The 144,179-nt window shown below is 38.0% G+C and overlaps 1 protein-coding gene across 3 annotated transcripts; it reads right to left on the bottom strand.

The window, feature by feature from the left end:
- Positions 1–44,963: 44,963 nt before the first annotated feature.
- On the bottom strand, positions 44,964–139,356 carry brinp1 (bone morphogenetic protein/retinoic acid inducible neural-specific 1). Of its 3 annotated transcripts, XM_026354023.1 has the most exons (8): positions 139,010–139,356; positions 117,608–117,875; positions 94,780–94,970; positions 87,834–88,003; positions 72,403–72,508; positions 56,987–57,223; positions 53,096–53,318; positions 44,964–47,381 (listed from the first exon to the last, which is right to left on the bottom strand). In XM_026354023.1, exons 2-8 carry the CDS (start codon positions 117,823–117,825, stop codon positions 46,241–46,243), a joined length of 2,286 nt encoding a protein of 761 aa, XP_026209808.1. In that variant the 5' UTR covers positions 117,826–117,875; positions 139,010–139,356; the 3' UTR covers positions 44,964–46,240. The 3 variants fall into 3 exon arrangements, with proteins under 3 accessions (XP_026209808.1, XP_026209809.1, XP_026209810.1); XM_026354024.1 differs by lacking the exons at positions 117,608–117,875; positions 139,010–139,356 and adding an exon at positions 101,440–101,454; XM_026354025.1 differs by lacking the exons at positions 117,608–117,875; positions 139,010–139,356 and adding an exon at positions 101,320–101,328.
- Between the last annotated feature and the right edge of the window lie 4,823 nt (positions 139,357–144,179).

Raw genomic sequence — 144,179 nt, 5'->3', positions numbered from 1 at the left:
ACTCCACTAGGAAAGCAATGCATTTTAAACAATGGAAAAGTAGAAGTGGACTTGAAGAAGTTCAGTCAAAGGTGGAAATTATGGTAAATGTGTTGTTACCTACAGGCCGTGGAACAAAAACAGCAGTGTGTAAAAGTGGGGAGGATTTTAACCAAATGACACATCTGCATTTTATTAATATAAATAATGAAAATTATACTTATAATAAAATCATGCAAAAGGTAACTAGCAACTAATTATGTTAAAATTAAATTTAGTGGAGTAAAAAAAAATGAAAAGTTCTTCTATAAAGTTGTACTTGGGTACATTACTTGAGTAAATGTACTTAGTTACCACCTCTTGGTAATACATACTTCCACACTATACTAGATATACTGTAGTGTATACTATGCAGATATTGTTGCCAGTAGAAGAGGGATATCATACTACAGTGAATTACACGCGACTGTGGCAGAATTCTTGTGTATGGCAAACAACAGACAAGAAACTCAGCAAGAGGGTAGATGAGTGCTGATTCAAACCACGTAGATGGTCTTTCAACTTGTTGTCAGGCACCTAGTTTGTTTGTTTTGTTGTAAGTTAGGAAGATTTAAAGCTGCCCTACCATAATTATTTTTTGTCTTATGTATTTTTAATGTGTAACAGTGAAGCACTTGTCAACATGATTTTTAGAGCGCTGCTACTACTGCTAAAATTACTAACATCAACATTTTTTATATGCATTGCAGAAATCTAGGTAACTCATATAAACATAGTACTGTGTGTTATTGTGCTTAAACCAAACGGAATATGAACAGTTCCTGTCTTTTCCCCCCATTTTCACTGTATACTTTTTTTTCTGCCATAAGTGCAACATGGATTTTTCTTGCAACGAGAATTTGATTTCTCAGGCTGTCAGCGCATTTCATCTGGAAGCAGAGTTCAAAAATGACAAATCTAGAAAAAGAATCAGACTGAGGGCAAAGGCAATTTATTGCCTTCATCATGTCCAGAATTTGCCTTGAAAACCTATTTTCAGTTATAGCAAAAAGCTGCCTGCACAGATGATCTACTGTATAGGGTCAATTTCTTAGAAGGGGGCTTCATTTAAATGTCTGTATCCCGCTGTAGTGTTTTATCTGACACCTTCTATCAAATAATCTCGACAGATGAACCAAGTTTTACTGGGAGTGATATATTTATTATTATTTTAATGCTTAACTCTACCCTAACTTTTACCCTATGGCTGTCTGTTTACACTTTAGCTACTGTACAGTTCTATCTTTACTCTCATATACAATATTAATTGCGTGCTTTGTAAATTATGTTAAAAATGCACTTTTGCAGCATTTAATCTGAGAGGTTGTTCTACGGCTCTTAATTATTGCCTACTAAAGCTATTAAATGAGATAAAACAAAACAAATGACCTCTATAGTCATTCCCTTCAGATAAGATGTAACCTCACCACCACCAGCAATGCGATTAGGGTTGTGAGCGTACAAATCTCTGACAGCAGGGAGGTGTGAGGCCCCCTGGCCCCAGTAGCAGCAAGCTGTTCAAGTGCTTAGTGTGATGTTTTAAAAGGGCTGACAATGCATGCAAATCATCTTGAGTGTCCGGGATGTTAATGCACCTGAATCACAAGAGAGCAGTATCCTGCCAAGCTGAACTTTAACCAGTGCCATACCTGTAATCACAGGGTTTACCCCTTAGCTGTCTCATTGGAGGGAAATTAAATGCCTTGTGGGACCTCAACAGTCAGATTGAATGTTTGTGTTGTTACCACTGAACACACGCCGTCAATCATGACAGATTGCCCAAGGTGGAAGGGCAGATTAGGAGACACTTTACGGGTTTAAATCAGTTTCTTGTCAGAAACCAGGCATCTGTGAATTAGTCTGGGGCTTTTTAATGTGTTTCTTAAGCCCTTTATTTAAAAGTGTCTTATGTCTTGATTAGCAAACTTTCCAGAGGGAGGATTTTTGTAATTATAAGCAGTATCAGATTGTTACTAAAAATACCAAAAGAATTTCCCCCTGCATGTAATGAGCACTGTGACTTAAACATATTGAAGCAATGAAAATGTCACAGTTTAAGTAACTTATAGCAACTGCTAGTGCTGCACGATCAATATAATCACAATTGCAATGTCAGTCTGTGCAATCATATAAACGCAAAAGGCTGCAATTGTACTTGTGTAACCATGACAACCTACTATCAATGTCCCTAATAAAGAGATGATCAGTCAGCATCTGTTTAAGCACCAGAATGTGCGATTGTGTGTAAGGTCACATGACTTTCCAATGTGCGGTGTTGCCAATTTAGCGTGTGTTGACAGTGTAATTTCTTCGATCACTAAGCAAGCAAACTCATATGATGTTTGTTTATTGCAACACAAACTCTGGTAGACTTTTTTTTACCGTATCGTGCAGCCATAGCAACCGCTAACACGATAATCTTCCTCTTCCGTAACAACAGGACAAACGACTACAGGTATAGCTTGTGACATGTATTAGATTGATTGAAAGTATGATGTTAGCATGCTGAGTGTAGACATTTTGCCCTGCCCTTCTCTATCAAGCTCCAGTCAATATCACCTTGGGGATGCAGGGTTGTGGAGGTGGGTTATTTGAAGTATTTGGTTGATATATGACCAGCCTGCATCATTTGTGACTGCCTTATCACTCAATCACTCAGCAAGATGGAGATGCACAGGCTGACTTTTTTTTTAATGAACCCAACCTCTACCCATGTCAGGAGCCTGACAGGTAATCTCAGCCATTTTCTATTTGTGCTCTACTATAGTTCACATATCAGCCATGCTATGTAAGCCTGTGTGTTTTCAATGCACATTATTGGCAGCATGATTTAAAAAAAACATGATCAAATGCAAAGTCTACTGTATCTAAAGATGATGTTCAAATTTTGATAGCTCCATTTATTCAGCTTGTACTTGAATTGCCAGTCAGTTCATGACCTCAAATCATCTGAAAGCTATAGTAGCTATTCTGTGTGTAAAAGTGATTGAGGTTGAGGTTTAAATGGTCCAGAGCCTTCACATGTCAACTTTAATTCCAAAGTGTATGCCAATCAGGTGCACCGCGCCTTATCCCTAATGCAGATTTGACCCTCCGAATAGATATATCTGTGTGTGTGTGTCTAAGCAATTTTGCAGCCTCCTCAGTATTTTTCGTTCATAATTGCCTCCTGTCAAAATGTCTGAGTGAGCTGATTGCAGGAAATAGGACAGGACATGTGCGCCCCTCATTAACCCATCAGTGGGTGCAGCAGATGTGGCAGATTGAAAGATGGGGTAACACAGGCAGATATCACCTCTGCAGCTCATGTTTTTTTTTTTCCTCACAATCTGTCATTTATTTTAAAGTTGTTAAACTATGAGTTAAACCATGCACTGGAAGACCTTTTGCTTAATTACTGTTCTATAGTAGTTATAGCAAGTCTTCCTAAACCTACAGTGAACAGAACCACATACAAGGATGACATGATTACACACCTTATGTATGCTAAGTAAAGTACTTGAATGCTTGCAGAAAATTCCTATTGAATTAAAAAAAAAAAAAAAACATAAAAACACACTTATATACGGATTTAGGACTTGTTATTTAGGGAGCAACAAACGGATAGAGCTAAATAAATGAGAAATATCAGAAATGGCTTGGATAGAAAAGTAAAAGTACAGTAATATAAAGATTTCACATTAAATTTTGTTGAACTTTGCTTGAAACATTACTTGCATTAACAGGCGCAGCAGTAGCATATCAACTAAATGGCAGCATATCACCAAACTCCACCAGTTGTCAGCAATAGGTATTCACTGACAGGTTCTAAGTCCGCTATCTCTGGTAGATGAATCTGCAGTATCAGCAAGTTTGAGAGCTCGTATCAGCAGCTGAGTTGAGTTAAATTTGTACAGGTTTGTCTTATTCAATGGTGTCAGTAAGCAGTGATTGTAAAACATGTCAATCATAGATCACCTGCACTGCTTTAAGCTAAGCTTTGTCACACAGTACTCACGATGGTTTTTAACACTCTTGTACTGTATATGTTTCAATAAGGCTGGCAGTGAACTTGGTGACATAAAAGTCAAGGAGGAAAGAGCTTTTGTCAGTGCCTGACAAAGTGAGAGTTAGTGTCTATTTCCTGCAGTTAGAACATCCCATTGTAAACTTGAGTTATCTCGAAAAAATAATGCAAGTGTAGAAAATACAGGCTTGTTCATTTCTGGGCCATGCACCTGCACCACGTCTCAGCACCACGTCCTGCGATCTATATGATTATATAGGCAGTTTGTCTGATATGATAAGGTCTGATAGGAGGGTTTCCTGAATTTGCAGCTCTGCAGGTGGCAGGAGTTATGCCACAGATAAACTATTACAAATGAAGAAAAACTGGGATTGGTGTGGTTTTGTAAAATAGGGGAGAGTTCATCATTTGATATGTTAAGGGCAATATACTGTATGTTGTCATGGATACAATAATAAATACTGTACATGGTTATGGCTATAATTATATTAGTGATGACTGGTTGAACTAAACAATATTGATTATCATTGAATTTCTAAGTTTTGTTTGACTCTGACCTCCTTCAGACTCACTTCCCTTTTTGCTTCTCTCATAATTATGGACATTAAAATCCTTTGTTACTTGAACATAAACGTCACTTTGAGACATGCGATGCAAAGACTGATGTTGTTGATGCAGGTAATTTAAGAATAAAACATAATCATGGGTTGTATCGAGCAGCTTGCACACATGGTCAATAGAGTTTTAGAGTCTCCCCAGTGAGACACACACAGGGTGCACCCAAGGCTGTACATCTACTGTACAGGGTAGCTGAAGTTAACAATTCTCCTGATTTAATTTGTGTGATGGAAAAAAAACCTGAGCATCTGGAAACCTACAGTACAAATAAGAGGACAATGCATCAACTAAGGGCCTAATTTACTAAGAGCCCAACAGGGTGCAAACATGAGAAAGTGAAGGTGGCTGTATTTGAATAGGGATTTTGTGTGTTTCACTGGTGTCTGTCATTGAGAGTTTGGAGAATGGCCAACATAAACCTAAAAGGAAACCTGATCCAGAGGATTGAGCTCTTATAACTCTGAAAACTGCATAAAATCCGTGTTTGGTCTTATACAATGTGTCCTGAACTGCAACTGCACAGAAACCTTCAGTAATAGCCCATTTTCCATTGCAAGGATTTTAGGACAACACGCACGAAAATGTACTTCGGCAAAGCCCAGTCGCAACAGAACAAGACCTGCAACTGGCTCTAAATCAGCCCGTAAGTTATCCAACAGCTCCAAAACTGCATTACTTGACAGACTATACGTTCATACTATTTTTTTCATTGTAATTCCAAATATATTAACATGAATGATAAGCACGTTCCCCTCACATTATGTTTCCCCATTTCTTCTATGCCTACTCCTCACCTGAATAACAACATCCATGTGTGCACAAGCAGATTGCACCTACCTTTGAAATGTATTAAATACAGATGCAATCACAGCCACCTGATGGAATATGTTAAAAGTACCACAAATATATAGAAGAGAACCTAGAGGGGACATATTACTGAAGCTGTGGGATATACATAATGTACAAGCAGGCTATGCCATGTCTAGTATGGTAATAAGACAGCAGAACAGGAGGTGGAGGAGGGAGAAATCAGCACATACACTACAGCAGGAGTAAGCAGCAAAACCAGTAGGCGTAGACGCAGCATAAACGATCAGAGGAGTGTAAGCTTGTTAGATTATTAGGGCTGTCTCACTGACACTGACACTGAATGTGACTGCTGATTGTTGAAGTCAGCTAGCATTTATCAGCTAATGTTTGCATGACTTCAGCAGACCGCCCGAACTCACACAATTTCAGTCAGACGCGTCAACAGATTTAGAGCCATTTATTACACCAAATGGCATCCAGTTACACTTGACATTGGAGGCTTTCTAGTTGTCTGTACTCCCCAAATGAAACCAAGGACAATGTGACCTCATGAGAGAAGCAAATGAACCCTCTTTTTTTCTTAGAGACAACTAAACACCAATTAGGCCAAATATAATAGTAATATAATACAATAATACATATATAATAGGTGCATGTTGTATTTCTATGGCATAGTGTACTTTTATGTAAATATGTACCATAAACTACTAAATGTTTCAAACCTAAAACAAACTGTATATTTAAAAAGAAAAAAACAACTGAATATCTTGTAAAACAACAACATTAAATCCAATACCACTAGAAACACAATGCTGCACTTTTCTAATGTTAATTACAATTAACATTAATTTTAAATGTAATAGTCACTTAAAAGTTAATTTGTTGAATATGCACTATTCTTTATCTCTGCTGTATTGGTGCATTTTCCCCATTGAGTTGCTTATTACTATCCAGTTTGGGACCATTTAAAAGTCATCCTCTGTGGCCTCTCCAAACACAGCCTTCGGCTTCTGCAACCACAATATCCTTTTCGGCTTTCACAGTCTTTTTGGCCTGTGGAAACCTTTCCTCCGAGTCTGGAGTTGGCTGTGCCAACCAGCCTTGGATGGCCTCCTTCATCGGTTTGACAGCCTCCCTCACTGCTGCCATCTATGCTGTAGGGTTTGAACAATGCTCAAATGTCCCCAGCCTTGGCCTACAAAGTTTGCTCAAAGGTGATGGCTGAAACAAATTTGCACAGACATGTTCTAAGGAGATACACACTGTGTATAACCCACACTGCAGCACGTTACAACCTCCTTTCTTGACCATCTGATCCAAATCACTACCAGGTGGTGATCAGTTGACAGCTCAGCCCCTCTCCTCACCCAGGACATAACACCTCAAGTCTAATGAGACAGCTACAAAGTCAGTCATTGATCTTTGGCCCAAAGTGCTGTGTTACTGCCAATGGACCCGTTTGAGATTTGGGCTGAGTGGCGCAGCTGATTTTGTGTTCATGTGGATCATTGGGGTGGGATTCTTTTTCGTGCATATTTTGGCATAGAATTTGTCTGCATTTGTGCTTCCTCACACCCCTTTAAATCACAAGCACTAGAACAGTTTTTGTGACAGCAGTCTGAGCGAGAACAAACAGTTCTGCCAAACTCACATTGCAACCACAACTTAATCCGTCTTTTTGTACTCTAAATTCAAGTCATCTTGTGTTTGGATTAGTGTAACTGAAATGCTTGAGTCCTTGAGTTCCTATGGCCCTATAGTTTACCCAGAACAGTACAACTTGATTGGAATAAGACAATTTTGCAAACTCATTTAAAGCTTACCAAGGGAATTCTGTGTGATACCAATGACCAACTGGGCTTGGCCCTTATAAATGTATATAATTAACTGTTATATAACAGAAGTATATACATATAAATGAAACTGGCAAATGAATCAATGAATGTCGAAGAGTAATCTGTTGAGAATAGGACATACATGAGGTATGTGACTTAGACACTGGACCCACAAAATTTAACCATTTCATGAAAGCATATAGGCTTCACCTCTAAAGCTACATAGAAAGACCCTCACTCTCAGCTTCATGTAATAGAAACCAACAGACACTCCCCCAGTCTTGTTAGAAATGACTCCAAAGCTTTGTTACTAAATGAGTCAGAACTAATAAAAAAAAAAGACACAAACAAAAACAAGGTCCCTCAGATACATGTCCCAGTTCCCAATATTCACCTAACACGGCCAGCTTGTTTGTGAACAAACAGGATGTCACAGGTTGTCACAAAGGATTCCTGTTTGATTCTGCCAAAGATAAAAAAAGACACACATACACAAAAAAAAAAAAAAAAAAAAAAACAATTAATCACAAGTAATATTAATATACATTGCTAAACCATTCACACCAAATACATTTATAGAGTTCATTTTTTTATTTAATTTCACACAGATTGCCTCATGGCTACGTCAGCATTTTGTAAACATGCAGGAGAGGAGACTGTAAATAAAAAGTGTAAATGTTTCCCTGCATGCATAAAGGTTTTATCACTATTCATTGTATTACTGAAGATCAGACTAATAGCAGCCCTAGAATTAACAGATTTACCTTGCACAATTAAAATGCTGCCAAGTGCTAAGAATGGATATTTATGTGCTAAAGCAGAGAATAAATATGCTACAGTATCCCATTTCACAATTCCCTTCTCACCTCTCCTGAGCAGATGGCTTGTAAAAGAAAAAAAAAAAAAAGTATGCCAACCAGTAATCATATGTGCAATAAATGGTGCTGGTTATGTTCCTGTGGAGTGACTACAGATGGCGTGGTGATAGTCTTCCCTCAGAGTGCATGTGCACATTTTAGACACACCCTTCATACTGCCCCAATGGGCACTTTTAGCACAAACCATGTCACTGCCTATTGCCAAGGCAACTTTCCAAAATACCAGTAAATCAGAGTCAAAGTGACGTTTATAGACATCTCATTTTATAGGTCTCTACCAGACCAGATGCTAACCAGTGAGTAGAGGCAATTATTTTTGGTTTCTATAACAAATTATACCAAAAGTAAATAATGATAACCTAACAAGAGAAAATATAGAAAACATGGTAAGAAGTGCAGGTGGAAATCTGATTTTTAAATTATATATGCATTTATAATGCAGTATACTGAATGTGAAATACTGAGGCATATCAGCAGATTGTTTGTTTTGCCTAATTGTTCTGTTTACTTCAGTAATAAAAGTATTCTGAGGCATTATCACTGCAAAGAGGGCGACATTTTCTGAGAGCAGTGGTATGGTGGTAACTGTGATACCCACCTAGCATTGTGTGATATACTGTATAGTTTGCGGTCTATAATCAAGCTGACATTAAACTCACTTAGCAAAAAGCAATAAAAATCATGCATTACTGTGCCGTGTCACTTAGTAGGACACACTACAGCATAAGTGAACTGAGAGGGCATGCAGTGTAAAGTATAGGCAAACATATTGCACAGCACTGCAGGTTAAGTTAGCAGAGCTGCGTAAAGTGCATGCCTGAGGTTAAAAATGAAATAACAAATGACACCAGGAGACAAAATATAGACATGACCGAGCCTCAGAGTCCACTTAATTGTTGCATTTCATTAGCTGCGGATCACCTTCGCTCACACAGAGCTGGTTTCACCAAATGTGCAGCTAAACGCTGCATGAAATACGAAAAGGTTGATCAGGAGACACATTACTGAAAACAGTTTCAGAAAAAATTTCTTGACATGAACACCAGCTTTTGTGGACAGCTGTTTCTTATATTTTTAACTACCGTGCAATACCATAATATCATCATACTATCAGCCAACCCTAATTCACACAGATAATAAAGCATAGGTCCAGTCAGAGCACTAAAGACACCCTTGCACTGCTTGACTTAACAGTTAACATCTGCTCATGTAGTCTTAGTCCAGCCTCACACAGGCTTGAGGGGCCACGTGGTGGATCCTCCCAGCTGAACTCTCACTGCTGATCGGAATATTTGAGAACCCCCTCAAATAGCAAAGCTTTTCCATTAAATCTGTATAAATATTTTCTATAAGTGATTAATCCCTTGACATAAATATACTTTAACTATGTAACCATAAAGTTGCCTTCTCTTTCTAAAACAGGCAGCTGTTGCAATCATTACACATTACATCACAGTCTGATTTTCCTTGAACCAACATTGTTCTGCATTGCTGAGTGGGTGAATACTTGTACTTGACAGCTGCCTTCTATGGAAAACCTGCATGATAGCAAGGTGACCAAGAGGGCATAAAAAATTGCTGCCTGTGACTCAATAGTCCATCACATCATCACCATCTGGTGCTGTTTGTTATGCTATGGAAATCTGTGAACTGTTCTGACACAGCTGCTGCTGCCTGCTACGTCCTATTTGCTATTAATGCTGCCTGCACAATAGCTTCTGCGGATCTGTGCATAAGTCTTTCATTCAATAAGCTGCAGCAGTCACGACTACAGTTACTTATAGGTAAGATCTTGATCTATGCGTTTTTATCCCACCCGATTCTGCTGCTCTGCTTCAATGCCAAAGATGAAAAGATTGCACGTTCAAATTTATTTGCAACTTATTTCTTAGATGTGACTCAGACACAGTATTAATGAACTTACGAACAAAAAGATTTTCACAGTACCAAAGATTTATTTATTTTATTTTTTTCTAAACCCCTTCTCTTTATCCTTTGACACATCATATGTCGTGCCTGCAAGCCACAAGAGCGTGACATAAAAGAATCAACAGACGTGGCAAGCTGTGATGGTCACATGCTCCTAACCCTTTTACATTCGGATTAAAGAATATGAAAGCTCTTAAACTAAAGAGAAAAGGCATTTCTTCTAACAACTGCATCTGTAGCATCTGAGACACAATTATCCATGCAACATTTGTTGTTTAAATCCATCCAAGGACCTATTCTCTCCCCATATTTCCTGTTAATCTTTATAGTCAAGAGGAAAAATGAAAAATAAATAAAGACAACATCTTAAGGCTTAAGCAATACTTCCAGACAGGATCTTCAGCTCATGGTGATTTAAATCATACTTGTAGGCTTCCCAGTCAATACAAAATGAATAAATATGTGATATATTTACAATAAAAATATATATAAGAAATCTGATTGCTTGTATATGCAGACTTTTCTGTTAACCTGGTTACTTAAATGCATGTAAACACAGTCAATGACAGTGACTCGATGGTAAAGAGGACGGATAATCACCAGCATACAGAAAACCAAAAAACTAAACTGTGAACAGATTAATAAATTGTGAACACGGATCACCAAATAGGCAGCCCAGTCTGACATTTGTCTTCCTATTCATGTCTGCTTTGTTGCGGTCTATGATCAATGAATCAATAATAATAATAATCAATAAATATCAGGTCCTGAACAACATTAGATTTCTGTCAGTGTGGAGTCTGTTAACTGTTGTTTATTTTAGTATAAATTAAACATAATTATTACAACTACTACACATAATAACTTTGGCAATCAGCAAACAATAAACTAATTATTGTGGCACCCTAAAGTCGATACTGGACTACAGGGCAGGTCATAATATCGCATTTAATATGAGTGTAAATGTAATCAGGAAAAAATAAAATAAAAGTGTCTGAGCACACTATTCTATAGAGCTGATTTTGAATCTACTTGAACTTGTGTTCACACTTGTTTAGATTTCAGATCTTGCTGTTTCTCCCCTTCAGTCCATCCTGAGGCCCTGTTCTCTGCAGCTGACTGCTATTCAAAATCCACAGACACTGATAAGTCTACTCTGTGTGTCAATACATTTCCAGCTTCATTCATGTTGTGTTCATACTCACATTAAAACTTTGCCCACCACCTCTTCTCACGCTGCTAACATCCAGCTTCAAACCAGCTTTCTCTCTTCCGCTCCGCGTTTTCAAATGTCCTCCTTTTCCGCTTGGTCCCACCCACAAAGACACGTGTAGGTAAAATGAAACATCACTAATTGGCCACTACAACAGACTGACACCTGCCTAACCCACTCACAACAAAGACAATTACCTGTGTTGGATTCAGGGACCGCTTTTATCGTAGGAGGTTTCATGTTTCATGCATCATGCCACCATGATGATCCTTATATTATATATTATAATATATAATATTAAATTATATATTTGTACATATGAATGTAGTCCATAAACACTTTAAACAGTGTACTGCATACTTTTACTAGACCTTTATTCACTTCATGCTTCTGTGCATCACTGACTTATCAATGCACTTACTCATATGAATTAAAAGTAGTCAGAGGGTTAAAGTAAGAGTCATAATTTTCAACTCTCTGCTTTTTTGATCATGGAGCTCAGAGTACTTCATTTAGCGATCTAAGTTCTTAGGCTAGGGTAGCTGGATATGTTGGCTCATTAGTTCTAGTTAACTGTTGGCAAGTTCCCTCGCATTTAGACCCATCGGGCAGCATCAACATGAGGGCTGCTGTGATCACATGTGACTCATTGAGGTCGCATGGTAGTCGTGAGAGTTACAGTCACGTGAACTTCAGTGTGAACTGGTGGGAAATATCCTAGAAAGGGACGCGCGGATGGCATTGTAAGTAGCTAATAAGTGTTACTGCATGTTCTTTCCCGAAGTTCAGAAAGTCTGTTGGTGTTTGACAGAGATTCTCCCCTTCACTCCTCTTTCAAACTATCTCATCATCACCTGTCATGTGTCTTTTCCCTTTTCTGGCATTTTCACACCACCTGATAAACGACGAGACAGTACGCTGTGAGCTCCAGCCTGGACGAGTCTCTCTAATGGTATTCAGCACCAGGGACAGTGTCCATTCCCAGACTCCCATCTTAGGTGAGTGCGGGAAGATCAATACTAGATCTGTAGTCTCTGAAAAATCTGACAAGTGCCTTCAACTCTATGTGGCACAACTTGTGCTGTGTATCTTGATTACTGATAAAGGCGATGCCCCCGTGACTGACCTGCCGTGGAGGGATTCGGTATCTCCCAACAGCCTCCCTATTATCACCTCATCTTTGACTTCCTGGTCAAACCTTCCCTGAATATCACAGGGAGAGAAGTTATATTTCAAATTAGGACCTTCCTGTTTCTTTGCCTGTACTTTTTGTAAAATGTGTTCAGTGTGGACGCAGACAAATGTAGCCCAACGCAAGACTATATATAAATTCTGAGATAATTATGAAGTGACCACGATGTGACCAAAATAAAATTGTCTCAGGCACTTTCTAATAAATGATAGGGTTACAGTTTGACCCATCTGGATATTACAGTGCAGCATAGTTTATGGGTTTAATATTTCTGCGTAGGATCTCTTGTCTTATTGAGCTGTTTCAGGAAGTTTAGGTTAAACTCTTAGGCTGAAGTTTAAATTTCCATTTCACAGACACAAAGGGACTAACAAATGAGGCATTACATCTACAGTAAGTCAAGGAGAAGATAAATAGTGCGTTTTTTTTTTATTTTTTTTATCCTTACTCAGACAATAATCACCTCATCATAACACTGTGACCTTTGCCTATTCCTGTAACAGGGAAAGTGGTGCCTCTTGTCGTAATGTGTCATATAGCCTAATGTTGCAGTTTATCAGCAAAAAACTGCAGTAGTCCTGTTTCAGTGAGACATCTACATCTACAGTCCAGCCATCACCTGCCAGAAATATCACCCTGCCTCTGGCAAAACGACCTGCTTGCTTGCCTTCATTCCCAGTATCTATATTATTATTCTTTGTATGTCTTTACAACAGGGACGTCTGGCTGTTCCAAGGTCAAAGCTGAAAACTTAAGGTGACTGAGCTTTTCACTTGAGCAGCTTCCTGCGTGTCTGAGACTGACTCTCAGAGAAAACAAATCATTTGACATTTTCTAAAAGGCATCTACATCTTCCCTTTTTCGTCTTGTACTTTTTTGTCATGACTGTAGTTGGTGCACCTTGTGGTGGTCTTGTTTGTCGCTGGAGATCCTCAGTCATCCGTGTGAGTTTCTTCAGAAATGGAGTCACCTGGATTTCTTTCTTGTTAGGTTGAAATGTTTCACTGCTCATCCAAGAAGCTTCATCAGTCACTTCTTTGGTGAAATGTTTTAACTTAACAAGAAGGAAAGTCCAGTTGCCACGGTCTTATCTGTGTCTTCTTTTTTCTTTGTTATTATTTTCGTCTTCCTACAAATCCCCAATGTTTTGAACAGAGCTGCTTTTCCTGTGTGTGTCTTTTCTTGTGTGTTTTTGATAATATTCATGCAAAAAAATTATTAATAAATTGATATTCTGTATTGTTGAGGTTTCTCCAGCTTTAAATAGCTTTGCAGAAGCAAAGGTTATGTACATATATATATCATTTTCTCATCAGATATCAGTCCTCTCAAACTTTGATTTACGTATTCAACATACTCATACTCATTTTCAGCCATTGGTCCATAGGGCAGTTTTGTGATTTTTCTAGCAGGTTACATTTTTTTTTTTAATGCTAATCATCTGAGAGTTACCAAATATTAGACGGCACAAGTTGACACAAAAGCTGCTGAAGCAAGTTACCTGCGCCGCCACACACTGTTCTGTACTGTGATTTTTTTTCCTCTTGCTATTATTAACTCGCAATATATCCTGCGTTCACATTATATTCTATCATGTTTTGAAATCCTCCTGTATCGCGTTAAAATAAAGTTTAATCTGGATTCTCATCCATCTGATTTAACTAAATTAAACAAACGTCTTGAATTTCACGCTCGTTCACCTCTTCCTCTCCCCCTGTCTTCTCATTTATATTGTTATATTGCCTGTTTTTTTTTCTTTCTACTTGCTGCCCATTTGTTCTCTCCTTAATTTAATCTAATTTCAGGTTTTCTTTGTAATTCTGTGTCTCTGATGCACTTACTCCTTTAGTTCAATTTCTCTATTTAAACCTATTTCTTCTTCTGTTCGTAATTCTCTGCCTGTTTCTTCTGCACCACCTGCCCCTTACCTTCTCTGTAATTTGCTGTCAGGGGATGTACCGTAGAAAACGAACCGAACTCATTTCTACAACATAGTGTAGAATTGTACTGTGTGGATTGTATTTGAATCTGAATGGATTTAATGTTAGTCCTCATTGGTTTTGTGAAGACTAAGAGCCATTCTCAGGCTGTGCTTTGAGGCGTGTGTTAATATCAGCATGCTAATACGTTCACAGTGATAATAGCAATAGGCGAATGTTAAGCAGAAATCATCTTTAGTGCATAAGCATGCTAAGATTTTCTAATTAGCCATAACCACAAAGCTGCAGCTGAAGGGAAAAAGACTGTGATTAGTTTTGCTGGCATTTGGCTGTAAACCAAAAATATAAGATCAATTAAAAGTTTGACCTGGTGGTGGTGCTACATGAAAGGTCGGGGGCTCACCAAAGTTATTACCGTCCATTCTAATGGCTGAAAGGGTGTTTGGGAAACCGGTGATAATCCATCCAACTGCTGTCAAGATATTTCATTAAGAACCAAAAATGTCAACTTGCTGTGCCATCCCCAGGGATGAGATGACCCTTACGTGATGGTGACACTGGCAAACATTAACCAGTCCCCAGCGTGTAATGTGTTGCCTTAAATAAAGATCATTTAATTATGATGACCATGGACGTGCACAGTTATCTCCTGAAGTGAAGAAAATGGGAAAGTGCCACACACCGTGATTAAGGTGTTAGACCCAAAGTACTTTGTGTGATGAATAATTTATTTAAATTTTCATAGTGCAGTGGATCCAAAATTAAGTCTTTTTTGATTATTCAGGGTTAGTTTGGAAAAAAAAAAGAAGAAACATTTCCACATATTCAGAGGAGGCTATTGTAGCTGCATATATATAACTGTCATGTTTCTACATGCCCAGCTCAAAGCTAGTTTCTTTTTAACACATATGTACCGCTCAACACATACATGCATACTATGTAGACTGCACTGCAGAATGCAACAAGTCAAGTTATTTATTATGTATATATAGACTCTGCATAGACAGGGAAAATTGAATGCCTGTAGACATGATAATGGTAGCAATAGCGAGGTGATTTCTTTCTCATTTTCATCTGGTCTCTCAATATGGTCCTTTTATATTTGGAGGTACTTTTAACCACAGGAGATTACTACTTCTAAGAGTAATGCCTGTGGCTGTACCACTTTTTCATCTCCAGATGTGGAGCTTGAAGTTTCTTTGATGTGCTTTACCCAGGTTGCTGAAAGGTGCAACTTAAGGTCACATAAAGGAATTGGGGGATTATAACTCTAGCAGGTTAAAACCAAGCTTTTCAAAGCTGAGGTTTGTGCTATGACACCATGCCTGGGTTTATTGTGCTGGTCTGGAGTTCCTCAGGCTAACTGAAGAAGAAGTCCAGAAGTAAAGTCTGTTTCTGAGACTGGTCAACTCATCAGTTACGTAGGATTTGCTTTTTATTTTATTGCAGTGTTCACTGATGGCAAGACGCTTTATAGACCAGAGACATCAGAACAGCACGGCAAGCACATGTTCAATTCACAGCTGTCAGTTTTCTTTGTTATTTCACATTCTTTTTATCTTGACAAACCCAAACAACACAAGATGGAAATCTATAAATAATGTGGAAAAATACATTTTAGTGGAGGGCTGTTTACTCGATTTTTGTTAAATTGATTTGATTAAGCTTTCAGTCTGTGCCAACACTGTTTGTTTGCCTCTCACAGCTGGCATCAAAGCAACAACCGTTATCATCATGTCATATACTCAGTGTCATTATTCATTCACATAACTGACAGCTTGCCATTTTGTTTCCATAACAGTGGCAAGGGCATCAACTGACTGTCATACTGCCACAACTTTTGCCCAAGACACCGTGTTTTACCATTTGTAGCTGGAAAACCTGCAGCTCCAGAAGAAGTGTATTAAGCATAAGAAGTCAAACAACTTTGATCAACTCATCAACTTTCATTCAGTTTTATCCCTTGTGATACAGTCAGCATGGTCCTAATTTAAACAGGTGATGGAGTAGGAAGGTTGTATTGTAAATAGAATAGAACTTATGTTGAGGAGGTGACCTATTTTACAGAGGTGTACACTTCAATACTTGACTTCAGGGCTCAAAGTGTGTGTATATATATATATATATATATATATATATATATATATATGGATCTGATGGATCACTTTGTCACACTGCACAACATGTTAAATCAAAGCTGCAAATATAAATTGCCAGTATCTGCTGTGTTTGTCTGTCATCCTCCTCATCTAACTGTCAGCCCGTGCGTGTCTGTCAGTCAGACCCTTTGTCTTTCTGTCTGCTGCTCCTTTGTATGTCTGCCCCTCTCGTCTGTCTGCCCGTGTCCGTCTGTCTCGGTGACACAGCCTGTCAGCTGGTCAGTGCCTTAATGGCGTTCCTGTCACATCATTCCTGGTTTAAGTTATTGGGTCCCTCTCCATCTGTCAAATGGTTGTTGTCATCAGCAACTACCTTCTGGGAATCTTGACCATTTTCATGACCTGTCTTTGAATAACTCACACTATAGCATTTTCTCTTGAGGACAGCCGTGACATGTGATGGTGATGTTTTTGAGAATTGTGTTATTGCAGTCAGTAAAAAAAAAAAAAATAGAAGACAAAATTATAGCACCAATGTACAGGAAATAGGCTCCTGTTTCAGTTGTAGTAAACAAATTAAGTGAACATAATGTCTGACGAAGTCCCTACATAGTTTTTCTGATTTCACAATTTGCATGTTTTTTTATGTGTTCACCTTATTTGGTGAATGTGCAGCAACATGGAGCTCTTTAAAATAGCAGAGACTAGATTATAGGATTCTCACAGCATATGTCATCCACAACTGCTTGCATGTGTAAAGCCCATCATTTTCTGTTGATTAACTCTGTTCACAGCTATCTAAAAGTCAGCAGGCATGGTCCATCTGCAGCCTCTAATTTCAGTGGTTTCACTGTGCTCACCTTAATTAAATTTTGCACAGCTACCACCAGTTCGTTGCAAAATAATCACTCAAATGTTGGAACTTATAGAAATTGCACTGATGGGCCTCAGTGAAACCAACAGAAGCTCTAAAGATCATCAAGATGCACTGGAAACATAACAATGCAGGTATTCCTGTGATGTTGCAACGATGGGATTAGGACAGGTACAAGGTCACCAAAGGTCACAGAAAAACCTTTGTGCACTTAAGGCATCAGTGCAACATAACTGAACTCTCTCCAGATACCTATTTCCAACATAACCCATGGATGGCCACAGGGGCAGTTATACAGTATTTAGGTATTTCCAAATTTAATTGAACCATTTTACTGTGATATAATTCATAGATTTCTCAACTCACTGTTTGTGTTGAAATAAATAATTCCCAAATGTGAATAGATAATACTGGGCCTGTTGCCAGATTTTCACTGAACATGAACATACTAAATTCAAAGTCTTCTCGCTTCCTTGCTTACGCATTTCTAATAGGGCTATTTAAACACAATAATGTCTTGATGCATCAGTTCACTTTACTGCCAAGTTACCATGGGTAGAACGAACAGTTTGTGTCCAAACACCTCTGGTTAAGTTTGCCTTTATTAAATAAAGTTAACTTTTTACAGTTTTTTTTTTTTATTTCTTGAGGAAACATAGAAAATAAGAGGCTTCTCCACTGTCGTATTGTCTTGAGCACTTCTACTCTCCTTTCTCACCTTGGGTATGGAGTGTGTTTCAAAGTACCTAATGATGTTGCAGCTGAATTATGAGTATAAATTAAGCTATAAACCATGCAGTTGCCAGTAAATAGACCCTCTAAATCATCAGATGAAATGCTAACTACTGTGCATTCTGTTGCGGTGACTTTAAGACCTTAATTTCATGAATGGAGTTGCTCGCCTCTCATCAATATCACATAGGCCAAGATGCAATAAGCTATGTGGAACCATCATTTGAAAGGCTCTGCAATCCTCATTAGGACCTGAGAGGGAAATTGTTTTTGTCAGCATGAGGGGAAATAAGTTAAGCCCTGCACCGAATGCGCTGCAATATTGTAATGGCCTGTATGAGTGCATTCCTTATATGCAACGGAGGAGATGGATGTTGAAAGAAACACTGTACTGATTGACCTTGATCATAACAGTGCAGTGCCTGTTGTTGTCGCCCACATAAATTGCACTTGATGCCAGAACCATGGATACCCTTCAAAGCCCTGTTGAGCTAATTTCTAGTTTTGGACAAACAGGTTTGTTATTATGTAACCGTGTTGCATGCTATTGCAACACGAATGCGTCCACTTGAATTAGCTCCTACTGTATCTATTTATCTTATGTAAGAAACTGTAACCTGCTGTCTACACATCAGGCTGTAATTAAAGCAGCAAGCAGTTTAGTTTTTGTGGATCTTTTAATGATGTTTTATGTTTTTGTTTTGTTTTATACTTGTCTTTAGTCTTATTTTACTTTTATTTTTTCTATTTTTATTTTAGGAATGTATTTTGTCTGTGCAGTACTTAGGTCAACACAAATATATTTGACTGATCTAGTGACTTTTTTTTAAATGATGGAAGATGAGTAGATGACATTGCATATTGACAAACCGAAAACAGCCGTGACTATAAGAAGGCATGTTCTACGTACCTATTGTCTCCTGACACATTTGAATGATTATTTATTGAATCAATTTGTAGGGAACATGCTATTGGGAACAGGGCACAGCAGACTGAGGCAACAAATCTATGGGGGAGAAGAATTTATCCAGTCACTCAGATATCCATTTATCAAGCTGTCTCTGAAAAAGTAAACAACAAAGCTGCACACCACCAGAGCGGTCCTGAGAGGTCTGCTCGGTAGCCGCAGCTGACAGTGGGGGCAAAATAGTCGTTCCCTGCATGCTCCCTGTCACGGGGGAAGTGACAGCACCCCATGGTTTCCTTGTCATTGGTTCTGGGAAGGCAGCTGGTTTAAGCTGGAGCACCTTCAGCCTGGTTATGTATTCAGCTTGTTCAAGTCTGTGAGAGAGTGTTGTGTCTGTACTTTATTGTTGTTGTTACACTAAAAGTTACTAAAGTCCCCTTTGAAAAATCTTTATATATATTTATTTAATAGAAACATTTCCATTTGTAGAGCGGCGACACCAGATATGGCAGCTTGCTAAAACATATATAAGATGTTGTGGACTGGACTTGTTGGTCAGTTTTCCCTCATAATCACTGTCCACACTGCAGTTTGTATTGCAAAGTGTCATCTGCAGTTCAATGCTGACGCTACGTACTTACATCTATAAAGCTTAATATTGCTAATTATATTGATCCACTCAGTATTAATATACTACTACGTGAAACCATAGTATAGTATGGTATACCATAGTAAAGTATAGTATAAAGTATACACAGAACCATACATTACTCACTATTTCTTTTAGTATGTCAAAAAAGGAGACTGTCCTTCAGACCTCAATCTTATCACTAAAGAAATGCTCCTATGGTTCATATCAGAGTGTAGGAACAAACAATCTAGAGTAGGCAGCTGTTTAGGTAGGAGGCTAGTTGCAAAACTAATATATGTTTTTCTATCTTTATTTTCAAACTCTCCAAAGAGCTTTAGATGACAAAAGTAGTTCACAAATAAACCAGTACATCATTGTGAAAGCACAGATGTTCTATCTTTCAGTGCTTAAACTCTAATTGATATTTGTGGCAGGAGTTTATGTGCGTGGACTAGATATTTAAATACATGTTACACGAATGAAATAAATAAAAACATCAAGTTTGATACATCTAAATGCATTATTTCCAATATGATTCATCATCACATTATGCTTTAGTTGCTGTGGAAACTTAAACCTGAAGTCTTATTTAAGTTTGAAAGAGAAAAAGGATTAAGTAAAGGGTTTTCATAGCAACCCATCGGTAGCCTTGGTCTCCCTGAAAAGCCTTTATCTTGCCTGGCATTTGAATGTGCTTATTTTTCTGTGTGCAGGGAGAAATGCGCTTCAAGGAAACAAATTCCAATTCATGAAGAACCCAAGGACAGGAGCAAATATAAAAGCAATAAAAGATATCCAGGAGATAGGTCCTATCTGCAGTCATCACACTGCAAAGCATGCATCATGCTTTTGTCCTTGAGACATTTTCTTCTCCTCACCCTGCTTCTAATACTTACCCTATCATATAAAAAATATGATTAAACTGTTCCACAACTGAAAAAATACTGTGATTTTCCAAGAGCCATTATAGTCGAAGCTGCAGATGTACCTGCCTTACTTATCTGCACATGGTTTACACCTCGTCTTCCCACTGTTATATTTTACTCCTTGTTTTGGCCACATGTCAATGTGGGAAAATGCCTTAATCATTTATTGAACGGCTCAACATTCAAATACAAATGTGGCAGAACTGATAATATAAGCAAACGAAACACTGAAACCATGGCGTGCAGTGTTTAGAGCATGTAATGCAGAAAGAAATACAAAGTCCTCAAATAATAGCATATATCTGTGCACCAATAAAAGTAAAAACTATTTCACTGACAGGAAATTACTGTAGATTACCAGGAGAGATGTGGTAGGGGTATTGTTTTGTGCAGCCACAGAGTTCAGGGGGTTCATAAACTATTCATATTGAATGTAATCTTTTCTAAGCATTTAAAGAATTATTATGATGACGTACATGGTGATGAGGTAGTTAGCATTGAATCCTAACAGGTGGAGGCATCTGGGTTCAAATCCAGGTCGGGTGCCTTTCTGTGTGCACGCTCTCCCTGTGCCTTCACGGGTTTCCTTCAGGTACTCCGGCTTTCTCCTACAGTCCAAAGACATGCAGTTAAGTTAATTGGTGACTGTAGATTGCCGATAGGTGTGAATGTGAATGGTCGTTTGTCTCTAAATGTCAGCCCTGTGATAAACTGGTGACCTGTCCGGGATGTACTCCAGTGACAGCTGGGATTGGCTCCATCACCTCTGTAACCCTTAACAGGACAAGTGATCAGAATAATGGATGGATGGACAAAAGAATGATTACTTTCATCTGATCAACTCAAATAACTGTGGATGAGGTGTGTGTGTATTACTTAGCCTTAACAAGCGATTATCAGATAAATAATGTTAATGTATAAATGTAAATGTGACAACACACGCTACAGACCAGACCAGTGTTTCTGCTTTTTGCTGGACAAATAAAAGAAAATTCCTTTTAAAATCAAAATCATTTCTTATTCTTGTGAAAGGCCAACAAGCTATTTGTGAGGATTTTTATTTATTTTAGCAACAGTAAAACATTCGGTCGTACATCCAGAGCACCAGTGAAAAGAGTAAAAAGCAGGGAGGTAATGGGAAGGTGTAAAAGGGAAAAATGGAATTAACGCCAGAGTAGAGGGATGTAGCTGGAGAAAGATGGATGGAGGGAGGAACGCTAAAATGAGGGAAACTGTGAGGAAGGAATGTATAGTACGAGACAGAACTGTGTGGGAAGAGGAATAGAATCAGGGACAGAAAGAGGGAGGGGCGACAGAAGGAATGAAAAAGAAAGAGATGAATGGTGTTGCCTTTCTGGCCTTAAGCTGTTATGATTGATGACATGTTTTTCTCTTCCTTTCTTGTGTTCCATGTCTGACTATCCACTGTAGGGTTGTGTTTAGGGACCACTCCAAGACACTACAGATGGCTGGGCAGGGGCTCAGAGAAGGAAAAAAAAACAAAACGTTTTTTTGGACAAATGTGAAAATTTGGGATATTGCTGCTGTCACTGAGCTACACCCACCGTTGTTCCGCACTTCGGCAGTCTAATGTACAACTGTGTGTCCTCAGATTTGAAACCTAAGCAGAGTGCTCACTTCCCACCACTTAGCGGAAATTGAGAAATTTGTCTGCCATGTTAGGTAACATTACAAAGTGGATTATTGCTCCTGCCCCCGAGGAGAAAATCCTATTTAAGCCACTATCTGTTTATAGAATGCAGCAGCTGAGACAATGGTGAGAGTGAAAGTGTCATCAAAGTCAACTCTAGTAAGGTCGGTTTTCAAAAGCGAGTTCTTTAACAGCAAATAGCAACAGCAGAAGGATAAGAAACGAATACCAATGTACTGAAATCCAGGCTAAAAGGCCATTTAGAGATTAAGTAAGCACATACTTACTAAGTGTATCTGCTATGTTCCTCAGTAATTATTACAAAATACAAGCTAGTATTAAGGCAAACCATCTGTTTGTGATTCTGTTTTCTTATGTCAGCACCTCTCAAACATGATCTTGATAAACACGTTTAAATATTTACAACACCACGTCCTCTACACCAAGTTAATAAAAATGTGTGGCAGCCACATTGCTCCCTGGGGTAACACCCGGCGCAGGCTCAGACCACAGAAAGTTCTGAATGAAAATGCGCTTTTCGTCAGCCTCACAACGTGGTCCAGGTTCTTCGGGGCACAGGTATTGTATTTACCAATAGGGTGGTTGATTTAGGACGTCAAACTCACTGCTCTTTTCCTGCTGCTGTTGCTTATGCATGTCATGACCCCACATTACTCTGGTTCTATTTCTTCATGTTTCTCCTTAGGAAGCAGTTTTCTCTTTTCTTTTCTCTTTTCATAAAATTCATGTGCAAATTCATATTTTAAGTCACATTTGTCCTGGAAATTGAGGCTCTGTAAAAGAAGGATATCAACCACATTTGTACCATTACAAATTTTCAAGTGAATATTTTTTCTGTTCCAATTCAATTTTAGTTTATGGTACGTTTATTTCAGTTTAGCATTAAAAACAGACTGAGTTGCAACCGCATTTTCAGTCACAACCCTCTGCTCGCACCAAATACTGAATGGTGGAAATTCTGCAGATTGGATTGTGCAGAAATGCAAATGCATTTGAATTATTCTCTCAGTGAAGCGAAGATATTTTAACAATTAAATGTAGCTGTTCCCGCACTGTAATTGATTTTATTTTCACCAGACCTACACAGCTCACTAGCTAACGACAGCTTTTAATGGATGGAGCTGATTTTTCCTGTATTGTTAGTATCACTGATGGGACACATATCTGTTTCATCACACCTGCCGACATATGGTAAGTGACAATCTGCAAATATTAGACCATTCCCTGAACCATTTTAACCTGGTTTTAATGTCAGATCAATCCAAATGATATAACTATTACTACTATTTTAACTGCACAAATACAAAGTATGTGGTTGTTGTTCAATAAATAAACACAGATATTTTTACAGTACATCTCTTATTTTCTTACTGTTCTTACTTCTTGTTACTACAGGTTTTTTTTTTGTTTGTTTGTTTTTTCTCATTGTCATTTAAAAGTTTGTAAAACAAATCTGGACAAAACTTTCACAGTTTTCTTGATCTGAATCAAAACCAATACAGCACTTGCTGCACTTTTGTACTTTAAATATATTTTAAAGCGTGTACTTAGTACTTCAACTCAACTGTAGAATTTGACCCCTTACAATTGTAGTGGAGTAGAAGAAAGAAAGTGGAGTATTTCTTTAGGCATGTGCTTGAGTTTACTTTTATTTGATTTTGTGCACTTTTGCCTCCTCTGCAGAATGGTTCCTTGAACCCCATGATTTAAAAAATAAATACTGCGATCTTCTTTATAGCAAACAGCTTCCTTTTCCATCCTCTAAACTGGAACTGCTTGCTATTAATTGTGCATTTTCTTTTGCCACAGTTGAGCATATTTCATATGCAAGACTGCACTTGCAATATCATACTGTACATATCACTGAGCAAATAATTATATATGACTTATGCTAACTGTATGTTTTAAACAGGCTTGTCATATTTTTAGAAATCTTGTTTTTACTGCATTTATCAAAGGAAATTTGCTGAGAGCAATGTTGACGTTTTCAGGAGCATCTTGTTCCCTCTCATACAGTTACTCAAAATCACACCTGGAAGCTGCCCAGCAAAACCTCAGCATTTGTTGTGGCCACAGAGCAGCTGCACTAGAGCAAGAGGAGTTAAGAGTTTTCCTCAAAGGTTGGTCAATGGTGAAAAGGAGGGAGTTTCTCCTTAATAGATAAATATAGACATAGATACTGATATATATAAATAGAGCAAAGAAGTAAATTGAATAAATCGACCTCTGTACTACACAGTACTATATACAGATACGGGTCTTTATATACTCTGCACTCCATTGTCAAATGTTTTACTTTGAATAAATAGACAAATGTGTAAACATGCATGCAGGATGGATTAAAGTAGAAATGATGCACAAGGAAAACAGCGTTCAGAGCCAGGAATCTGCAGGCATTTGTGAGATTACTTTAGACTTTCTAAAATCAGAGCGAAATGAGACAAATTGTGTTCCAGCGAAGGTTAAGGCCACAGGCTTCTGAATCAATCTAATTGAGCGAAAGGGTCTTTGCTTTAGAGCCCCGGGGCACTTTGAAACATCACTCTAGTGCCAGCATTAAAAAGAGTGCTTCCTATAGTCTTCTCTTAAAGCAATCCACTCCTCTACGCCCCCTTTCCAAATCCCAAAGCTATGGTGATGAACTGGATTCATGGGGGCTTTATAATGAAAGGTCACAATATTCTCAGACCGGGGGAGAGGTAAGGCTCAGTTATGTCAAATTATATTGTTGCCTGTGGTGGACCAAAACAAAATTACATAGAGGATGGGAGTCAGTTGAACATTCAGCTGCTGGTGAGCCCAGGCGTTAAATCTAGATAAATGTTGAGCAATAGGTTCAGAGTATGTTCAGGAAAATAAAGACAACAGAACTTTTCCAAAAAAACAAACACTTCTAATTGTAAAATAATATTCGTTACCATTATTTCTTAAAAATAGATCAGTGACTGCAATTTATTCAGGCGAATCCAAAGAGTTAAACCACTGTACGTTACTCCAGTTATCGCTTTTTGTCAACACACTATCTCTGTGGAAAATACACTACCTGAGCAGTGCGGTTATCAGGAGAAGATAACAAATGATCAAGAAATCTTAAGTTTCTTTGAAGCTGTGTGGGTGATATCTACGGTCTATTGCATTAACATCCTGTGCAAGGTCTGTACTGATTCTCAAGATTAATGCCAAAGTAAAAGATACCATCCTCAAAAGGGCAACCTTCAAAGAGTGATCCTTATGCATAATTGCCCATCCTCCCTAGGATGGGACAGAGAAAGCAGGATTGCTTTATCTGGTTTTGTATTAGTCAGAAATTGTAGTCGAACTGTACTCTGGCTTTTAGCATTTTTAATAATTTGAGGATAAATTATACATTACTTATAGAACAGAGTCCTCTACGTTGGATTGTGTTTCTTTTAAAGGCTCAGCAAATGTTCTTGGAAGTTGGCTTCCCTGCACAGTCTGTATTATAAGCACATTTTAAATCAATTCCAATATGTTTTCTTGTCTCCAGCTCCGTGTACCAGCGCAATACTGGCTCTGTCCTGAATGCTTCTGTAACTCATAATCATAAAGCTGCACACACAAGTGACTTGTATATTTCACCTTTGCTTTCCCCCACCAACTTCTACCAAGTTCTGCAAAGCAAGTGCCAAAACCCTGTTGGATTTCTGTGTTAGTGCATGTGGACTGCCCTATTTCAGTGCTGACGCCCCAGAAATCTCAATATGTTTTCCTGCAACTCACTGCCTAGTTTGGCATATTCTGCCGCACCTCTGCTTCTTTTTGTGTCAGGTGACATTTGTTTGTGTCTTCCAGTTGTCACTGTGTGCAAGGAAAATTTTAAGAAAGAATAATACCCAGACCTCTATGACCTGTAGTTTCAGCATTACAAAGATAATAGAGACATAGCTGAGAGATTGGTTCTGCAGGTGAATAACACACAATAGGTTTTCAGAATAGGCTGGGTATGGCCCTGTTTGTACTACAGGCGTCAAATGACAGGCAACATCTCTGGCACAGCTAGCTTTCCCTCATTCGTTCTCATTTCTTTCTTCTGCCCTGACATCTCCCAGGGGAAAACACTATATACTGTGCTCACATTTCTGTGGAACAGCTTCTACCTCCAAGATGAGTTGTGTGATTAGCTGTCTTTCTATTCACTAAATTTTATATTTCCTGTTGTGAAGCTAACTGAACAGGAATCTAGAAACTGTATAATGGCTTGATTAGTGTAACTTTGAATCTCACATTTGATTTACTGAGATTTTGGCAGCATAATAACCCGTAATAGTCCTCTTCAGCTTTTGGACAGAATCTTAAATTGTGTAGAAATTGAAAGAGATGTTTTATTATGTTGTTAGACTAATGAGATCTGAACAGAATATATGTTGTCATAACCCAAATTATATTAGTTCAGTATTTGAACAAACAAAAGTTAAAAAGTGACCTTATTTTTAAATATTTTTATTTTAGCAATCTTTTTTTTTGTCGTTTGCTATGATTTGAATTGCACAAATGAACAAACTATGGTGGAGTATTGGGTTAAGAAGAAGGAAAATGTTTAGACAGAGGTTTATCAAGCCATGTGTGTAAAAATATACACAACATGAAATATTTAACTTGCACTTGGAAGTTCCCTTCACCCTGAAAATGCTCATTGACTGTCACAAGGGAGGATGTTAGAACCACTATGGAAAATAGGACTATTTTAGTTGGTGTCCAACAATATTGCTCATAGGGTCACTATCTGCCTAAGGAAGGCGAACCCTGTCTTGTATAAGGTTTAAAATACTGAATATCTTTCTGCTCAGCCTCTAACACACAACAAAACGTGAATCATCGCTTTGCTTTTATTATGTTTTGTGCACAAACTTAAGAGGTGTTTGACTTTTCCTCATATTCCCCCTGATAGCTAAGCAAGATGCATATTGCTTTTGATGTGATATGCACTGCATTATTCTTTTTAATTAGGGGGCTGATGTTTATAAGCCCCAAACAGTAACTCTAGATAATAGTGGATTCATGTCCAGTTAATCAAAATCCTGTTGTCAGATAATGGGTGCCAAGGGCTCCACCAGGTTTGCAAAAATTTAATTAGCAAAGGCATGAATCTCTACTCATCAATGCGTGCTCAAGGGTGAAAAAGAACTCCATCCAACACTGACTTTGTGGTTAAGTGTTTAGAAAAGGTAAAAAAAAAAAGAAAGAAACATCTTGTTTAGAGGGACAGGAAGGTGTTATGTCATTATTTTTAAGTTCCATACCAGACACAGACATGTATCTACTACTGTATTATGTAACTGCCATGTATGCATCAGAGATGGATTCAGTATTCCTGTCATCATTGGATAATTATTAGCTGTAACAGCTCTGCTAGTGGCTGTTTGTCTCAGAAGCAGGACTCTAACTCACAGCAGGTAAGGTTGAATCTCCTCGAATGCATGCAGTCAGTTGGGGAAGGAAAACAAATCCAAAACAGCAGCAACCGTTCAAGTAAAACCCAGAGAGAAACCACATGAGAAACATAATCGGGAAGGCGTGTGGACAGGAACAGAGGCTAGAAAGCTACAAACATGTTGTACAGCATGAGGTACAATAAATAATCTGCCAGTGACTATATGTGTGCTGGGTATAGTAAGGGTCTAATGAGGGAATAAAATCCCTAACCCTAACCCTTCGCCCCCCCTTGTGTCTTCTCCTTGCCTCTAAATCCTTCCCATTCAAGAGGAGAGGTGAAAAAACCTGCAAGGAGATGTACTGTACAGTTAAATGAGACGTTCTTTCCTCTGATCCAGCAACTTATTATTGTGTTTGTGGCCCCTGTAAAACTATTTGAGCATCTGCGTCTGTAGAAAGAGCGAGGGTGCAAACTCTTCTTTTTAAGGACAGAGAACTCAATATATCAAAAACACTGAAGGGCTCACATAAATAACAATAATTTGATAAGAAAAATCTAATTTCCTTCTAATATTGTTGTCGCATAGATGTTGTCCTCTTGAAACCTTTATTAAACTTGCAATAATTCACTGCACAGACTGGAGGACAGATTTGAAGATTTTCTGACCACACTCTGCTACAGATCAAATGAGTTTTGGATTCAGAGCTTTGCTTGCACCCAGCTGCCGTGCACACAAACAAATGGAACCATAGTCCAAGCGAAGCCTAATGCACCACAGAGAAGACATTAGAAACACATATCCTGTTTTATTAATGTGGTCAATACAGTCCATTAGGCCAGGGATTTAAAAGCCACAGAGCTCTCCTACTTCCATTAATATTGTCGTTTGACCCATGGTAATCTTTATTTATTTATTTTTGTCAAAGAAGGCCAAGTTGCTTTCCATATTTCCCAAACAGGAGCAACATAAAATTGTGATGTTGACTGCTTTTGAACTTTTTTTCTAACGTTTTTAATTTTTGATATATTGGTCATAAAAATGTGAATAATTTGTGACTGTTGTTGTTGTTGGCCACCTATTTGTGATCTGCCTTTGGAAAGATTATCCCCAATAAACAAAATTAATGTGTTAGCAAGGAGATAAATAGGCTGAAAAGAATAATTTAACAGTAGAACATGTGAAGGTTAAACCATTGACCATCATTTACAAAAACAAAACAGGATATCTGGAAGGGGTAGTAAATTGCATTATTTAACATCTAAATTAGAATAATTATAGTGGCTAATGTTGTAAAACACATCAATAATCAGTGACACCGATGTCTTTCAAGAAGTCATTACTCAGAGTGAAAACATATGAAGTTCAATGATGTGACCCTAATGTGGTTAGGCTCAGTAAGAGATGGGAAAAGTTAGGAATCCACCACAGGGAAATAATTAGAGAAAAAGTTGAATCCTGAGAACATATAGACACCCATAACTGATAATATACTGTAACAATGGGATGTTATGAAAGGTCATTCAATTTCTCTTTTTAACGGATATATATTAAGATACACTGTAAACTCAGGGAAAGTTAAGAGCACTCATGTCAATGTGCTAAAGCTATGAATTCCTCAAAAAGAATGATTATATATTATTATGAGACCCTATTCTTTTTATAGTTTAGCCACCATATTGTGTGATTTCATGTTCATTACAAGTGTTGCTATAGGAACTATTCATTGTAGGACTATACTAAGGACAACATGAGAAATGTCACAAGGGGTTGACTGGAAAATGTTGGTTACAGTTATGAAATCCACTAACTATAGCATAACATTAATTAGGTGGAACCCTGTATTTATGGCACCACTATATCATATCTGTGTGAGTCAAAGTTGCTAAGTTATTTCCATCTGTAGCTTTTTTTGTAGCGTTCATATCTCTAGTGTCACACCACTCCCTATGACACTAATGGTTCCTTAAGAGCTTGGCAGAGGTGCATACCCTTCGCTGTCTGACAAGTGTGAGCAGAAATGGTCAGAACCCACCTTGTTTCATACCTGCCCTCCACACACTCTCACAAGAGCACTATTTCAGGTGTGTCAATGTGGAGTCTATCGTGATTCACAGAGGCATTATTCTGCACAAAGAGATTCATGGGTGTAGTGTCGTGCCCTCATTGCAAGGACCACTGTGAGCAGTAAAATGTTCTTTTTTCTTTTCTTCTGTGTTGTATCCTGATTCGTAGGGATGAGAGGGACAAGTTAGATATCAAAACGAGATATGACATTAAATCCTTTTATTCACCAACAGGTTTGAAAGAGGAACATTAATTCATTCTTAATATCTTATGCCTTCTGGACCTGGAGGGCTGAAATTCAGAGATGAAATTTGAATGTTGTCTGCAGAGATTTTCGAATGTTTTCTTGCATATAATTTAATTTCCATATAAGCATAAAAATGACAACTTCATTGAAATGTAACAAATTTGAATATGTCGAAGATGCATAAATTCATTATTCTTGTTTGGAATCACTTATTTGTTGGGTCACAAAATGAAAGTGGCAAATGAAATATAATTTTAGGTTTTAGAAAGTATCAGTGTGAAGTAACAATGCACCCTTTATGAAAAAAAATCCACTGTGTTATTGCAAAACTGTACATTTTCCATGCCTTCTTCGGCACAGATTGTAAGATGGGTAAGATTTGACCCCTAACAGTTTCCCACAAGGTTAGCATGCCCTCCCTACCATGCTCATCTAGTAGCCCCATACATCAGCAGTGACACTGGGAAAATTAATGTCACTGAGATCCACAGCTCAGCGGCACCACTGATGGCATCTTGTTCAGTAGCCTGACACATTAGGGATCAGCTAAGTTCATCCTCAACAAAACATCACATGTTCAAGTTAATATTAAAGGAAAGTAAATATCAGATATTCTTTCTCTGCATCTGTCTGACTAGGATTTATCTTAAATGCCATAGGCTGACAATAACTGTACTGCTAAAGAGCTAAAGATTTCTGCAGCATAACGATTACATTGTAAAGCACTAATGAATAGTAATGGCATAAAAATGTTTTTTGCATAGGAAGAACATTTTGTACAGTTTGAGATTAGAACTACTGGAGTAATAACATGAATAGTTCTCACTGAGTGCCGCCCTACTTTAATTATGCTATCATTAATAACACATTATAGATCAATCTTAGGGAAAACAATTTATCATGTTATTTGAAGGACCACAAACATGAAGAAGTGATTAAATGCTAATGTGTAGTTAATGATGGTAGCAATACTTTGAGTTCAATGGCGTCCAAGTACTTCTTGCTGAGCCAGTTTTAGTCTGCCTGTGTTGGCAGACTACTACAGTACTGTATGAAGAAGACTCTTCAAAGTCCTAGTGCCTTGTATTAAATTATATTTCTGCACTATAGCATAAAACAGAAATACCACACATGCTATATAATGAGTCTGCTACCATTAATTATTTGTAAAATGGAGCCTGTCACCTATTTGAGGCTGCCAGTAGGTTGAGTAGGTACCAACTGACCCACACATATGGGCTGATAACTATTGAGAATGGCCATAAAATGGCGTGCTAACATTCGAAGCGGGTGGCCAGTCCTTATGTTTTAGCGGTCATTACAGGGGATTATCTTCATCACCTTTTAACTACCTTGTAAACAACCAATTATCTGTGTATCATTACCATAGTGCTGCAACCCAAAATAAAATGCTATGAAATAACATTGCAAAATATTTTTGTTCATTCTGAATCAAAATCATGTTATTATAGCCTGTTTAAAGGATGTCAGTTGCCACCAGGTGGACATATAAGATGCTGAACCACTCCACCTCAGCCCTTGGAAGAACATTAACTAAATACTTATTACAAATGACTGGCTTAAAGACAAAACGAGCAACAAGAGACAAGGATGAGGGATACTGGGGTGGAGAGAGAGAGAGAGGAGGAGCAGGCAACACTCCAGCCTGCAGTAACCTTGATGACACCCTTCATTACTATGTGCCGGCTGACATCCTGACAAAGGCATGCAGCACCAGATGGAGGGGAGGGACACATCACCATTCCCACCCTCCGCTCGTCCTTTGTAGATGGGCAGTGAGAAGGAGCTTGTGGTGGGGAAGAAAAGGAAGAGATAGTGCATCGTGTTGGTGCACAGCTTGATTGACACTGCACTGGCTTAACTCTGCTGGCTGCCCTTGTCCTTGTGCTTGACAGCAGGTGGCCTAAACTCTGGCCCGACCTTGCCATGTCAAAAACCTTAGCCTACCACGCTACACGAAGCAGGAAGACCCTCACCTCAACCCCTGTACAGCTTCCACGCAACCCCATAGAGACGTCAAAGCCAGTATGCTTAATCACAAATTTATAATATCACAGCAGGGTAGTAAAGTTCCCAGACTTAAAGATATGCAGCAGATTGTAAGAGTATTAAAACTTCTTAAAGAAAACACTCATTTTATATTGATGATGATCATCGTTCAGCTTGAAAATCCTGTTTAAAGTGGTTAACTCTTGCTCAGCTCTTTTAAACCCGAAACTATTATGCGTTAGTTCTGGTGAACAATACCATAATTAAAGCTTCTTCAACAAAGTATGCTTTGAAATACAAAGTAAATGTGACTAGAAAAGGGAGTAGACAGAAGGTGTTTTGAAAACACGTTACTTAAAATGTACAGTGTGCTACAGTATAAGAAAGAAAGCTATCTAATAGTTCCAGTGCTGTGGAAAATACAGTCATAGCGGACTGATCAAAGGTGGCATTGCCTTAAAGTCCCCTTTAAGGACACTGGCAGTTAGCACAGGGCTGCCCAGCCTCTTTGTCTTCCTGGCAGCCCTTTGATGAGAGCCCCCTGGGTGATTCACTCTTACTTACAGAAGTGCACACGGCCGTTAAGAATTGGATCAAAACAGATTGAGAGGGGGTTGAATGCACACAGAAGAAGAGTAGAGCAAAGGATTAAAAATGGGAGATAGATTGGGAGGATATAGGAACAGTGTGTAAAAAGCAAGCGTTTGAGCACAGGGCAGACAGAGGGTGCCTTAAAGATGGAGGATTAAAATGTTGAAATATTCAGTGCTATTTATCAGTTCATTGTTGTCACATTGAAAGACAAAAGGTCACTGTATTTAATGGCCTTCCTGCCCTGTGGTGGCCAACATGGGTTGTGCAATCAACTCATCAATTTGAAGAGTGAATCAGTCACACTCATCTTTTCATGCTTACAAATCTGATGTAAATGAATCCCTGCCCTACTTAACTCATCAGCCTTGACAGCTTTGCATGGACTTCACCAGTCCCCATTATTGTGTACTGCCTGAGTCGTGGGTTGAATCCAAAAGGTTTTGTGTCTTACATGGGGATCCATGCAATTGATGGTGTATGAACAAAGTATATTTCAGAATAGTGGTTCTGAAGATGTTTCATTGGTAACACTCGGTAATTACAGTGTAAAAGTGGGGTAATATTTCTGTTAGGTACTATGTAATAGGTGGTAGTATCAAGGTAATAAGAAGATAATCAATGAGAAAATATATTTGGCAAAAAACAACGAAACATGGCTGCTTATTGACACCAAACATTTATTAAAGTAATGAGGTAATTACCAAAGTAATAACCAAATAATATGGGCCCATCTCTCTCCGTCGCTCTCTGTAATACAGGATAACAGGCTAATATGAGGCTAAATACAATATATACACACCTCAAAATGTTGGTGTTGGTGGTGAAAGATTGACAGCATGGATAGTGTTTTAGCAATAATTATAACAATACTGTAAAATAATAATAATACCATGCAATTTGAAAACCAAAACTGTGTAGGTCTGAATAATAAGATGTGATATTATATTGTCATTCGTGCATATATAACATGGAATATACCAGCATGTACACATAAACATGCAGCAGAGTCTGTATCTTCTGCTATGTTTGTCCACAGTGTAATTTTTCATCCTATCATTGATTGGCAGCAACACTGGTTCCTGGCTGTTACTGCAGTGGCAAGAGGCACATATTAGACCTGCTAAATTTTGGTGGCAGATGGCAAAACTGTGTGCTCTCCCATGAGGTGGAAGCCAGCTGGCCACTCTTTGCCACTGTGAATAGGGTGAACAATAAAGTTGCCACTTTATGTACATTGAGATGAATAAAAAGTAAGACTTCTGCTGCTTCTTATCATGAAAGTATTCCACATGTAGGCATGTTGTGAATTTACTATTAACTATTGTTGGGAATGTGGTCATTTCAAAATCCACATAATGCAAATGATTCCAAGAAAACCTCATAAATAATGCAAACAACCTAAAGACATAACACCAGAAACAAATGCAAACGACTAAGGTTCGTTAACGATGGAGTACAGCGTGAAGGTACAGTAACAGAGAAAAACCCTATAGCCATTTACTTTATGTTTCAGCCGGAGAGCTTTAATAGCTGCAACAGTCTGGAAGAACTGACGAAAGTATTGCAGAGCAGCTTAAGTTTGTTTACTGAGATGTGAGTGAACTCTGACAGAATACGAATACAAATGAACAATGGGACCATTACATGCACCTTGATTCACCAACACAGCAACACAAATGGCATAACGTGCCCTGTATTTCAGTAGTATGAGACAGAGATGGATAAAATTATTTAAAACAAACTATGCATGAATGCTTCATGTCCAACCAAAGCTACGGTTCTAACAGTAAGGCGTGTGTTGTATGCATTAACTGACGGTAATAATACACTACGACGGCAAATTTACAATTTGCTTGAAAAAAAAAATCCTTTGCCAGACTTGACAGAGTAATTGCTTCAAACAAATGATCTTGCTTACATGCTGGAAGACAAAACAGTCTTTTTTAAAGTCATTTGAAACAATCTTAAGTAACTAATTAGAATGAAGACAATTATGTACACATAAGGTTTAACTCCAATAGCATTAGTTCATCACCCTTCCTGGAAACCTAGGTTAATGATTACCCAATGAATAATGAGTAATATACAGAAAAAAGCTAAATCCTATAGACCCATATTTTCCCTTTTGGCCACTGAATATGTTTTCTCTTAACACCTTTATTCTTGCTATGAAAACATTTTAGCAGTAGCCGTTGCCGTGAGCAGTTAAATTAACATTTACCATTCTGATGACAGAAATAAACTATTCGTATTGAACTATTGTTAAATCTGAAATAATGGTCTGTCTAGCTGTTTCAATCTCATTTATGTTCCTTTGCAAATTAAACAATTTGCAGTTGATCAAAACTTGTACCAGGAAAGTCAGAAAGAAACAGCAGGGGAGTGGTGAAATTTAAGAGTTGATTGCCCAACACACAAAACAAATTACTAATTTTGATTAACACATTCTGATGGTATATGAGGCCTGTTTGAGTAACCTAAGTGATGTTCTCTCTATTTTCTGTAATTAGAAGTGTTCCAAAATATCAACGCACAGTCTTAAATAATCATGCATCAATATTTGTTATTCCTTTAAAATATAAATTATCAGCAAAATTGCTGTCTCCAAATGAGACGTTTTCTCATTGTCCCACAATATCAGACTAGCGCAGTATGAGAGGAGAGTAATTACTTGTCCTACAAATCATAATTTGTTTTGTCTGAGATTCCTCTGAGTGGCATGCAAAATAAGACCAAAGGTAATCCCATTGATTAGTGCCGTGTGAACTCAGCACCTTTCAACAATGAGGTGAGCATGCCATCCCATTAAATTAATTAATTACCTTTTGCCATTGGGGATCCATTTAAATTTGTAAAAATGTGCCTGGGCCAGGCAAGGTTAATTGGGCATTTAGCTCTCAGAGCTCTCATGAACACCCAGGAGGAGCTTGTCCCTAAAACAGAAACAGGTCCTTAATAAAACTAGCACAGTGACCCCTCCAATAGACAATAGCTGCTTTCCTGCCTTTGACCCCACCCATACTGATACTGATAAATTGATGCATATGAATGTGTCTTCACAATATTATTCCATCCGAGTACATTCCCTAGAAAGTAGGAGGAGAGGAAGGCTAGAGAGGTGTTCCTGGCTTGTGTTTTGAAACTGTGATCATGGTGCATGTGTGTGTGTCTCCCCCCTGACAGAGACAGATGGAGTGGGAGCCACCAGATTTAACAGAGGAAGCAGTTTATAGAATATTGTCAGGGGAGAGTAGGCAGTTTCTGAAATACAGCTTTCAAGTCACAGCCATCAATCTCACCAGTGTCTGTCTAGATCAAGCAGGCAGGAAAGCTAGTTTGTTAGTGTTCACAAAGGATGAGTGTGTTAGTCTTTGCTATTCTGAGGCCTCAAAGACAAACCAACTGCCAGCAGCTTCACGCAAAGCACTAAGTGGTAAAGGTGAAGCTGTCGGTCATCAGTATGTAAATAAATTGGCCCATTCTGTCAGTGAATCTAGGGCAGTGGAAGTGGAGGTGTGTTAATGAACAGCCTCTTAGGAATTTTTACAAGCACATATACATTGTAGAGTAGCAACATGTTAAATAAAGTTGACCGCCCCTGTTTTAGCAAAATGTTAATCCAATGACCCGGTAAACTCATTAACTCAAGAAAATCCTAAAAGCCTCTTTGCCAATACTGATCATCCTCTATGAGTTGTGACATATTGCCCTTATTTCACTTGCTTTCACTAGCTTTCTTAAACTTGCATTGAACAAATGAACAGCCATGGCAAATCAAGCCAAAGTTTAACTTATTATTCATTTAAAACAGCGATAGTCAACAAAGCTGCAACGGCAAGCCAACTAGAACAGTCATATGGATGAATGGAAATGATCTAATCCTCCACACATGCTATGACTTGAAATCTGATTCATGAAGCAGCTTAAAAAACATGTTGTGCCATTTATCATTCAGTCAGCAAGACTCAGGCCCGCTTACAAAAAGAAAAAGAGAAAAAAAAAAAAATTAATATGTCCACCGACAATGTCTGAATATTTATTAGAGCCAAGCTGCAAGGCAGTGATACTGGAAATGCCACCCGTGTATCTATTTCTTTACCACCAAAGGGCCAATGAGCTGTTAATAGATTAAACCACTGAGTCCAATTTAAAAATAGGGACAGCGTTCCCTTCTCATAAAATAGAAGGTTTCACATTCCTTTAACTCCATTAGTGTTTATGCTCCTGCTGTGTACTGTCCCGCTTATGTCAGCTCCATTGGATCAACCTCCAAATCTTATTGAACCATATGACTTGCGAGGCTATGGCTACAGAAGTCTTACTGGAAATGAATGTTCTGTGCAATATCTAAAGCAAATGTGCACTGGGATCCAATAACCTTAATAGCCCTAATATAAAAACCATTTGTTCCTAGCACTGTGTACTTACAGTGTCAAACCTACCTAACTGTGTTTTCTCGCAATTCAGGAGCGCAGTAACACTTTGGAAATGAAAGAAACAATACATTTTGACACAAAGATCAGGTGAATCCATCATCTGGATGAAAGAAAAAGTACGTCTGGAATGAACTATAACTCAGCTTGAACTGTTCCTGCAGAAAAAAAAAAACAAAAAACATCTTCAAACATTACATGATATACTTGGTGCACATAAAACTATAATACACACATCCAATTATCACCACCCAATCCAATCATCACTTCAATTAAATAAGCACATCCACAATCAGCATGAGCATCGGTCTTATGATTAGTGCAGAAGCTAAAGCTTTATGTATGGTGTTAATTATTAGCTGGTAGGTGATATTTCCGGTTTATAGCACTGGAATCCGTCATACTTGTGATGGGGAGCAGCAAAAATCTGCCTTAAAAAGCATAGAGAGAGGACTCTGAAACACACTGAGTCAGTCTAATTACTCCTCCGCAGCTCTGGCAGGTTAATATATATGCGTATTGGCTGCTCTCAGTAATTAGTAGATTGATTCTCAGCCCAAAATGTGATACCTGAATTTACCACATGTTGCATCACTTTCAAACATTCACGACACCTTTAGATTCAGCAGAAGGTGCAGAACTAAAGCATTTTGCTCACATGTATGCACTCAAAAAATATATAATAAGACAGTTGCTGAAGATTTAGACACTGTGGCTAGTTGTAGCTCATGAATATGAACTTCTCTAACATGAAAAGTTTAAATATTTTCTATATATGTTCTCTATATATGTTTGTGTGTGTATTAAATACTAAATAATAATATAAGACAGAGTAACGCTGGTGTTGTGGAATATATTTGTGCATCAAAACAGATGAGCTGTTAAGAATAAAGTGATAACAGCAGTAGATCTTTGGAAATTGTTTTTTTTTTATTATTATTATTTTTGTTCTTTTGGATTAATTGTTTTATCTTTGTGTCTTTTTTCTTCCATTGTCATCGTCTCAGATTTATTATGCTGCCCTGCTATTTGTGTTTTGAAAGCCTGCTTTGATTCATTACTTCATCTTCTCTTTTCTTTGCAAATTTGTGATTTTGCTCTGCACCTGAGGGCCGTCATAAATAACACCGCAGCTGAACCCAAAACATCATAATATCAAGACACATCCGCGAACCACGCTGGTTTTCACCGCGCATGAAACTGCATTAAGGTGTTTCAAGTCATTTTCCTCTAGCTGTGAGCCATATGACAACATTTTGCACCTAAAATACTTTATGCTGTTATTTTTGTGTGGCTTGTCATAAAATTCACTCTGTAGAATGCCCTTAACATCAGCGCTCACACATTTCTGTCATCCACAGCTGTTAACAAGATTCTAGAATAACAACAGCCTTGAGGTGTTTACGGTGCAGTGTCTTCAATTATCAGGAGAGCTACCTGCCAGGTTGTGTCTAATTCCTTGCAAGGCGAGAGTGTACACTAACAAGTGTGTTTATTCCTGTCAGCTGTTTTTCTGCCCAGAGGAAAGCACAAACTTAACAGAGAGTTCACCTGTTCCTTGTTAATGGGCTTTATTTATTTGACAAAATTTTTTAAGTCTGGATTGTTTTCCCCACTTCTCCATTATATAAGCATATGTGTATTTCTTGTCCCACTTCTTTTTTTTATCATCCTACAATGGAGGCTCTGGGTTTTGTGAACTTTAAGAAATATTTTTCTTTTTAAATTTTTTTCTTTCTGTGCTTCAAAACTTAATATGTTCCTGTGAACCAGAAGGAGCAAATGAAATGACGGGTGTAGAAAATGGGACAGATTTCTGCAACACCCACGTAGTGTAAAATTCATTGTACCGTATGATAATTCTGAGCTTTTCTAAAGTTTATGACATACATTGTTGTCACCTTGTTCTGATTAAATGAGTCACAGAGCATTGATTCTTTGCCAAACTCTTATTGGATGAAATGTCTTTGATAGAAGGCATCTGTCTGCTGTAGCCTCCTTGTTCCTGTGCTGCACTCTGCCAGGTGTTGGCAATGAAACATCAGACGCCCCATCGCAAAGGCGCACTTTCAAGAGTTTTCAACAACTTAAGTGCAGTGATATTGAAATTAATAAACAATCAAGAAAGGCATGTTTAATTGTGTATCAAAGAGATACTGTATTGTGTACCTCATTAATATTTACAAGGGGCGGTGGCCTCTGTTACAGAATATCAAATACTTTGTATCAAGATAAACTGCAGTCATAGCTACGTCCACAGTGGCTGTAAGGATGTGTAATGACAGGTAGTTGTCATCAGTCAGCAATGTGAACCCGCATTACCCAAACCAAATCGAAGGAAGTCAATAACCTACAATTTTTAGAGTATACCATTTAAAATGTGTAAACACAAATAGCTACATAACCCAAACACTGTTTTTGCAGCCAAAAGCTGTTGCAGTTAACATGACCCACATTCAGTCTCACGTGACATTTACTTGCTGTTATTAAAAGTCTTCAAAGCAGAGCAATATACACTTTGCATACATTTTGGAGGGTGAAAGGTTCTTCCTGTGCATCAGTCAAAGTCAACTAAGAATAGCAACCTGCAAAAGTTGTGAAATCTTACCAGAGAAAGTTTGCTTCTAAAACATTGCTTCCTCTCAATCAATCAGTCTCTCTTTGAATATTAAATCATTATGTAATCATTTCGTGGTGCATTTAAAATAACAGACATATGACTTGAACTGAGGATCCAGAAGTTCTGTGATGTTCCCCTGTAACCCTTTAGCTACCAGTGCACTACGAAACAGATTTTGATGCGGCAGCAGGACAGGTATTTATGACTCTAGCGGAATATTGACGTAGCAACTGTAGGAAGAACCAAATAGCAAAAGTACCAAATCTTGTTTGTTGAGGCTTTACAACACAGTTTTGAAAGAGTGAAGGGGTCTGAATACTTTGGAAATCAGTGGATTACATACCACAATAAAATAATATGTCAAAGTTTGAAAAATATTTAAACAGCTGGAACTAAAAGAAGGACCTCCATACACAAGCCTGGGTTTTCTGCCTTGAAAGCATGGTGGACTGTTTTCCATGTGGCACACTGCTGTCAAAAATAGGTTCAATACCTGGAAACAATTCCTTTGGCTTTATCAGGCATTTCTACCAACACAACTGGCAGCTGTGATTTAAGCGAAGCCAGTGAGGAAGCATGTCCAGGTTTTTGCATTAGAGGCTCTGGGTGAGGTTGAGGCCAAAACACCTTCATATAAAAATGTAGGAATGTAGACAAAATATTAATGCAGAGGTTCACGGGGAGGCTAACGTGCACAACTTCAAATTCTGTTGGCCTGTGTATCTGACAAAACCTTAACCAGGTAAGGGGTATAAAGGGCTTTTCTTGCCTAAACCCAACCTCACGCAAGGTTCTGGTTTGTTAGTCTTTTGCATTAAATGCCCTCTGTCCACCCACTAATACTACTCTGTAGCACTGTAACATTGTTTTGCCAAATGCGCTGCAACAGTATTTGCAATTTAAGGTATTTCAAGAGTAAAACTTCAGAAACAGTTGGAAGAAACGGTCTGGAAACATGGATTAACGAGCCTCGTAATTGTCTCCGGTTTCATGGAGAACACTAATCCTAAAGGATAAATCTGGTGTGTGTAGAGGTGTGGGGTTATTTCCTTTCTTTCTAACAGTTAGGTATATTTGCACATTATTTAATCAAGGTAAACTGGGTGAATAGTTGCGTGTAACAGCACAGCGCTCAGACGAGGCACATCTTCAATCTAAAGCATAGCCTATTCATATATGTCCTCCTTCTGCCCGTCAGATGCTGTAGAGTTTAATAAAGATTTAATAAAATGTTCAGTACAAAACATCTGTGATCAACAGATAGGCTTAATGTTATCTATTTAAATTTTACAAAGCGCTTTGTGCAGTCAGACTTCAACCACTAATTGTTAACTGTTGGTCATTTTCATTTCGTCTGAGAGCTGGTGATAATCGTGTGTGTATTGTTCTCAGAGATTGTCAGTGGCCAGGCTACGATGTGGTGCCAATCAGTGCAGTTATAACTTGAGGAAGCTACTGTCCTTAAACGTGTCCATCTGTTCTTGGCTACATCATCTCATTTTGCGCACATATGCTTATAACAAGGTGATATGCTGTCACCAACAGAACACATTATCTCCTACTCCTGAGAGGTTGCTTTTTGCCCTATCAGCAAAAAACTACTCCATCTTAAAATCAAGAGAATTTGCAGCATTTATTGGACTTTTGATATTGATACCGACAACCTGCTGAAAGTTGTTGCAATGTGAAAAGATCTTGAAGAATAAACATAGAAATATTTTAATTCAAATTTTTTTTCTTTCTTTCTTCTTTCAAAGCATGTGCTGCCGTTTTTGTTCTACTATTTGGTAACACTTTCTTTAATGTTTTTATTGTGAAGACTGAGAGGATTGGTGGCACCCCCCTTCGCTAAACTGCAAGAACTGTTCAAATTTTTACCCACTTTCTTTCTCAATTTTAAATAGCCAATTCCCTACGTAGTAGTTTTTATTATTATTTTTTTTTTTATTGGATAAGGATGAGGAATATTCAAAGAAGACATTCACTAAACACTGTTATCTGTCATGCGGCATATAAATGACAAATTGAAAATATGTTTAAGTCCATAGCATGAGTGGTTCCAGCAGAGATGCAGCCGTAGATTTACTGTCAATCCTCTTGAGTCTCCAGGAAGTCTCTTTTCTCAATGATTCTCTGAGCATCATTAAAATAAGCAGATTTTAATAATCCATGAAAATGTATGCAAGCATTGGCTTACTGTTTCACAATATATGTCAAGTTGATATATATATATCAATATGATCCAATATTGTTCCTTAAGCACCTGATATGTAACTCTTCTACAGTCCGTGCTACACAAGCTGTCAGGTAGTCAACTTACATATTCCTCACATGTGACCATGATACTATATATCAATATTCAAGACTAAAAACATTTCTACGCTAATGCTCTTACAAGGACCGGTATCATATCAGAGTGCTGCAAAGCAAAAAGTGATTGAGAGGTTGAGCAGATGGACAGAAGGCAAATAAATACTCAGTCTGGTGATAAGAAATGCCACTCGTACCGGACGTGAATCCTTGAGCATAAGCGTTATTTCTTCATTGTTTGCACGTAGCAAACAATTAAATGTGAAGCCACAGAAAGAACATGTCGGCAGAGGATTTTTTTTTTTTTTATAGGTGATCAAAGTGATAATCTTCTATAGAAAAAAAAAAATTGGATAAATTATTTTGTGCTTTTTCTACACAGATCATAAACTACTTTGTTGTGTGCCAAACAATTTCTACAAAGGGAAATGGTACAAACAAGCCTTGCTCTTCTTATTAAATATAGCCTTTTAATGAGAAATAGATTATTATATGAAACATTCATCGGAAATAAGCTGATATAATGATCTCAACGGAACAGCAAAAAAGTACATAGGCAAGGTATTAGGTGTAAAAATCTTTAGACATATCCATGGATACATGTAAGCAACACTGTGGTAGCATAATGTCATACGAGTAAATGTGCTTGTTTTATGGACCTTGCAAGTGAGTCAAAACTAAATAATAATTTACAGCATGTTTTGACTATATAAAAACAGTCATAAATTGTCATGAGTCTAATTAGATATATAAGACATGGGTGCCCCATACTTTGTGCTAATGTACTCAAATGGAGGGCTTTTTTTTGAAGTAGTCTTTGTATTCCCTTTCAATACTGTTTTATTTTATAATCTTGTCACTGCAGCAGAGTTACTGTAACAGAGTTAATATTTACACATATACTGTACAACAGGGGACAAAAAAAATATCCACCATTCTCAGGTCATTCTTCCTCTCTGTCTGGTGGTCCACTTCCCCACATGCACGACCCTGCTTGAAGGTGTAGTCCTCAAGAGCAGATGATGTGGATACTTAATACATTTATGGTCTTAAATTCTGAAGATAACTCAGTGTCACTCTTCTTTGAACATTTTCTCCAGCTCTACACATGTTAAAGGGATAGATAACAGGCACTTAATAATAATAATAATAATAATAATAATAATAATAATAATGATAATAATAATGGTGACAATTTACTTGGATACTCCAATGTTGATGCTGAACTTTCAAGTGAATATACCAAGTGTCTATTCCCGTATTCCCACACAACACATCTCAGGCCAACTCAACATTCATACACTGGTACAATACCATGGTGCTTTCCAAGCAGCTACCACTGTGTGTGCCCCCACACTGAGTTGGTGGTGTTTTCCTTTGCAGCCAGAGGATAGCCCAAACAGGCACACTCAAGGAACAGTCAAGACATAGTCCTTTCCTGCTATCCAGCGGCCCAGGTGCCCTCTCCTTCCTTGAATTTGCTGCTTTCCTTTCAGGCAGGGCTGCTGTCAATTAAAACACCAGTACTGACACATACATATCATAACTATCCACTTCCTGAAAGTACCTTTACAGATGTTAACCTGCTACCTTGACAACAATAAAGGCTGATGAAAATATTGCACGGTGAGATTGATTTTACAATACAGAACTGAGCCAGACAACATGATCTTTTGTTGTCCTGAACAAGCTACCATAAATGGGCAGCCCAAACACTGGATAGAACAGTTTTTCAGACTACTGAATCATCTGACATTCATGTGTTTTTTGTCTGAATTAAGTAATATCACATTTACTTGATAAATAAGTGACTAAGTTGTTATTTAAAAAGCACCTATGAAATGTTAACAAAGCACGAACGACAGTAAAAACATAAATTAGCCATAATATTAAGACTAATTTTAAGGAGGAAAGGGGGTCAGCATGGCCACTCTGACCATTCTGCAGCTACGCAAGCTCATATGAATGGCATTCAATTTTTTCCCATCCTGACCCGGTCCACTAGATCATTTAACACTACAAAGTTGCCTTAATGGTATGGCTAATCAATGTAAAACATAAGGACAACCACCATAACACAAAAAAGTCATAAATCTTTTTGCCTATATCATGAAACAAAAATGCACAGAGACAGCTATACTACTAATACTGTGATTGTGGATACAGTGAAATATGCAGCTGACATTCCTGACACCTTAAGGTTTTATTCCAGAGCTGCAGCAATTTCTTGCTTTAATCATTGCTCTGACTTTTACCACTGTGTTCCAGATATGTGGGATTGGTTGAGGAATTCCAAACAGGGTTAACATTTTAATTGTCGTTACCACCTTTGAGGCCCCTAGATATATCACATACAGTACCTCTGCTTACAGCTAACCCCCACAAATAATCAGATCCAATAAAAGAAGAATAATTTAAATGAAAACAAAAGTTAACAAAATAAAAACACAAAGTAAGTCAAGATACTAACAGACATGAAACAATAAAAGTAAAAGAAAACAGGAACATGATGGATCTTGGGGTGTTTATCTAAGAGCTTTGGACTTTTAAGAAGATTTTGCCAGACGTTAAATGGCACAGCAGCAAATATGAATGCACGTCTTTTTTAAAGTTACCCATGCATGGCTAAAGCAGTTAGGTTGTATGACATGAGTGACCTTGCCTTTGCTGTTGTTAAGACATGTGAAAGTAATGGGCTAGAACAAAAACCTATTAGCAATAGTAATGTTTCAACATTGGATTACCCAAATAAACTGTGACCAACAATACATACAGTAGGTAGTGTTTGAGATTTAAGTTTGATGACTGAGAGAGTTGTAAAAGTTGCAGTTCTCTCCGTGTTTCCAGCATCATGCAAAATAAGAGCGGAATTTCACATTTGGAACATAAAACAGACATTTTTACACATGGTTATTAAAAGCTTACAGATTAAACACTGCCAGAAAGGTATTTAAAGTTTTAATATAACCATTCTTCCTCTTTTTTTTTTTTTTTTCCTGTGGCACAACATAGAAATTCAATGGCTTTAAAACACGATTCTTATCCAACATGATATACCTTTTCTTAGCATCTGCCTTTTTGCTGTGCTCTTATCTGAAGTCAACTGAAAGAATAAATCAGAAACATACAAATGGAACATGTTTTTTCTTTCATGTTATGAAGTACTAAGTGAAAGAGGGACAAACTTTATGTTTTATGTCTACCTCAGGGAAGTGTATGGCTTTAAGTTGTCTTGCAAATGTGCCTGAATGATGAATGTTTACATTTTGCTCTTGGTGCTGAAAAGCTCCACAAATCAGCAGTTACAACATGTACATTTTGCAAAGCTGTACAAAATAGCATTGATTGTTAAATCTTCAGACCACAATATTGCACTCACGCACCAGGAGGTACTGCCTTGTAAAAACACAGCTTGAATTTCAAACACGGGAAGAAGCGCTCCAAATGCAAGATTTTGCTTAGACTGGAGTCAGTCTAAAATGAAACATTCAATTGACAAACAGCAATAAGCATCAAGCCAAAAAAAGGTATACGCACATCTGTGCACACACACGTACACACACATTCACCCACATATATATGTATAGATAAACAGCTGGCTTTTGTCATTTGACATGACTATCCATTACTGCCCTGCTGTGTGCCTTATGTGCCAGAACAATGACAGAGTGCCCCATAACTCACAAAGAGCAATGCAGAGTTGTTGTGGGTTTGAAATGTAATAAAGAGTCTATTAGTAATGTGTTGAGTACTTACATACTAGGGCTATTTAATCCTTACAATGTATAAACATCTTTAATATTAAACTGTCCATTTTGTCTGAAATATTTTACACATTAGCTGAAATAAAAGGATATCTGGTCTGCCCTTGTGTTATGTCATTATTAATTTAAAAATGTATTTTTTTTGTTCTCAGTAAAGAATGGCAGTTTCAGATATAACCTTTGATCCCTCCGAGTAAAATCAAGGCCTCTTTTTCACCAGTACGTAGATTTATATTTCTTTTTTTTTTCTCTCTCTCTTTTAAGTTCTTTTAGGGAATGACAGACATGCTGGGACATATATGATACAGTCTTTATAGTGGTTCCATTAATCTTCTTTATCTGCCTGAAATGCTTTTCATCATTGCCTTTTTCCTTTTTCTCCTTAAGAATTATGCTTACAAAGTTAATATTACATCAAAAGGCAGAAAAGGTCCAAAAAATGAAAAAGAGAAAACAAAGATTAATATCATAGTCCATTTGTTGGGTGTTTAATTCACTGTCCAAATGTTAATATCACTGTGTTCAACAGAGTTTAGCAGTCAGGTGATCTGATTGTTTTAGTATCTCTGTGCTGTACATGTCCAAGGCATGGTTTACGCGAATCATCTCACTGTTGTTGAGCTTGAGCCTATGCTTTAGCATACAAGAGAAGAGGTCCAGCTGGGGTTTGCCAGGTGCAGATGGAGGAGCAAGACGATTAATTCGATCCCTAATGTCCAGTAGCAGAAGCATAACAGATGAGGATGAGTAGAACTGAGTTCCTTGTGTGTACGACTGGTTAACCTGCTGCACAGCACTACGGAGCAGGTCGGCATTAAAGCGCAGGCTGTAGCCGAACACTTGGATGTCAGATATTTTTATGTAGATCTGGCGCTTGTTGGGGTCTGCAAGGTCCACTGGACCCTGTCCGGTGTCATTGCGTAAGCCAGTTGGGATCTTGGCACGACTACGTAAGTAGATGTGCACCGTCTCAAAGAAAGTCTTCCACCGGTTGCCCAGTAGTAGTGTCCAGTTGAAGCACTGCGAGTTCTGCAGTCGTACTTTTTCCCACCGTGGATAACCATGTTCACCAAAGGGCATGCTCCAGCCTTCTGAATGGCTACCACTGAATGGGTTGACATAAACAAAGAACATGGGGTCAATACTGCTATTTCGCATCTGGCAGATCTTCATTGAGAGACCAATTATCATGTGGAGGTAGTCCATCCGGTTTTTGTTACTTTTGAGAGTCAGGGACATGCGCTTACGCCATCGAGGGTCAAAGAATGTCTCTAATCGAATCTCATTACTGATGAAAGTAGTGTGAATGTACAGCCGTGAATCCATTTTTTGTAAAAGGTATTTGAGTTCCAGATCCTGAAAGTCCAGATCAGTTTCAAAGCTGATGAACTGCTCACTACGTTCAGAGTCCACATTCTGGGGCTCACAGCGACCACGGTACAACTTGTAGCCCTTGTTACAGGAGCCGCATTGTGAGATGTTGGCCAGGCTGCACATGGCACAGCTGCTATTGCCACCTATGACACAAGGGATGGGTCGCTGACACAGGGTGACACCTGTGTGGCACACGCATGTCCTTTGGCTTTCCAGGAAGGTCCCCCAGAACCCATTCTCATTGCAGTAGAGGAAGGATTGAACCCTGTTTAGCCACTGCATCACTGATCTAGACAGAAGAGAGAAAAATGGGGTAGAAACATTTAAATTTGAATCTGGAAAGTTCAAAACCAAATTTTACAATACATTCCTAAAGTAAATGATTCAGTGCATTGGTGTTTACATTCTTTAGCACTAATCTGTTTCATTTTTTATATATATATATATTTTTTTTTTCATCTCTGGGACAATGTGGTAATTAACTTGCTGTGACACATTTCCATCACTGTAAACACTGTGTTTCATTTTAATTATCTTACACTTTCATTTGTAAGAATGCAGTTAGACGTTTTGAACCATTTCCATTGCTGTAACACGCAAACTGAAACAGAAAACAAAAACTCATAGTAATTTTTTGGGGTTGAATATTGTAATATAACTATCTCAAGTAAGCTTTAAGCTATTTAAAATACTTCTGTCAGAAGTATTTTAAAAAGTATTGGAATGATAGCTAATTAATTTATTTTTTGCATAACTCACTTGGGTTGGGAATTTGGGTTTTATATCAAAAGATATGGATTAGAAATTCAGAATTTTATTAAGAAACGTTATTAGAGGTTTGTCCTTTTTTTTTTTTACTACATGACTTTTCAGTTTATACTACTGATGAGGGATTTGCGTGGTTGTGGTATGGCCTCTGTATTTCTGCTCCCAAAGTCAAAGTGCTACTGTATCCTAAACCCTACTCTGTGGAAGTAGTTGGTCTCACAATGCTTTTGTCACAAGCTGTTGACTTTTTCCTTAGCTGACCTATTTCTTCATATGTTGCTACACAGCAGTACAATGATCTCAGTCATTTTCAAGAGATACCAAATTGTTGTATTAGCTATTCCCAATGTTTGTCCAGTGCCTATGATTGTTTGTCCCCTCTTTTTTCAGATTACTTTTCGCCTATAGGCAGCACTCGAGTTTTCATGTTGATTTTTCCTTTTTCACAAAAGTGGCCTTCATAGGCAAGACCCAAGGCTGAAAAACAACAATCAAAAACATGTTTCAACATTTTGCTCACTTAAAGTGTGGGTAATCTGACACAAAAATGTGCTATGGTTTATGTTTAATTTGCTGAGGGGTATATACCATAAAATAAAAGCTAAAATTCTATCTCATATCTGTCTTTTGATCTTAAACCCAAATGTTTAAAATGTACAACAGAAATAAATGAAATGCTGTTCCAGTGCTTTCAGAGTTGAATAAAAAGTTGTGATTATGACTCAAACATGTAAAAATACAATTTATAGGTTTATGAAATTCTTTGTAAGTCATTGGAAGGCATGCATACAGTATATGAAACATCTTGTTCGAACAGTCACATAATAGCATAATTTCTTCTCTCTTCAAGTGTTAGGAGTTGTGTTATTTCCCCTAGGTGGAAGGCATTACTTTCTATTCTTATCTTGCCTCTACATTTCCCCTCAGGCATCATTCTTGTCTGCTTGATACTACTGGAACTTCTTTTCTGACTATAGGTTATGAATTCTAATTTCAGATTTTTCAGATGAGAGGGCTAGTCAAGGTTACATTGACATGTTAATGAACCTAAAAATTAACTATGATCGATGACACTTCCTTTTCAGCCACTAGTGAGACCCGGAGCTATCCCAAAATAACTCCAGAACAGACAACCTATGGAATCGACCACAATGGAGCTATAGCTAACCACAATAGCTAAATAGCTGCTATGCTGACTTCTTTCTGTACAGAGGTTTGTAGAAAAACATTTACTTAAATATAAATGTTGTATAAGATACTATGCCTATGAATGCAAACAGTGAGAGGCTTTTGAGATTTTTTGTGTCAATACAAATTTAAATATGTTTTGCAATTTTCTTCTCTTTATTATATTTTGGTCTTTTGTTCAACATAACATGAAAGCTTCTGTCTCGCACAACAAGCGACAGGACTTGTCAAACTCTGAATATAAACTATCCTTTTTTTGTTTCTAATATGTTTTTTGTGTGTTTTCTTACGTACTGTTACCGCACATTGAGGTGATCTTTATTCAATTTCAGATGTGTTGTGTAACTTTGGTGAAGGTGTTATATCTAGATTTTTTTCATTATTTGCACTAAACATGTCTTATCCTCCTGGCTCAGACGCTGTGTCTGTGATTTTACACCCCTTTCTACTGCTTCTCGGAAGTACTGCAGCTCGAACCTTAGTGCCTTTGGAGAGATGGGTGTGTCACGTTTAGCTCCCTCAAGCTCTTTGCAGTTTACACAGAATTTCATAGTGGCAACTAAGTTACGAATATTTATGAGAGCTGTGTGTGGTTTGTTTTGTGTTTGAAAACATTACATACACACATTGTACTGTATTTTGACACATTAAATCATACTACGTACATTTACTATAAAACAAATAATTTCTTAGCAAACCAAAAACATCAATGTCACATATTAGATGTCTGATAATTCAGGATGTTGTAGAATACATAACGTTTTCTCAAATACTTTGTCTCTTTTTTTTAGAAAATATAAATATTTTATATTTGTATACAATTTCCAATAAGGAAATTGTATAAAGAAGAATGGCTTCACAGGTGCCACAAATATAAAACTAGTTCCATTATTTTTTATTGGCTATTCATTACTGCAGTGGACACAGACACAGGCATAATGACCCTCCTTTGAATTTATTTGCAATAATGTTGAAATATCCCATCTAAAATACTGTCATATGTTCTATCATTAAAATGCTTCCCACAATAAGCTATTGGAGTGCATCTTGCAGCTAGGTTTATTTTTGCCTTATTTGTTTCCATCTAAAGCAATGGTTCGGCTTAGATTTGCCCATAGGAAATTAAATGAATACACTGGAATGGACGCTGTTTGTATTTGTGAATTTGAAAACACTCTGTGTTTGTAATGGGGCATCAAACAGCTCTGGTATTCAGATAACACAAATCATAGCTCCCTCCTACATAGGAGCAAGGAAAAGAAAAGAGAGAAACAGAAAATCGGGGCAGGAGAATGGAATCTGTCACTGCAGGAAAACAGAGAAGACCAACAGATAGGTCATGCAAATTTAAAAATGGTATTAACAACAGTGTGTGAGATACTACTAATAAGCCCGTGGGACAGAATATCAGCAGTAAAAAAATAAATATAAAATGTGGACAGCATATAGAAAAAGTGTTAGAATAAGAAGGAAGTCGAACTGTAGACATAAACAGTGTCACTGCAAAAATCTATAGAAATTATGGTAAAGCAATTTATCACATGGAGGGTACATTTATATTTGTAAATATGCTTGACTTTGAACATGAATAATTAAAGCCCATGCATAGCCTGGATGCAAATGATTTGGCTGGGAGTGATGCTACTTCATATCTGTCACTATTAATCATTTAAACCAAAGACAAACTGCTGTGTTCATTCTACTTGAAGCAAGCTGCTATACTCATTACAGGAAATGCAATAGCAAATCCAATAGAGTTCAGCTATAAAGTTTCTACACAGTTATTGCAGCGAGTGTCCACAACAGGAATTTACGATGCTCGTAATGAACGTGTGCCTTGTGGATATATAAAACTAGTACAATGATAAGGTGATGTAGTAGAGTGATGCAACTGTAATTATGACCAGGCAGCAATGGGCTGTCTTTCAATAGATGGTGTAAATATGGTTTTTGCCCGATCTTATACAGTATAATATTCAATAGTGAAAGGGGAAACATGATTTAAAAGAATGTTTTTTGGATTGATTGATAACTTATATAAGTTTGCATCATACTAATTGCACTAAATGACTAATGTTCCATTCCTCTCTTTAGCATCCATAATTTAATTAAACTAAAAGCATAATAGCAGGGATATGGATGCCCTGTTATATACAGTATAATAAACAAAATTTAACAGGCGTTACTTTATTGAGAACGTCTTATCACTGAGTGGATAATTCAATACCAGCGGTATATGTAAGTGCATGTGTGAGTTTTCTTGAATTATGACTAAACTAGCTCTTTTAACAATAGAAGAATGATTTTGTCTACCAACATGTCATCATCTACTTGCGAAGTGTTGCATGGAGTTGCGTAGTGACCACATGTATAGTATGCTGTAGTACTGGGCATATGTCCCAGTGGAAGAGCCTGGATGGTGTTAAAACCACTAGAGAAGTCAATAAACATGATTCTCACAGCACCACTCCAAGTAGGACTATGTGGTGTAGCAGGTGGATGACTACACAATCCTTCTTGTTGTTTGCATGATGTATGAGCTGGAGAACATCCAAATGGTATCTCACAAGAGATCTGGCCCGCTGTCATTTCGAACACTGGTGTGCCCATTCTTGGCCACTGGGGCCAAGCAATATGTTTTTCACATCATCATCAGTGCACTCTGCAGTCTTACTGACAGGCTGAAGATGTGCTGGAAGGCCTCCCTTAGGTGGTTGGCACACACCTTGAAAACACTTGGTCTGATGCTTTATGGGCATTCAGCTTTGCTTCAATTCCCACACCCTTTGATCAGCTGTTATGGTCGAACCACAGGGGAGGTGAGGGTTGGAGTCCCTTTTGGGGACGAGGTGCGCTTCTCTTAGAACAGAGACAAGTGGAGAGGCAAGCAGATTGTGATGGTATGGCAGCATTACTGACTGATGCCATAAATTAGACAAACCCCCAGATAAGTATAAACTCAACTTTTTAATACTTGGAATAATATAAAATATTGAGTATCATAAATTTCCATTAGAGATTATCTAAATAGGGAGATGATGAGACTGGAGATGAAAGGAAGCAAATTTATCTTTGGTACAACATATACTCCTGAAAACATGACAGTGTACACAGCAGGATGAAGATTATTTTACAACCCCTGTGTGAGCTACTAGACCACTTATGCCTCACTCACACATATACAGTATGCCGAGCATACTCACATGTACACAGAGGTGATGAAAACAAATAAGTCCTCCATCTGATGCAAAGCTGTCTCACAGAAGCAAGCAAATAAACATGCTGCTCTTATTTCCAGTGCCATCAGGCACCCTTGATGTGTATTCCATGGAAGAAGAAGCGCATACTGCAGCTCTTTGATAACACTTCAGAACAAACCTTTGCCAACTCTCACACAAATGTGGGTGTGCTCCTTTTCTGTCAGTGACAGTTGACAACTGCTCGTTTTCAGACCACTTAAATGAATATTTCACATATTCTACACTACATGGCATAGTTTTAGGGGTGTTTCATGTGGCAGCCGGAAACTTTTCATATTTTGCATAGTGTTTCCTGATATTTGCAAGAGTGGATGTGGAAATTCAGGCAGTGCTGACACCATGGCACATCCACAGCAAGGCTCTTAAGCTGCAACTGCAGTAGTTGGTGACAGATGTGTGCAATGACCTATCAAGTAAACTCCCACAGCTACATCTTCTTTCCAGACTGCGATGTGAAATACAAGAGTGAGCAAGAGTGCTTTGGGCATGTGCAAACCTCAGCACTAAGTTGACTTGATAGACAGAAACAACAGACCCATAAGATATATATTGAGATATATAATGGATGGTATCCTAACTGTGCATGCTTCAAGAAGCAAAATAAATCCCCTACATGCTCTTCGAGGATAAATTTTCATGAGGGATGTTCACTTGTCCACATTTGCTTTTCCAGCACTTTGGGAAGCAAATATCTAGAAATATCCACACCAATAACAGCACCTTTGGCTTATGTTGTGGACAAGATCCATATCTAATATCATGATGTGGAGGTTGTGTTTCTACCCACCTCTCCCTAGGCATCTGGTGGTTGGGATTATGGTGACAACGGATGCTGAGGCGAAAGAGCTTGCGGGCTGTACGCTGGATCTTGAGTCGCTGGATCTCCAGGGAACTTTGAAGGAGCCTGTAGCGAGCCTGGAGGTCCCAGTCACTGCCCCACAGGAGATGCACACTGCTGATGGGCAGAAAGTGTGTGGAGGGTAGCCTCTTCAGGAAGGACTTAAACTCATCTGGATGCAAGAGATGATTGGAGTGAGAGGGCAGATAACAAAGCAGGGAGACATCAAGCAGAGAGAGAATGTGGTGGTGTGACAGAAAAAGGAACAAAGGAATATGGGAAATAAAAAAATACATTACCTACGTAGATATACTGCATATAAAAAAATATTACCAGTGTGTTTCAAGCAATTTGGCATAGTTGTGAGCGCATTCACTAAAACAACAATGCATCTATTTATTTTTTCAGCCCTAATCTAGTTAAATGTCCTGGGTAACATTTCAAACAAGCAACAGTAAAAGCAGTAGAAGGCAGCAGGGTGAAAAGGCCCTCTAGTGTGTACTATTTCTCAGAGGAAGGCTTTCAGTTCATTTGTAACTTGTCACCTAAAATTACAGTTTTCAATAAAAAACAATCCAAAAATCTTTATCTATTTTGAATGTTGTCCTTTTAAAAACATGGCAATACTGGTTTATTTTATTGGACTGACATTTATTGTTTTGAACATTTGCTGAAAACAGAAATGAGACCCTCAGTGCAGAGAACACCTTCCACAAAAGCAAGACATTTGTTCCCTGCAGTGGTGATGATTGTCCTTATGTTCCTCTTGCTGCCTCTAATAATTCTTGCCTGTCTCCTTCTCACACAATACATGAGCCCGGCTCCCTGACCCTTGTTTTCAACACTATACAGTAGCTGCTATTTGTCTGAGCAATAGGAGTGAAGATGTTACTAAAACTCCAACAGCAAACACACAAGGACAAGAAATCTTTTATTTGGTGTGCTAATTGAGAAAATATTGAGCCATGATTCAGATAATCACATTACCTCCTGAGATAAATTTAAGCACATCATTGTAAATAACAGAGTGGACAATTAAATGGCCGAAATGAAGACAAGCTGAAGACAGCCAAAACGATTTCTATTCAACCCACAGTCAAAATTTTTTTCAAATACTTTAGCTAAGACTAACCCACCTACTGTGTAAAAAACCTTGGTGGTAAACTATATTTGCTGTGGGCAGAAAAATAACATAAATATTCTTGGTTGGATTGCAACCCAACTCTTAGGAGAACAGATCACCATATTTAGTACATGCAAAGTCTTGTACAGTTTGCCAGTACCCTCCTACAGACCTCTCCAAGACAGTTTAACAGCATTAACCACAGAGTTGAGAGCTTTTTTCAGCCACAGCTCAGAAATGTCAGAATATCCTCCACTCTCCTCCCAGGCTTGTCAGAACAACCATCCCCCTTTCTTCAAAGAAGCCCGATTCCTTCTCCTCCCCTGTTTTGAACTTGCCATATTCCTCCACCCAGTTTTCAGAGATGTCAGGTACCTCCCTCAACCTTTCCCTGGAAACACTGGCTGACTCCACCACCCAATATTCAGAACTGTCTGATTCTCTCATCAAAAAAGTCCATTATCAAGACATGGCGCAATAGCAGTTCAGTAGTTGCCAAGTCCTTTCACAAGAACACCAAAGCCATCAAAATCAAAGCCATTGACCCTTTCCTTGATATAGCTTCCAAACAGTCAACACAGCCCAATGAATGACTCTTATCACAAGTCACCCAGCACAGCTTATCTCTCACAATGTAACTCTATTTTACTTCATGCACCGGTGAATCTCAGTTTGTTGGCTGCCATACATACACGGTAACAATCAATGGTCCATATACTGCCTGTAAAAAGTAATCACCCCCTTGGAAGTTTGCATATTGAATAATGGTCATTTTAATTTGGCTTTTTTACACTGGTCAATAGAAAAAAAGAACCAAGAGAGAATATATTAAAGCTGAAAAATGAAAGTGAAAAATTAGAGAATATGTGTTGTCTCTGTTTCGGGGTCACATACAGGACTTCCCTTGTTATTCTGGGCAGAGTGCATGTGATGCTGCTGCTACAGCCTGCACATCAGCCATGTCTGCCACAAATGACCATACCCCCCAAATGCCTTACTGTGCCCTCTCAACCACAGGCTCAGCATTTGGCGCTGAACTGTTATTAATTACAACACATCCTCAGACCTTAGCATTTGGCACAACTAGAGCAAAATGTGAGAATCCTTCACTCTGACAAACACACTTTGGGCAACTGGCATAAAAAAGAGTCCCATTTGGATCAGATATATGTGACAAGGGCTTAACCCGAAAACCAACACATAACTGAGTTGAAGGACGGCATTTTTAGGAGGTTTCGCCTGCATCTCTCAAAAGTAAGTTGTATGTTTAATTCACTCGATGCAAGAGAGGATGTGCAAATATGAGTGGGCGTCCTCGTTATGCCCCCAACATAATCTGCCGACTCTGCTTCCTGCACACCCAGGAAGCAGGAGGTTGCTTGTTTCCCAAGGGATTTGGGAGCGATCTTTCCAGAGTTTCTTCCTGTACTACTGAGATTTTGCTACTTTAGCTCAAAACATGCAAAATCTTCATTTAATTGCAAACCCTCTATGTTTGCACCTTTTGTGTATCATGCAGTTTTTCTTAGTAGATCACTCAATCAAGCTCACCTGAGTGTAGTGAGGGTGTTTCAAATGACTACAGTATAACTTGTATCTGGAAACTCTGATTACCATGAAGACAAAAGACTTGGCAAGACATGAAGCCTCCTCTGAAGGAGTTACAAGCTTCCGCAGCCTAGTTGGGAGAGACAGTGAATACAATGACTGTTGCCTGGGTTCTCTACTAGTCAAAGGTTTTTGAGAATGGCAAAGAAAAAGCCACTGTTGAGATCACTGAATGTAACAATGATCCCAAGCATACAGCCAAAGTTACACTCAAATGGCTTCAAATTGTATTTAATTTGATTTCATTTACTTTGTTGAGATCTATTTTCTGTTTGACATCAATGATTAATTTCTGTTTATGAGTGTAAAAAATAAAACAACAATGATTCAATGTTGTAAAATATAGACAAGGACAGTTGTGTTGGTGGTGGGAAATATTCCACATAATCTGCAGGGATCATTAGGTGGTTATCTTTATTATAATTCATCAAACGACAGTGATTCTTTCTTTTAAAAAGCAACTTAAGGAGCCAGAAACATTTCTCTCCACTTCGCTAATACACTGTTACCCAAACAAACTGATACGATTTTTTTCTTTTTTCCTGTACGAGGGATTTAAATTGGTGATTTTATTGCCAACATGGTACACAGAACTTTGGACAGGTTCCTTTTTGTCATCAAATACTACACACACATAAACCATACTTTCATAATGCTTTACTTAGTACAGACATACCAGAACTTTAGTGTTGTCACAGTGAATCAGGAAACTGTGAACCAGGCTCACGTTAACTTTACTCAGTGGGGCATAGATATATTTATTTGTCACACATTTTTTTTTTTTATCATATAAATAATAGATAAATATGGTACCATGTAACAATTGGGCTTTTTTTTTCTCGCTGTGTCCAAAGGTTTGTGTTATGTTGTGCTTGCACCTGGTATCTACTCTACCTAATGCAGAGAAAATAGGAAAATTCGGGTTAGGGTTCTCCATGTGTTCGCAATAATAAACTTCCAAAATAAAACTGGTAAACATACCAGGAATCGTTCCCTTACAAAACATCAAAAAAGGCATCAATTATAATTAATGCAATATTGCGGCTTAAATCACATTTTATTTACACACTTGTCATTGTAAATCAACGTTGGAGGACTTGCCAACTTACCAGAGCTCTCAAAGTCCTTATATGAGGCAGCCCATGACTCAGACATTCCCAGCAGGGTGTTCTCCATAATCTGGATGTCAGTGATAGGACAGTTGCATTGGGGATACTCCTCGGCGCACTGACAGATGCACTGGTTGTTACGGCACATGTACTCTCCCTCTCCATTGCACATTATGTAGCTCAAAGCTGACTGGACGAATTTCTCCTGTAGGTATTCTGGGAAAATGACCTGAAGACCTGAAACAGATAAATAGGACTTTTTAGTGAAACGTGTAAAACAAAATCTCCTTTGAATGCAATTTAAATAACAGTTTACGGAAAAAAAGGCTTTTTAACCCTTGTTTTATTTTCTTTACGTTGGAAATCAATGCAACAACTTAGACACAATAGAAATATAAAATATGCTTTTTACAAGATATTGTGAACCCAAATCCATTTTTTTTCACAAAAGCAGAAAATTTTAAAGCTTAGTCATTTTATTAAGTAATGTCAATCACTTTTGCTTGATTTTGTTTTCGAATGGACCATATGCAGTACTTTGCGTTTAGAGTAACAACACTACACATGGTATGCCTTCATAGATATAGTAAACATATTTTGAGGAAAGAAACATCAGAATGGGTAAAGCTGCAGGGAAATGGCTGACTGCTCTTGCCTGATTGCTTTTTGCTTTAAGCACTCGTTTATATAATTTATTTTTAAGGATGTGCTTCAAAGCTCACCTATGTCCAACTTGAGCTGTCTGCTCTGTGGCGGGTCACTCAGGATGTGACAACATGTAACAGTGATTGATGCGTGCTCTCTTGTGCTGTGTTGGTTTATTTAGCACGTAACTTGTTTCTCCCTTGGTGCATTTCCTTGTGTGTGCATGGGCATGTGCTTTACAGCATTACCGGTTGTATTTGCTTGTGGTTTGCAAACCCAACTTTGCAGCATTCTGCTAATTATACACTAATGGCAAAAAATGGATTTGTAATCTAGAAGCCAATTTGGTGCTGAAGCTGAAAGTAGCTCTCATCGCTGACAAGGTATTTATAATTTTTAGACTCCATGTCTGACCCTGGGGAGCTCATACAATTCAAGCTTGGACAGCTAACAGTAAAGGCTTCCTTTTCAGTCCAAGCCTGGGAAAATAAATCCCAAGCTCTACAAACCACTGGATTGGAAAGCAACTAAATAGATTTTTTTTCCTTCTTGTTTTACTTGAGCACAAACAGTGCTTCAGCAGAAAATATGCAACCAGGAAACAGTTATTGAATGATGAATGATTGCATCATTTTTTCTTCACTGACAGATTATTTTCACCCAGTGGTGAAAACAGGAATCCGTTTATGCAAAATCAACAAAATGTTGCAGAAACGAAGGGGGAAGTAAGCATATTATTTCATATTTTACACATGAATCATTTTGAGAGTGTTGTCATGGAGTCAGATGGTATCTCTTAGGATGACAGGGGCAAATAATACTGACTTACAATACAGACGCAATGAAATAAAAACGTTTTTTTAATGTCATTATTATGTTATCAATGCTTGTTCTTGTAATCGTGTATGCAATCTTGTCCTGAATTGTATGCATTTAATCAAAAGAACTGTTCCTCAGTCAGTTGTCTTCTCTACACATCATCAGGACCACTGACCATCAGTGATGAAGGGACAGAAGGAGGGAGGGATGGGGAAGTAAAGGAGATGGATGGATCATGCCTGACCACAAAAGAGTTGGGTTGCACAGGGCTTTTTTCTCCATCAGGGCTGTCTGCGGCCCCTGAATCCAATATTCATTTAGCTTGATGTATTCCTGGGCTTGAAACTTTAATGTGATTTGTGGGAGATTCCAGATGGCAAGTTCACGGATCAACGCTGCTCACTGACAGTGCCGGTGCCAGCGGCCGGGTGAACAATAACACAGAGTGCCTCAGCCCACCTTCTTTCCTTCTTGTGTCTAACCATACGTCATACCCCCCAACCCTACCATCACATCTACACAGATGCACAAACACACAGATTTTCTTTTTATCAACGTGTTGGTGCCAGGAGACTGCCAAAGGAACCATTCGGGTTGCTGACATTCAGCTCAGAACTATCGTTCTTGCAATCTCTTGTTTTCCACTCTCTTCCTCTCACAATGCTTCAGTCCCCTTGCTTTCCATGCCTCTCTCCCTTTACCCATAACTCTGTCTCAGTACACATCTTGTCTGTCTTACTTCATTACACTCACTCGTACTCCCACCACACTCACGCGCATGCCCCTTGACTCGTCCCCCATCCTCCTTTGGCTCTCATTCACTCCATCAATCACTCTCCTCATTCCTGCTTCTTCACCTCTTCTGCTCTCCTCTACATTCTCCCACCAAGCACGTACTCATGTATTGGATATTTGATGTCTTGTCCTCCCACTCCAGTGTAGAAATGATGTCATGCAATAAAAGTAAATCCATCAACATTTGTTAGTGCAGTGGGGAATGAGTAAGAGATCTGGAGCCCTTAGGCCAAAAATGAAATGAGAAAGTAATCAGACTAAAAACATTTTCTTTATGACTTTCCCAGCTTTGGTGGTTTTGAGTGGTAACATGTGAAAACATGGAGAAAGACTGACTTATACACTTTTGGTTTACTGTATATATCTCTGAGGCAGGTATTTGTTGAGAAAACACTTGAAGTTTAGAATTTGGAGCTACACTTACTACCATTAAAGAGCTACTGATGAAATGAAAGGTGCATATTGGAATTCCCATGCAGCCATTTGATAACCTCCAACTTCATGCTCTGTCAGTGCACATAATTCCCTGCAACCCCCATGCCTGGCTTGCTCTAAATAAATAGCACCTCAAAATGGCAGTTAATCTCATTGCATACATCAGGGGCTGATATATTTTCTTCACGTACATTTGAGGATATAGGTCCTCAAACATTCCATGAATACTAAGGACGAAGAATCTGCAACTGTGACTTTGCCTTTTCATTACGTCTCTTTCTAGAGTGCTCGATTTTTACATGGTGATAGACGGGGGTATAGGCCGCAACTGAGGCTTGTAACTACCTTGGCAAGCAGTTGGCTGCTTACTGCAATGCCATGCTCTGCCTCATAAGTTACAGTTTCATTAAAGATTAATTGACCATTGTGTGGCCGCAATTTCGCAAAATAATCATTACTTAATCCACTGGTGCAATAAAGTGCATTACTTCAATGGGGGCATTAAATTACCATTGGAGGTTATCGTTGCAGCTATGATACAAAACCACCTCCAAACTGAAAGATTGCCTGTTTTTCCACAGTCCAGGCCTGCCCAGTCTGCCTTTGCTGATCCCTAGATATATCCAATACTATAGAAAGGGGCATATAGTTTTAAGATTTGCTGCGATGGCCCATTTCACATGAGAGTTCCTCTTCCACAAATATGAGGCAAAGGTGCAGCTAAAGCAGCTATTTATCCACTTTTCATTTCTTTGCATAAAGCGCTTTAGGTCTCTGACAGTGTGTGCGTGTGTGTATTGGGCTGACAGAGGATAACATGTTCCACGGGAGCTATTCTCAGCTCTCAGAATATGTTAGCATTTTTTAAAGTTCTGAATGAGGTATACTTAGCATTCAAATGGATAATGTGTTACTGTGTCTGTGCAGAGTAGATTATCGTAGATTATCATAAGTGTTTTAAGCACTCTAGAAGGCAGCAGCTTGTGTTGTCAAACAAGACTGTTGACTCCACATTTTGCATTACATCTTATTTAAGCATCTGTGTGAGGGAAAGGTTTTTTACGACTATTTAATCAATGTTTTCATCACAATTCCATGTCTCGAATACAAAAATGTATTTTTTTCTACCATGAATGCTGTGCATTTTTCATGACACTTGCATTTTAGGCAAGCATTTTTTTGAAACAACAAAACAACAGAGAAGTGGTAAATCCCATTTCTTAGAACATATTAACAAACAAGTGACTAACTGCATATGCATATGTGCTACACCCTGCTGTATCTCTGCGAAACAGAAAGACTTGCAGAACACAAGCATTCACTTTGCAAAATCCCACTCATTTGTATTGGTAACACAAAAAGCATGAGAGCATGCAGGTACAGTAATCATTGTAAAAGCATAAATCACATACTGTATACAAATGTCTTGGCATTCAGGGCTTGCAGCTCATGCCTCCTGAAAAAAAAAAGGAATTGCTGAAATTGCAAACTGAGTTATTGTACAGTTGTGCTGGACACAGACAGTGGAACCAGAGGAAAATAGTGACTACTACTAAACTAGAGTTGAATGTAATGATTTTGCGTTAAATCTACAAAATACCCTGAAGTACACTGGATATCAGATGTGTAACAAGCTATGGCTTCAGCATACATTTAGAAACAGGGTTAGTTTTAGCTGCTTTTGTTCTTCAATTGTACTGCTCAAGCTGTTCCATCACATGTCGCCATGTGTCCCTTCACAACAGTGGCAGTAGGGCCTTGCCTGGTGAGATCCTGTACCGGTGTCACACACTCGCGTGCACGCTAACATGCAGAAACACATACGCTCATGCATAATCACAAATACACGCCCTTTGTGGGCTCATGCAGAAGTCACATGTTTTACAAGAACCCTTGAGAGGGGGAGGACGGACATATGACAAGCTGTGACATTTCCATTTCGGCTATAAAAGACACGACTGCCCTCAAAGTGTCAAGATGTGCTGTATATATGTCTCCGATCAAAAGCCTAGATTTATTATAGAATGATATAAAGCATCCCCAAATACAGAAACTGTGTGTGTACTGGGAAACACATTTTGCAGTAAATAAATTATATTGCCAATGAATCACAGGCCATGAGTCTGGTGTAAATATTGTATTTAGCGGTAAATAAATTATACATGTTGGCCTCATGAAACACTCATCATTTATTAAGGTTTGTAATCATAATGTACCTTATACCTACCCTGTCTCTTAAAAATTATGTTCCTGTGCAACTAAACTGCAACCACAAATGTGTTTTATAGAAAACACTTATTGGCTAGATTATATTTCAATACAAAGTTTTTTTTGTACACAATTACCATATGTAGTTGGGTTTATGCAACAAAAGCACTTTGGTTAAAGTTAAAGAAAGAAAAAAAACAAAAAAAATCTAAACCCATTCAAAATTTAACAACACTGGATGCTGTATTGCAAGATCATACATTTTAGCAGGAAAAAAAAAAGATGTCTGGGAATATTTTACTGATGAAGTATGTCTAGTATGTGCTTTACCAGAAACAAAGAATATAGTAAAGACACCACTAATCAATTGATGAAACAGAGTCTGTCAGACAAGGAGGAAAGACTGAGTGGAAAACTGAGGCAGTTGCAGGATTGGCAGCCTGCAGCTGGCAAGAGTGAGTAGAGGAAAAGGGAGATTTATGGTCATGCTGGCTCAAATGGAAACTTACTCTTGATTGACCACTTCCAATTGAAAACTGACCTCCAGGTTAACATGGAAAGATTTCATCAGGTAGTGAGGTTTCAGCATGTTAGGGAGAAGTGAAAAAATGTGTGCAGTCATCCATCTTGAAAAATGATCCAGCGTTATCAGTACTCTGGGCAGAAAGGCCGCATGTTTTCATAAAAGAAACAGTTGCTTCGGTCCAGTGCTTGAGCCTGTCCAAGACGTGGCTTAATACCTCACACCACTTCTGTGACAATCCATGGGATATAGCCCAAACTTTCAGGTATTAAATAAATAATAAAAATAGATCTTTTGATTTTGTAGTGTGTCCAGGATTTATATAAAAAGAAACACAGTTAAAAGTCCATGTTTTGCGTATATATGAGCAAGAGCGCCTGAGAGAAAGATAATAAAAATACCTATGTATTTATTGTTGTTCATCCAACATGTGCTTGTTTTGCATCAAAATTTCTTCTGTAAATTATTCCCTCGTAACCAAGGATGTAGTGTTTACATATATACGTTCATCTCCAAATCATTTTTTCCATCATCAAAAACAACTTAATTGATTTCTGTGTTTGTTTGTCTTCCACATAATGTTTACAGCGTTTTCACTTGAAAAGAGGGACAGACATTGGGCGACAGAGCAATGAGTATCTAATTCATCACTCTCCGCACGACTTGCCTACAGGGCCAGTTTAATTTATTTTCACTTCACCACTTTGAAAACTGTTGGCTCAGGCTATTCTAACATATTCATAAATCTTCCAAGATAGGCTCATGGCTCTTCCAAGATAGGCTCTTGAGAAAACCAGAGAAAGAGAAACGAGAGAAAGCATGTGGTGGGGATTGAAAGAAGCAAATTAGCTTGCTTTTGTTTTGGTTCTAATTTATGACAGTCATATTGGAGGTGATTGGGCCCCAGAAAGGTAATGGCTTGTGAAGATTCAAGGGTCTTTTATACTTGTTTGGCTCAGTTATATGTATGTATAATCAGTCTGCTAATTCCAACCCCTAGTATGTGTTTTCCCTTTTGGAAATTTCTCTGTTGGACACCAAATAATATTCCAATCATATACTTAATATAATGAAAGCCCATGCTGTTTATGACATGCATTTCAAATAAGGCAATCAATGATAAACATTAACAGGTGGCAGGGAATCAGGATGTTAATGGAATATGAAACATATAAAAAAAAAAAAACTTGAGGTAAACAATGAAAATACTGAACATTTAACTACAACACGCTAATTCCCTGTTTCATTTAATTCTCACCCCTCAATAAGCTATTTTTACATTTAGGTCCCAGTGGAGGCAGAAAGTGAGAATCCAGCCAAACCCAATATTATCAGGTTTCTAAGCTTTAGCCTGGAGACAGGACAAACAAATAAAGAACAAATTAATGTGGGAGAACAAAAGTGTATTTAAATCCCAAGTGTGGTGAAGCTAAATAGTGCAGATCTTTCACTGATATTAAACTTGAGAGAATAAACAAACCAGAGTTTAGTAAACTCTATATTATATTAGTTTATATTCCAGTGTACCACACGAACCATTAAAAATATAGGAGTGGGTTCACATTTATGGCTGATGCAGAGTTTGATTTCAGTCCAGCTGATAATTTGTGCCACAAAATAGGTCAATTATATCGTGTTCAAAGGCACCCGAGTGTGGAAGGTTATATTGAAATTTATGTTGGGTGACAGAGGAACACAGGGTCAGGATCAATAAGTTTCTCTTGCATGGCCACAAATACTCCCTGCAAATAACGTATCCTGATGCCTTTTTGTGGCAATAAAACAGCATATAGAGCATGCAGTCGGATGCTAAACATACCAAAGTGTAAGGCTGAAATCTCCACAGTCATATTAAGTTTAAGAATTGCAGAATCCCATGTTTAATAGATCAAAGCATTGTTAAGTCATGCATGAAATCTAATGTGAAAAAAATCGTTACAGTGTCATGTTTAATTCTGATGATTGTTGGAGAAAAAAGAGAAATAAATAATAAAATTAAAATAAAAAAAAACAGAAAGCACAAGGTGTTGGTTAATTTGCCAAACATTTTACAAAGCAAAACTGTGGGAGAGAAGAGCACAGAGTTTGAGCTTTGATAGGTAGCTCCCTTGATGTCAGATTTCAGTACAGCATTCTAATCTAAATCTAAGTGAAAGCACAGGGAGTATCCAGGGAGTGTCATATCCGCATTGTGTTATCTGTAGCTCGCAGCCCCACCAGCGCACAAAGAGCAGACCACAGGGGCGAGGACAGAGGAAAAAAAAAAAAAAGACAGAAAATTCAGTTATTTTGGAAAGACATTCTCAAGTGTCTCCAGGAAAAATCTGACCACAAATACATTCAGTAGCTTCCTTTTTTTCTTCTTAGCTAATTTAAACCAGAATGCTGTCTCAGACCGTTCTAAAAGCTAATCCCACCAAAGCAAATCGCCCAGAAAGCAGTGGAAAATGTTTGGCTACAGGTTTGTAATCAATTTCTTGTATATATTTTCTACCAAACCTTTTCCAGTCACACATGCGCCTCAAGGTAAAGAAAGTGCTGAGGTTTCGTCTGAAAAAATAAAACTGAGAAAAGAAAGGCATGATTAAAAGTTTAATTAGAAGAATGAAATGGAGTGGGTTTTCTATTACTGCCTCCTTCTTGTAGCTCACATGGTGCTGCATACTAATATAAGTCCCTTATTTAATTCATAAGCAATTAAAATAGCCAGTCTAGATTAGGGTTTTTATAAGTTTATTCATTTCCAAAAGATTGAGAGGGTGCAGCAGTGTAATACATAAAGAAATGTAGTTCAACATTTACCACTGATTACATATAATCACAAACGGCATGCTTTAGAGTGTCCACAATGTGAATCATGTCAAGAAGCCAGATAAAAACAATAAAGAAATGGTCTGAATGGTAAAAAGACAAGTAAAGTATTTACTGGACCAATTTATAAAATACCAATGCGATGTCATCTGAGATTAAAGAAACCAAATTTAATTGAAAAATTATTCTCCAACAACAATGCTACGACCAGTATGTTCAATTATGCGATTTCAACACTACACTATAGTGTGTGTGTGCAGCTGGGTGATCAGAGCAGCGAGTCTCTCAAACAGACCGTGAAGTGTCAATGCTGGCTAATACTAGCCATTATGCTATCACATACTAACATTAACGTGGCTGAATTATGCCTGTCATCTAATAAAATAACCAATACAAAACAATAAGTCAGGAACATATTTTAACGTATTGGTCCTGCTCCTGATTACAGGTACAGTGGGAACAGCGCCTCCTACAGCAACCTGGCTGTAAATGGTGCTGCCAGCTGAGGCAGTTGGTGAAAACACAAACTGCACAGGTAAATGTCTGACTGTAACTGCTTCCATTGTTGTTTTATGGTTTTGTCTTTAAGAAAAGTAAAGTTAATTTTCCTTTACAGCTGAAAATAACTTTTTCCAACACACATCGATCTCCCCTTTAGAAAAACAATATTGGCTCACCTGAAAAGATGGGTGGGAAGGTGCACTTATTGGGTGTAGCAGCACAAAACGGATGGCCAGTTATACTTCACCTTTGTTTGTTATACTTCACTAGTACAGCATTTTGGAAAAAAAAGACTAAAAATAAAGTGCACAAGCCAGTCTGAAACCTGATGCAATGCTCTGAATTTGAACTGTAGAACCCACATTAAATGCTTGGTGCCAGTGTACTGTACATGTTGTGAAATTTTTTTTGTTTTTTGTATTTTATAGTAGTTAGTGATAGTTTGAGCTGTACCAATGAAACCTGTATAATCTACCATTTTCTTACTGAAGTGTCTGATGGTGGTGAGTTGATTGACACTCACTGTTGAAGAGCTAAAGACACTTGATCATGAAAGTAAATGAAGGCACAGTTTGAACATTTGTGCCTCCCCACCCCGACACACTGTATAATCTTAAAATAAATAAAGTACTATAACATTCCTATAGATTTAAGTGCTGCTCTATCTCACTTAAAAATAGAAGTGGAAACCGAAAAGCACAGCAAAATAATAGGGGGATTTCTAAAAAAAAAAAAAAGGAAAATGGCTCATCTTAGCTTGCCAGAAAATACTACCAGTACGTTGGGAGATGACACACACACACACACACACACACACACACGCACACCACTGTGACATATCAAGCGCTTCACACAAACAGAAAAAGAGATGTGCATAACACTGTATGTGATTCTGCAATTGCACCTTCTAAAAGTAGAATTGAAAATTTGTTCACAGTCTCTTCCTTCCCATACTGGCGGTGATTTAGACAGCTTTCATGAAAACAATTTCTTACCCAATCCCAGTGCAGACAGCTCAGAAAATACATGTATACAGAGAGGGCTGCAGTGAACCACCATAATAATGAAAATAATGGAAAATGCAATAATCTTTTTTTGTGTATTCTCTTTTCTGTCACTCAGTCAGATGCTCCTGCATACTGTACCTGTTCTTCTCATTCTTAGGTGGACTACTGTGTTACAACTTTGTGCTGATGAATGAGATTTTGGTGCCTTCAGATCAATTTTATAAGTACGGTCCTTGTTTTTTTTTTTTTTAACTTTCTGTCACAAGTCATTTGTTGAAATATAACCGAGTAGAGAAAACAGAGATGCACTTTTATAGCTTACATGCAGTCTTTCTATTTCCAAATGTATGAATCAACATTTTTCCTTTTCAGGATCAAAACCACAAGTCATTTGGGTGACATAATGTTGCTATCCTGCAAAACCATCAATCTCTAACATGTCAAAGTTTCTTAAGGTCTAAGGTAAAAGGATATACATCAGTTTGTCTGAAAATGTTTAAATTGATAAGATACGTAATGTTAAATCAGCTCATGGGGCAATGAAAACAAACATGGATTTAGACAGGTCTACAGGACTTCTTATTACGTTTCCATCAAACCACCATTCATACAAGATGTAACCACACTGTGAAAAACACGTCTCATGAGCTCAGTAAATATACAGAAATGGTTAGAAATGTATCTTTGTTATTTGCATTGCTCTGAGGTGTTTTTGTATCCACTTGCAAATATATTTCTTAATATGAATTAATCGTTCGTAATCGTAAAAGTTGTTTTTCTAAACTGTAATGTTCACTCTGGGGTTTTCTGTTTTGTGAATTAAGATTCCTAAGATGTGAACATATGGATGTCGCAGGCCTGACCAACCTTTCTGTGGACTCTCTGTCTCTATGTTCATGTTGATTGCCCTGATTCGAAACACCATATGTCACAAAATGTTTTTTTTTTTTTTCATGCATAATATGTGCAGAACAGTTGAAAATAAAAATAATGCAACAAAGTTAAGTGTGCAGCTCTCCCCTTCTAAATATATTATGACGTGGCTGAACAAAGTGAAGCCATGCACACAGCCGGTGTTATTTTTTTATTTATTTATTTTTTACTTGACTTTGTTCTTTTGTGCAAAAAGTCATCTGTGCACATTGTTAAATAAACCATGTCTTTGTGAACAGATGAAACAGGTAGATACCACTGTATTGCAAAATCTACAATAGATTTACAAAGACACATGCAGGGTGTTCAGTCTTTCTTGTTTTTCTCATTGTACACTATAGTGCAGGTAGTGATTTGCTTTTTGCTTGAAAAAATGTCATCTATCCATTATCTTAACTGGTTTTTCAGTTAAGAGTTGTAGCTATGCTGGAGACAATGCCAGGTGTCTTTGAATGAGAGGCAGGGTAGGCTCAGGACAGTTCAGCAGTCTATCACAGGGCTCAACATTCACACTCACATTCACACCTATGGGCAATATAGAGTCACCAATTAACCTAACTGCCTGTATGTGGACTGTGAGAGGGGTAGGTGTGCCACCCACACCACCACCGTGCTGCTCCAAAAAACGTCACAGTCTGTTAAAATCTAAAATTAGATTCTAGCTAAAATGTTGCAAGCTATGCATATTTTACTATTAGAAAGTGCCGTCACTGATCGTGATGTTCCACAGTGGTCAGATGTGACTCCTCCCCACAGTTTAAATGCCAAATCTTTGCATTTTAGCTAATTATCTGGTAAAAGGTCAATGGGCATTTGAAAATGAGATTCATGTTGGGTGTTCATTAGATGTGCTGAAACAAGGCAGTGCTTATTAGAGCAGTCCTGGACCCAGTCAGTGTCTTGCTCCTCATGGGATAGTTTGTGAAGTCCATTTGTGGTGTGTTGTCAAAGAAGAGGACGATGCTGTCAAAGCTGTTATTTTTTTGGGCAACGGCTGCAAAGACCATTCACAGACTCAATAAATCTGTCAGGGAATCTAATTGTGTTTTGTGTGAATAAAGAGTGATCAAGCCGCTTTGGGAACCACTAGAAATGTCACAAGTTGTTCCAAATGACTGAACCATTAACTTACAATTTTTACATATCCAATTTTTTAGTGCTCTCAACAAAAAAAAAAAAGTAACTTTATGCTGTTGAAATGCTGCTTTATACTTCTCTTCTGTAGGTTGTACATATTTTTCTAATCAAACAATTGGCACTTTTACTGTATTTATCTAATTCTATTCTTTTTTAAACACTTTCATCATCAGTTTCAAGTGGAGATACAGCAGAATAGAGGAAGCATTTGTAGCTGGGGACCTTTTGGTTCCAGCAATTTAATGTGCAGTGTGCAGCAGAACACTTGGTGGTATTTCTGCAGAATACCTATGTCACATTTGAAAGTGACGTTGAGTTTGTTAAGGAGTTATTTGGGGGCTGCAATACGTCACAGGCAATCACATCAGCTCTTTACATCCCTTTTCCTTTATTTTAAATGAAGTGTTCTTCACAACCCAAGGCCCCGAAAGGTTTGACATTAAATGATTTACGAGTTTCCCCTCATCTTACACAAAAACAAAAATGGTTTTCTAGACTAGGTTCAAGAATACAGCAACATCTAAGGAGTCATATTATTGTTAACATTTCCACATGTTTATTTTATATTGGAAACATTCAATTCAATTCCATTCAATTTTATTTGTGCAGCGTCAAATCACAACAGATGTAGGGACTTAAGGGACCCAACAACCCCACTTGAGCAAGTACTGGGGTTGTTGGGTTTTCCTAACTTCAAATTTCTAAAACAAACATTTTTTAAATATTCTTCTACCGCTACAGACATTACTCCTGCAAAACAACAAGCTTTTAGTGCATGCTAGACCCAAAATACATCTCATTACATTACTAACCACTCCAAATATAAATAGCAACCACAGCAAACAACCTAACAACCAGCCAGAGCATAATAACTACTACTGTAGCACTTGAATGACCCACCACTATAGAAACAACATAGTGCTGCTGTACTGGTCACACATGCCCAGAAAAACAGTAACTTTAAGTATTTTAAAAAGTCCCAACAACTACATTAACCCAACAAATACCTGCCTCTACCTTGTAGCAACAACCACACCACCACAGCACCCTCCTACTGACAACCATGCGATACCCTTGTTACCCAACCAAACAAAGAGAAAGTTGTACCTACACAGAAATGCCCTTCCAACCAACCATTTAGTCATGCTTGTGCATGTCATGCACAGATAATTATACATTTGGTTTACAAAGCAACAAGGATCAAAATGACTTCAGGAAATGTAACAATTTCAAGTTAAAGAAAAACAAATTATATTTATATTGCTAAAAACAACAACAACTGAATGCTTAAAAATACATTGCTCAACACCATGCATACAACCACCATGTTTCATGACTGAAAGCGTTCAATTGCAAGCTGTTTTCTAATTTGAATTTCTTAGATGCTGGGAGAAATGCTAAACAGATCAAAGTAAAGATCATCTCCATGCTCCTCTGTGATCTGGTTGTGTTGGACATAAAAGGAAAAAATGGTCTGTGAACATAGACTCATGTATCTTAATGTAAGAACCCCAATGATCAATAACTGTAACCATCAGCTGTTTTTTTTTTTTTTTTGCAGTTCACAGAAACAGTAGAACCCAAATCATCATCCTACCAACATGAGGCTCAGTGCAGATCAGAGCCCCTGACCCAAATGAATGAAAAGGTTAGCCTATGGCAATTGTATATGCCCAGGAGGGAAAATTCATTCTGCATGCACATAGCTGGCTTGATCTAACAATTCACTATGAGATAAAAGAAAACTAATTGTAATGCTTACTGTAATCTTGTGTTTGTGAAAACTGTAAGGTGAATTAAATGATTGGATCTTGTTATAAATATATTGGAGTAGCATAGACAGTAAAAGCTCTCCATTGACTACATGCCTCTTCATGGGCTGAGTAAAGTGCCATCACTTTGAAGAGCACTATGAAGAGGATCGTGATTGTTGGAGTAGTCACACCATCAGCTGTCTTTCTAATTAAAAGCAGAAAGGATAATTGCTCTGAAAAGGATGCATTTTCAGGAGAACTCACAACACTTTTCCTCACTCTTCGCCCACACACAAAATGCATAAACACACACACACACACACACAGACACACACGTACACACAATAATTTGGCCTAATACAAAAACTCCAAGCCAGAAACCAATGGGAAAAGCTTTTCTATTCTTTTGGGGTTATTATCAAGCCAAAAGAAAGAATCTTTCCAGGCCTGTCATCTATCAGTTGGGTGACAAAACGGCCTTCAAAAGCACAAAGCTAATACATTTGGTGCATGACAATGAGGCTTTTCTCAAAACCTATAGAGTCCTTTGAGTAAGTGGCAGTGGACTTAAAAGTCTTCCTTTTAACAAACAACTTAGTTCTCTGATTTTAGAGAACGAATAATGATCCCTTCAGAGAGGAAAGAGAAGGGGGCAGTGGGGGCACAACTGATAAGCCTGTGTGAGTCTCAAACTAGCTTCAATAACCTGTGTAAACTTGAATAAATCAAAGAACCAATCAAATATTCTAACACTTGACCATAGTTAAATGTTCCTTTGTCAGTCTACCCCTCTAGACGTCCGAGCAATTCTTTATCTTCGACTCATTATTACATGTGCCAGGGTTTAAGACTGTATTATCTTTACTTAAACAAACTGAACTGTGCAAAATCTGTTATCTGCATCTGATGACATATGATCTGTGAGTGAACCTCTAAAAAACATTTACAAGGATAATAAAACTCATTCATTCATGCATTTTGTAAATCCACTCTACAAACTACAATTTATTTTTGATCTATCACTAATGTTAATGTTTTCTGCTTGTAATTGGGATTGATAGGAGGTCAGAGTTGCCAATTGCTGTTATTAGTAGCCGGTGACATGACACTTAATTGCTGTTTTTCTTTTTGTCAGTCAAATTTAAAACACATATTTCATTTTTATCAACTTCCCACCACAAGTAAAAACAAACAAACAAACAAACAAAACACACTGACTGGAACCATGTGAAAAGAAAGGACTATAAACAAAATATAAATAAACATCTGTTTGTGGACTGATTTAAAAAAAGACTTAAGATGATAATGATGGTTGTAGATGAATATATAATAAATATAATAAATAACTAAACCACCCCATCTACTCTGTAGATTCAGCAGCTCAGCCCTCAAAGCAGAGGAGACTAGCTAGCTGACCTCAAGGCTCAAACCTGTGCAATCCCAAAATGCAATGCTCAATTTCCTACCTGATGTCACTGTAAAAAAACATCTAACTATTTACTGTCTAGTTGAATGCTAATTTATTCTGTCAGTCAACTGGTTTGAATTTCAGTTTATCTTTGATCAAAGCTTAAAGACAGACTTGAGAACGCGATCTCATAACCACAGAGAATGGTTTTACAATCCTCAGAGAGAACTAGGGAGCAGATCAATTTCACTGCAAGCCCTAGTTAAAAGATGTGCTTACATTCAATTCCTGCAGATGCACAAAGTGTTTCCCTAGTCCCCCTACTCCATGAGGATTTCATGTGTGACTTTAATTTCAGAGGGCAAAATGGAGTTTGATCCGGCTGCCCTGCGATGCCCAACATCACAGAACAACATATGGAATATGCTGCGTTTGTTTACCTTGTAGATGAAGCTTGCTCTCTGGGCTCTGCAGAAGGATTGAGCTAACTGAGTCCAAATTGTCATAGCTACTGCATCCCAGTGGCCCCGTCCGTGTCTCTGTCACCTGCAAGAGAATTAGGACTCAAATGAAAGACACGTCTGAGAAGGGAAAAAATCCATTTGTGGCCTGTGTGTGGGTCCTGATGTTTGAAGGCACATTATGTGCGTATAGTAGTGAACACTTGCCTATTTTTGTTTCAGTTTTTACCATCTGTAGTATTCCCTTGTATACTGTGTTCTGATGTGTAAAGTTACAAGACCAAACAGCCACTGACAATGTCAATTGTTAGCGTGTTTATTACTACAGTCACTAGATAATCTAACATTTATTACGCAGCACTCTTTTTTTTGATTGACTTAGACTTTCAAATCTGCTAATTGCAGTTCACATCTATTTAACACCCTGTGGCTCACAGACAAAGATTGTGCAGTGACAAAATGTACTGAGACAGGTTCTTACACAATAAATGTTCTGTTCTCATTTTGTTCCCCGGCAGCCATAATGTGAGGCCTAACTGATTCAATGAACAAAAGAAGGATTTTCAAACAAAACCTTTACACAGTGCATCTTTACTATAGCAAAGCTAGTGCATGTCTAACGTGTGTCAAGGATGTAATGTATTTCAGCGTCACTCATGACATTTATTACGGTATTATTGGCCATTCTTGAACCATGCCCTTGACCCATTCCACACAATAAAGCAGGGGTTCCTGTTGCCGACAGAACAGATCACTGTCAAAGAAATAATGACGCTATTCGGACGTGAAGAGGTGCTTTAAAATATAGAGCCTCCACATTAGAGACCTTGAAGAAGTTGCACTTGAAAATAAAGGAAAAGTGTGAAGCCTCTCTTCTCTTCAGTTGCCTTTGCTCATTACGTTCATTAAGTGGGTCCTAATAGTACTTTTACAAAGTTACACTAAACAAAATTAGACAGTAGAAAGACAATAAGGAAAAAAAACAAACAAAAGAAAACACCAATAATCAGTTCGTATGGCACTGTCTACTCCAACAGTGGCTCATTAATGTGAGATGACAGTTAAAAACACACTCACTTATTTTTTAATCGCCATTTATTTACATTCGTGTCTCTGGCCAAGAGAAAAATGTAAGTTTATGTGATAATTCAGATTTCCTGATATATATATATATTTTTTTTTTATTTATCTTTTAACAATAAATGCTCCACCATGATTACCAGTTGTGTTGCCTGTATTTGGTTATAGAGAGTCTGTGTTTTTCAAAAGTACCACCAATATAATTGAAGTCAAAGATTTATTAAAATAATTGTGTTGTATCGATTTTGAATCATTTTACTTATTTTAGTTAGTACCTACTAAAAACACCACATATATTGAAAGACAAAGTGGTCATAATTTATTACCTTACATTCGTCAGATCAAGTAAGCATCACTTGGTATTTATTAACACCATTCAATGCACCACCCCACACTTGCTGACACACGGTGCACTGGGACTGAGCTGCGTGTGTGTATATGAATGCCACCCTGTATGAAGACAAAATCGCCGTTGCACATTGGCGATTGCAGTGGTATTTACAGATGCTGTGCAGAACGTTGTCCATATCCACAACATGCTGTGATGGTAGTGTGTGATGGCACATGGAGTGATGCTTAAAATGGTGACAATAAACTAGATAAAAACAGGCATTAAAAAACGGGCAGAGAAAGGAGACTAATTATGACCTTTGGCTATCCATACACAAACAGTATAGACCATAGCTGTATTTATATAGTTAGACAAAAAACATCACGCATTAATGGATAAATAAAAAAATTACCTATTTGTCAAGATGTCAAACCACCTATGGTCTCAGCACACTAATGTGTGAGTGTGAGTGTGTGTCTGTGATTGACAATGAGTTGCCATTTTTCCTGTCTTTAATGTTGATACTGCACCAGATGGTGTGCTGACAAGCAAGAAATTAGACAGATGTATATCTTACCCTAGGCATCAGGCGCTTGGGTGCAAAAATTGAAACTCAGGAAGAGACAGACAGGGACAGACTCTGTACATTCTTAGGATTCAGTGAATATGTTCCAGACGAAATCTTGCTAAATTAATTTGCATCAACTTAGGACACAAAACAGTCACGTGACAGTGCTGCAATGTCACAGCTGTATGTTTTCTTTAATTACTTTTTTTTGCTAAGGAATATCTGAATACACTGCACTGAATATACTTGAATGTATCAGTAAAATGTTAATGTTGCATTAGAGTTGCATTGTTAATGTGGAGTTTTATCACTATGGAGCGATATTATTGTGATGTTGGTTTTAATGCCTCTATGCTAGGTTCATTCTTTAATATTATTTACCTTGAGAACACATAAACTATAAAGTTAATCAACTGTATCCTGTTTGTTTCTCTGAAATCTTCTGTTCATCCTGGAAGTAAAATGCACTCAACATGACACAGAATAGAAAAATTAATGGGAAGGAGATATTAACAGTTAAAAAAATTAATTTGTTAAGTAACTGTGCTGTTGCATTTTAAACATGCTGTACGTGACCAAATCGCAGGAACCTTAAATGAATTTCTATGTGAAACTATCACTTTTTAAAGGCTGAAAGCGAATGTAATGCTTTAGGGTATTATTAATAATCAAATACTAACTTTTATGCTGTTTATGATCATTTATAATGTTTTTGTTACAGTTTCTTTTAACTGGTTAAGTGTAATGTACCTTTCTCTTTTTCCTTTCAGCCAAGCATTGGACTTTTGAGCGCACGTTGAGGCCTTGCATAAAATGAATGTGCAGATTGATTACAGAGGCAGACTCGCCTATCACACTCCACCATCTTGATGGCTGCTGACAGCGCTCTTTTTCCTCTATTTCTGTTGTGTGTATCGCTGAATGAATTACTTCCTTCAAAAGGTTGTGTTGCATGATCTATGGTGACTGAGCAAAGTGAATATCTGTCCTCTGTCGCCTACGGACATCTTCCCAGGTGGCAGAGCAGCCAAATGAACAAGCTAGCTGTGGCATATTTACATTAGCAGTTACACACACAGTCTAATGGATGTGCATAAACATGAGCACAGCTTGCCACAGCCAGTTTACAATACACTACATTCTCTCCAATAATTGTTTCTCCAAATTGTTCAAGACATAGCCAGCTTTGTGGATTAGAGGCTGACCCTTGTAATCTGATTGACTTTAGGAGAGCAGTATGGAGGATTTGTTAGGCTGTTCATTCTCTGCAGCATACACCATAAGATTGCTGTGATTATGAAAATGGAGTATAATGTGGTAAAAATACAAGGAGCAATCAAAGAATTGAAGTGGGCCGAGGGGGACTTAGAGGATTTGGATTATTAAGCACAACACAGCAGTGGAATCCCACTGGGTTCACACTGTATCACAGCCCATAGTCAGAAACCATGGTTCTGGAACATCCTCTCTAATTGTCATCTGTCATCAAGAAAATCATCAACCGAGTAAATAAGAGATGATGCACATGAGATCTTCAGTTGCCTCCGTTTCTTTTCATATTTTTGTGATATGCAGTGCACACTATTCCCTTAAGTCCCAAGTTGAAGAAAATCAAGTTTCTTGTGTCTGTTCAAACTTTGTTTTTCTTCAAAATGCTAAATTCATCCTGGTGACACACATATACGGCAGTGGCAGTGTGTGGGCACGGTGTTTGTTGAAATCCAATTATTGTAAATAACTTTCTTTTCATGTTAAAATTAACTCTGTATAAGATTGTCTCTGCCAGTTCAAACATAATCAGTTGCTAACTACACTTAATTTTACAGGTTTAAATCTTATGCCTATCCTAAAATTATAATATAAACATTTTTTCACTTCATTATAAGCAGCCTAGCTGACTTGATCTAATTGGTCACCTGTAGCAAACAACATGCTGCACTACCTATGCCTTTTTTAACTATTCGCTTGTATGGTTGACTTTTCTAATGCATCTGCTGTCCTAAATAAAACACCAATCAAAATTACATTGGGACTCTTGAGCTTGACAGAGTATAGTATCTGAAATACAATAAGTTTCATTCTGCAGTCAACAAGGGAGGCAAAGATTAGGTCGTGACGGGGAAAATGCAAGTTAGCATTACACTAAGCAATGCAAATGGAAACAGTGTAATTGAAAAATAGACAAATTATAACTGAGCACTGTGATTTATCAGTGCTAATTGTAGACCTTTCATGACATCAATTGTTAGATAAATGTCATATGACATCCTTGTGCCTACTTATGTGTCTGATTGTGGATTAGTTTTTAGTCAAATGAAGGGTTGTTCTTTTAGTTTCTGTCCAAATCATTTAATGTTGTATCACTTACAGGTTACCATGACAGCACTGTGTGAGATCCATCTGTATCACCATACACTGTACTCACTGAAAATACAGCAAACAATCCTTTAATTAATTTGCACTGATTGCATCTCTGTATATGAAAACCATTAGTTGGCTTTAGCATTGCAACTCTGTGAAAAGGAAAACAGAGAAATCATCATTGTGTGCATTAGGTATCACCCTTGGATGTGTTTCGATTGTGTCAGTGGTGCAATAAAACTACTTTTTAACAAGTTCATTAAGATTATCACGGCAAATGGAGTTCTCATTATTTCTATTTTTTTTACTTGTCATGGGAGCAGTGTTCTCATTTCTGCTTTCAAACCATACTGAGAGGGCTATGTTCACAAGAACCAAACCTCACATTATACCGTGTCCCCAAGATGCATTTTGACTTGAAAGCCAGGAAAAAAATAAAACGGTGGTTTTGACGCTATGTGAGATAAGGAAAACCAGGGAGGAAGGCAATAAGATGGTTGAGCGGGACAGGGAAGAATAGTGTACAGTTGAACTGTCTTCATTACGTATTGTCTCTGCTGAGCCTTGCTAATCTGCCCATCACCTGCCATTCTCTTAATGACTTGCTATTTCTGGTTACATAGAAATGAAGAGACATGCTCCTCAGTAATTCTCCAACCCTTATAGTGAAAGATCTCAGAGGACATTTTTTTTTTCTGCCTTGCTCATATCACATTACATATGGCTCCAGTATTACTGTAAGTCACATTGCAGGGGTGATGCTAGCATATTTGAAGAATGCTGTACATGTGCTTGTATTAGCTGTGTGTCTCTAGGACTGAAATGAGCAATCTTGGAAAATGTTTAGAGGAGTCAAATGTGAAAGTCATTTTAGTGTACCTCATTTGTTTTAAGTGATACTGAGAAATTGATCGACTTTGAAGCATTATTAATTATAACTGTGGCACTCAAGCACATTAGTCAAGCAACACTGCCTATAAAATGTGTCATGCTTGCTTGTGGTGAATGCAAATAAGATGTAAACTACTCCAAATGTGGCTACTGTTGATGACAAATATCTGGGTCACACTGTATACACGTTAAATTTCCCTTACCTCGCATTGGGGTTCACGTGGCTGGAGTGTGAAATGACAAACAGGAAATAGGATAGTATGACTGTGGCTGCTACACTACCACCACCCACAGGGCACACTGCAGTGTCATCAAGAAATATGCATATCAAACGCTGCTGTAAATCTACCCAGAGTATCTGTATGGATAGGTGACCTTGTGAGGAATGAGCTAAGCATACTTCCTAGAGATGTGTACTTGCACACTTCATGCATGAATGAATGTCCAGTACACACGGCACAGTCAGACGCGTGCACACTCATATACAGTCATCAGAACGTTCAAGGACCTATACAGCATCCAGTCAGTTTCTAATCTTACCTCTTCCTGCATAATCACACCTTTCGGAAGGAAGACAGTCACTCGTAAAATTGACATTTTCTTTCCATTAAAACACTCCACTGGGTATCTTATTTTCATTCCTAAATGACCCTCCCTCTCTACTGGAGTCCTAGCTTGTAGCAATCAGGTTCAGCCACACAAAGACAAACAGCCATACGCCATTTATTTCTATCAGCAAGGTGTGATATTGTTCACAGCAGGAAGATGCCACTATTTGTACTGACAATATATGTTTCTGCTGTAGGACCGCAGTGACAAATAATATATAGTATCTCGATAAATACTGTTACGTCCTTATTATTAAATGATTTAGCCCTCAAATAAAATAATTTCTAAATGTTAGTATGGGGAATTGTGTTGCTGTGCACCTCAGTGACTGTATGTGTGGTACGTAAGAAAAACTGAAATATGATTTACGAATCATAAAAAAGTAAAAACAAAACGATAATACCTCTATGTTGAATGCATTGTGTGATATTTTTCTGTTTAATAAAAGAACTGTGATACATTCATAGAGATAAATCATGTACAGCGTGACCCCCCCGTACTGTACGATCTCATTAAAATGTAACCCCAGGCCAGCTTGTTCAGTGCTGTGGTTTCACCATGTTTGTTTGTTTGCATAGACATGTATTCCTGCACGCTGCTATAGCTGCATATGAGTGGGGACATTTGACACAAGGAGATAAAAAAAAACATTTTGTTTCATCTACAGATGTCTTCCATACATTTTAGCTGCTATGCATGTGCATTTATTCTTTACTTTTACTGTACTAAGTCCACATATAACTGTAGTTTAGTTGTAGTTAGTTTTTCAATACGCATCGTGTGTTTTAGCAGATTGATTTTTTGACTCATTTTGACTGCAACTTGATTTTGTTTAACAATAAAATCAGTTAGTGCTTAGGGACCGATTTAGCATGTAACTTTAATAGCACTCTATAATGTGTTTTCAGCATTCGAAACGTTGCAGCTTGCACAGCATGTGCAACCTGTAGGAGTCCAATAACAATCAAACAATTGTTTGTATTTCTCAGTGATGAAAAAACAACTGTGTTTATAATGGGAAAACTTTGCATTAGCGCTTGCACAGATGTCTGATGTCGTCAAAGACTGATTGTTATATGTCCTGCTGGCTGCCCTGATGTTCACGTACTGTTCTGCTGCCTCATTAGTAGTCTGATAATGACACAGTTAATCAAATAATGCTTGTTAAAATTATACACAGCATAAATTGTGTTTTGACATACTGTATGCAATGTTTTAAATGTAGAAGCTACACAGGTGAAGTAAAATAGATATTATTTTGAATATTTTATTACTACACTTCACTAATATTTACATATTGGCTTTCTGTAACTGCATGATTAAAGACACACAGTGTACAGCGATTTGGTTTCTAATTTTCCATAAATGTAAATTTAACATATTTTATATAAGGAACAGATGAAGTGTTGTTTAATTTTGAAATATTTTCTACAATTCTATGATATCATGTAAAGAGCCGTACAAAAGTTGGTGGCAAACTTTGGTGAAGGGAGACAATTTCCACAAGCCTGTCTCTGATATATGCACAATACACAGCCATTGCTGAATAACATCCTTTTTTCTCATTAAAATCAAGTTAAATAGTTTGAAACTTACTAAATTACTTCTTCCTTTTTTTCAGTAATTTATTTGCCAGCGTGATTCTTTATAAAATTTTTATATGCAATCATTTCAGTTTTATCAAATTTTTATTCCAATGTATTTTTTGGCTTTGGTATAAAACTGCCTAAGTGGTTTGGATAAGTAAGTGCAATTTGTCTTTGATTTAAAAGGTCTGATCAGTAATTTGTGGGTATTAATAATAATCTAATTTTCTTTTTATGTTAAAACAGAGATCATTATAATATATTAAGATGACATAATAAGACACAACCTGAATCTGTAACCTGATATTTGCCACAGGCTGGTAATTATCCTTTCTGGAAATCCATCTTTGATGGAACAGAACATACATATGTATTTAATGTCAAGAAAAAAAATTTCAGCATTCTTATTCATTGCACCTGAGGGTAAGACCATATGCATACATTTGCTTATTAATTTTTGGGCATGTAGACGTTTGAAAAAAGTTTTTTTGTTTCTTTGATCTTCAGGTAGATCAAGAAAAAAATAGCATACTGGGAGGGTATACTACTTCCTGTTGAGTATTTTGTACACAATTATTCTTTTTCCTGTTCTTGTTTTTCTTTCTTTTTCTCACTTTTACAATGCAAGTTCGGATTAAAGTTATCATACAATTCAATTAGTAAAATTGTTGGAATTAATTTAAATACAAAGAAACATTTTTTAGTGAAAACATAATATTTCAAGCATGTGTGTTTTAATTCTTTATATTAAAATGCTAGAAATAAAGTGGGCGAATGAGTAAAACCTGTTTGACCATCGGTGTTGAGATAATCATGTAGATGAGAGATCATAGATCATAATTACAACTGCTTCACAGAATATTCCAGTGGAATAAAGTAGACCTGACTTTTAACCTGCTTACTTGCAGACAGGAAAAGTCTGCGGTATTGACACGTGTTTTCCATCCTGATTGTAAGGTTGCACTCCAAAGCAGGTCTCACAGCCATATTGAATCAATATTAGAGGAGCAAAGCCCTTGTTCTCTGTGTTTATAGATCCATGCCTTCTGCAGGACTTTGCTTCCTCTGCACATTCTGATCACTGTCTGTCTGCTGGCGACGTGACTGGGGAAGTGCAATTTATGCTGTCTTTATTTATAGTCTAGTGATACGAGAACGCAGTTTAGTGTTTTTTTTTTTTTTTTCATGTATGTGATTTAGATTTATTTAATAAATGATATTATCAAAATTAATTGACAATTAATTGAGGTATTTTATTTTATATTTCGTCAAAACTTGTTGCATATGATCTGCTACTATTTGCAGCTGTTTCAACACACCTCTACAATAGATTGCATAATTCTCGTGGTGGTGCTATCTGATATAATGATTATTATGTGCATAAGAATATTGCTTATAAAAATAAAGAATGTGATATCTAATTACTGCTTAATGAAGCAATAAGCCTATTGCTTCATTAAGCAATAAGCAATAGTGAATGAGATGCAGTGTAAAGTGCTTTGAGTACCAGTAAGCAGAGGTGGGCAATATCACTTTTTTTTTTTTTCAGGCACCATCACTATTCACGATTTTATCACAGTTCTTTTTCTCGTTGGCTATTAAGAGTTTTTTGCAAGTTACTAAACTTTAAAATCAAACTAATTTACCTGTTTGGAAAAATATAGACTTACAAGGTAACAGATCCAAGAAAGAAAATAAATAATAACTGACCAATAATAACGTTCAACAAACTGCCCAGTTTGAATGTTTTGCTGAATCTTGTCGCCACATTCAGACTACATCAGTGGATTGCTTGCGTTGGAAAAATCTTGGCGACTGGGTATCTTGTACCATGAATCATGAATTTTGAAACCCTCAACTTCCAGCTTTTATAGGAATCTTAAACACCACTGCATCATCAACATCAACATCACCTCCTTCCAGTGCCTCCCAGTCCTGTCATACAGCTTTTTTGCTGTCGCTAGAGTTGTTTGTTTTGGCTTTGTAGCCGCTGGCTATGTAGTTCTGGCTGATGCACTCATGTGGGGTCCTCTCACTGTTTGACTGTCAGCATACTCTTTTGGGTGCATTCTTATCTTTGCAATAGTTGCAATTTTTTAAAATGTATTTTTAACACCTCAGTGTTGTTATCAATCATACCACCCGCTACATTGCAGAATATGTAAGGTGAGGTACGCTGCACAGCTTGTTGGATATAGGCCATAGAACTGCAACTCATAGCATGTGCACTGTAGCACAGTGCTAACAATAAAAATGTTCTACTATTTTTGGTCCTCACTGTTTTGCACGTACAGGAAGACACAAAAGCACACACACAAAAACTTAGCTTATTTACAAGAAAGGACATTGAGATTATGCAAGAATTTAGGACTAATTTTAAGCCACTTATCATTGATTTACTTAAACAAATTACCACTGAGCAATTACACGTACACAACCTGGAGCTTTTAAGACCCCTGAGGCAGTTGATTGTTTTGGCATAAAGTGGAGCATTATAATGGATATCAACACTTAAACCAGTATGATTATGTACATTTAACCCATGCTACAAAGTTACATTACTGGTGCACTGCAAAGCCAAAAACATGCAAAATATGACTGAAGTACACAGCTACGCTTGTTTCATTTCACAGTGCAAACCTATTAATCTATCAAACAACTCATTACTCAAGTCTCAGAGGATGCAATATCTGAAAGGTGTAAGACAAGCTACCTTGCACGCCTGGGTTCCCATTACTTACCCACTCACTCGCCAATCTTTTCGCAGGCCTTGTCCAAACTCAGACAAAGCCTCACCTCTTGACATATGCTACAGGTCCATCAGTCTTGATCAGCAGATATGCAGTCCACTCAGCTTTGCAGTAACTCTGTGTGTGTATGTGTGTGCTGTATGGGTACGCTCACCACTCAACACCTCCTGCCTTTCCTTCTTGAGAAACTGACTCAGCAGCCACTGTCAAGTCTGCTTAATTTTGTCATGGTTGACTTCCTGCTACCTGGAGTCTCATCTGCCAGAGCCCCTTAATCCACTTGTCACTCACAACAACAAAAAGCTAGGAAGGTGCTCGATGAATTAAGGTGGAGCAATGCTGGATGTATGACAGAGCTGGATTGTAGGCTCTGGTGCAGGTGCACAGGCACAGGTGCTTGGCAGCAGCTGCGTGAGTTTTGGAGATTGGAGAAGCCAATAAATCCATCACAATGAATGAAGTCCATCACTTCTCCAAAAAAGTTGCAGTTTGTTTCATGGCAAATTATGTTAAGGACAAACACTAAAAGGCAATTAGCTTAAAAAAGAGCTGAAATGATTATATAGTATATAAGTACTAATACATTTACATCTTACATCCAATCTTATACATCTTGTCTGCCATTAGGATTTATTGCACTATTGTATACTTCATATACATCAATCCTTTCTATCCTTTAGAAACATTAACTAAAATTGTATGTCATCATACAGAGGTATATAGAGGGTATGTACTGGACATCACAGTCGCTGTATCAGTCCCTGGAACTCATGTTGCCCGACATTTCTATGTCCCTACTTTCGAAACTAGGAAAATACAAAGTAAAGCAGTAAAGCTTCTGTTTTTAGATTTCAGCTCTAGATAGAAAGATGTCTTCAATATCTTGTTTATCTATTTGTACAGTCAATCACACAGCGGCTCTTCCCCAACTTGGATGTGTTTTTTAAGTTTCTGCAGGCCACAGTTTTCAAAGTCAACACTGTCACTCAAACAGCTTTTGCCACTCCGTGGCAATGTAACTGCAGTGACTTCCGCATCGTGATGTCATGTGCATACCCCTCCGCAACTGTCAATGTAATAGAGCCACTGGCAAGACGAGCATTGGACTTGTAGTTGTTGCACCCCAGTAATCTGGGATGGAGACATGGAAACAGAGTTGGCAGGACTTTTCAGTCCGGAGGATGTGTTGTGATGTAGGGAGGAGAGTTAAGTTTAAATTAGTTTTTTTGGGTCCTTGTAGTCTGTGTGCATCCAGGATGCCTACACTCCTGATCTGCGCTCCAAAAATTAGAAGTTTGGTCAGAACTGTGTCAAACACCAATAAACAGAATTATGATATGATGTTGATGCGCACGGCATAAATTAAATTAGATATTTAAAATAGGTTAGAGTTCTGTTACTACACGTTTGATCTGAACTAGATACATAATCTTCTATTGCTTATAGATGACTGTACTGTAGAAATATAATTGAGTGGAAAATAAAATGCTCAAAAAACACATGCAGTATATGATATTCCATTTTTTAAGCCAGTAATCTTTATCACAGATAAGATTTGATCGACATTATTGCCACATTCACATCAAAATATCATGTTTGATGCTAATAATACAAAAAGTTAAAAATACCAGCATCTCATTCTGCATCATTTAATTTACTGTAAATAGCCTCATGAGAAGGAAGAGTCCTGTGTGTGGTTGGGACAAGGAAAGGATGTTGGTTAAGAGTAAAGAAAAATTGTGTTTTTGTTTAAAATGTATTAAACAAAAAAAAAAAGTCTAAACATGTTAATCAAACATTTTGGTGGAAGAAATCTGCTTTTTGGGAGGTTTTCAGAATCAAGATATTTGTATATTGTCATAATATTAACAGAAAATATACTGCAATTGCAATTTCAGACCTAGCCCTTGGTTATGTCAGTGTTTTTCAGTGCAACGTTTTTGCAGTGTAGTGATGATGCATTTCCTACAAAAACAGATTTGTGATTGCTGTTTACTTGTTTATAAAGGTAATTTTTTAGAAGATATATTGCACTGTGAAATTTTCAACTCATTTATCCATAGTACAGCAGTCATTTGCTTGTAGTGAAGTGCACACCAACACACTGTTGTATAGAAATGTACTATGTATATGTAGCATTACTTGGGTTTTGTTGCTGTTGCCTCAATATCATTATTTTTGTCTATGTGTCATACAGCAGTGATTGAGTATATTCAGGAGCAGACTGGGGCTGGAAAACATAAATAAATAAACAGCATATGGGTCAGGATACAACCTCATTATACTATTACTTGCCAAGTTAAATTTAGGTAATAGTCCATAGACGAACCTAAACAGACACACACAAGAGCTACATGTACAACACATTGGATTTTTATCACCTATAATAATTTCAACGCAGATGGAGTAGGTTCTTAAACAGGTCTATTGAATTTATGTAGTGATGATGCATTAATGATTTTTTTATGTCAAACTGACAAGCAGAATTCCATGAGGACTATGCCATTTAGTTTTATTCATATATTTACTTTAATATTATTGCCAAGGCTGTCAATTTATGGCAAAAATTGACAAATGGAAAGAATATATCAAGTTTAAATACAATGACTACCACAGGCAGAGTTTTACTGCCACTGCACACGTTTGTGCAGTTTAAATTTAATTTGCATTTGAAGCTTGTCTCAGCAACTATTTACTTGATACAGTATAGCCTATGACTAATTTGATTACATGTTTACTGTTTGCACTACAACACTGGACTTTATGATATTTTTGGTTCATAATATCATACAGACACAACAGTAATTTTTATCTACTGCACCCGTCAAGTGTCACAATTATTAAGGAACATTAAATGAGATGAATGTGTTTAATATGAATACATATAATATTTTAGTAGTCCTGTAAACTTGCATAATTTCCACCAGCAACACTAGCCCTTTACTTGTAGACCCTTTAACAGCTAGTAAACATTATGACATTTTTCAGTTGGCAGGACATAGCTGGAGGCAAAATCCGTTGAACTCATTAACTAACACTGAGTATCTTCTTCGATTCTAGCAACCTGAAGTTTTCCTTTGTTTTGCTTGCGGCTAGCACAGTGATGTTATCTTGGCGTAGGCTGCCAAAGGGTCTATACAAGGTCACTGACCTGTTTTTCTACTGGTCTGACCCCCTCCCTCATGTCTGGCCCCCATGAGGTCCATTGCCAAAAAGCTCAATTACCTTCCTGCATTTGGAAATCTCGCTCTTTTTTATTTCTCACCCACCTTATTTTCACATAAAAAATAACGTCACACCCTCCTCATTTGTTTAACAGTTCTTTTATGATTTTGAGCCTCATATTACCAGCACCACCTGGTCCTGACAGACTCACACTCTCTAGCTTTGCTAGCTCCTTTAGGCTGAAACTAAAGTCTTTAGGCCCCATGCAGTGTAGTCCGAGGGCATCTGGAATGGCTGAATTTGCCAGATTTCCTATAATTGAAACATATCTTGATGGAATAATACTATAAATGCAGTGATTGCATTTCACGAAACTCGATTCACACACAGTTGTTCTGGGATATCAGCGTCCCTTCAAATATACACGGGGCACAACAGAGGCAGATAGTACTTGCTACTTAACTGCAACCACGTTAACAACAAATGCTGTATGAGGAGTCACACTCGATTTCACTCTAACTATCATTACCTAGGTGCATATGAGCAAGTGTTGTCATACAGGTGGAATCATTATACTGACACTAGAGGTCTATTTCACTAATAGACACTATGTGGAGTTGTTGTGTCCAAGCTTCTTTTCAATAACTAGTAGTTTTAGGTGTTTTGATCTTAGAGATGCATTTTGGATTTGTATGGAACATATGGCAGCATGGTGGTGTAGTGGGTTCTCTCCTGGCACTACAGCTTCCCACCTCCAAAAACATGCATGTAAGAGTTAATTGGTGACTCTAAATTGCCCATAGGTGTGAGTGTGAATGGTTGTCAGCCCTGTGATAGACTGGCAGCCTGTTCAGGGTGTACCCTGCCTCTTGCCCAGTGGCAGCTGGGCTTGGCACCAGCTTTCCTGCGACCTTTCAGTGAACAAGTGGTTAAGGTTTATTTCTTTCATTACATTTTAATTCAATTCTGTGATAATTAACAAAGTTTGCACGGTTTAATTAATGGACAAATTTCTCTGGATGAAGTAGAACATTAAGCCCTGTTGTTTCTATTCAATTTATTTAATAAGAATAATCAATTGAGAAGGAACCGTTTTGTATTTTGTTAGTGTACATTTTCAGTTTTATCTCTGTATATTAGTTTAATGAAAGTCAGAAATAAACAATTCTTCTTAACGCTGCTTCCCTCTTCATGCAAAAAACAAAAATGAATACCCAAGCTAATGAGAGACTGATTTTCCAAAATTCTGGTTTATTTAATTTTGCTGGATGATATTTATATATTGCAGTTCCAAGTTTCCCCTGCTCACTGTCTACAGCTGATTGAGAATTAAATGAAATAAATAAATAAATGGCCACATCTGGGAAGCAGTTGCAGGCAGTGTGCTCACACACTTGTATTTTTTTTCTGCCATGATGAATATGCATACAAAAAATAATTGTGTTGCTTATGTATTAAAACTAATCTGTATAATGCTACTTTACAACATATGCTAATGTTAATTCATCGGGACGGACTTTCTCTCTACTTGTTTTTTTTTTTAGTTTCATGTATTTGTACAGTATAATACACCATCTGGTTCTGGAGAAAATGAAAGTAAGGTGTTTATTTTAATGTCAAAGCAGATGGTTTGTGTGGGCTACATTAGCTTTACATTTTCCTGATAGGCAACATCTTTCTAATAACTATTTTCTCCTACTAGAAATAGTGGAAGCAATACAATATTGTAGCTATAGTCCTGGGGGGACGGGGAGGGGAAAGTGTGACTTTGACGCCAGACATATTATGCGAAAAGTGATTTTTACATGACATTAACCATTAGGATCTTTCCTTTACTGTCAATATGTGTATGTTTGCCTATGACAGTAGATATGTGCCACTCCAGTATTTTATAGATATAAATCACATTATTAGTAAATGGTAAAGTTTGTATAAATACTGAAATGCAGTTGCCAGGGACTGTATTGGGATTACTCAAGGTACTGTCTCTAATATTACTGTTCCATGTGATATTGCATAAGGATTGTGGGTGTTTAAATGCACATTGTACATTTTCAACTTTCACCAACCTTGATAGCATTAGTAGAAATCTGGATTTCATGTAGCTTCCTCATCGTTCCGTCACGATCAATGAAGTACGACGAGGCCAGCTGATGAAGGGCTTCAACGTTCTGGGTAGCATTGGCAAGCTTCCTGTCCAGTTTGTTTTTGGCCAGGTACATAGTCAGTGCCTCCTCTCCTAGAGACAGCACAAAGGTGACAGAAATATGGTTATAAATATAAAGTATGTGATTAGTGACTGAGAGGAAAAAAAGTAAAAATTAGTGAGTCAAGTATGGTAGTATTTCAATTAAATAAATAATTTTTAGTTAAGGTGCACTGAATAAATAATGTCATGTACTGTAGATATCTTCACTTGTGAGAGTTGTCCAATTCAAGCTTATCTCAGCTGCGAATAGGATTCTTAATACAAAAGATAAGTCAGAGGTCTGAATACCAAGGCAAGCAGTTTCAGCTTGAGAAACCAGATGCCCCAGTTTCCAGGAACAGTCTCCATATTTGTTGCTTTATCCCCAGCTGGCACTATCCCCAGAAATGTCCACAGATTTACCTCTATTGGGATGGCATTATTTTCATGAGAGGTCCGGTGATATAGAATTTTCACCTCAATACCACACAAATTATATCCTGTGGAGAACTAATACATAACATCCGGTATCTTTTTTTTTTTTTTCAGCTACCCCAGGCATGAAAAACTCAGATGGAACAAGCAAAAACATACAAATAAAAAATAACATTACCAATCGTGGAGATTTAATTAGTGCCAAGAAATGAGAAAATAGGAATTGAGCAGCTGCTGTGATGTGGCACCTCCTGAGGAAGATCGTACCTGCTTATCTGTGTGGCATGTCCCTGAATTACAGCAGTTTAAACAGTTTTATTTTTTTCCCCATTTTCTTTTTTTTTCCCCATCTGGATGACCAACAAAAATTACTCATGTGCATAGTTGAATCTAATTACTAACCCTGTCTGGTGATACCGACACTGCCTGGAGAAGTGGTAATTATGCCTTTTTTTCTATTTGTCTCTTTTTTCATACTTTACACAGAAATGGTCGGTTTTATTGTTCCTGTGTTCTGATCACAGATCAGATATTTTAAAAATATGAATATTTATCTTACAAATCAACCTGACTGCACAAAATAAGCCTGAAAAAAGGTAATACTTCATGTTGACAGTTTGACAGTTTGTAACTTACTATCTATCTAACATAATTAACCCACTCTCCTGATGAGCCACTGTTGTTGAGGATGGTGTCATTCTTGAGATGTTCACTGTTAGACATGGATCGAGCTGAAATCATTAGTTGCCATTTCTCTTGTCATAAATGGAGTCCTTTGCCCAGGAATGAATACATACAACAGGGCACCAGACAATTGCTCTGGTTTCCATGTGACGTTTGTTTTTTGACACACTATAAATGGGTGAGCCACTCTCTGTCTCGCTCTCTACATATCATATTTATTCATCTTTCATTCCTACAAGCAGACACAGATTCATAAAATGCAAACATCAATTCACTTCCACAAGCTCACACAAACTTGCCTTCGAAGATTATTGTTCAAATGGCAAACCATATGCCTGGAATCTGTTCAAGAGCATGTCACATATGTTCAGGTTTCCAGCGCTGTGAATGGTTATTTGGCCCCAAGTGATACATTGGAATTGGCCACTTAACTTGGTGGTGACCGTGACTAGGGGTGGGTAGAAGTCAAGGCCAATGTCTCATGCCTGGTTAGAGTACAAGCACTGAGGGGACGAGGCCCCATTCTCTGACGCTGCCATACTCTCTCTCCCTCGGGGGTTAGCAAAGTTACTTACACACACTTGACTTACACTGCTGCACAAGAATAATGGCCTCACATTAAGTCCTGGATCTGCCCTTTTTTTATCTCTATTGCAACTTAGCGTGGCATAAAAGATGTCTTCCACACATAAATAGTTTGTGGATATTGCTACAGGTCAGGCCAGATCATCACCTCTGTGGCTTTAAAAAAATCATTAGTGTGCACCTTTCTGTAAGTAATACATAGTAGCACATTATTACAGGACACCTCACTGGCACACGGCCAGAATTAATCAGCTCAAGCGGAGCTTATGTGTTTACAGCTAGGGTGGTATTTAAAAGCAAAGTATTGCTTCACCTCTAAAATCAGTATAGAGCATAAACTGCGTGTACAAGTTGTATGTGCGAACAGGATAATATTGTTTCTCTCCATTTGCGCGTGCATGCAGGCACATTAAAGTAATCGAATGTGAGTGCTCCATTTGTTGTTACTGGTACATATGTGGGTCACTTTATGGATAACATAAAACCCACTGCAGTGGAAAGACACTACTGGATGGTGTATAAACTATATAGATCACACAGAATAAATACCAAAAGTAGAAGTGCAGTCATACACTAGTAACAGTATTACTATCCTGCATTTTTTCTTTTATGTATGCCATGTGTCCTAAGCTTATGTGTATCACAACATAGTAGAGAATGGTAGAATTTAGCTAGAGAAAATATAGAAAGTACAGAAAATTAATGTTTTCTTTTGTTTGTTTTTTTTACTTAACATATAGATTCTCGCTGCTTTATGCAGGAGATATTCTCTCTACGCAGTGGCTCTGAGATACCATGCTCTCAGTGTCAGATTATGCCTTGTATTTTTATGTTGGCTGCAAAACAACAAAAATCCAGGTCTGATGTGGAAAAAGGAAGTAGTGTTGACAGTTTTCACTGAGTAGTCGACTACAACCAAGTACACAGCCAATGTTTTGCATATGAACTCTAGCCTCAGGCTTCAGTGACCGCAAGTCATTTTAATAAACTACTCGTGCGTCTTCAGTGCTGAATGCATAAGACTGTTGTACTGAAAAGGTGTCTGATCTAGTCATGGGTTATGTATTCACCACGGGGAAGGAGGGCAAATGAGCCTTTTGAGCTAAGATACAGTCCTTAAAAATGAAAAGTGGAAATGGAAAGCAACACAATGACCAGACAAGAAACTCTTCAACTAATTCTATACACTGAGTTATGCAGATACAAACTTTCTTTTTCTGGCATGACCAGCAGCAAATGTGTGTTTTCATTAAACTGATGAATCCTCAGTTGTTGTGTTGTGTATTAACTATGTATTATCATTCATTTTTATCTCCAACACATTCTCATCCCACAGAGTCAGATAATGATGCTTTGTGAGTTTGTTTGGTGTCTCAGGTAGAGGTACGCCTTTGGCATTACTATTTGACGCCATGGGAGTGATGGTGGCTGTTTGTTGTACCTGTCATCATGACAGCAATTGTGGACACATCACAGTTTGGTTTAGTTTAGAAGCAAAGACATTTGAGTTTAAAACATTCAGAATTATGTTACATGATAAGATAAAATAAATACAGTAAAAATAATATTTTTATTTACCTGTGACTAATGAAACTAATGTCCTGTGTATAATAGCAACGAACCTGTGCATAATGAACTGTGTTATCAGCTCTGAAAATAAGTCCCATAGATTTGTGCATTGCTTCTCTTAACTCAAATGTTCTAGACCCTTCGGTGCAAACACCAACAAGATTCATGGTGAATCAGCACAGTGCTCAAGTGGAAAACTGATTTTAAACATATGAAGGTGATGGAAATGACAGCTGTGGTGAAATATGTCCCTCACAGCTTTAGCAAAATGCAATCTCGTCCTTTTTTTCAAGTTCAAGAGCCAATCCTACTTTTAGCATTAAAAAAAAAAAACGTATGCACTTTTCCAAAGCTTTGGAAACACAGAAAAGTTTGAATTTCCTCAATAAACTTACAGCATCTACAGTATTGTTCTCAGTGGCTGCAGGCAAATGAGATATGTTAAGCATATATGGGCAAACTGATGTGTTTTTCATTTTCAGCTTGAGAACTCAGGTAAATTTGGAAGCATTGACTCACAGTAGCGATGTCCTCTGGTCTGAAACCTAAGATGTAATTGCTCTGTAAAAGTTTGAAGTCTCCCACACGAGGTGTGCACTCAGGATGTAGTCAGGTCATGAGTGCATTTCAAAATCCACATCGTTTGCCACCTTCTTTGAGATATCCACCTCTGCCAGAAAGTGACTTCAGGTGGTACAAGGTAGTTAAAATATTCAGACAGGAGTAAAGCAGCAGGTAATTGATAATTATTTCCCCAAACATCTTCGCTACTGCCAATCAGTCGCTGTTAAGAGAAAGTGACAGTGTTCCTTTCTTAAATGCTTGTTATATTGGAGCTTAACCTGTCATCACTAAAGTACCATAATTCCACACATGCTCTACTTCCAACATCCACAGTATGGAATTGAATAATTTAAAAATTATTGCTTTATACTATTTGTAAATGATTATGTCAATCTCAATTAAATGAGAAAACTTTAATTATAAACTGTGGCAAACTGTAGTCTATTGAAATCCGTGTGACTTTGTGACTTAGGCACCAAACTCTAATCTGTTCACCATTGAGTCCAAGTTGACAGTTGCACCAAATTTGCAGGAATTCCCTCCAAGCATTCCTTGGATATTGCATTAGGTGGCTGTATGGACAGAAAGAACATTATGCCTGTGCCCCTGCCTATTGCCAGCTTGTAACCATGTCTATTCAGATAAGAGGAGGAACGTCTAATGGGGCACTTTACACTTGACCACCCTACTTTAAGTTACCTAGGAAAAAAGAAATTCACACCTTTCCTCTCAAGGGTATAATGACTCCTGAGAGCACAAAGAGTAGGTGGCGAAAGAGAGAATTAGCTTCTTACTATTATTTCATTACTAGCCTGGTGGCCACATTTATTGGTTCGTATAACTGTGTTCTTTAATGGGCAATCCCAAGGCTGAGATAAGAGTATACTGGCACATAACTTGAAACAGGATGGCCTCAAGGTTAAAGATAACATGGTGATGATGCACAGGTAAGAAGAGCCAGAGGTGGAAGAATTAATTAACAGTAGGGAAAGCTAAACGTTTAAACAGCTACACCTCAAATAAACCATCTTAACATGTGTTACGTTCCCTATTAACATTACACTGTGGCTTATGTTCAGGACGGGAGAGGCATAACAAAAGTATCATGAATATTTCTCAAAGGCATTTGATTGTGAGATTACAGAGCCACAAACATTGTTTCACACAACTGGAGCACCTACTTGGCAATATTTCATGCCTGCAATTACATAATACAGGGTTTGAGCAAAAGAGCAGATTATCTTACTAATTATATCTTTTAAATGCAATTGGCAAAGTAATCGCAGTTAGCTGACTTCATGCATCTCTCAGAGCTTGAGATAAGATAAGAGATTCAAGGGAGAAGCCAAATATTTATATTTAGACTTGGACAGCAGGGGTGCTTAACTTTTATTTTGGGAAGCACATCCAAAATAATGAAATCATCCATTAGTGGCATTTATTCAGCTTTGCTCAGTGAGGTACTGTAGCTGGGAATTAAATGTGACATTAAAAACATACAGTATCTTTGTGCACAACTGTGGGATTTGTTTTTTAAGGGGAGGGGATTGCTGCCAAAATAGCAGCTTTGAAAAAGAAAAGCTTTCTAAAATACCTACAGTGTTTTGCTGATACACATTTACATACATCCTACTGTAGTTTCTGAAAGTGCTTGTTCTCTGTGCAGCCAGGAAAGTGACTTGAAATTCTGGCATTGAATATGAAACCTGGAATTAAGTATCAATTTAAAAGAGTTGGACTGTATAAGTAATAGAGTCTAATTTATAAGAATTATACCATTATTAAAAAATCTAGTTGTTAATAATAAACAAATGTAACACACTTTTTTTAAACACAGATTTTTTTTTTATCTGCCAGTGTTTTAGGAAAACTCTGTGGCTTTTGAGAAGAGGGGCTTTGATTTACATATTAAAGAGAGAATGTTCCCCTTACTGATCCACCGTCTGATCTGAAAGCCTCCGGTTGCCCAGTGTGACCACACGATTACAAATTTTATTTTGTCACTGTGCTGGTGCCATAATTCTCCAATATAAACCACCTGGAATGTGTTTCTGTTACTGTTCTTGAAGTAAATCATCATCGTTGTTGTAAATAAGGATTATCTTTACTTTAAATTTGGTATTTTCAGAGGTAGACTCCATACCCCATAGCAATTTGTATGCTAAATGCATTAGTTACAGTAAATGTATTTTTCATAGTACAAAACAAATCACTGAAAGTCTGAGTTCTCATTATTTGATGGACATGTTCCAGCTGGTAACCACAGCTTGCTTCCACATATTTGCATACTGTGATGATTTGCATTATGGCTGATGTTGTGTCTAATGCTACAATGTCTAATGTAAGTTGCTTACATTACTAATCTTTCTTTGTTAGAAAGTTACGTGGTATGTGAATTAGTCTCCAGTCTGCCTCTCGTGTTGTAGCTGCAACTTTGCTGTGGGAGAATTTTTCAACACCCTGGAGAAAAACTCGACCCCAAACTGTTTCACTGAGCTGTTTTGACATTGTTGAAAACAGGCAGATGAATAATCTGGGACACCGTGGTGTTTCGGTTTCGCAGTATAATATGGGGTCACTGAGTTGTGATATTCATGTGTACAGATGAATATTTATTCATTAACTTGTTGAAAGGAATTCATCTACTTTTATAGTCTATTGCATGAATTATCTGAATTTGCTAATTCAACTCAATGACAACAAATTAAAATTTTAATTATTGATAATTTCTTTTATGTTTAATTAATAAAATCACATTAAACATTCATATTCAGAACTGGCATTTCAGCACCTAAAACCACATTTAGATACAAGTCTTAATTAAGAAATTGTGTTTCCGGAACGAGGGTTCTCACCAACTGTCTCCATAATGTACTTTCACTGACATTATGATCGTAAGCAAATCATGTGTAAAAAGTGTTCAAAACAGTGTGTAAAAACTGTTAATCAAGCATGGAAGAAAGCAAATGAAACCAGTGAACCTCTCTTACCTCCCAGGGTGGCTGAGATGAGAATGTGCGTTCCATATTTCTTAATGATGGTGTCGATAAACTGCTGAGTAGTGGGTCTGCGGCCCAGCAAGCGTACACTGCGCTGGAAATCAGGCATGAGTGGCACAGGGTTCCGGATCAGGTCCCTTCTCTCAATCGCTGTGTTCCTCACCTTCCAACGTGCAAATTCCCTGACAATCACAGGAAAAATAACTGCTCACAGCAAGATGACTCAGTACTGAACGTTCAACCAGACTATCTGCAATGACAGTTAAACAGTACTAATTACAATGTGGTAACAGATTAATTAGCCAGGCTCGGTCTTACCAAATGCATTTGTGGGAAAACAGTGCACATCTGGAGGTGCTCACTGTGGCTTAATCTGACAGATAATTAACACCAAAAAATGCTAGGGTATTTTAATAATTTCTAAAGCAGTCCTCGTGTTCCCGGATCTAAACATTCACATTAAAGTTAATTTTAGACATTAAAGTACAAAAGCACACATATTTAATGAGTCTGGTGATGAGGAAGCTTTGTATCTTGCGGCGTTCACTCTGACATAAACACACAAGATCAATGTTGTTGCATTTTACTTTCAGAAATGTCCTACGTATGATAGAGTGTTTTCATTTAAATTGCTCAAGGTCATTTTCTCTGTATCATTTTCCGACTTGAATCTCAAAAAGGAAACCAACAGGGAATTTATTATAGCTAATAACACAAACTTGCCAAACCGTGCCTTTCTCCACCTTTGTTGTTTTCAACTGCAGTTAAAGATGTACTTCACAGCATAAATGTAAAAAAATATTTGTGTGGATGTTCATGATGTTAGCGTCTGTACCCATGGAGACACACATCAAGAAATGTTTCCACAGATAGACATTACCGGCATATCTGTTATACAGAGGTTTACAAAAAAAAAAAACCCTGCCCCAAGGATAAAAAACAACTGTACTGAAATGCAAAAGAAGACACTCTGTTACTGACTCTAATGGAGAGGAACTGAAATACTGATTAGTTCTTATGTAAATATGATTCTCAGTGCTGTGAAATTGTCAGTATGGTGAGTATACATACACATTTCGATTTAGCTACCGGTTTAAAACAAGCAGTTCTTACTTATACTTATGTCCTATTTGTTTAGTTGTTTTTTTTTCTGGGAAATGCACTAAGAGCATCTAATGTATTGCTTCACTCTAAAGGTGGCATTTTGATTAAAATTTAATCTGAAATTGCGATTATTGCCACTCGCTCTTTCTGTCAAAAGTGACGTGTTGCTAGTTTCCATATGGATTATGCAGATTCTCAAACATCCAACATACATGTTTGTGCATGGACCTGCGAGACATATGCTCACACTGTCGCCTAAAAGGTGTGAGCATGCATATTTATGGACACATTCAGATGGCATGACTATCAAGTATCTCTCCACACTATAGAAATAAAACGATATTTTTAGTGTACAGAGAGAGAGAGAGAGAGAGAGAGAGAGAGAGAGAGAGAGAGAGAGAGAGAAATGTGCTTTTTTTTCATAATTGCTGAAATACAGCTTCAAAAGTGTTTCCTTATAATTAGATTTATAGTGAATTCACATACATCTAATGATGCAGACTTCAGTATATGACTGATGAATCTAATTACAGTAAGTGTGTTATTTAAAGTGCAGCAAACCCTTCAAACCAAGCACTGCATAAGCCTTCATCGTCTCAATATTTTAACCCCTAAACTCTAATTGAAATCTGAGCTCTGTTCAATACATGTATAGAAATGCTTTACAAAAAAACTGATGCACGTAAATGCAAACGCGTGCGCACACGACAATCCAGATCAACCGTGTTCGGAAGATTTGAGTTGTTCTTTGAGCTCTTTGGATATTAAATTTTAATCCTACTAAAATATTCAATCAGTCTTGAAGAAATCTAGTGGAGGCCTGTTTGCTGTCCACTTTACTTCATGAAAACATAGAATTATGCACAATACAATAAGAAGATTGGGGGATAAAAAAAAGGGGGAATTTTCTTACCACATTAGAAAAGTAAAGAAAAACACATTTTCAGAGCTAAGACTTTCACAGAGGTGCACAGACTTTAAATGCTGCTTCAATCCACAAGAATATCTGCAACCCCCTTCAAAGTCCCAACGCGATTCTTTCTTTCAGGGCATCAACCATATTAGAAGCAGCTGTAAACTCTAAAGACTGAACCTGCTGGCAATCATCTCCTATCTTACTGTTTTTAGTCAATAGCATAAAAAGAAACACAAGAGGCATTGTGGGAGTTGATTATAAAGCTTTGTATAAGACAAGGCACACGTACTACAGCAGAATTATCACCTTTTAAAATGTTTTTGATTTTTTTTTAATCCAAAGAAAAATAATGATAAGCACTGTGAATGAAAAGGTTTGAGCAAAACAGCAGGTTATCCTCCTTTGCAGCTTCCTCTACAGCCCTCCAGGGCTTCTGATAGTAATTTAGTGACGAATAGGTGAGTCCCCTTAAATTGATCAGTTACTTAGTTTGACTTCTATGACACACAGTCAGCAAAGTGTCAGTGTGCCTGAACATGGCTCGATAGCAGAACTTTTTAATGCACTATTCAGCAGTCTATATTAGCATTTAAAGTTTCATACTGTTCTGCCAGTGGGCTGCTACATAATCACACGCATTTCAAAAAGTAATATCTTGACAACTTTCTAAAAGGAGAGGTCACATTATACATTTAATAATGCCACAGAGCAGGAAGAACTGAATATATAGCACCGGAATAGATGAATGAAGGAATAAGTAAATGAATGAGTGGTAATACAGATTTTCACAACTGACACCATAATGTCTGCCGTGAATTTTCTTCGCACCACAGTCAAATAGCTATATCACAGCGTACAGTAAACTTCTCAGCCACATATACAGTGAGTGCTTTGTGGCAGATTTGCAGAAGTCGTCCTTTAGAGAATTGCAATTCACTGAACACGTGCCCATGTGACAGAACAGGCGCCACCAGTCACATGCAAATTCTGCTTACACTACTGTTCCATGACGTTGTTAGAAGGCGCACATTGCTGTTATTAGTGAAATCTAGAGCAAAACGTTCAAAAGAGAGATTTTCAGATTTGCAGCTGATGCACCACAATGTTGCTCTTTTCACTTCTTCGCTGTGTCCCTCACTACTAATCTCTCCCTAGCTTTTATATCAATTCATTTTAATTGAATCCTCCTCATTGCTCTATCACTGCCAATTATAATATAAAACCTTATATGGCAGCCATATGTACTTGGACCTTTCTGCCCCAGATTAAGCATGCCAGCAGATGGAACCTGCAACATGATTCAGTGCTTTACTTCACAGCTCCAAGACCTGTTTAATGACCTATCAAAGGAAGTTAAGAGGAGATAAATGGCATTGCAGCTGCGTAGAAGGAAAATGGGAACATAGGTGATTATTGCTTTATGGTTAGTAACTGTGTGGCAGGGTGGATACTGTACAATATGGCTTTGTGGAAATGTATGTGGCTTATAAAAAATACAGCATGCAGGCTATGGGAAATTAATTTATAAATATTCTCTGTAAACGACACCGACAGCTTAGATTTTTTTTTTTCTGAAGAATTTAATTGTGAAGCCTTATGTTCAGTTCTTATGCAAAGCTAATGTGCACTCCTTGAACCCACACAGCTTCATGTACTCTAACAAGCAACATTTTGGCATTTTCAACAAAGATTCTTCTTTTTCTTTGAAGAATCTGCTAAAGTCGGTTAATACCCCAGTGCCTCAACAAGACCACCATTTCTACTGACTGACTTCCAATGTTTCTCTCATCACAGTTTAGTCAAGTAAACATGAGCAGCGGTTGGTAGGAAATACATTATTGTCATGATACAGCCAACTCTATCATTTCACAAAGATCAGTCTGAGAATGTTTTTCAACAGAGATGATTTGCTCTAATGAATGTACTGGTAGCTCTGACAAGTCTGTTTCTATTTTAGACCTTAATCAAGAAAAAGTCTGAAGGAAAATAATGTTTGGCGCAACTCAAATGTGGTGAAATGTGTTGTATTTATTATTGTTGTTTATTTTTTTCAATTTCACATCCATCCATCACTCTTATACTTGGCTTAGTTGTTGCAGAGCAAATGCGAAAAAAAAATATTAAACTGTGCAAAGAGAGAATCAAGGAAAGCAGCAGGAATATCTGTCAAAGACTTTCAGCACCTAAGCAATAACGCCAGTAAAAGTAACTTTGATTTGCTTTGAATTCCTTGCATGAAATCTTGTTATGAACTGTTCACAGTGTGTTGTGTCTGCAATACTCTGTCCTTCCCAGAGGCAAATAATCAAGAATGTTTACGAACTGACATGACAGTGGTCTTTTGAGGATCGACTGGATTCAATGTATAACTGAGGTATCAGAATGAAAACATATTAAAAATTGAACTTTAATAATAATTATGATGCATTGTTTTGACTTCAGTAATGATGATGATCTAATGATAGTTTTGATGAAAGTTTTTTTGGATAAACATTAAAGTTGTAAGTTGTATGTAATGCTTACATTTTTAGTTTTTTGATAATAGACACTCAGTGCTACAACAACAATTACCTCTCTACCACTCCAAGTTTCTGTTTTGATGGCAGGATCCGCCATTTCAGTGCTCTAGTCAGATTGCTTACCTACACACAAGGGATTCACAGGAAATGGTGCATATATGCAACCAACTTTTTCTGTAGTGATATCATCCTTGTTATTAACTGTTCACTCTCCGAACACTGCAACAAAGTCGTATTACATTACTGCTAATGCAAACTGAATATTTCCTACTGATGCTGCTTCACATTGAAAGCCCTTCACTGGGAACCACAGGGTGATATTTGATACGGAAGTTTGTACTGACTGCAACAATCAATCAATCAATCATCTTTTTCTCCAAAACATTTTTTTTTACTGTATACTCTACATTTTGTCAGTAGATCACAGAATGAAGAACAGAACAACAGAAGGCAACCAACTTTTGAATGTCCTGCTGATACACCCCTTTACAGTTAATAAACATGATATTTATTTTTGGACAGAGCATAGCTGGTGGCAAAATCACCCCTAAACATGTTCGACTGGCAGCAAGTTCTGTTGGCTTATATTTTAACAAAGGCTGAATACATTACAATTATTTTGGAATATGTACAGTCAATCACTGACTAAAAAAGTTAATATTAACCAAGGAGACCAGCTTTCTCAACTAATACATGTTCACTCAATGCTGACCTACTGTGGCCAGATATTAGATGCCTACAACTAAATCGCCTACAGAAAATGTCATCTTGTTGTGTTGCTAGATGCTAGAATTGAGGAGTAAACACACTAATCTGAAGTTTAAATGCAGTTGCCACTTCCAGTCAATAATACAATAAACAAACAAATACAACAGGTTGCATAATAAGAAGAACTGGACTGAGGCAATTGTCAATAATGCAGAAAGTGCAGAGAAAAATTCTGAAGAGTTATTTTCAGTAGGTGAAGTGTAGTCTACTAGCCCGAAGTCAATGTGTTTGCCTCCAGTTACATTTACATTTGCATTTAGTTATTTGGCAGAAGCTATTATCCAAAGTTACTTACAAGTGAGGTACAAGGCAAGCAAAATATCTAAGCCAAGAAGAAGAAACTCAAAGTACTGTCCACTGGGAAGTGCAGACAAAGGTTCGGAAGAGTTCTGTTTTCAGTAGGTTTTAGAAAATCTGAAGTGAGGCTGCTGAGCGTGTAGAAGTGGGTAGCTCATTCCACCACCCAAAAGACAATGCTAGGTCTAAACCATCTTTTTTCTAAATCTAAGCATTGCATTTTTGTCCCTAATGTTTTATAACCAAACTGTGATGGCTTTTTAATCCTGAACAAGTGGATATTATTGTTTCCATGAAAAGGAAGTTACAGAAATGCCTACTACCACAGATGCATGTCAAGAAATGCAAGTAACATACAAAATCACTGTTACCTTTACAGAGTGCATTTACATGTGCTTAATATCACCTACTCACTTTCCATCTACTTCATAGAAAGCTTTAAAGCCCACATGTTACAATACATATGTAATGCATTACTTTATTTTGCTTAACACATCGTGCATGAGTTATCAGGTGTGAATATCATGGTACAGTGCATGGAAAGTGTGAATATGGCATGTCATAACAGCTTCCAGGCACAATGTTGTCTGCTTCAATTACAGCTAGACTGTATTGACATCCACTGAATATTCCCTGAAGCTCTGACAGGGGCAGAAAAAGACCATCATACAGTGTGTCACCGCAGGCACTTTGTTGATCCTGACGCTGGAGCCCAGATTAAAAAAAAAAAAAAGTGGAAGTCAGGCAGCACAGAGGAAAGTGAGGTGCAGTTCTGTTGAAAGTAAATCTCTAATTAATAGAGTGCGAAACTAACTCAGCAGGACCCGGAGACAACACAATCTAGAGAGCCATAAAAATGACATTAGAAAACAATAAAAGAGGGAGTGTCAGGAATTGCAGATCTTGTCATACTGGCTTCATGTTTACCTCTTTCTTCCTATCAGACTGTATCAAAGTCTTTACAGTAAAATACAGTAGATATTCAGAAGAATATGCTGTTCAGTAACAGCTTGAACTTTAGCACTCACTGGTAAAAATAAAGAATACCTTGAAAAAAGGCCTGTGTCATTTTCTCCTCACATGAAGCAAACAACAACAATTTACATTAGCTAGTGATATTAAAACACCCTGGTTTTATTTGAAAAATACAAGATGCTGTCAAGAAGGGCAACAGGGTGGCATTCCGTGCTGTACAAAGAAGATTTAAAAGATATACCTGCTGTAGAAAAATAAATATGACAATGAAATAAATCGCACATCTTACATCTTTCTTTTTTTTTTTTAGTTGAATCGCTTTGTTTGTTTTACATTCCAAATCCAAAAAAAGTTGGGACGCTGAAAATATACATACAAACAGGATGCAATGATTTGCAAATCTCATAAATTCAAATTTTATTTGTAATAGAAAAGAGAAAGAAAATATCAAATGTTTAAACTGAGAATATGTAGCTTTCTCGGGAAAGACCCTGCATATTTCAGCTGGACAATGCTACACTACAGACAGCTGTTACAACCACAGGACGTTAAAGGAGAAGGGATGCTACACCGTCGTAAACATGGCTGTGTTCTAACTTTTTCAAATCATGTTGCTGCAATCATTTTATTTTTCTACATTTTATTTTGAATAAAATATAGGTTTATGAAATTTGCAGATCAACGCATTCTGTTTTTATGTAGATTTTAAGCAGCATCCCAACTTTTTTGGAATTGGGGTCATAACACAAAAGAAAAAAAAAAACTTGCTTTTGCATTTACCACCTTATCATGTTCTGTATTTCCTGTACACTTAGAAACCTTGTAATGATTAATCAACTGCCCGTTCAAAAAAGTCCCCACCTGGATTTGAACCAAGCAAATAGGTAAGAGCATCACATGGGATAATCCCATTGGCATTATGCCTAGTGTTTACAGTACAAGCTTGTGGGGGCAGTGCTATGAACTGGGGTTGCTGCAGTTGGTCAGGTCTATGTTCAATGTTATGTCCCCAATGAATGAGGTCAGCTGACTACTTGAATATACTGAATGACCAGGTTATGCCATTAAGGGATTTTTTTCTTCCTTCGTGGAACGGGAATATTCCAAGATGACAATGCCAGGATTCTTTGGGCTCAAACTGTGAAGGAGTGGTTCAGGGAGCATGACACATCCTTTTCACACATGGATTGGCCACCACAGAGTCCAGACCTTAACCCCTTTGAGAATCTTTGGGATGGGCTGGAGGCACAGTCTGGCTCACCCACCATCAATACAAAAAATAATGCAACTCTAGATGGGAATAAATGTTGTGACATTGCAGAAGCTCATCAAAACAAAGCCATAGCGAATGCATGCTGTAATGAAAGCTAAAGACTGTCCAACAAATTATTTGAGTGTGTGACTTTTTTAGACGGGCATTATATACTGTAACAGAAGTAAGCTGTAAACATTATGCATACAGTTTGAAGGAATTAACAGGCTAACAGTACCTGTTTAGCGTTGTTTCAATAGTGTTTATGACTTATTTGAAAGTTACATTGAAAAGTGGAAGCACCAATCAATAACATACCACATCCTGATAACAAATTAAAAAGTGTCAGCAAGACTAAAGATTCACTGTAAATTAGATATTAATTAATATTGATATAAAATCATAAAACATCTGGCAAGAAAGCACCATATCTTTATTTTTAGCCTCAAGGTTTTTATTTATGCATAAAGATACATTATTAATCGTGTTGAAGAGCTCGGTATATGTAAGGTTAGAATATTGATTGTGCTGAATGCATGTTTAATTTAGGGTTACATTATTTTGTAAACCCTGTTGTTCCACTGCTTCCTACTGTCCACTGAAATCTTCTGCAGCCATGGGGGCTAACTGTGCTTGGCAGTTACTTCATCCCTCCCATTCACTCTAGAGTCATCCAGTTTTGCACGCCACCTTTCACACAGTGCATGTTTCATATGTGGTGAGTCAGTCGGTTTTGCTATTCTTGCCCATATCCCCATGGTACATACTTGAATTTAAAAACAGCTCTACATAAGAGAAAACCACATGTTTGCACACTAGATGTTGTCATTCAGTGTAAGGTACAAATGTGGCTTTGTATAAATCTTTAACCCTAAGCTAACAGAGGAAACAGAAGTGCAATCATGGGCACGATAAACTCCATGACATGTTTGATGAATATAATTTAGTAGTCATTTTGTTTTTTGCAACAATAGAGCAGAAATTAAATAAGCTTTTGCTAAACCACATGAATGATTTTTTTTTAACCTAAGAAAATATGTCTCAGCTCAGAGTCCAGTTTTTTTTCATGGTGTTTGTGAAATGTAAAACTTCATTAAAAACCACAGCTGTGTGCAGTGGTTTTAGAAAATGTCTGCTCCTGTTGATGTGAGGAGGAACAGACAGCATCGGTTTTACGCTTTGATGAAGGATGAACCTTTCATTTTTAGCCATTTGTTCCACTACTTGTTTGTTAAAGATGAACTAATACTTCAATTGCTGGTTGAAAAAGGATACAATACAACATCATACTGAACTATCCACTTTTGTAAATTATATTGTCAGATAAGAAAATATTTCAGACAGTAACCTTCCATTTTCCAACACTCAGTCAAAGAAGTAGAGACATCATCTGCCATCTGTCTAATCCGTAACCTAAAAGTTTAAACCAACTCAAGCTGAGCTAAAGTTATATGCATGTCAGTTTTGCAGGGACTGTAAAAAAGAAATCTCTGTTTTCTCTATGGGGGATTATGACACGTGCATACTCACCAATCTGTGAGGTCATTTACTAACTTCACAGTTTCTGTGTTTATAAAACAATTAACTTTACTGTAGTATAGTGGTACAGAAACAGTGCTTATGCTAATGGAGCAGTGGTGTGATTAGCATAAACACAATGATCCATCAAAACAACCATTAGGGGAAAAGGTAAAAAAAAAAAAAAGAAAAACAGAACAGAAATCACCGGAAGCTCTCAGTAAAAGCCGATCATGACACAGGCGTCGCACGTTATCATTTTTTATTTTTGCAAAAATGAGAATAGATGCTTAGTCAAAGCACAAAAACAAATGTAGTGAAGGACGTGCATCTTTTCAGCCCTTGTGTTGTATTTACTAACTCACTCTACTCTGTCCCATTTGTATCACTTCCTTTTTTTAGTGTGATGTGAAAGAGGGGTGACAAAATCCTATGTCTGACAGCGTGAAAGGTGACGATGATGCTGTGGAAAGATTTAACGAATGAACAAATTTAAGAAATTGTAAAGGTTTATGTTGCCAAATGACAGTGGCAGTAGAGGGGAGAGTACCGTCACCATAATGATTGCATTTACACGGGGCTATAATACAGTTTTATTAAAATTAATTAGCACATGATCCTACACATGGGGATTTTGCATTAAAGCATCCTACATTATTTACAAAAGCCCATTAAACATTCCTAAGACAACACTGATTGAATCTTTGCCAAACGTTTTTTTTATAGTGTCATGCTCAGCTGACTGATAGCTGTGCACCATGAAGGGCTCAACAGAAAATGCTGGCAAGCGGCTAGGACAGGGGGAGACTTTGATCCAATAATGGTAATTCCCCCATGAATGACTTTGTGCAGAGATTTTGTCTTCCCACACAGTATTGACTTATTCCCTTTCATTCTGTACATGCTGTTCCCAGACAGAAACAGTGCTACACTATCTCATCTACGTAGATATGATTTTTTTTTTTCCAGGGATGTTAAATAAATGTTCTTACATCTAGATCACAATGTGGACCAGAAGACTTTATGAAGGTGCACATGTCACATTTCAGAGGCGGCCTTCTTTAAAGAACAACTTGTCAAGGCTACTATCAAGAACCACATTCTTTAAATGTTTTTGGCTATGTTTCCACTTTAAGTGATTTACCAGTGACTAAATAGCATGTGACGACACCTACTGAATAACGTTTCATTGCAACTTTACAAGGACAGATCACAACACTGTTAGAAGAATGGCATACTTTGCGTTCTTCTGTGGGTCTGTAACATAAAAAAGGACAGCAAAAATTGCTTCAATTTGAAAAATGTGGGCAATGCTCTCACCATTTATTTACACTTTATCTTATTTGCATGTTTGTGCTCCCTGTTGTTCAATAATAATTGTATTTCTTTGGGCAGGGCCCCCATTTTCTGAGTCCTAACCCCTGTTCCCATGCTGCTATAGTGTTATGCAACATCTTGACAGAATGAAAGAAAAAAAAAAAAACCCAGGCCTTTTGTGATAATAAGGAGGCAAAGCCTGGTAATAAATCAAACAGACAGAGATACTATTAAAATCCTGTGTGAATTTCAGCCACCAAGAACCATACAAAATATTATAGAATGAATCTTAATCCTATGCTCCAGTGCACAACGGAGCACTTTACACAAAGAGGTGGGGTGTTATTTTGGTTGGCCTGAACTGTTTGCTTGTGTGTGATTCATTTATTTTCACTTGAATACAGGAATGGGCCAGATTGCTAAACACGGCAGTGGAAAGTGGAGGGACTGTTTTGAAATTCTGTTATAGTGCTGCTAAAAAAAAGGTAGATACCATCAACAGAGAGGCAATGTAAAAATAACCAAGTAACTGTTCCAAGCTAATGGGTTTAGATAAAATCAGTTGCATGCTAACAGTGACTTGCTTTCACCATCAATGCTCCCACACGTCTGTCAAGTTAATGATGATACCGTACACACTATCTAACAGAGGCACAGATGCATTTGGTTTCTTTATGCACACTCAAAAAAAAATATGATCTAGTAGAGAATTGAACTGCCTTATAACTTATGGTTATGAAACACAAAGAAGTTACTCGAAGTTACTATATAGGATAGAAGATATTTAATGCAGTAGGGTAATAGTGTTCATGCTATTCATTTAACTGGCACAATAGTGGTGACCAAATTATCTCAGTATATAGTCGAATTGGCCCAATTCCCCCCTTATTATCATCCTTCCAAGTAGTGACATCATGCAACATTCTTGATGCCTGCAGAGCCCATCTGTGTGAAATGGTGGCTTTAGTCTGATAATGACCATATTGTTGTCAGTGCATATGAAAGCGAGGTGGATCAGATAGAGAGAGAAATAATCGGTTGTATAGAAACTATGATGTCAAGGTTACTGTGAAAAAATATATACATGCTGTATATATTAAAGCATTGACAGAGAAATAAAAAGGGCCGCCTTACAGCGTGAGGGCTTAGTTATGATATGAGGTGGCGAAACCTAATTTCACAGTCTCGCTTTTGAAAAGTTGTACTGTTTAATTCAGTAAAACTAGTTGCAAGCAATATAATAGAGTAGCAAGTAGAGAAAGGTAAAAACAATTAAATGATTCTGCAAATGAATTTTCTTTCCATTAATTGCACTAGTACATTTGGTGTGATGCTTATCTGAAAGTATCTTGGCTGGGGCGTCATTTTATTTAATTACACGTCTGCAGGAAATGGACTGACCCGAGAAGAAATCTTCAACAGACTCAAGTGAAGGCAAAAGGGAAATAAACAGCATAAATCTAATTTACTTACTGATGTTATGACACAGTTAATGCAATAAAGTCTGATCAGTGAAAGCACAGCTACCAACTTAAAACTACATTATTCCCCGGCTATACTGTATGGGGGAAATGTATATTGAAACAGTGAAACTGTTATTGTTGATCGTCATTTTCCAGCACAGCAACACCTAAAACTCCATATTCACACTAAGTTATTAAGCATTAATTGGAATATATCAGCAAATGGAATGTGATTGCCTAAATGGAATATGATTGCTGACATAATAGCTTTGTTAGTGCTCTATGTAATTGTGATGAGGCAATGAAACAAAAATGGATCTAATCAAAAACAATCTCTTAACTCACTTTAATCTCAAGAATCTGATGGGACATGGTGCCGGAAGCAAACGCTCGGGCTGAGTGACACAAGCATGTGTTTGAATCTAATTAACTGTGTAATGTGAGAGGTTCTGCTGATGAACTAGCCCGACTGTGTGGGCAAGGATCGAATTGGGAATGATTATAAGGCTACATAACAAATAATGGGAGGACAGACACTGACGAGACAACTGAAATGCCAGAGTATCAAAAGATCATGTATTAGGCATTCTCTTACAAAAAGAAGAACTCGTAAAATTCATTTTGAAAATCCTGTTCACAGGTCATTCAAACGCAGTTCGGAAGATGATCCATCTATTCCCACAGTTCCACTTTCGTGTAAAAGTCTTCCTGCCTACCGTACACTGTTTACAGTTGATGAAACGCTTTGTCACCTTATGTGTAATGAAATCACAGACTGGGCTCTCTCATTCTAGATGCAACGAAAAAGTACCAAGGTCAAGGCATTCATGCGGTAAAAAGAAACGACTGCTATTGTCAGTGCCCTAGATGCAGCTTATTGTATCCCATTCATTTCCTGCTGAACTCAATTTGCCCTGTAATAACTGTCAGTCACACCCCAAATAAAACAGCGTTATGTTGATGATCTTCATGTACTGCATTTGTTGTGAGTGTAAAAAAACAGCTCCAATTCAATAATCCCCCTCATATTTTTGTTTCTGCCAGAAATAAACCTTTTTTACATTTACTTCACTGTCTTTAATTCAAGGGTATTAAATGAACTTCTGCCACTGTCATGACATTGATATTGTATGTGGTTCACTTCAGAAAAGAAAATACAATCTGTTGGATATTGTTTGGCAGTCAGACACATGAAAGAATTTGTTTTGTCAACTTGTTGGGAAATGCAGTGTAAACTGTGAAGAGTGCTGAGGCAAATAAGATGCTTGAGGATAGATTTCAGCACCTTGGACAGCGATGGATCCTTCACAAAAAGAAACCTTTGGCTGCAGATCAAATTCAAGAAAGCCAATACAAGTGTTATTCAAGAGAACCTTCTGCTGTATTGGAAGCTTATAAAAGCTTGTAAAAGGATGCCACTATGCCATCTAGTTTAGGTTCTGCTGCATGCTGAGAGTTACACATTCAATACAGAACAATGTGATACATTCATATAATGTGGTATTAGGGCTTATGATTAAATCTAAATGTAGTGTGTAATTTTGAATTGAACAATGTACATTTGAATTGAATTATGTGAGCCCGAATATTTTCCTGTGTTTGGAAAAGACGCTCTAGCTGTTTGATATCGAGCCAAGTGTTATAGAGGACGCAAGCAAGCACAAGTCAGTGGTAATCTATAATATCATTGCTGCTTCAGTGCTTCAAGTCTGAAAATGAGAAACATGTCATTACTTGTTAAACCCACTTATCAGGCCTTTGCTGTGTGAGCCCCTAGAGATCCCAACAACCTTCCTGAGGATATCATGCTGGCTAACTCTTTGTCCTCTTTTATCAAGCTTCCTTATACACATTTGCTAAAAGAAAAAAAAAATATGCAACATATATATATATTTTGTTTTCAACCTGAATTCCCATAGCATTGAAGAACATGTAATACAAGTTGTTGTCCGTCAAGTGCTCATGCTAAAGCCTTTCTTTCCACTGATTTCCACAGGGTCAGTTTGACCTGAAGAGTCTTAAATGACACATCAGGTTGATGTAATGTTTTCTGTCATTCTAACGCTTCATTGCCCATTACACACGGTGTGGGAGACAGCCCGAAAGAACTTCAGTAACTCTAATGTTATCAGTCCATCAAGAATGTAAATGGGAGTGGTCATTGGAGCATTAGAAACACCTTTTAATGTGATGCACTGACTGCACCCTCACAAAATTACTATAGAGTTGAATTAACATTTGCTACCACGTTGAACATAAACATAATGATAGGAGTAACTGAAGGGCTTCTGTAATAGTTCAGGTACTGTTTGGACTATAAGTATTTGGGAATTTGCACATTTTGGGTGCTTCAGCAGAATTAAACTATTTGATACTACATCAGAATGTAACGATAGCCTTAAACACTTATTGCCCAAAGTTTTAGTGATTTAAAATCTATTTGACTTGAAGTCAAATAATATCATTATATTTATAATTCCATAATATTGTGGCAAAATCTACTTTTGAAGACAGTGACTGAAATCTTTGACCCGTAGACAGAACTAGACCAGACGGCTTCTGATGCTCTACCAGTGCAGCCACAGTTGTGAGGTGCAGCTGTGAAGTCTCTCTGCCTTTATTCTGGTCTATAGCAAGATGAATTCATTCTCAACCTGACTGAAATCACATGATTGACTCAGTCAAGGAAATCAAGGATATTCCACCACTGCCCCCTCGAAAAGCTCTCTGATGTGTTTAGGGTTGTTGTCCTGCTGCTTGATGAAATGCCGTGTGGTGGGTTTTAACACATTTGTCTAAATCTGAGCTCCTGCACAACTCTGCATTCATCCTGTTGCTTCTGTCAGCAGTGAAATCTTCAATACATGCCAGTGTGCCAGTTCCACTGGCAGCCATGCATAACCAGACCTGCCACTATGTTTGACACATGATGTGGTATACTTTGGGTCATGAGCTGTTTCTCTCTTTTTTATTTTTTTTTCATCCACGCTGCAAACTCCAATCTGTACAGTCATGAATGTGATTTTTTTTGTTGTTTGTTTTTATTATTAACAAATTTCTAAATAAGCTAACACACAAATGAAACATACATCGAGTGGCCATTAAGCCACTGGATCACCACTACATAATATTGTAACTCGCCACAGTATTGAGGTAGAGCGCACAAATAAAATCCCCACTGAAACGAAATTTAAACGTGACCTTTCAAAATTTTTCTAATACAGAAGAACCTGACATAAACAACATACCCAACATTTTCAGGGTTTTGCTGGAAGTGAACTGACTCAGATGTTTTGCGGGAGCCCTGAAATAAACTGTTTGGTGTTCAGGTAGGTCACACACAGGCAGACACAAAACGAAACAAAACAAAAAACATAAAAAAAAAAAAAAGCTGTGCTCTGACTGCAGGATGGAGGAGCAGACGAGGAGAGACACTTCTGCTGAGGTGTTTAGAAGAAATGTTATGTACTGACTCTAGGTGAGAGATGGAAGCAACAAATCACATTTATTCTCATTACCATTTTAAAGTACATTTTCACTTCCAGTAAAAAGCCCAAAAAGACAACAGCTTCATTCATTATAACATTAATGTTGGGATTTGTTTGCCCGAAAATGTGGAGCTAGTCATTCATAAAAACTAGCATTCAACCTGCACACACCTGTTCTGTTTTGCTGCTGTTTTGCTGCAAACCTGGTCTCTGGTGACTGTTAGCTGACTAGTTTATTGTACTTAAGCTTAAGCACTGTCAATACCATACCATATGAGACACCATATGGAAAATAAACGTTCTTTCACAAAATATTAAATTAAAAACAGCAAACTGTCGCGACAGCTCCACAAGCTGAGCTTCCTCATTACTCAGCATCATTATGTTTTCTGCGTCTGCTCTTGAAAAAACACAATGGGTCTTCATTATCTTTAAATCCTACAATTTTAACTAAAAAATTAGTGCAGCTGCAGAGAGTACTTGCTTTGTGAGTTGTAGGTATTACTTTGGTGGAATAAAAGTGTAGTCATCGAGTGTAAGAATTGTGCTGGCTAATTGCTCATTTTTACAGACACTCTCTGAGAACAAACTGCACAAAATGTAATAGTATAGTTAGTATGATTTAGCACCTCAGCTTAGCACATTACAGGAATGGTTATATGAGACATGGCTGCTCCAGTATCTACTCTTCAAAGCTTGTTGCTCTGTGGTGTTGCATTGCCATTCTCAAGGGAGAGTGGCGCAGGCGTCCCACGCAGTGAATTAGTCAGTACTTAACCCTGACAGTTTCTTCTAGCCTCCTGTTTCTCCTCTAATTACCATCCCGTCTTTGCCAGTAATTAAGTTGTCCAACAGTGGGGGCTTTTTACCACTAGGATAGAGACAGGAAGTTGCATGGAATCGCACCCCGGATCACCCTCTGTTGATTCTCACAAACGTATACATCCGAGAAACGCGGACTAACACCAAGTATCAGTACTTCTCCAGTGATCATAACTGCAGTTTAGCTCCAGGACAATATTGTGTTTTGTGTGTGTCTGTCTGTTTCTGTTTGAGTAAAAGAGAAAGATTATCGTAAAAGAGATTAGAGTAAATTGTGCTGTATTCCTTCGTGAATTACATGTGTCATACTGCACAAGTAGTCATATGTTTATACATTCTGATTAGATTTTTCCCCTCTATCAGTTATGTCCATATACCTCAAAGCCAGCAATAATCACAAAAAAGTAGGTCCCTCGTGTTAAATTTAGATTTTACTAGGAAATAAATGGTCAGCTCAGAAATTTCAGTTTGCCTGATTGGCTGAGGCGAGTTTGGAAGAGATTGCATCTTCAGTCAGCAAAGTGGATTTCATGTCTTCAGCCAGAGTGTGAGTGTGAAGACAGCCAACATCCTTGTTCATGAGCTGTGTACATTTTGTAGGAATATCTCTACAGCAATAACGTTATTGAAATAACATTATTATTATTATACTTTTTTTAAGAAATGCAGGTAGATGTTGGTAGGAAATAGACTGGCTTATTATTATCTGTGGAAATTATTCCAAAGATGATATTGTTTATCTTTATTATTTACAGTAGAATCCATTTCCATACATATACCAAACTTCAGTGTCATTTAAATACACCTATGATGAGATTCAAAGAAGGCTTTAATAATAGATGCTCCTGTTGTTTCTAGAGAGAGAGAACTGCACTTGGCTATGTGGTTTGTGATTCCTCTGAGTCACTCCAGTGCTTTAGTGTGGCGTGCCTTCCTCACCTTGACTATGACCTCGCTGCCAGTGTACATGTCTGCTCCCCTATTCCTTGTTTTGATACTGAACTGACCAGACTCCCTTCCATGTCTCTAGCGCCTTTATACATTTTCTTTATCACACACTTTTAGCACCTTTCTGTCTCACTGGTTAATGGCATCTCAGACCCGATGTTTCTGTCCTCTAAATTCTTTTTTCATCCCTCCTAACTTCCTGACTGCCTCGCTCCCTCTCTTCCTGTGGCTACAGCCTGCTGAATTAAACATTGCTGCAGCCTCTCTCAGCAAATCTGCAGACTACATCAAATCAGCCTTCCCTCGCTCTATCCAATTACAGATGGTTCATCCAAACTAATTCAAGACCTGAGTCGGACAAATGTTACACCTTGTTTCTGTTTAAAACAAATGGGGCCCAGATCAGCACTGACAGACACGGCCACTCTGAACATACGAGGAAACAAAATGGGTTTTTAACATTGCTTGTTGTTCATTAAAGAATATTACCATTGTATGTAGCATATGAGAAAAGAAAAGTCATTATAAAAAATGTAAATAAAAAGTGTAGCTAGGATATGAAGGGCATCTGTTTGATAACCAGTTTAAATAAGAGACTGAATAAAAGAATTTGTACATGCAAATTAGAGGTTCGTGATTAGAGATTGCACATTACATATGCAAGGTTTTTTTAGCTGATGAAGTAGTTATCTGTGGACGGATTATAGTTATAGAAATAATGATTATCATGAGGGAAACGTCCAGTTAGAGATATGCTTAACACGCTTGCATTAAATCTAACCGTCAAACTTCACATCAAACACTGGCTTGATGTAAGAATGGAGCTAGCAGGAGGATAAAGGTCTCTGTTAAGGTCTGCATACATGTCATAAATAACAAATTATAACTGTGATCAAATATTCAAGGGAAATATATGCATTATGGTATAAAAGTGGGGTCTGCTTATTTAAAATCTCAGAAAAATACATGTACAGTACATGACTGGAGTATGTCCACACTTAATGAACCATATACTACTATCTAACAGCTACTATTCCTAATATAATGATATTTTGGCCAGCTGTGGTTCCAGGCCATTATTAGATTGGTATTTTGGCAATACTATGATGACCATATATTTTTATTTTTAATGTTTTACATTAAAACAACTAGAAACTCATATATACACATCACAGTACAGTTGGCAAATGTTGTGTCCAGTATGTTAATGATGACTGATGTATTTGGCTACTTGTTGGCAACTAAGCAATAAGACGCTCTGCTGCAGAACTCAATGCACTGCCACTATTTGCAACTAGCTGGATGAAGGGAGCAGAGAGACGTGCTCAATAACCCAACCAGTTGCTGCAAATCGATCTTTATCCATTAACTCCTTTGGTAGCAGTTTTCCTCCAGCTTCTCATCACCATCCGTTGCTGCAGGAAACTGAATATGTGACCATAATAGGTTCTAATCATGTTGTACTTGACACTCATCAACCGTCTTTTGAGAGCAAATCATTTCTAAAATGCACAAAACTAGCAAAAGCACACGACGGTTAATTCAAATGTAGTGTTTCACGGCCATGTATATCGTGCATGTTATACGGCACATGAAGGATGCAGAGTTAAAATGGTAAAAATCTAACTGATGTTGTCATTGTGATATTGTGCACTGTTCTGTGGGAGCGTGCCATAGCAGTAACCAAGAGGCTTTTTAACATGACTTCTCATAGCTAGCCATTGGCTTCAGAGACCTTGTTATGTTTATGTTTGAGAAGGGAATTCAGTGGAGTAACATTAGTCACATTAAAAGCAGCTTACACTGCTGCATCCTAACTGCTGTCGTAGCAGAACAAAATTGAATCAAGGGAGCCAGAAGAAAGGCGGACAGAAATAAACAGAAATATTACTTCAGCTAATGTATCATTCCTAGATTTTGTATGGCAGACCTTTCTCATATCTGCCTCAAGAGAGTCATGCAGATAGTTATTTTTAGTAGTATTTTAGTATCCTGCCCATTGAATACAGTTGTATATGTTTTTTCAAAGCCTATGAAGAATCAAACCAATTAAGAATAAAGCCAATTGTATTGAAAGCTGTAACTAAAGTCCCCTCATTAGCGAAATTCCATTTATCTCTTTTTAAAATATTTTCTATCACAGATTTGATTCTCCTGGACATGGATAATGTCAGGCTTAAACAAATGTGGGAAGAGATGAAACTGTAGCTTGTACTTGTGTTGTGTTAGGACTGAAAACAGACATTGCATACTGTAGCTTAAAGTGTCCACGTTTGCTTACTTGTGTGACTATATTTGAGGACTAAGCTCCTTGAGACTAGTAGTCATCTTTTCATTCAACATGTGGGTAACTGGGCTCCTTTTGTCATCCATAAACATCATCTCTCTCCATCGTTTGCACTCATGCAGCCCCAGCATCAGCACACTCCCGCCTCCACTTTTCAAGGGAGGCACTGTGTAGTCACTGCGTTAGTCCTGGCAAGGTCTATGGCAAACATACAGGATCCCCATCTGATCCATGCGATTTATCTGACCAAAGATAGTGCTGCCAACTATTGTCAGGCTTTTTATGATGTTTTTTGGCAAACGTTTTTTATAGACGTTTTGCATCCTTTAATGTTTTTCTTCTTGGATGCCATCAGTAAAAGTTAGAAGTTATGTAATATCCTTTGCACTGATCTGTGACAGATTTTCCTGTAAAACAGACAATGACTCAATTTCCACTTTTTTAAATATATTACAAAGTCACAGAGATTTATTTGAACCTCGGATAGATTTTCAGGTTTTGATTAACTGTGGTCCATTGACTATCAACCCTCTCTATTCATTCATTTCAACATAACTTCTCAAACTGTGATCAATCAGAGCTATGCATTTTCATAAATATATTTCTTTTATTCTAAATAACAGCCCTCATCTTATTTGATTACAGTGCAATTCTGATTTGAAGCCTTTAAAACGCATTAATGACTACCAGATTTGCATTTATATTGGATTTTCACTGAGGCTCACAAGAACCTGAGATAGAGCTCTGCAAACAAAGACCAAACAGAGAACACGCATCATCTGAAACACATTCAACCTCATAATAGAGTACAAGCAACAGAACGAAAGATGCTAGTGTGAGCAAAACAGGCCATCGAATTTCACCACTAACTGAAGCACACAGTGATACGCATTATTCGTTTGCAGGTCTTACACAAGAGCAGTATACAGCTTGAAGGGAGAGTGTCTGTGTTGCGAATGATGAATACTATACAGGCGATGTACACTTATGCATACAATAAAGGGAAAGAAGAAAAGGAATTTGAAGACCGCAATCAACAGTGACTCAGCGATTACTTACATAAAACACACTCCAATCATTTCTTTAAGAGACATAAGTCTAGAGGGAGAGGATAATTGGTGCCTTGTGGTGTGTCTTTCCCCTTCAAGCGACAGTAACCTTTTCAGAGCACGAGACAAGAGGCTGGCACCTCCTAAATCTGTGTTTATCTTTCAAATTAGGCGCAGTGCCCATATTAAAGATGGGGCAGATTTGTTTGTTGCTGATCAGGTTGGCATTGTCCACGCAGTGTGCCTCCGGGGTAATCTCTCTTGATAAGAGAACCCGAAAGGACTGGATGCTTTGTCTCTCAGCAAATCTGATTCAACCACTTTCCACCACTAAATCGTCGAGGCAGAGAAAGACCCTGGGGAAATTTACAAAGCGATTCAGTCCTCATTGCTGGTTAGAGTAGAGCATGGCTGGGCAATCATGTGCAGAGGAGGACCAAGGGTATGTATGATTTCATTCCAACCAAACACTAGACCAGCTGATGTCACTGATTTCCTCCATCTTTCTGAGTGAAGATGTACTAATCACTGAAATCAACCCTTGCCCAGGTTGAGATGAAATTCCTAAAAAACAGTTGGACATTTTGGGGAATGTCTCACAGCCTCACCTCAAAAGTCGCATTAGTATTATAATTATCTACTACATATGCATTCCATGCTCAAAAGTATCTTCCATTTCCACATTTATAGTACATTGTCTGACAGGTCAGCAGATGTCTGACAGATGTGAATGTGGATTGTTGATATAATCTTTAATGAGAAATACAGTACATCAAAAATTTTCAGTCATAATGCAGGATTTAATTGTCTTGTCAAAAGGAAAGGGGATATCTAACACTGATGGTTGAAATTGATGCCACTAATGGTTTGTTAAGAGGGAGAAACAACTGGAGCCACCTGGGCCCAGCAACCCTCCCAGCAGCACCCAACATGCACACACACACACTCGATTTTAATAAATCACTGCAGCATCACAGACAGCACTCATAGGCTGTACGGGGTACGGGCTTCAGAAGTTTCGCCTTTGAGATTCATGTCTCTGTGCAACATCCTGCTCTGTCAAGTCACACATTATGCAAATGCATTGTTTACTGTTCATGTGACAATATCAAGCACGGGGAGCCAGTGGGGACCGGGGACTGTGGCAAGTTACCAAGACAGAAGAGAGAGAGAGAGAGAGAGAGAACAAACTGTGAAAGAACTGCCAAAGAAATGTGGCAAATGACTCTCTTACTCTGTCTTAGTCTTTCTATATTTCTGAGTTAGCAGACTGCAGAAGGATATATGGAAATCAAAGCATGTCATTGTGAGAAAGTGTCTAATTTGTGTACCTCTGTGTGTGAGCTATAATAAAATGCCTGATGCAAAGCGAAGTATATTGTGGAAAATATAAACCATTCTGGAATTACTGAACCTCTGACTGTATTATTTTCTCACAAGTACAGAAGAAAAAATGGAAGTGGAGTCCTGACAGACATTCGTGATCAGCATTTTAAATACCTAAGTATTTATACTAATCCTAATGCAGTTCAAGACTGGGGTTAGCATGAACCACTGAAAACAGTAGTGCATTTTGATAAATATTAAAACTAAAAAGTTGTATAAAGGAATAATGATGCAGCTCTGTCTCTGGGTAGTCCCTCACCTCTTTGAAAGTACCTCTTTAAATGGGCACATTTGTACAGATACTAAACCATACACTGCATCTACAGTACAAGTACTGGATTAATGTAATGGCAGCAATTGCAAACACAGATCCTATCACTGACAAGCAGATTAGTAGTTCATTAATAAGATCTTTAAACTATTGGCTATTATAAATAAATAAGAAAGTATGGGGAAAGGGTATATGATGCTTTTAGTTCTGTCTGCAATTTTAGGAAATCAAATTGTTCCAAAACAAAAGTCCTAGCCGAATACTTCACAACACAGACAAATGGCTGCAAGTAAATATAAAAAGTGCAGATTTAATAGGCTAGAAATGTACACAGTGCAGCTTTTTGCAACTAAAATCTCAACATGGAAAAACCATTAAAACAAGCAGTCTTTTAAAAAAGCCTGAGTGGTATCAGTACACAGGCTGAAAGTGAACTCACCTATAAATTTTATATCTGGTCGTAAATCCTTGGCGGAATCTTTCCACAAAGGACAGATAGCTCCGAGAGTGGTGGAAAGGTCCACGGTCAGAGATGAGCCAGTCATATTGCTTGGTGACATGTTGCTCAGTGGCCAACGGGTCCTGGCGGGAAGACTGAACTGTTATATGGTCCCATATAAACAGGAAGCAGATGACCTCAATAAACCTCCAGTTCATGCTTTTTTTTAAGCCGCTCTCTGTTCATTCTTGCTCCATTATGTGGAGACCTGATGGGAGAGAGAAAAAAAAGAAACAGGAAAGAAGGGAGAGAGACACAGAAAAAGAGAGTTGTTACATGACAAAGTCTATTTTAGCAGTACAAGAAGATGTCAAGGAGTTGGGTTAATTGTGTTGTACTGAACAAATAAGATAGTGCCCCTGTCATTGTCACTTTACTGTGACATGATGTGGATTTATTTTCTGCTGTTTCTACTTCTTGGATTTTTTTTTTTTTTTTTTTTTTTTAGAAAACCACACAGATTGTGTCTCTCCATACAAGGAATGTTACCCTTTAGCAGATGAGCATGAAGTACATCCTTAGCCGTGTGGCTGTCTTTTTTTAAATCTAATTGGTGCCATAATAAGTTCTGACAAGGTTAGAAGGCTGCGTTATGATATGTTATGACACCAAGCCACTAATGTGGAAGAACACCAGCTCCCTTTACCCAGTGGTGTCAATTACCGCTGAAGGAAACTTTCAACTATTGACTTGCAACTTCATGAATTGTTAAAAATATTGTGTTATAAAATTTCGTCTTTTTCATCAAACACAAAACAAGACCTCACTTTGGTTCTAATAACGCTTTCAGATTGTTAATGTAATTGTGTTACTGCCCTCACACATGGCACTGTAAAGCTAAACATTACCCCCTGTTTAGCAGTTAAACAGAAGCACATACAGTATAATAGCAGTCAAAGTACATTTTACTTTTTACATTAGGACTGAGAAAGTAGCTCAACAAAATCAAGCTGAGGGATACTGTACATCTTCATTATTGAGGATCCTGTTGTGCCAGCTTCAGAGATCACATTCTCCCAGTTACTATTTTCATTCAAAGGAAATGTTTAATCTTATAAACTTTATATTGTGTAACCTCCTGTATTAGCTTTTGAAAAAAGGTGCATAAAATTAAATTATATGTTGATTGAATAAGTTTAAGATTTCTATATTGATACTAAAAGAGTAGGATTTGAGCCAGAAAAAAACTTGATGGGGACCATGGAAGACCACTCTCTGTAGTAGGCATATATATCTTTGAGGTCTAAGAAACGGCAAGACGTGTTTCTTTGCTCACTAATAATAGTGGTGGTAAAGTACTGATATCAATCAACATGATCATTTTGGTCAAATCACACAGACAGCATACGTTGAGATACAGAACAAATCCCTGAATTGACATATGAAAAACACCTTACTATCCCTGGATTGGGCAACTCACGTGTAAGTTATGTTATGAATACAATAATATGATTAAATTAATATATATTGACACACACACACACACACACACACACACAGAGGGGGAATATTTAGCATCATCACATTGCTTAATAAAAAAGAAAAGGAAAACAGAAAATTAAAATGTCTGTGAACATTATTATCAACTTCACAGTGAAATGATGTCTTTTAGTTACTGATAAGGAAACGGCTCTCATCTGTAATTTCATTTAAGAACGTTGGCCCCTGGCCGTGGAGCACCCAACAGCGTGTTATCAAGAGCTACTGTATGCAAAAATGATTCCCCTCTTTCATGGTTTATTAGACAATAACACACCATAAAAGAGCAGAGAAAATTTAATGGGCCTAATCTTTTCCTGTTAGATAGATGATGAACTACTTGATTATAAAAGTTCTAACTAATCACAATGACAGACTTAAAAGAAGATTTTTTCTTTTTTTGTCATATCATGGTTAAAATTAGTGTGTCAGTTTCCAATGATGGCTTAAATTAAATAATTTAAACACTACTTCACCTACTTGCCAAAGGACCAGAAACAACCTGGGATAACATGAAGATTTCTACATGTGTATCAAATCATAATTATACTGACATATTTATTTATATATAGTATAATCACTTCTTGCTTACTGATTGTAATGAAGTTTACAGTATTACTGAAATTTAGCTATCTGCATATTTGATAGATAGAAAACATGTTTTCTCCCTACCTCCATCAGCCCATCAGATACTTAGTGGCAATGACAAAATATGACAGTGTATTTAATGGGCCTGTTTTAGGATAATTACATTACACTAATTTGAATTGGGCTTTTAAAATGAAACAATAGATAATCTGAGAGGGGATGCTGAGCAGGGGATTGACAGTGATATGCCCTCACACAAAGTGTTGAATATTTGTACGTGTAAATAAACTATGTCAGTGAATAAATACATCTACAATACAAATTATAATGACTACTGCAATTAGAGACTTCCCTCACCATATGTATATGTTAAAAAGGGCATTTAGGAGGAGATGACCAAAAGAAATTTGCTAAAAGCAATGTTTATACATGTAGGCAGTGGGAATGACATTTATATGTTAATGCATGCTTGTGTGATATAATCTTTCTACCTAAAGCAGTGTTTGTGGTCCACAATATCCCGATCAGCACAGTCATAGTAAACCATAGAATATACAACTCTGTCTCGCACACATTTGACCCTCACATGCACTTGAAAATTGTGCATGTAATACATTAATTGCTAACAGTGATCTCCTCCCATTAGAGTTGCACTGCTACCATTAAAATCAGTTCTGCAGTTGACCTGGAGTGATTTTGACCCCCGGAGGCATCACAGCTGAAACCTCCTGCAGATAATACATTTACATAGATAAATCCATTTTCTTTTGTATTAAATAACAAATCAGCCAAATCAAATCTACAGTATGTTACTGTTGACACGTTACTTTTGTTAGGACATCATCTTTTCATTATGCAACGTTCTTTTCTCTGAATTAAAAGACCCCAGTTACCTGCATAATAAGAATTATTATGAAAATTAAAAAAAAAAACCTAATGGTGAAATTAAAGGAAAAGGTTTTTATTAATCTAAAGTGTACACTGGTGCAAAACACTTTTCACACAGGGTAGGGTGATGAACTTACTTAGGTATTTTGGGGGTTGAAACCATGTGGTGCAGTGCACCAGCTGCACAGCTGGAAATAGGCAGGGATTAGGAATCGCATACACCTTTACTTTTCTTTTTAAAAGATGCAGACTCTACACCTGGCCACTCTTTCATTTTAAATATGGGAGCTACGGAGCACAGTTGGGAGTATTTACCATACAAAAAAGAAAGTTTCTCTCCAAAATAAAGTGATGTTTACATGTAAGGAGTGCTGACTCACCAAGAGCAAATATGCAGCTCTGTAAATAAGCCACTGAGGGGAGATGATGCTAAATTAGCGCGAGAGGAGATAACACATTTGGTCGATAATTGTTGCCCAGGTTCTATGAGAACTGTTGTCCGATGTACTGTAGGTACCGGTTCAATGCCGTCACAGGGATGGACAAATTATTTGTTGTCGAACCACAGGGACAGTTTGATAACTGGCTGGGGGCCATTCACCATAGCCAGTTCCTCACTGGTATTAAGAATGTACCTGCATTTGCACATCTCAGCTCACAGTGTAAAAGGTTAAATAGTTTGTAAGTTGGCATTTGAAGATACAGTCCTAACTCCCACAAAACACTACATGGTCTTATTGTTGATATATTAAGAGAACGTATGCAGATTTCCAAATCGAAATACGACATTGTGCATGCGATGTACAATAAGTTAAACTTTACATAGAGCTACTTAGTTGGCATGTGTGGAGGACAGTTCAGCCCGAACCCTGTTACACACCAAGAGCCACGGCCGCTGTGTCACACCTACATCAAGGTCAGAGTATGTTATTGAAAGAAGAGCACTGAAAGCATGCTGGTACCCATGCTCTTCCTGCATCTCCACCGAAATGGATTTGGTATGTTCGAATGGGAAATGGCTTCCTCGAGAGGGATGCTTAAGGCTGACCTCACTGTGATGGAGAGAGTGATACACACTGAAGCTTGTTGCCACAAGAGAAAAATGTGAAATGGCTGAAGCTGCAGAGCAAACAATCAGCATCTCTCAGGGGATCTAGCTCACCATTCTCTCCTATCAAACAACATAAATAAATGACAAAAAAAAATTGGACATTTGTTGCACTGTTTGTCCAATCAATCTACCTTAATGTGTTAGTACTTTGATTACTCACTGGAAAACATAAAGCACTGAATATGGTGGACTTCAACATCTCTTTGCATCCAGAGTTACTTGTGTCCTGTTTAGAAGTAGATGATGACTCACATAGACCCCATAGATTTTTCACGTCTCTAAAATATGTTTCATCCTACGTCAAAAAATACCATTTCATTTTCTGTTATTTGCAGATTAGTATTTTTTTTTTTTTTTTTTTTTGCTGAGTGGATTAGTGAAACAGAGAGAGGAAGAGACATGAGAGTGGATCACATTTACCCTTGAATAAGCAGGGTAAAAAGAGGAGGATGTCTGCTTTGGGAAATCACAAGACAGGACAAGGGAGGCTTGTTTTCTCCATCCTCCTTTTAAACAGCCTTATTCATGCTACAACTCCTCCTCCATTCTGGTTTATTCAAGGGGATTCAATCTCCATTCGGGTCCCGTCACTTGCTTTGCCAATCAATTCCTCTCTCCCCTGTGTGGGGCCCTAAGTGTCCCTTTTTATTCTATAAAGTTCATAAGAATGAGGAGGCTTGTTCTCCTTATTTGTATTCTAAATCCCAGGGAGGCAAGAGATCAGGGAAGAATGAAGCCTTTTGCTGGGAGACAGGTAGTCTCAAGAGAACTAGAGCAGCTATAATGTATTCTTACACTATCCATCTATCCATCGACTGTATATGATACCTTATCACTAATGTGCAATATTTATTTTCTACACTAGTTGTTGATAGGACTGTATGGATGCAGATGGCAACTTCTCTGAACTGACTACCTTAGTGAGAATTCATTCCCTGTGATGCAGGTGTAATGTGTGTAATGAAGCAAAACCTTTGACGCAAGGTTATGGATGGCTGGCAGCCTTAAAATGAATGTTTATGCTCCTCTGGGTTGTTTTAACATAGTTCATATTAATACAACCCAAACAGGGCCACAGGGTTGTGTGATCCTGATGCAAGGGGATGACAGAACGAAGAGAGAGAGGGAGAGAGGCTGGTGTCATGTGAAGTCTGAGAATTATTATTGCACAGCTCACAGTCACGTCTGGAAAGGCATGGTAATGGTCTGCCACTTGCAATTGCTGGGAAGCAACATAGGAGTGGGAGGGATAGCTGTGGCTAACTTCATTTGTACTGGATTCTCTCCCAACCACCCACCCCCCCAATCTCTTGCCATAGTCCTGGCGCTTCTTTGAAAAAATAAAAAAATAGAAAAAACTGCAGTAGCACCCTGACCTTCAGAAAACATGGCTGAGCAAGCAACACTTTGCTTGATAATTAAATTCTCTGGTTGGTCAGCAACCAATCGGCTCAGCTTGGGGGATCAATGGCTGATTAAAGAGCAAACTAATTCACTAATGGTCAGAGTTATTCCAATTTACCTGGCTGCTGAATTATTGTGTCTAAATCTATTCTGGGAGGCGAAGAATCAATGCAAGCCCGGGAGAAGAGAGGCAGAGGGGAGTCGGTTGCATCTGTCATGTGAAGCGGTGCAAGGATTGTGCTGTGAGGTTTATTTGATAGCTGCCCAGCTGAACAGCAGCGATGCGGGGGCCGTTTATGAGGTGGTTCTAAACAAGGAGTGTCTCTGTCATAAAGCAAACTAATTAATAAGGTTTCAGAGTCAGCAGAAGAGTAAGCGCTGTGTGGAAGGGAAAGTTATAAGAGGGTTTTGGACATGTGATTCTGATAAATAAAGCACACAGACTAAGTCATTAGCAATTAAATTTAGCATGAAATAGAAATGAAATTCATCTGCTTCACTAGGGATTCTGTCGCGAGGGAAATAAAAAACATTGAGACACTTGAATTAATTTCTCCAGGCAGATTCTTCCCTTGAAACCAGTGTTTTAAAACACAGAGCTCACCTTTTCATTAATGTGAATGAGGGGGCTAAATTGACAATCAGCAACATGCCTCCCGAACCCATTACATGGGGAAAAAAAGAGCACAGTGTAGCAGGTTGCTCCTACAGTATGTTCATCTCATTCCAGGAGAAGGTGTTTTGAGCTGATAGGAAAAACAGAAGGATTTCACCAAAGAGAATGGGATACTGAGTAGCTGAGGCACACCATTTGTCACCACATTCACCGCTGCTGCTGTATGCTATTGTGGCTCTGTTACAGATGAAGATTGATCATTTGTCAACTCACAAATTGGCTTTCAAGTGCTTTCTCTAATTACTGGTGGTTTTATTGATGAGAAACCACTCACTGCTTTCCTTCGATTTACCTCACTGGGTCTTTGTTTTGAACATGTTGTCTCTCACCTTTTTCTCCAAAGGCATTATACAAGCAAATAAAACCGGAAAGAAATGCTCCAGCCTTTCGTTTTAAGGTTCCACTGAAAGAATGTAAGATTAAATGCAAAAAATGCCAAAGCAAATTCCATTCCCTTAGCTGGTTTCACTCAAAATGCACCCAGAGGAGCCCCTGACATGAATCAGAGGCTAAATAGGAGTTGCTGGGAGGATGTAAATGACACTGTTCACACTGCAGTTCGTTCTTGCTCCTGCATGTAAATGTCAAGTGATGTTATCCCCTGTATGGTTTCCACTGACTAGACTCTAAAGGTCTAGACCAAAGGAAGGGATGAAGAGGGAGAAAAAGAACATCTCAGAGGAAGCCTTTATTGATTTCTCTCTTAGAGAGTGCATATAATACAAACCTCTGTAAGATGAGTATACTATAAATACACCCAAGGTGGTGTCCTGCTTTTAACTGTCTGAATCCATGCACATTCACGCATTTTTTGTTGCATTTGTAACTATGCAATCAGTGCATAACCGCAGCATGCATTTAATAAATCCGCAGTGAGGCTCACCATCAGAATTAAACAGCACTTCTTCCTTCTTATTTTCTTCCTTCTGTGACTGATTTGTCATAATTTCTCGTGTCTCGAACATTTTATTCAAATCACACTATCAGTGCCACAGGGCAGGGTGTGATGAGTTGTTGCGAAGCAACTATGAGACTGCAATTGGATTGCAGAGCTGCATTTTATTTTTTGAAAAGATGTGAGGAAAGTATCACCTTATCTAGGTGAGGGCTTGATTTCCTCATTCTATTTCGGTATCTGAGGTACAGGACTCTGGTAGGGAAAAGAAATGTTACTCATTTTCTCATCGCGGATTTTATCAGTGTGTGCACAAGATGAAGCTTCAACAGAACAATGTGTTTCACTCAAACCCATCCCTCCCCACTTGCACTCCTAACGACCGTCACACTTGAGCTATTTCCACTGCCAGATGTTTATACTGTATATAACAGAAAACGTCTGCACAAAAAAAAAAAAGAAGACGAAGAAGAACAAAAGAAAAAAAAATGTTTTGCAAGCACATTTCTGGGTGTTAATGCTGCATCACCTAACCTTTTTCATGACCACAGTACACTTTAGCTTATTCGGGGTTTAGGGAGAGAAGTGGGAGGGGTTGAGGGGGGTTCTCTGACGAAAATACATAACAGCTGCTGCCCTCTCAAGGGACCGGACCAGTGACATTATGTAGAGGAGGTGTTGTCCAGCTGCAGTGGGTTATTTTTGTTTTCCTTCGCTACCCCCGTTCGCTCCCCACACTCTGATGCAATGCCATCTCTGGATTTACTGACCTCATTTTCTTCGCAATTTCATATTTAGTTTCCAATTCACCTTTTGACAAATTGCTAATCATTCAAACTTTGGCAAGAGTTCCCTCTCTGACCAACCGCCTTGCTCTCCAGAAGGAAAGGGGTGTTAAGATGATGGTCACTTCTTCTATTGTTCCTAATTCAAAGCCATAAATTTGTGAGATGGGAGAAAAGCAGAGGAGCAAGCACAGATTTAGTGGGTTCCATAAATCAGCAAAATCTGCAGAGACACAGAGCAGATGGTGAAAATAAAAAAAAAGTGCCCCTATCTCAATTCCTTGCAGATTAAACATTGCAAAGCGAAAATGTTCCATATTACGTATGCTCTGTGTCAGAGCAGTGCATGAATTTCCTTATTCTAAGAGTGTTTAGTTCAGTGCCAGGCTCAGTGTTCCTCACAGTTAGAAATAACTTTCTCTGTGTCATGTATTAACCTACAGTATGTCACTTGTAATCAAGTCTTGTAATGACATTACAGTTTTTTGTCCTCGAACAATACCTCTATATGTGTAAATCTTTAATTTGCCATTTACAGGGAGTTTAATTTGCTCGCAGTTTGTAGATGAATGGGATGTTTCTGCCATTTAGCCCCGGGAGCATTTTTAGTGGTTGCCCTGCAGAGCAAGGAGAATTGAGTCACAAAACACTAATAGTTCATTTGGATATTTTCAGAGTGTTTGTCACTGCCTAATTGCAGATTTAAATGTGATTAACCAGTAAATCTGAAACATACATCATTGTACAATGATGGTAAAAAAAGACTGAGGTCACAGCAGCTGCGGTAAATGTCACGACTTTCAGCGACTTGCTTCTTTGTACCTTAGCAGAGGGATGTAGAGAAAACATTTAGGGAGATGCTATAAGTCTACTATATACACAAGCACACACACACACACACACACACAGTTATACCGTACATAGATCCACATGCGCAAAGGCATCCTGAGCAGACATTTCCAGGCCTGATATGACTAAAAGGATTGTGAATTTTTGCTGAGGAAAGCTCTTTCTTTTCTGCACCATGTTCCGTCTCCTCTTCTTGGGAGGTTATCTTTTGCAAAAATGTGCCCTTGATATGGGTTGTAGCAACCAACCTGTACCTATTCCCCATGTTAAGAATGAAAATAGAGTGCTCTTGACCTCTTGCCTTTGAAATTCTTTCACTGTCGCTGTATTTCTCCCCTAAGTTGTCCTCGTTTTATGCCACAGCTCAGAGGCTTTTGCCACAAGGCTAGCATTTTCATTTCCCATGCTCTAGCGTTTCTTTGGCCTCCTTCCTTTCTAAGACCATAGAGAACTGAGCCATGTAAAATGTATGTCCTAATACAGAGATTCAAGTCATCTGTGGTTATACTGGCCACACATAAACCTCAAGACATGCTTAATAATTCACAGAGCAATTTTTCCGAACTGATGCTATGAGCCACAGAAGAGCAGGGGTAATTTTCTGAAATCTTCTTCAAATGTTTGTGTTTAAATGAAGACTGTGAATCCCTCAAAACTTATAATCTTTTCAAAAAAGAAGAACAGGAATATATTTATAAAAAAAACTAAAGAAAAATAGGGGTTAATAAGAAGGTACACAAAGGATTCAGTAAGAAAGACTTTAAAATATTCAAGTTTATTTATATGAGTGAAAAAGAAGCATCTCCAGCACCAAGAGGTGTCAAAAACACCAGCTTTCTCATTTACTTGATTTTGGCTTGGTTGAATTGTTTAGCCTGATTCACTTGTTCGTCATCGATGTAACTGTTGGTGTGAAAAAAAAGAAGTCCTCACCTTCATCTGACTGTAACAGTTTCTATTTAAGGTATCGTTTTAACAATGGTCTTATCTAATTAGTGTGTCCTGAGTGTTCCTGTCACTTTTAGTGTGTGCATTCGACAGATAATACATGGAATAATTCATTACTGTGCATTTTCTTTGCATCTGTCTCCATTCTCCTAAGGAAGCGCAAGGCGGCCGCCATATCTCAAAGACTGATTGTTTGGCATATGAGAGGAAATTTTGAGAAATGTTAGTTGTCTTCCAGTTGTTTAAAGAAAGTATTCTAAGTAAGAAAGTCTAAGTGAGGCTCCTACTGGGAAAGCCATATTGTTTGGTCTGAAATAAGCTACTAATCCATTTCCTCTTTTGTGGCTGGCTTGGTAGAATCAGTTTTATTTTGATGTGTGCGTGTGTGTGCTGTGTGTCTAGCACAACCTCTGATGAGATTGTTTTTTGTTAGTGGCAAAAAGGCCACTGAAGTCATTGGGAAGCAGTGAGCCTCAGAAGCAGTTAAATGGGTTAATAAAGAGCACACTGATTAATGATTAGCTCCCATGTGGGTGAGAGAGGAGTGAATTTTAGGCTTACTTGATTGGATGATGAACTAAGAGGAGGTTGCCTCTTGAATTTAAAATTGATAGGATAATGAAGGGAGGTGGCAATGAAAGGATGGCAGCCAGTAGGTGTGGCGTAGAAGAAGTAATGAATGAAAGAGTAGCCTAAAGGGGAAAGAATTAAAAATGAAGCAGTCCCCCTTATTAAACTTTTGCCAAGCTCAGTTACAGTGATAGAAGACGTGTCTGATTAGCCGTTCGAACAAAAGAACATTGGAACAGAGCATCGACATACAAGAACGTTTTGTGGAATCTTTCCTCAGCTCAACAATACATCGGCAGACTTTAATGTGATGTTACTATCCATTTCTCTTTCATATGTGTTTTCAGGACTGCTGTTCCTTAAATGTAGCGACAGTGCTATCCAGACAGAGCCCACTACCTTTGCACTTTTTTCTGCTCACCTCTGTAACTCGAAGATGCCGCTTTGCCTCTTCTCTGCCCTACATTGGTGTCATGATGGTGTTGCTGAGTTCGCAGAAACACCAGAGAGGATACTGCTCAGGCAAGCTTCACCTGGACTGGCCTCTCCATCATTAAAACTAACAACACCAGCTCCATCAGCAAGGTAGCACAAAGGTCTGTGGGGATGGTACACGTGTGTGTGTGTGTGTGTGTGTGTGTGTGTGTGTGCCTGCGAACATGTGCAGGCATATGTAAATGTGTACTAGTCCTTGTCCTCTAAAAGTCAATCTTTTATTTTTTTTTCTGTCTGCAAAATATGACACACACTGCACATCTACATATTTTTGCGGTTGAGTGAGCAGTGATACAGCATCACTAAACAGGAGTGGTAATGTTTCATATTGTACATAAGACTACGCATATACTGATACACAGGTTTTTATGTAGGTGAATTGTTAGAAATAAAGCCTGTGGCCTTCTTGTGTTGTATCCTTAATGCTTATAACTTCTCTTAGTCTGTGATACCTCAACAAACCGCAGTTATGAGCACAGTTCCTTGGTTAAAAGCATTGCCAAGAGCTTCTGTAGCACTTATTCAGAATGACAGGAAACATGAGCATTTTGAACAAAATGCTGTGGCAAACATAGAGAACACTAAAATACAAAGAAAACCAATTCCAAGATATAAATCAAAAACCTTCTTACTTTGATGCAATCGCACTGACCGCCACACAACTATACAAGCGTGATATTAAATAATAATGTAATGTTAATATCACAGTCTGCATGACGCCAATCAATGTAGCTTCGAATTCCTAATTAATTTGAACATGTTCACAGTATGGTCTTAGTGTGGCTGATTAAATCATATATGAGATGCTTCTGTATTGACGGTGCACATGCTAAATCTTCCCCAAGTCACCACAGCGATTGATTCAAACACAAATTTTACTGCAACACAAATCAGTTCCCCGAATGGCTCAGGCACGCTCAGACGGATTTTGTAGGGTTTGTTGTGCTAAAACGGCATTTCAGTGTAACAAATAGGCCCACGCTGGGCTGATTTGTGATTCATAGTTCAAACAGTGAAGATGCATCTGTGTCTGTCTTCTCTGTGTACAGAACAATATATAGGACTGATGGAAATAATCCTGGCACTTGGCATTTCGTGTTACTCCAAAATAAGGAGAGGAGTGTTAATGGAGTGTGGTGCCAGATTGGCACAACGCTGGCGGCCTCGCACTCGGCTGAGAAAACAAATTATTCATGTTAAGAGACTCAATCAATGCATATTTCCAATTCCTCTGCTGTTTTAATAGGAGGCAACAAGTGTGTCAGCCAGCGAGGTGTTTCAGAATTAATCAAATTGGGACTATTTTGATGCCTTATTTATCATATGGAGTGACTTAGTGGGAGTATTCAGTTACTCTGTTAGGAACATAGGAAGAATGAACTGTATCTATTTGGCTTCTTGGGTCTAGATGTTTTTTTGCTGCTAGATATCAACTTGAACTCAATTCAAAGGAGGCACTGAAATACAACATTTGGCCTGGCTTGCATCTCCATTCGCTGATTATGTTATCTTATACACAATCATCCCCAAGCATAATATAATTACTCTCGACATTCTCTTGATTGTGTTTGATTCAGTGAAATGCAAGCCCAGAGGGAGCAGAATAAAGACCTGTTCCACTTTACAACTGAATTTCACGTTATTACAGTTGTTTTAGTTCATCTAAAAAAAATCTAATTCATGTGTCCTTTGGCAAGTCTTTGTTTTTCATAGAAGAAAAGCTCCTCTTAACCCCACTTAGGTACAAAAACTCTAGAGCTTTGAAAACCAGTTCCATAATTGTCCTCACTACCTCAAACTCCATCTCTTGTCAAACCTCTTCTCCCTTTCCCCTCCCTCATGTATCCACACACTCACCATCCCTGTCTCCCAAAATCCCCTAAAAGAGGATCAGGAGAGAGGCCCCCTCCAATTTTTCCCCACCTCTAATAGGCACTTCCTTGTGTTACATGATCACCGGGTGTCAAGATTAAAGAATGGCTACTGCTTCCCAGGGCAGACATAGATGGGAGACAGAGAAAATAGCACTCCATAATTACTGATAAATCGAGCACACTGCCTCCTCTCCTTCCACTTCCTCCCTATCCACCTGGCCCTGGTGTCAATGTGAGGGGCTGAGCAAGTTAATCCGAGAAAAAAGTTGACCACGCCAGCCACTTTTTTGCACTGCTGATATTGCAGTTAAGTTCAGGCAATTCAGGGCCAATTGACTGACTTGGAGCTTTTCTTCACCTTCCAATCGTCTCCTCTTTGAAGTGGGACTCACAGTACTTGACTCGCATGTGGTAGCTGCAGCCAGGGTACAATAGCACCAGCTCACACTGCGACGAAACTATACCATGCTACACAGGTAAGCATATGTCGCATGTCTCGCCTCTGGTTCCTGACAGGGTTATAACCTGCAGAGGATGATGGATGGACAACATAGCTAGCAACCCTCTCTACCAACCACTACATGATGTAAAGGACAGCAGCTGGCAAAGAGTGGCCAGCTGACTTGGTCTTTCCTTTCACCCGGCAGTACTGATAGGTTGCCAGGTGAATATATTAATCTGACAATCAAACCCAATTAGCATGTCATTTCACTTCATTCATTGCATCCAGGCAAACCAATATCTAGTTGTGAGGGCGACTGTTATGCTTTGTTTTGTAACCAGTCAGTAATAAGTGACCAATCCCTTCCAACAGTGTAATTTTCAGTCATCACAGAAGCTAGTTAACCTTTTCCTAGAAACCCTTTTTATTTTCAGCAAGCCATTTCATGAGACTCTTTGATTATTATACTTCTCTCAGTAATGGTTATGGTAAGGGTAGCTACATAGCTACTTTGAAAGATGACACAGTAAACCATTCATACAAGAGCTGGAGATACTGGAGTTTTTAAATTGTTCTAGGTTCATGTAACATTTGGTAAGTTATGTGTTGTGTTAGGAAACTGCTATGGCGAGCTTGTCTCCTAAAAAGAACCATTACGTTAATAAATAAGATATTTATTAAATTAAAAATATGTTCTCTACAAACATGTAGTAGTGATTACAGTTTAACTGTATAGATAATATTTCTTTAGGAGACAAATGACTGATTTGTTGACTAATTCTTAACTGTTTTACTGATGTAACCGACCTAAGAAGTACTTACATTTAACTTTGAATTCAATTTGAAGATGCATTTTTTCTTGCACTGACCCTCTTCAGTGCTATTGATTTTATGCCATGTGAAAAGCTGTGCAATGGATCTGGGGAATATATGACACTGAAAAGAGCAGCAGCCATCTGAACAGATATTTCCAGTTATAAACACGTTGACCTAAGTGTTAAGGACTTTCATGGTCAGAACACATTATAGAATTGTTAGCGTGGTTAAGAAAGTAATTAAAGCAACCGTCTCTCTTTGCAGTCTGGCATTTAAGTCTCCAATCACTGGAATAAATGGGTCCCACCAAAGTTTTAAAGATGTGTTGCTTGATCATATTTCCTTTAAAAATATAAACACTTTTGCAGATTGACATTTTAAAGTTTTGAATTTAAATAATAATACACAGTCAGCATTACCTTTAGAATGATGAAAACCTTTGCTTTTAAAGTGCTCAAAAATGAAACTGAGGTTTCTCAGTGAAAAGTCTATCTGCAGTGTAGCAAGAGCACTGATCTACTTTGATTTGAGGAGCGAAAGTGTTGCATTTATCTATTTTGCAGTGCGGTGAACAGTATTGTTGGCTGTAGCGTTTCAGGCAACATCTGCCTTCATCTTCAGTAGACATTACATTTGAGATTTGGCAGAGCTTTTTTTTTATATTTTGCAAATAGTAAAGTAGTAAATAGTTAAAAAAAAAAGAAGCTGTTTTTAATCTTATTTCATCTGGAAACACAACAGCAAAGCTTACACGCCACATTAACGCATCTTTGCATTTGTTACTTTCATTGACTCCTTTTAAAGCACATACGCCTTTAATATCTTTCAAACACACTTTAGACCATAAGCTGATCTCTTACACATTTTAAAGTGTGCATTTAAATTAGAGAATTTGGTTGTTGCGATCACACTTACACATATTGATGTCATGTTTACATTTTACATTTTATTTTTAAGTTCTAGTTTCAATATATTCATAAACACAAAATTTAAAACATTAACCAAAACATAAAGACTAATTGGAGGCAAAGCAATAACAGCAAAACATGGCTGGAAGCTATATAATATTTTATTTATTATCTTTTAATCATATTCCTCGACTTCAGGCAAGTCTAGTTTATATTCAATAATGTCCAGAACAATATTACAGCCTTCAGGAGTGAATTTGCCTTTAAACACAAGTAGTCAGACTAATCCAAATGCAGCAATGAATCGACATTCACAGCTGAAAAGATGGGTCATTATGAATCTTCTTTTTTCATCATTCATTCATTGAATAAATTATAAAATAATGATTGCATGAATGGCAAATATAATTTATGCTCTCTCCAAACACAAGAACAGCAGCTGAAGACATAATACAAAGTTATAAGAGTTACCATAGCAACATCTCTAAAGGCAATGTCAAATGATCACGGATATGCACGGATTTCAATGTTCCTCAGTGTTTATCTAGGTTTACTGTATAGCCAAGAAAATGTGGTGCTTAGGCTCCAAGGCTAATGTACTAGAAATGCAAAATCTACTAATGGTTCACCCATGGGAACATATGTAGACCAATAATCCACAACATTAAATCCACCTGACTATAATGTCATAGTGGAAAAGGGTCAGTATGGACACAGACTGGTCTGTGGCTACACAATAAGTTGCAATACTGCATTTTCTGAAGCATGTTATCAGTATTATATTGGTCAGTATTATATTGTTCCCATACTGACCTCTGTCCAACACAACATTTAAATCAATACAGAGATTTAATGCTGGGGTATTTTGGTGTATGAGTAAACTGCTATCATTCGTCAACCTGAAGACTCTATGTTTAGGATTTTAACTAATGTATGTGGCAGATTTTCTGCGCTCAGATGATGATTAAAGCACAAGAGACACACATGCGCATAAAGTCACAGCCAAGGTCAGGTACATAAAAAAAAATCCATAGGTTGGTACTTCTGTGAAAGTGCTGTGTCAGGTCGTTCCATGTGCAACTTCTGGAGTCAGAAGCACAATACCTTTTACAGCAATAAAGTTGTTAAAGACGAGGAATGCTGTGCTAATCAAGAGCTTCTCCGAGAATTGATGTCTATTTTGCTTTAGCAGTTAGAGGAAATATTCAGTTTTGTAGATTTTGTTTATACATTTTTTATTACTGAATTGTTTTACATTACTGCAAGGTCAATCCTAGAGACCAATATCTTTTCATGTAGCTCACATTGAAGGACACATGTATGGTCTACTCAAATAACTTTAAATAACACCCAAACACAGACCTAAGCGCTTTTCAGGCATGACATGAAGTATATAGCATTATATCTACTGTATGCAGCATCTACTTTTTGGCATCGGAACAAAATGCACACAAAATACTAATAATATTATCAGTAAATACATGTTTTAGCATGTAAGTCAATTCATGAAATATGTGATTGCAGCCCATAATCAGTGTCATGGCACATGTTCATTTCACAGTCAGATTACAAGTGAGGTCACGATTTGCCTCAAATAGATGAAGGCAGTAAACACATGTTCATTCAGTGGCAATTTATCTGCAGTAACATTATAGAGTAACACATAAATAGCAAATAAAGTATTTACTACACTCCAGGAAGAGTTTCCCGCCCTAATTTGAATATTCAGATCTGGTCATTCGTTTGCTGCATTATTGGCTGCTTCTGCCCTGAGCTGCAAAATAGGTCACTGATGCTGAGCCATTTGGCATGGGCCAAAAGTGCATTGACTCACCAGCATCACATCGGTCATGGGTCAGTCTATGAATCTCCACTCTCTCCCAAATGACTGTTCCACTGTTTAATTTTTCAGAAGTGGGACATGCTCTATGTACTGAAAATAGCAGCTTTTCATCTCCATCCAGGCTTCATATGATAAATCCCAGACCGTTTGAAATGTTTTAGAAAATGTTTTCCTATTCTTAAAGAATAATTAGGGGTACCCAAAATGTTCCAGTGGGAAGTGCTTCTCGCTTGCTTGTCAGCACGGGGAAGATTGCAAAAGATTAAAACCTTTTCTGTGAGACGCCTAATTGAGATTTTTCCAAAAGATTATCTTCCCATGATTGTTCTAATCTTAAAGTGTGTTTTTTTTTTTTCATGCCAGTAGGCACTTAGCTGACACACACAAATGAATAATATTTAAGTTTGTAAACTAGAACAGTAAGCGTGGGAGACTTGAAGCAATACTTGTAGACTGTGAGAATTGATTACTTAATAAAAATTTCAATCACCACCCATAACTTCTGTGTTTTACCTTGAACTGTTTTCAAAGCTCATTGGCCAGTACAGGAAGTAAAGTGATATTTACGCATGATGCGTTTGCACTGAGCCAAGTAAACCTAAAACTCAAACAACGATCCCCTGTAGCTGATGGGAGCTGCAGGGATGTGCAATTCACTACTAGTGATCTATTCTTAATATGGAAATATTGATTACAGCAGCTTTAACAATATTTTACATGGATTTACTGTAAGTGGATTTTGTAGAACACAAGACACAAATGTTACAAGGTGACAGTGAATTGTACACCATATGTAGACTGAGAGTTTCGTATCTATTTTTACTATACAGTAATCAAGTGTTAAATATTTGGAAAATATGTTGATGTCAAACATAAACCACAAACTTATCCTAAAATGTTTATGGTCAAACCACAAAATTACCCAACAGCTACAGGTGCAAAAGAAGATCCCCACAACTAAATTTGCAATTACCAAATCTTAGTCACGGCTGCATTTCATCTCCATATAAATTGGAGCTGTAAGATATTTTAGAACTGGAAGGGCTGTATGTTGTTTAAAATACCTCAGACACATCTTCTAGACTGGAACAGATCGAATTATATTGCTAGAGAGGGAACATGAGAGGCAACAGTGAAGCAAATTAAGTTAAAGGTTCTATTTGTAATCGCTAGCCAGTGCAGCCCTCCATTGTTCGGTGATGTGAAAGACCACAGCAAATCAAAACATCTCTCTCCCTTTCCGTCTCACGGTAACACAAGGGGGAAAATTTGAATAGATATACAACCGGTACTATCATCAAAGTCAAATGCAGTGTCAGACGGGATAAATTACTGTAGTTATTACTGTGTTGCCAGAGTTAGCATATTTTTAAGGACTAATAACCGAACTTCCTGGCATCGCTTAATGATACAGGGGTCAGATTTGTAGAGGCTCAATTTAGCATCACTTTTCTTTCCAGCGCCTCCTCCCTGACAACCTGTAAATGTTAGGTCAAGATGCATAGTTTGCAGAGGTGTGTGAGAATGTTAGCCAAATAAGCAAGTTCTGATTTTGCACAGATTTACAGATTCACAGCCTGCGCAACACATATATATATATATAAGAAGGATGTTTCTTTACTTGGCAACAGTCTCAGATATTCATTAATCACTGCTGATACATAGTTGTCAGAATATATCAGTCATGGCAGCATCATTAAGGTTATGAGCCCACATTTTTTTGATAAATGCTAAACTCAAAGTACAAGAAAATATAAATTTTAACATAGCACCATCACAAAAATGCTGCAGCTCCTGCAAATAAAGAGAATCTATAATTATGATTTTCACATTAAATGGAAACGACAATACGATAGTTTTTGCTTTCCGGAACTGAAGGTGCATATATATTCAGCAAATAAATAGTAAATTTCCGTTTGGTTGTTAAGTTTTGATGTGCAATTCATTTCTTGATTTAAAACGGTGCTTATGTTCACTCACAAAGATTCAGACTGTGGTCCCCTGCTGTGAGTGAAAAAAACAGAGGGATGCAGAGGGACCAGAGATAGGCCACCGCATTGAGATGAAGAATTATGTGTACTGAATGCCTAAATAGTTTATAACAATAATACGCTTGCTGTTGTGATGATTTTCTGAGCCTGTTTTTAGCTCCTCCGAGGCTTCACACTGTGGCCAAATTTTGTGTCTCCGGTAACTGAGAAAGCTGGTGAATAGCAATTAATCCAGCTATGAATATCGAAATGTTCCTTCACAAAACTACAGTTGTCTTCTCAGACAAAGTCGGGGCCTTGTTTTTAGCAATTCGTTGAGCAGAGAGGGTCTTTTCAAAAACAAACAAACTACAAAACTACATTTCTTCCTGGAATTGTTAATCAACACTTTAACTGTTTAAATTTTATGGTGCGTAAGAATGCAATTAACCACTTATAATCAGCTACCAGCCCTTTAATTATGAGCCTCGGGCTGAGAATTTTATTTGAACAACATACTGTACGAGCATGGTTAAACTCATGTGGGACTCGTAGCTGCTGCAGATAGGTCAGACAGCCCCTAGTGGAGGTCAAGTGATTCAGCTGCCTTTCAAAAAAAAAAAAAAACATTGTAAGCTTGCCAGAATTTCTGTGAGATTTTGTCACATGTCATTATGTGACCCTGTTGTTTGTTTCCAATAAAACAGATTTTTTTTTTTTTCAAACCTCTTGGGAAGCAGCCTTCTGGCCACTACAGCTGCAGCCAGCACCCACATAAAAACAATACAGTGCCAATTCGGGGATAAAAAGAGAGAGACATAGAGAATAAGAGAGCCGGTGGCTTCTGCCAATACAAGACTAACACTGTTCACTGTCCACTACAAGCAATGTTTGTACATAATATCCTTATCTATCCACAATGGAGCAAGAGCAGCACTCTGTGTGTATGGTAAATACTCACATATATTGCACAGAATTCAGTAAGTTGTAGTGTGCAGGTCCACAAAGCAACCCCTGCTGTTGAATGTTCTGTTTTCGGACCTTGAAAGCATCATCAGTGTTGGGTCACCTAAAGCCTTGACATAAATGTAGCGCTAAGCTACTGTTGGCATTTTCAGTTTGGCAGCGTGATGTGAAACTCTTTCCCTCACAAAATGATTATGTTACCAGCGTTGTGCCATTGAAAAGGCCACCAGACCGAATGAGGCATACCGAGTAAGGCGGCTTTTCTCCTGCAAATTTCCGCTGCAAGTGCAATTTTCTGCACATGGAGAGAAGAGGGCAGAACAATACGGCAGGAAGTAGTGACTTGTTATCAATATAATGCTAATTTCAAACATTGCCGCTTAACTTAGGAATTCAGTGTGTGGGATTATTCACAGACGATTGACAAGCAGACAGTTTCTGCACTTGCTCTTTAAAGGTTAATCTAAACCATGTTTGAGTTATACTGAGATCTTGCATTGTTCATTGTGGCCTATTCACTTTTTATTAAATGAAAGTGTACTCCAAACCTGACAACCATGAATATGTATCCATGCATTTTTTTTTTTTCTGGATATACTTAATTCCACATGAATGTAGCTCATTAGACTCACTTCCCAAATTGGAACAATGACAAACAAAACAAAAATTGCAGTGGCAGTCATGGAAGTGCAGATAAATGCTTCCGGACCAATTTGAACAGAAGCCGCTTCTCTGATTTCATAGAGTTGGTATCATATCACGCACAGTGATCTTGCCTTGAGCCACATAATGACACCTAGTGTAAAAGAGCATGAGCTCCCCTCGCAGTCAGTCAGTGGAACAGCAATCACAGCAACTTGAGGGAACACGGAACGGCAACTTTGCCTCACCGGTGACACACACGCAAGACAAGCATGTGCGTGTGCTTGCTGTCATGCACGCGCACTCTTATGCGCCCAGGGGCCACGTACAAGACAGATAAGCGCGTACACACACCCAACACAGATCGCAGCTTTCACAGAATTCATCACAGGCTGAATCCAGAAAAATAGCAATGCCATCAGGGCTCATATCATCTGCAACTCCTTTAATAGCCAATAGCTAAGATGGGATGTGACTCACTTTTAGTTTGTGCAGTCTCCGGGATGAACTGATCGGCATGGATGTAAAGAGCCACGGATGGACTGAAAACGGAATTGGCTTAGGCACAAATGATGATCCCGACTGCACAGTGTTCTGCGGGCCTACCAGTGCACCTTTACTCTGAGTGTTGCCCCTGTGATCCCATTCATTGGAACCGCGGCAGGTCTGCGTAATGCGCGAACCCCTTCATTCTGCGATCATTGTTTCTCCCGGTGTTTAAACGGCTCCTCCAGATCCCGCACGTCTGCAGCATCACCTCTGAGAAGCTGCTGCCTCACAACGTGCAGGGGACAAGGCAGCCGAGCGCACATAATCGAGAAGAATAACTCAAATGCACAATGTTCACAGAGGCTGCTTCTCTACAAGGCTGACTCGTGATAGCGTTTTTAAATAGTCTCACAACGCTTCGGCGACATTGAGCCCTGGCACAGATGGATGGAGATTTGCAAAGCGATTATTTTAAAAAAAAAAGGAGCTTGACTGTGAGAAATAAAAAAATAAAAAATCGCATCCATCCTGAAAAGGACACCACCGGGCACCTCAGTAGCATGCTGACCACGCAACATCGCCATAATTGTGCCACAATATAGACCTGCCTACCCAACCACTACCTCGTGGTCAGTGATGGACAGAAATATATATAAATATATAAGATACCTCCATGTTATGTTAGCGGTCCAGGCTGTACTTACCTAAAACTGACTCTCCCCTCTTAGCTGTATTTGTGGTCCAAGATTTGTTAGTTCTCTACCCAACAACTTCTGCAGGAGCATATGTATCCAGTGTTCATGCTGGTGGCTCAATCGGTGATGTTGGATTGCGGATGATTTGGCAATCCTTTTCATGCTCAAAGGAGAGAAATCCTTCTTTTCGGCGCGGTCTCGGGCATTGGCGCGCAGTGGAATAAAGTAATGAAGTCCGTCAGGAGGAAAAGGAGAAAAGGGAGCTCTGGATGGGAGATTTATGCCGACGTGTTTGAAACTATTCTGTTCTCTTTTTTTTTTCCCCTCACCGTAGGAGCTGTTTGCGGGTGGAGAGGTGTGGGATGGATATCTAGGAAGGGAGGCTGGGATGCACAGACTGAGGGTGAGAAAGGGGAGGTACAAAGAATACAGTCTTGTATTGTAGAGGACGGTCATGGCAGACAGTAAGGGGTGGGTCTGGACTGTATGAGGCGGAAGGCGAGGGAACCGAGGGTGGACGTGGATAAGAAACCGTGTCGTGACTTGTCACTGCTGATAAGTAAATATTTACACCTATGGCTACGTGTTGGTCAACATGGAGGGTTTGATTGATGCTAATCGAGGAGGCAAAAACTGGAGAGAGCAAACAGTTGAGGAGAAAATTTGAGTAACAGCGAAAAAAGTGAGAAGGCACCGAGGTGCACAGGATGTGCCACACCATCCCACGTGTAGGCTCTAATACAACGTGACTATATGACTGTGCTAATGGAAACTTGGAATGAGTGACACTGGAAACTCCTGCTTTTTTAAAAGCCTCATGTGAAAAATGTGTGTCTAAAACCGAAACACTGGTGCTGTCCATGGTGCTGAAAGTGAGCTGAAGTTCGAGCCTGGTGGGTGCTGTCCATGGTACAGGAAGATAAAGTTAGAATAATAAAAAAAAAAAAAAAAAGCCCAGGGTGCAGAATCTCAGAAGTGAACTGAAGATGCTGGGTCAGCAGCACAGGTGTCCTGTCTGCTGCTGAATGCATTATTGGATGTATATAGAGAATTCAAACACTCATTTGCTGTTTAACACCGTAGCTCCCAGCTTTGGGGATTATAACGAAATGAAACATGTTCACCGTTGTGTAAAAAAATTATTACTCTTATATCTGTATTTTCAATATTTCAGTTTAGACCAAAGACATAATTAGATCAGAATTCCCAGCTATAATTATATTTTTTTGCATTTTAAGGAAGCATTTAGGAGTGATGAAACATTTAATGTATTTCAACAGATAAACATCTCAGAACAGAGTAGTCACGTGTTTGATGCTGGATAGACGAACTCAGGACTCTCGAAGTCACTAGGCCTATTAGATGTTTTTAAAATTTATTGCTGGAACCTTGGCTATAGCCCAAACGACTGGCGCGACTTGACAACAACACTGGTCTGACAGTGTCAAACCAGTCCTTGTCACAAATCAGGCAACTTCTCAGTGTCACATATGTTAAGTTTGTTCCTCTGAGTCTGAGTTTCTACTTAATTCTAGTTCAACCTGCTTCTTTATTTGATACTACAGACTGATGAAACTGTATCCCACAGCCTTTTACTGCTGAACCTCAATACATTTTACTGATGAACACTGGAACTCAAGCCCTTACTGACAGGTTAATGTTTCTTAAAACATGTAAACTTTGCATTTTAAAAGTTAGGCTGTATTAAAGGCATAATGCTAATTAAGTGACAAAACACAACACAGCCTAAACAATGACGGGCGGGATCATGTCAAGTATAAGTTAGTTAAACCGGTGACTTTGTAATGTGCCTATCAAGCTTCAAAGTACTTAAATATTCAGCTGCACTGATTAACATGATACAATAATACTAGAAACATATTTCAGTGGACTGCACCTTATTATTCAGCATCACAGTTATAATTTAGGAGGAAATCTCTAAAAGCAGCACACAAATATTCTATGTTCATTTCAAATATTTATCGTAGGTCAAGCTCCAGTCATGTAGAATAGGTAACTTTTGAATTGATTTGGGCACCTCTATGTCCACAGCGCTCACAGACAGTTTTGCAACTCAGTAGCTCTCCAATGGTCCACTTGCAGTCAAGTGCTTGAAGCATCCACCAACGGGCAAAGAACCTGGCGGGATCAGCATTGCGAAGAACTCAATGAGGCTAAATGGATAAATGGTGCCATTACTGAGTCGTTAGGGTGGAAGTGGTAGTGACACATGACAAGTTGCCTTTGCAATAGTAGACATAAAATTCTCCAGGGATCATTGAAGTTGTAACATTTCATAATTCAGTTGGTCATAGAATTTAATTTGAAACTTTCCTACCCACTGTGTTCATCAGCGGTTTCATGCTGGTGGAAATGCATCTCCGAATAGATTTTGCATAAATCTTTTAATCCACCAACACAGATTAATTTAACCTAGGAGTTGAACACTAAACTATCTCTGAGCACCTTTAATGCAGCAGCCTGCGCACAACAATTTCCCCTCTGGGATTTATAAAGTATAAAGTATATCCAAAAAAATAAATAAATAAATAAGACACTGTAAGTAACACTTCTGTGGTTGCTTAAATGCCCTCTGGAACACATTTAATGTCAGATGGACTGCGATACCTAAGCCAATATAAAAGGACAGGCAGATGTTCAGTGAGACTTTCTGAAAGTGTGTACTTGCATACTATCTGTCAACCTTCTTCAAAAAACACCAAAGCAATGAAGTACATCATAGGGACTTTTTGATATCAGATGTTTTATGTGTTACTGCTGCTAGAGCAGAACTACTGGGAATAAAGACTTTGTAAATGTTGCTCATGAATGCCATAGTGAACCATCAGTCCCACTGTTGCTCTGGGTATACATGCCTGATGGACTGCTCTTTGTGTGTGTGGTTGGGTGATGACAAGCAGAATATTGCAAGGATGCATATTTAAAATTTCCCCATCTGTAAAGGGGAACTGGTGGCGAGGAACGGTTTGCAAGCTGAAAAGAAAGAAGGGGATTAAAAGGAAGAGGCAAAGTAGACAAAAGAAAGAAAATTAGCAAGAAAGGAAAATATTAATATAAAAGGAAGAGGCAAAGTAGACAAAAGAAAAAAAATTAGCAAGAAAGGAAAATATTAATATTGCAAATACAAATATTGGACAACTGTGATCTGAAATCCATGTATACCACACACACTTAGATCAGAATCTGTGTGTGTGTTTACTTCAAGCCCATCAAACACCTTTCGAACAAATATCTAAGGATTAAGAAGTCCCAATCTTCCATTTTGATTGTTTATGTTTGTTTTCTGATAGCTGGTAATTACAGAGAACTAGAAGACAAGCAGATTTCTTGGCCATTTGGCATAGCAGATGTTAGAGATAAATTGAGGTGGTCCGATGTTCTGATTCTCCACCTTACAGACAGATAAAGTCACGGGCTGTGTGCTGACAAGACGGCATTCTCACACACACACACACACACACACATAAAGGTCTAAGAAGAGGTTTTCCACTGTTTCCTACTCTGCAGATATTCTGCTGAAATTAGACCATCGCCTTCTCCTAATAAGTAGCCTAACGAGCAGTTTCCAAACTTACCTATAAAGTTTTTTTTAGCGGAAATAAATAGATAGAAATTAAGTAGTACACAGTATGTTGAAAAAGAGCTTTAGCGGGACGATACGCAATAAGCTAAAACTACACGTATACAATGTCATGCACTGTACTTGAGAAGGGGCAGCGCAGTCACTCATTTTTAACTGGTGGATAGAAATAAACACAACTCAAATTCAGAATGGCAAACTTTTTTCAGGCTCATACTGCTATTATTGACACGTCTTTAAATTGTTAAAAACAAGTTTTACTAAAGTAGAACATTACTTTTTTTATTATGAGCATCAACTTCCTTAATGATTAGATTTAAAGGGAATTCGAGAGAAATGTGCTAGCATTCATGCCATTCACCATTTAATTATTGGTTAGCATGTGTTCCTTCTTGTCAACTCACAGCCTCACTGCTGTCAAGTAAAAATACACTTTCATTCTGTGTAGATTTGACTCCATTATCCACATAACTACAATAATTGTGCCATATTCTGCTCCAGCCCAGACATAATACCCTCACAGGAGCTAAATTTATCTGGACTGTAATGATCTCAAATCTACCTCCTTGTTGGAAGCCATGGGCAGAATCTTTCCTCCTAGCTGCCCAGAAGACTGTTAGCACTTGCTAGATTGACAACCTACTAATGGCTGATCTCTGAGGCTTAGGCCACAGAAATGTTTCTTCCCGGTGTTAGTACACGCCGTCGCGGAAGCCTGTCACACTGTACCCAGACCTCTCCCTGCCAAGGCTACGAAGGAGAAGACAGATGTCCAAATAGCCAGCAGGTCCATCAGTCATCAGGATTTTTTTTTCCTCTTGCAAGGAGAGGGAGGGAGGGTCAAGTGGGAGAAACACAGATGAATGAAGATGACACCATTCCTGCCTTTCGCCTAGTCTAATGAAAAACAAAGTCATTTTCAGGAACTTTTCTGGGTAATAGGACAGTCAGGCAGCCAGGTCCCAACACAGACACAAAACTGTTAAAAGTATTACCTTACTGGAGAAAGTATCGCAAGAGAGTGCTGCTGACATGCTCGACTGTGTATTTGAAATGATTGTGCATTTATTTTTGCTTTAGTCTAGTTGTGTGGTTTTAAAAATTAGATGGATCAATCTGTTTTTGTTGGTAATTCACTAATCTGTTGAGAGAGTTTCAGATTTATTCAAAAGGACCTTCAATTAGGTGTGTAAAATGAATGGTGTTACAGGTATCTCACCACATGTGGCAATGTTACAGCCAGTGTGTGGGTAGCTGCTCAGCATGCACTTACCATACTACTAATTGTCCATCTGGTACAAAACAAAAGGACACAGCCCACAGCACAATCTAGAAAACTATATCACACATTTTATCACAGCAAAAAAAAAGAAAAAGTTTGGAGCTTCTCTTGAAAACAATCTTTAGTCCTCAAGATTCTGCCAGTGCCTTTGAATAACTTTGCTGAATTCTTAACAGAGGAAAGTACTTGACTACTGAAGTGGCGCCTCTTAGGCTTCACTTCCCCATCAAAGTTTTGTTTGGCTATATCATCACATGAGATTTTCTTTGGTACCTTTGACTTAGAAGTTATTTTGA

Source organism: Anabas testudineus, chromosome 12 (assembly GCF_900324465.2).
Source record: "Anabas testudineus chromosome 12, fAnaTes1.2, whole genome shotgun sequence".
NCBI classification, from domain to species: Eukaryota; Metazoa; Chordata; class Actinopteri; order Anabantiformes; family Anabantidae; genus Anabas; species Anabas testudineus.
The sequence above is the reverse complement of the archived record's forward strand: the minus strand, read 5'-3'. Positions and strand labels throughout refer to the sequence as shown.

What these genes read in the sequence shown, in the direction of transcription:
- brinp1 (XM_026354023.1), bottom strand. Translation starts at nt 117,825, where the DNA reads ATGAACTGGAGGTTTATTGAGGTCATCTGCTTCCTGTTTATATGGGAC. An exon ending in TAAGGACTTTGAGAGCTCTG is followed by an intron (nt 53,319 to 56,986) that starts GTAAGTTGGCAA and finishes TCTTGCATCCAG; the next exon opens with ATGAGTTTAAGTCCTTCCTG. An exon ending in CACCAGATGCCTAGGGAGAG is followed by an intron (nt 47,382 to 53,095) that starts GTGGGTAGAAAC and finishes TCTTCTGTCTAG; the next exon opens with ATCAGTGATGCAGTGGCTAA.